Source organism: Lycium barbarum, chromosome 3 (assembly GCF_019175385.1).
Source record: "Lycium barbarum isolate Lr01 chromosome 3, ASM1917538v2, whole genome shotgun sequence".
Lineage (NCBI taxonomy): Eukaryota > Viridiplantae > Streptophyta > Magnoliopsida > Solanales > Solanaceae > Lycium > Lycium barbarum.
Window position 1 is genome coordinate 138,874,109 of NC_083339.1, and position 144,179 is coordinate 139,018,287.

General features: G+C 35.1%; 10 protein-coding genes and 1 non-coding gene across 14 annotated transcripts in view; 5 read left to right on the plus strand and 6 right to left on the minus strand.

Annotated features, from left to right (window-relative positions):
• Positions 1–18,542: 18,542 nt before the first annotated feature.
• Positions 18,543–21,334, minus strand: LOC132634287 (uncharacterized). The gene is made up of 3 exons (XM_060350560.1): positions 21,199–21,334; positions 19,377–19,496; positions 18,543–19,298 (listed from the first exon to the last, which is right to left on the minus strand). The coding sequence occupies exons 2-3, from the start codon at positions 19,463–19,465 to the stop codon at positions 18,815–18,817; spliced, it is 573 nt and encodes a 190-aa protein (XP_060206543.1). The 5' UTR covers positions 19,466–19,496; positions 21,199–21,334; the 3' UTR covers positions 18,543–18,814.
• Positions 21,335–26,299: 4,965 nt separating this feature from the next.
• Positions 26,300–28,192, minus strand: LOC132632946 (myb-related protein 306). Its single transcript, XM_060349098.1, has 3 exons — positions 27,874–28,192; positions 27,553–27,682; positions 26,300–27,305 (listed from the first exon to the last, which is right to left on the minus strand). The coding sequence occupies exons 1-3, from the start codon at positions 28,004–28,006 to the stop codon at positions 26,570–26,572; spliced, it is 999 nt and encodes a 332-aa protein (XP_060205081.1). The 5' UTR covers positions 28,007–28,192; the 3' UTR covers positions 26,300–26,569.
• A 23,951-nt stretch (positions 28,193–52,143) lies between these two features.
• LOC132632947 (uncharacterized) lies at positions 52,144–59,194 on the minus strand. The gene is made up of 4 exons (XM_060349099.1): positions 58,829–59,194; positions 57,075–57,390; positions 53,768–53,927; positions 52,144–52,965 (listed from the first exon to the last, which is right to left on the minus strand). Exons 1-4 carry the CDS (start codon positions 59,000–59,002, stop codon positions 52,506–52,508), a joined length of 1,110 nt encoding a protein of 369 aa, XP_060205082.1. The 5' UTR covers positions 59,003–59,194; the 3' UTR covers positions 52,144–52,505.
• A 4,980-nt stretch (positions 59,195–64,174) lies between these two features.
• On the plus strand, positions 64,175–69,131 carry LOC132632949 (uncharacterized). 2 transcript variants are annotated; one of them, XM_060349100.1, is made up of 5 exons: positions 64,175–64,347; positions 64,414–64,506; positions 64,584–64,691; positions 67,632–67,887; positions 68,258–69,131. In XM_060349100.1, the coding sequence occupies exons 1-5, from the start codon at positions 64,321–64,323 to the stop codon at positions 68,875–68,877; spliced, it is 1,104 nt and encodes a 367-aa protein (XP_060205083.1). In that variant the 5' UTR covers positions 64,175–64,320; the 3' UTR covers positions 68,878–69,131. The 2 variants fall into 2 exon arrangements, with proteins under 2 accessions (XP_060205083.1, XP_060205084.1); XM_060349101.1 differs by having other exon boundaries at positions 64,177–64,347; positions 67,635–67,887.
• A 572-nt stretch (positions 69,132–69,703) lies between these two features.
• On the minus strand, positions 69,704–76,085 carry LOC132632950 (glutathione S-transferase U9-like). The gene is made up of 2 exons (XM_060349102.1): positions 75,314–76,085; positions 69,704–70,359 (listed from the first exon to the last, which is right to left on the minus strand). Exons 1-2 carry the CDS (start codon positions 75,641–75,643, stop codon positions 70,051–70,053), a joined length of 639 nt encoding a protein of 212 aa, XP_060205085.1. The 5' UTR covers positions 75,644–76,085; the 3' UTR covers positions 69,704–70,050.
• A 24,549-nt stretch (positions 76,086–100,634) lies between these two features.
• LOC132634288 (glutathione S-transferase U10-like) lies at positions 100,635–102,182 on the minus strand. Its single transcript, XM_060350561.1, has 2 exons — positions 101,782–102,182; positions 100,635–101,099 (listed from the first exon to the last, which is right to left on the minus strand). Exons 1-2 carry the CDS (start codon positions 102,097–102,099, stop codon positions 100,734–100,736), a joined length of 684 nt encoding a protein of 227 aa, XP_060206544.1. The 5' UTR covers positions 102,100–102,182; the 3' UTR covers positions 100,635–100,733.
• Positions 102,183–114,219: 12,037 nt separating this feature from the next.
• On the minus strand, positions 114,220–114,300 carry TRNAL-CAG (transfer RNA leucine (anticodon CAG)). The gene has a single exon. It is a non-coding gene; the product is annotated as a tRNA-Leu (tRNA).
• Positions 114,301–116,040: 1,740 nt separating this feature from the next.
• Positions 116,041–121,622, plus strand: LOC132632951 (uncharacterized). Its single transcript, XM_060349104.1, has 4 exons — positions 116,041–116,297; positions 119,271–119,954; positions 120,059–120,157; positions 120,993–121,622. The coding sequence occupies exons 1-4, from the start codon at positions 116,145–116,147 to the stop codon at positions 121,347–121,349; spliced, it is 1,293 nt and encodes a 430-aa protein (XP_060205087.1). The 5' UTR covers positions 116,041–116,144; the 3' UTR covers positions 121,350–121,622.
• A 1,139-nt stretch (positions 121,623–122,761) lies between these two features.
• LOC132632952 (probable methyltransferase PMT2) lies at positions 122,762–130,716 on the plus strand. Of its 2 annotated transcripts, XR_009579509.1 has the most exons (8): positions 122,762–123,045; positions 124,290–124,944; positions 125,464–125,674; positions 126,773–127,061; positions 127,909–128,298; positions 129,313–129,390; positions 129,683–130,042; positions 130,314–130,716. XR_009579509.1 is itself a non-coding variant. In XM_060349105.1 (7 exons), the coding sequence occupies exons 2-7, from the start codon at positions 124,297–124,299 to the stop codon at positions 129,915–129,917; spliced, it is 1,851 nt and encodes a 616-aa protein (XP_060205088.1). In that variant the 5' UTR covers positions 122,762–123,045; positions 124,290–124,296; the 3' UTR covers positions 129,918–130,255. The 2 variants fall into 2 exon arrangements, 1 of the variants encoding a protein (XP_060205088.1); XM_060349105.1 differs by lacking the exon at positions 130,314–130,716 and having other exon boundaries at positions 129,683–130,255.
• Positions 130,717–130,876: 160 nt separating this feature from the next.
• LOC132632953 (protein PHYTOCHROME KINASE SUBSTRATE 3-like) lies at positions 130,877–132,837 on the plus strand. Its single transcript, XM_060349106.1, has one exon. The coding sequence runs from the start codon at positions 131,400–131,402 to the stop codon at positions 132,678–132,680; it is 1,281 nt and encodes a 426-aa protein (XP_060205089.1). The 5' UTR covers positions 130,877–131,399; the 3' UTR covers positions 132,681–132,837.
• Positions 132,838–141,786: 8,949 nt separating this feature from the next.
• LOC132632954 (NAP1-related protein 2-like) overlaps positions 141,787–144,179 on the plus strand; it is a 9,569-nt gene continuing 7,176 nt past the window's right edge. Inside the window, exon 1 of one of the 2 annotated variants that reach the window (XM_060349108.1) lies at positions 141,787–142,012. In XM_060349108.1, coding sequence (XP_060205091.1) covers positions 141,905–142,012 — 108 coding nt within the window. In that variant the 5' untranslated portion in view covers positions 141,787–141,904. The remainder of the gene's footprint in view (positions 142,013–144,179) is intronic. The other variant, XM_060349107.1, reaches the window with a different exon arrangement.

The window sequence follows — 144,179 nt, forward strand, 5'->3', positions numbered from 1 at the left end:
CATGGACTCTTGAGTAAGCTTAGAGTTGTATCATTGCCAACATCGAACTTGAGATGGGATGATAGAGAGAACATAGAATTCAATCTATATTAGTGTAGGATCTACACATATACATAGTTTAAGATCATGTATATTTTTAAAATTCGGATTGTTGAGTCCTAACTAAATAGAGAAGACATAACTATATATATACGATGAATCTAACTGAACCACGTAGAGAAAGCAACAAGAGAAAAAATAAAGAGTTATATTTTCACATTCTAAATATTATTTTATAATCTTTGTCTAGCCTCCCCCGGCTAATCTGTATCAAAAATAAGTGGTACTCACATGCAAACGTAGAGAACACGTGTAAATATTGCATCTGCTAGAAGTGCTATTGGGTGAATCTGGTGAAAGAGTTGACATGGACTTGAAGAGAGAGATATGATTGGCCACGTGTATATAGAAGATTAGACATTTTGCTTCTCAACAACCGTCCCCTACCTATACATGGGCTACAGTACAATAACCTATGACTTTGGATTTCTTATGGCTTATCTTTTTAGTAAAATATATTTTTCTTTTCTTATCGAAACTCCAAAGATGATTTCACCGACCTGGAATAATATAATTGTGAAAGTCAAATAGATATCTAGACTTGTAAATTGCACAAATTAGAAAAATCAAAGTGGACAAAAGTTCCATCATGTTAGGTTTCACATGACTTCTTTCTTTTCACCATGAAATAACACGGCTTAGGAAATATGCAAGGAACTCGTTAGTAAGCCAATCAAGAAACGATAAATTAATTGCTAAGCAATGACATTTGTTTTTATATAAATTCAGAGTAATATTTATTGTGACTTTCGGTTTCAAGCCGTGCCTATAATTAATCACTAATGTTGGCATTAGGATAGACTGTCTACATTACATTTCTTAGATGCGGCCTTTACCCGAACCTTGTTAACTCAGGGTGCTTCGTGCACCGAGCTGCCCGATAGTCACTTTGACTTTGAATTTGTTTAAAAAGTTTGATGTTTAGGAATAAAGTATCTTTTTTTTTTAACCTCTAAACAATTTACCCTTTATGCTCCAATCATTAGAGTGTTAATGAAGTGAAACACTTAAGGAAGAGATAAATGATATTTTAGACAATACTCTAAGAAGGTTATTAAACGTCTTATCGACATAATTAATCAAATTGACTAAACTTAAAAAACAACATAACCTGTAACATGGGGCGTTTAATGAAATAATTTATAAATGGCATAAGGAAGTGCTGGCTTTGATAATGATAACCCGATGACTCAACTGCTTACCTCAGAATCACATCGCAACGGTTGGCTTTGATAATCTAGTTCTTGGCATTTAATAGAACTTCTTAACTATGAGAATCTGATATGATGGACTCCTTTGACTTGTTGGAAAGAGAAAAAGACTCCTTGGACTCGCCTCTCTTAGGTACTGCTTACATTAGCTGATTTTAAAATATGCCTAAGAGGTTATTTGGTTTGTGAATAAGTTATACTGGAAAGACGATAATGGGATTATACTACGGCATAGATAATGACGAGATTATAATGGATATACTTTTACCGGTAGATGTATGGTTTATAAGACTAAAATGGGATGTAATATAAAATAATTGTCTAGTTTTATACTCTTTTCAGATAAAAAAAAGAGTCCATTTAGTCATTTGCATACCCCTTAAGAAACTACTTACTCCAAAAAAAAATTTGACAAAACTACCCCTAATTAAATTGGCATGGGAATTTGATCACATAACACTTAATAGGGCAAATCTGAAAAGATAAGATTAATTGTTTCTTAATTTAATAAGTGGACGTTTTTTTTGACCCAAAAAGAAAAAGCTGAGTGGACACTTTTTTTTTATCCGGAGGGAGTACTAGACAGATAGTTTGGAATAAACTTTAATTTTAATTTTATTCTTGCTTTTCTAAATGACTTTGGGAGAAAAGCCTTTGAGAAAGGCATCATTATCATTATAGTATTTTATCCCCAGATTAATAATCTGAGATTGTTATTCTAAAATTGAGGGTGATATAAAAATAATACCACGATTGTGGTGTAGCTAATTAATCCGGATAACATAATCCTGCATTATTAATTATTATCCCCTTATACCACAAGAATGAGGTCTTCCTTTTTTCTTAATTATGACATCGTCAATCTCTTTAACATCATCTACTTATTAACTCAGAACTTAATCTGAAATTCATATTTTAACCCGAACATTTTTGAAATGATGCTAATAACCAATTAACGATTAACATCAAACAACCTTAGTATGCGATTCAATAGTTAAAGAGTTCACGAGTCATATTATTGTGTCTCACATGCTTGAATTTTAATGTCCTCCTAGTCATTGAATCCCGTTTTAATTATGTGAAACGGAAGGATAAAAACGAGGAAATCAGTGAAGAAAATCTTTTTTACTTTCATTTAAAGACCAAAAGGAACCAGGTATCTTGACTAGACCCTTTTTCATGAGTGAGAAAATACTGGGCCGATTGCACGTCTTTTAAAGAGTATTTATAAGTAGTATTCAACAGAAGAATTTGAGGTTCGATATCATTTTTGTTTAAAATAGCATACCTCCTAGGTCATTTATTTCTCTACTTCTGCTCTCCTAGCCTCAACTTCTTTCTAATAATACATATAATAGGCCCAAATAAATATCAACTCTGTCCATCATCCCCTTCCGTCCTTTAGCTTAGATTCTTTGGTTTGGCCCCAATGGAGATGACCATACACCAACCCTCGACATGACATTTTTATTTTCTTTGGAACGTCAAATTACACTTGAGCTCTTGCTTATGTGTTCTGACCAACTGAATATTTTCCCATATTCCTCTTGAAGGATGAGAATGTCCTCCTTCCTTTGCCAACCTTGTGAACTGTGATTTTACATTATGTTCATATATATATACACATACTTATGACGAAAGTAATTGTTATCTACGCTTGTCTCCGGCTATGGCCCAAAATGAGAGAAAGGTTAAAGAAACACAAACGAATTAGCACATGGACACGAGCGAATACTATTTTCTCTGCTTTATTTTATGTGTCCTTTTAATGGGATACGGAGTTTAATAAAATAAGACAGACTTTTGAATATTGTGGTCTTTAACTAAAAATGTGTATTATATACAAAAGACTTTAAATTTTGTGGTTTTAAACATGCCGCGTGGGCTACCAGAATTAGAGAATTACTAATATAGAAAGTGATATTCTTGCTCACAAAATTGAAAAACATTAAGTCGCATGAATTGAAATAGAGGGAGAATAATGACCATGCAAAACAATCATAATTATGATTTGTGTCGTTATTATGAAATATTCTTCACATTTTTACGTCCTTCATTTCAAAGAATATATGTTTATATTGTTTTGCCATAAATCGGACTTTGCAGCTGCTAAAAAACAACAATGGAATAAATAGAACTTTGCAGCCACTAAAAAACAATAATGAATTCTTATTTATCGCAGCTACTTAACTGGCCTTCCGTATTTTCAAAATTAATGGAGTATGTTTTTCCCCACTTAGTAAGTACACATGTACAAGTCAAAATTAAATCAGAAATGTGGATAGAAAACTCCTGGATCGATAGCTTGCCCTTTAAGCTTTGCAAAACCATCTGTTGGGCCCAAAAAGGGAAAGCTAGCAGCCCATGTTTTCTTTGCCAGTAGAATCATGGGCCCTTGTGATCCTTGGATAGTGGAGTACCCTAATTTAAACATGATTTTTTTCATCAGTTTGTTCTTTGTATACCTTATTGCACTGCCAAATCGGCTTTGCTTTTGTTTTTTACCACAAAAAAGAACAAAATGATTAGGGAAAAACAGTATCCTATATAGTGTGGTGCGGTTGCACTTTTGCCTTGTTTTGAGAATGGTATTATCAACATTAATGTGATTACATATTGAGTATAAATATTAGGAATAGTGATTCTAATATAAATACATGACATTTTGGAGCTTAACATATTTAGCTCTGAAATGGTCACGAGAAGCAATATCATAGTACATTTCACTTATGCTCTTTACTCCCTATCATATTTCAAGATTTTTTTAAAGCTAATATACCACCGGGCAATGTGCCGTAGTGGCTTATTGTATTAACTAGTTAGTGTACGCGCTTTGCACGTGACCAAAGCGCGTACATCATTTGTCAACAAACTAAAAAAATTGATAAGTGATAATATGAAGTCTAACTTGACTGATGTTGAATTAATATTTTATTACAAAAAATTGACAAGTTATAATATAAAGTCTAAATTGACTAATGTTGAATTAATATTTTATTACAAAAATTACTTCATATACAAAAAATATAAGAAATTAACTTAAGATATAAAAAATTTATGAAATTATCATTTGTGAGAGCAAACACATTAAAAATGATTTAATTACAATTCATTTGTAATACATTTTGTCTTCTATTATTTAATTCTTATTGTCAAAACTTTAGCATTTATAACATTTAATATTAAAAAAAATTAAGAAATAACTTAGGATATAAAAAACTATGAAATTATCATTTGTGGGAGCAAACACATTAAAAAATGATTTAATTACAATTCATTTGTAAGACATTTTGTCTTCTATTATTTCATTCTTCTTGTTAAAACGTTAGCATTTTATAAAGTTTTGCTTAATACGAATCGTTTTCTTATTTGAAATTAAATTTTGAATATCATATCATTTTTTAATTTAAACTATGAATTTTAAAATTTAGAACTTTAAAATTAAGTATAATATTTTTTTTATAGAATCCTTTCTTATTTGAATAATTTAACATAATTATAAATCCTTCAATGTTACTTTTGCTCAATCCTAATATTTAGGAGTACTTTTTCATGTTACGCTTCCGAATTTGTTTGTTTTAAAACAATGAACATAAATACAATACTCATCAAGGGAACCAAAATAATGTTTAATTAAAAGCAAGAACATCTTCTAAACAAGGAAAGATGAAGTGGAGGGAACATGGCTAAATTAATTATTATAACAGGTAGTCAGGTAATATTACTTCATATAGGTTTTATATTCCAAGATTGATATCCTAAGTTCCTAACTTGTAGTTATTTTTAATTCACGGAAGGAAGAATTTAATTAGTAACATTTTAGTTGATTTGAAAGCCCTATATATTAGAAAAATAATTAAATAATAATTTTGTCCAGTGTGAAATTATTTTTAAAGGGTTATCTTTGTCCTTCAAATGGGCTGGTCCTTAATTTTACCCTTCAAAATCAAACTTATGCCTAGAGATGCATAAGCTACCATCATAATATCCACAAGTTATGCTCACGCCCTTAAAGAACTTATGCCCCGGTAGGCATAAGTCCGATTATAAAGAGAAAAGATTAAAGACCAGTCCATTTGAAGGGCAAATCGTGCAATTACTTCATTTTTAAAGGGTAAGTTTAGTGTCCAAGATTGATATCCTAACTTATAATTATTAATAATTCTCAGAAGAAAAAGAATTTAATAAGTAAAATTTTAGTTGATAATTGAATGACTATTTTGTTCAATCTGAATTCTATTTTAAAAAGGTAAAAGAGACATACAACATTTCACGCACGAAGATCCCTAGCAATATGTTGTTTGCCTTTTTACCCTTTACAAATAGGTTTCACATTAGACATAATTGTAATTTAATTATTTTCCTAATATTTATGAATTTGAGTTTAACTACAATTTTGATTGTTACATCTTTCCTTATTTGAACTATGTAGAAAATCTTAATATTTAGAACTTTTAAAATTGATTAATTTTTTACTTCATATAAATAATTTTTCTTGTTTTAATTATGTAATATAACTGTAATACCTTCCATGTAATTATAGTATTGATAATTTATAAGGTAGAACAATAATGCAATAGATCAGTAACCTTAAAACATTAAATTGTGGCTTGTCCGCACAAACTTAATTCGTGTCCGACCTTTCAACTTTGGTCGAGGATTTTGTCAACCTGATTATCTTTAAATAATAATTGTTTGTGGTATTTAAATGACACTTGCATATAATTTTTGAAGTTGATCTTTGTTACTTGCGAGAACTTGGAGTTCGGACCCAAAATGGTTTATTTTTGCAGCCATTAGCCCAAAATAGTATGTTTTTTTTTTTTTACCAAAATGGGTATTTCGTTGGATAACCAACGAAATACCCACACTCACACTGTTCCGGTGCCGAATGAATTCTTGCATTGCGCTACACATGTAGCGGAATGGAACAAATTATTATTATTATTATTATTTTTGCATTTCGTTGTGCAATTCACGAAATAGGTTTTTTTTTTTTTTTTTTTTGCAATTCGTGAAAGAAACTGTTTTTTTTTTTTGCATTTCGTTGTGCAATTCACGAAATATGCTTTTTTTTTTTTCAATTCGTGAAACTAATGAAAAAATTTGTTTTTTTTTTTGCATTTCGTGAATTGATCAACGAAATAAGCTTTTTTTTTTTTTTTTTTTTTTTTTTTTTTGCATTTCATGAAATTAATGAAAGAAACTTTTTTTTTTGCATTTCGTGAAATTAATGAAAGAAACAGTTTTTTTTTTTTTTTTGCATTTCGTGAATCAATGAACGAAATAGTTTTTTTTTTTATTTCGTTCATCTAAAAACGAAATTGGAATATATATATATATATATATATATTTGTATTTCGTTGATATACCAACGAAATAGGAAATTATAATTATTATTTTTTTGCATTTCGTGTATTAAAAAACGAAATAGGATAAAAAAAATAGTTTTATCCTATATGTTGAGAAAATTAGTTAGCTTTATTTTCAAAAATTGAAACCACATAAGTGAAATTGACATTCACAGCTACATTACTCCGAAATTTTTATGTTGAAGTCTATTGTGCATCATCATATTATAAGTAAAGAAAACTAAAAATTTCCCGCCAATTTGGGGGAAAATTAAAATTGGAAGGGAAAAAAGAAGTTTTCTAGAAAATCGGCCCGGTCTTACAGCGGTTTGCGCTGCTAGATCTTGGAAAAATATGCAAAATCAAAAAAACATTTGCATAAATCTGATATCCGAGCGCAAAGTTATGACTGTTTAAAGTTTCACCAATTTACAACTACTTTTTTTAGTCATAACTACTCTTTCACCAATATATATATATATATATATATATATATTCCAATTTCGTTTTTAGATGAACGAAATAAAATAAAATAAAACTATTTCGTTCATTGATTCACGAAATGCAAAAAAAAAAACTGTTTCTTTCATTAATTTCACGAAATGCAAAAAAAAAAAAGTTTCTTTCATTAATTTCATGAAATGCAAAAAAAAAAAAAAAAAAAGGAAGCCTATTTGGTGAATTGCACAACGAAATGCAAAAAAAAAAAAAAATTGTTGCATTTCACTATATGTGTAGCGAAATGCAAGAATTCATTCGGCACCGGAACAGTGTGAGTGTGGGTATTTCGTTGGTTATCCAACGAAATACCCATTTTGGTCTAAAAAAAAAAAACATACTATTTTGGAATAATGGCTGCAAAAATAAGTCATTTTGGCTCCGGACTCCGAGAACTTGGGGTCCGAGGAGGTATGTGTTCCATTCCATAGTTATTTCTTAATTTAATATCTCCATTCAAAATCTTGGAGGGCATTATTCTAATAGAACTTCATTGTTTTACAATGTGCATTACTTGTGTAATGATTTTTTTATATTTAGTTCCATTCTCCCTGCTCTAATTCCACTTCGACAATTACGTTGGTGAACTACAAAAGAAAAACTTACCACGAAACCAACCTAGTGTGAATTGAAAAGTGTAGGAATTTTAGATGGAAAAGAATGGAAAAATTAAAATTCGAAATAATAGGAAATAACTAAATGACTATTTCTAATTATTAGGAAAATAATTATATAGTATTCTAGATTTTGATAGGAATAAAATTCAGTCCAAATTTTATTTTTGATCTACACTAAAATAAAATAGTAAATCTCATAAACAAAAGATAAGGAAAGATTGAAAGAGGAAGTACCGTGTTTTGCTACCTCTTTGCCAGAACTCTTTTATAAAAATAAGTTCTTTTTTTAAACATGAGTGGATTCTTTTTGGTTCATGATAAGAGACTTCTGAAAACAATTTAATGAATTTATCGAGTAACAAGATTGTATTACTCATAACAGTAATATAAAAGAGGAACTACAGAAGAGCATGGTCATCTGCAATATTAAATATCAATTAACAACTTTAATAAATCACATAACAAGGAGAAAATGTTTTTTTTTTTAAACACGAGCGGAGTTCTTTTTGATTTAGAGACTTTTGAAGACAACCAAATAAATTTGTTGAGTAACGGGATGTATTAGCTATAACAGTAACAGAAAAGAGGAGTCAAAGAGGAGCATATTCATCTGCAACATTAAATATTAATTAACAACTTTAATAAATCGCATTATAAGAAGAAAACCAAAATAAAAGCCAAAAAAAATAAAAGCTAAATCGTATATGCAATTTGATCATATGCATAAAGTCGAATTAGAATGAAAAGAAATACAAAAACAAAAAGGAAGAAGACGTTAGATATAGGACCATGAATCACTAATATAATGGTGAGAAGTCAATATGCCAAACAACATCTATATATAATATAAAGCTAGTCATAGACAAGGTGATGTTGCATCTCTCTATGGCCTTCATTTGCATTTATATTTTTTCTTTTTTTTTGGCATTTTTTCTTTCATTTCTCTACATATTCTACTAACTAAATGGACTAATAAAAGCCTTAAAAATTCCTAAAGTAAATATTATCTCTTTGTAATAAAAATCCATTACTGTTTTGACTGAATCAACCACGTAGTAGGGACTAATAAAAGCCTTTAAAATTCCCAAAGTAAATAGTAGCACTTTGTAATAAAACCCATTATCGTTTTGACTGAGTCAGCCACGTAGCACTAATTATAGATTAAATAAGCCTAAATAGTGTCAATTATTACTAACTCTGCAACTTTTCATATTCTATTGTAAATCATTAATACCTATTACTGCTTAATTTCTTGAATGGTACTTATTTCACATCATTATCCATTTATAACGTCAAAGTTAATAAATATTACTATAATATATAAGCGCTGATCTGAAACTTTTGTCGTCCTCACACATACCATAGGGACCCACAGGGTAGTAAATTGGTGGTTGTTGTGTTGCTTACCCTTTTTCAAATTCTCACTTTTGCAAACTCCCACTTTTGCATACGTGGCACTTGAAACTGTTCTTTTTTGCTCCTTATTAAATTACTTTTTACTTCTTCATCCCAAAATATTTTTATATAATTATTGAGTATCTAAATTTTTAAAATATTAGATTAATCTAATTTAATTTAGTTCCGAAGATTAATCAAATTGCTTTTCAAAAAATTGAAATGTGACAAATATTTTGGGATGGATGAAGTCTATTATTTGTCCTTATATATTTGGGTAAAAATTTATACAGCTTTGGAGCCAAATTTTCTTTTATAACCGGAGGATTTATTAGGTCTTACTCTATCCTTTATTAAACCTCCAATATTTTGCTTCTTTAGTGAACTCATATGTGTGTGTAAAATCTGTCCTAAAATTATTTTTAGGTACAGTTTTAAGAACTTTTACTTTATTAATGTATTTTAATTATTATTTATTAATATTCGTGTATGATCATTAGGTTTATTTGTGTAAAAACTCAAAACTAAGATTATAAATATGGTTGTATGAATTTGGAGTTATTGAAAAAATTTGTTGCCTTAGGTGATTCTAGAAGATGAAAACATATTTTAAGTGAGTTCAAAATAAACACAAAATGAGTTTGAAGCAGGACAGAGTTGGTATGTCAGCTACGAATTTGGTCAATTTGGTCTGATTAGGTAGCGCTTTGGTTTAAATTCTGTATTAATCTTAAAAATTCACTAAGTATGCATATATTATTAGTTTAGGTTAAAAGAAATTAGGATCAGAAGTCATAAACTTCAAATTCTGACGCCACATCTGATTTGATGTAAATAATTTCATCAAAATGAAAGTTAAGATATTAAAAGAGTGAAATGAAAATTTTGCTTTTATATATTGAAAATATACTTATTTGAAATTTTAATTATTATACATTAAAAAGTGCAAAATAAATTATATTTCTTTAATTAAGTTATCTATTTCTACAGGAGAAATTTCAGAAATGTAGAATTCGCTAACTTACATTGCAAAAGTATAGCCCAAAACTTACATTGCTAAAATATAGCCCAAAAACACTTTTATACAACGTTGTATACTTATATACAAAAGATAGTTACATTATGTATATCGGTGTATGAAATGTATAATGTGTAGGTATATACACTAAAAGATATAATTATACAATATTATACATGAAAATACGCACTTATACATTTATACAATATAGTATATGTGGGTATAAACATATATCTAAACTGGTTTTGAATAAGAATTGCACTTTTATACAAGACAGATATATTTTGTATATAGGTGTATAAAAATGTATAATAGTGTATAAGAGGTGTGTATATGGGTGTATGCACACCTCTCATTCACTATTATACAATATTATCCACTATTATACAGAAACTAACTATAACACCACCAACGACGGAGTAGCAGTAACCACCAGCCATCGTCGAAGTTCTGTTCTCAAGCGAACTCCAAAACCACCGACGAAGTTCGATGAGCAGCAACATAATTTCTCCCTTTGTTCATCTCTATCTCTCCCTCGACGAGATCAAGCCGGAGTTCCGGCGAAAACCACCAGCTACACCAACTCGCTCACCACCACCACCAGATCTGAGTGAATTTTTTGGTGATCGAGAGAGAGGCGGCGCAGCAGAGAGAGCGATAGTGAGAGAGAGGAGGCAAGAGAAAGGAGGCAGAGAGAGAGAGAGAGAGAGAGAGAGAGAGAGGGAGGAGGAGGGAGATGGAGTGGGTCATTTTTTATAAGATTTAAAAAAAGGGTTCCCTAATTACCATACAATGTAATTCTTTATCTTGAGTTTGGGCCCGGGCTTAGCACGGGCCCTTGCGTAACTAGTATATAAAGAGAGAGGTAATAGGTGGAGGCTCATGGTTGATAACTTGTGAAATGGTGAACGCAAGCATGGATGGGGAATACTCAAGTCACTCAAAAATAATTTTGTGAACATGCTTTCTTTGGTCAGTAAGGTTTAATATGAGAAGTCTGCTGCTTCTATTCGTTAAATAAGCATTTCGTTTTTTTTTTCTCTTGAATTTTTTATAAGAAAGCATTTTCACATTTATTCATTGTTCTGAAATGTATTTGCATCTTACATTTTCATAAGGCGTATTTTCATGCAGCTTTAATTTGGATGTGGGGACAGAACAATATTGCGCATAAATTCAGAATTCTCAAGCAATAGGAAAACATGAAAGAATATAGTTTCGAAGAGCACCCGGACGAGCGACACCCTTTACTTCTACTTCTAACTAAAGGTAAACAACAGATAGAGGCGGATCCATGGTTTAAACTTTATGGGTTCAATCTTTTAAGATTTTTAGCATTGGATCATTATATATTTAAAATTATGAATTCATGTCTAATATTGCAGTTTTAAAATTCTTACACATTATTAATTTTTGCTCTGCATCGAAAGTGAGTTCAATCAAACCCGTATCTACAATGGTACATCCACCCCTGACAGCAAACATTGCAAGCAAATAAAGAAATCATTCACCGATTGAATACTCTAATATTGTACTCTCTTTTCACTTTCAATTGATTATTGAGACTACCTTTTTTGTGGGATTTAAATGCGATAGAGTAACTTTAGGATGTTTAGTCTGATTTTTTGAGGGAAATTAAAGGAACTTTTTCCCTATGTATTCTATTTGCTGGATAAGTGGCAGGTAATAAAGAGCGGGAACGAAACCAAAAAAAAAAAAGGGGTGGGGGGGGGGGGGGGAGTGAAGAACAAAAAATAATGCTACTATATATATTAGAAAAAGATCCATAACTATTTGAAGCTAATGTAAGGTTCAGCCTTCAATCATGTTGGGACGGAGGTGTAGCTCTATTAGCTTTTGGGCAGCTTTTTAAAAAAAAAAAAATTGTTGAAGAAATTTAGTAGAATTTCTGGAAATACTTTATATTTGAATAGCCTTTCAACCAAATACAACGCTCGAGCTTTCTTTCATTGAAGTGTCCGTTTTGATTTCTTGAAAAGCACTTTGATTTTTTTGCCAACAAAAAAGATTCTACAGTTTTCAATTTTTTTCATGCACCTTATAACTTGAAGGAATGAAAGATATATATTGAGAATTAGGGCTGCTTATCGGGCGGATTGGGCGAATAACTACGCTTAACGGTTTGGCTTAACGGTTATCGGCTTTTAAAAGTACTAATCCTCTAGCCAACCGATAAGATATCGGTTGGTTCGGTATCGGGTTAGCAATTATCGGACGGTTATCGGGCGGTCTATCGGTTAAATTACGTAACTACTATCTTTTTTTTCCCTTGAAAGACAAACGTTTTATTCATAATTTAACAACTAGGAAGTCAATTAAGCCACAGGGTAGGACTTAACAGTTAAGAATTCACAAGTTTAATCTCAACCTTCCGATGGTGATCACTTCACCACCTTTCTCTAGAACCACAATTATTGCAATAGTAACTTCCAACACAAAATAATAATAATGATAATAATAATAATAATAATAATAATAATAATAATAATAATAATAATTTATGGTTAATGGAAGAGTTTACCGAAGATAATTACTAATGGTTCAGACTTTTCACTTTAGTGCTTTAGCTTTAGATTTTAGTGTTTTAGGTTTACAATACATATTTTATATGTTTAGGGGTAAAAATATAAATATGATAAATTCTTAGCGGGTTAACGGTTTGCCCAATAAGAAAATTGTGTAATCCGCCCCCGCACCGATAAGCCATTAACTACAAAATTTTAATCCATTCCCCAACCGCTAATCCGATAGCCCACTACCAATAAGCCAATTTTACGGTTGGATTATCGGTGGCGGTTCGATTTTGAACAGCCCTATTGAGAATATCACTAAATTGTCTTCCATTGGACAAGTAACTAGGGGTGTTCATGGTTCGGTTTGGGTCGGTTATTGGTTAAAATCATAACCAAACCAATTTAGTCGGTTTTTAAATGTCTAAAACCATAACCAAACCAAGTAAAATAATAACCACCGGTTTGGTTATTGTCGGTTTGGTTCGGTTTGGTTCGGTTTTTCGGTTTATGACTAGCCATGACAATTCAAATATTCTCTCTCTACATTCTTCAAATTTCTTATGAAGCTTTTTTTTCCTCATGGCCCACAAGGGTGAACTTTGCTGCATATTGAGGGAAAGACACGCTGTTGGCAAATCAGGTGGACCAAACTTGCAACGCAGTTTAGATTCAAAAGAACAAGTCAAACAGAGGTTTCAAAATACAAACGACCCTTATGCTTACGACTTATTAGAGTTGGGCTTGGATTGTTGGACATATTCTTTTAAGACATGGGCCTTAAAAATATGTAGACCAAAATTAAATTAATAATTAAAAGGTATAAAATATATTTAATTATTTATGAAAAGCTAATATTATACATATAAATAATTATAAATTTTATGTATATAATTATCGGTTTGGTTCGGTTATTTATTCGGTTATTTTTTACTATAACCATAACCAAACCAAATATTATCGGTTTTTCAAATTTAAAACCAAACCAAACCAAACTAAACCAAATGTCGATTATTTTATTCGGTTTGGTTAAATTTTCGGTTTGGTTTTGGTTTTAACCAAAACTGTGAACAGCCCTACAAGTAACGTACCAAATTTGACTTATAATTTATCCTTTGCCAAATCTTGGTAATTATTAACTGATAACCTAATGAAGCATTTATTCAATAACCAAGGTTCAAACCTTAAAAGTTAGAGATATTGGGATCAAAACTTGCTTTAAATAAGTTTTTATCAAGTACCATGTGTCCATATGACCTACATGAATTGATATCATCTTTGGTTTGATCGAGGTGAGAAGGGAAAAAAAGGAAGGACGAGTTGTCATATGATTGTTTTCCTTTAAAAAGCTAAAGAAGAGCGAAGTAGAAGAGAATTACCTATATATTCATTTAAGTTTTTATATTACTTAAAAATTAGACTAAGATGATAATATATCTATCTGTTATTGATATTGTGATTTTTGCCAAACAACTAACAAAGTAAATTATGAATAGTTTATGCAAAGGAAGTTAATAAATGATTTTTTCTCTCCTCTTTACTTTGTGAAATCACACCTGATATAAGGGAATGAGATGGTCAAAATTTAGGTGAAGCAACCTATTTTAATTATTTTAAGTGAATAAATATTAATATTCATAATTATCGCGCAAAGCGCGGCATGTTCACTAGTTATATATAAAAGCAATAGGCGGTGGAAAAGTTGGAAACGGACTCAAGCTAGTTCGATTAGGAGAATCTATTTAAAGTTGGGTTTAGTATATTAAATAAGGAAAGATTTAATATTAAAATTATAGTTGATTTCAACGTCTTAAACATTAGGAGAATAACTAAATAGACTATTCCAAAATATTAGGAAAATAATTAAATCACTATTTCTAAATATTATGAAAATAGTAAATGACAATTTTTTCTATTGCTAAGTTTTTTAATGAAGGGCAAAAAGTTCAATTAACATTTTTAAGGCTCTTCGTGCTTTTAATATAGTATAAATTATTAATAAGAAATATCCAAAAGGACAGTTAGGGGTATACAAAATAAACCGACAAACCACACCAAACCGATAAACCGAGTCAAACCGAGAAAAAAACCCGACTAGTGGTTTGGTGTTGGAAAAAAAACCCGACCATAATTGGTTTGGTTTGATTTTAGCTAAAAAAAGTCAAACCGAACCAAACCAACCCGACATTACATTTATTCAAATTTTAAAATATTTTATACATAAATATATTTATTTGTAATGTAATTTATAAATGTTTCTTAAATTTTTTCGTAGTTTTTGTCTATTATCATATTATTTCAAGCTAGAATTTTGAATTTTGAATGTCAATAAGTTTTATATCCCTTGAATGTTAGTAACTCAAAGAAAGTTCAAACCAAAATCAATTCAACACTAATGCTAACAAAAGAAATTCAATTCTATGACTAGGAATGAAAATAATATTAGATATTTATTCTTTATTTTTGCATAATTGGTCTAGAGAGTGAAAATACATAACTTAATTTTTTTCTTTGTCATGTAATTAATACTTATTAGCCGTACTTATTTTAGCATGACTTAGTATTTTTAGATTATGATTATTTTCTTTATGGCTTATTAATTAGCAATATTTATTTTAATCAATTTTATTATCTTTTTTGTTGAATATTTTAATACAATGTCATCACTCATCTCACATTTTGTGTTATTTTCTTAAGAAACACCTTAATTATATAGTTGTATCTTACTAGGATAAAAGAAATATTTGAAGTAAAAGTTATATATTTTGTATGAAGACTTTTCCAGGAAAAAACCCGAGAAAACCGAATAACCTGAGAAAATCCGAGGTTGAAAAACCCGAATTTTCTTGGTTTGATTTGGTTTATAAATTTAAAACCCGACACAATTAGTTTTGTTTGGTATTTAAAAAATCCTAACCAACCCGGTTTATGTACACCCCTAAAGACAGTACAAGCAAAGAGGAGCAAATTTTACCTTACTAGTCCTCAAACATGGAGAAAATAGGAACTAAATTAAAAACTCTATGATCATCAATGAGTTTAACTATAACATGCTCAGTTATAACATACTATATCTAGATTTCATATCATGTTTGAGCCGAGGGTCTATCGGAAACAGTCTCTCCACCTCACAAAAATAAGGGTAAGGTCTATGTACATCCTACCCTCTCCAGACCCTACTTATAGGATTAGATCGGATATGTTGTTGTTATCCATATGAGGCTTGGCCCCCTTTTTTTTTTTCCTGTTCTTTTTTATAGAACAATCGTCTTTGGAACTTGGAGGACACAAAATAGGACAATAATTGTGAGTTTTTATTTGCAATGATTTATTTAAGCAATCAATTCCATGAGTAATGAGTTCCCATTTCAGCTTAGCTTTGTGATTTTCGTTTCACACTTTAGGTGTCCGTTCACATCTTTAGCTTCAAATAATATATATATGCAAGTTTACCATAAATTCATGCCGTTTTCACATATGATATGTGAGATGCTGAGATTGGAATACACATATATACTGAAGGTGGTGGGCCTTAAATATAACATAACAATATGTCTCATTTTATGGTTTATTAGGAAATATCTGCTTGTTCGCTAAATATTTACAAATTTAAAATGAAGAGTTGATTTCTCGGTCACTCAACTATCATAATTATAACACAAAAGTTACTTAATTTTGTTTTATAACTGAAAAGTCAGTCACTCAACTGTCATCTTTGTAACACAAAAGTCACTCAACTTTGTTTTGTAACTAGAAAGTCACTCAACTTTCATCTTTGTAACACAAAAGTCATTTAACTCATTTTAATCAACTTTTGCTGATGTGGATTTTAAAAAAAATAATCTTATTTAATATAAACCCACCTATTTTTACCATTTCGTGATCCGCCCCATTAAGCCAACCCACTATCCAATTTTTATAACAAAACTCTAAGGACTGAAAATTTACTAGTAATTTTTTACTGGTAACGTGACTGGATTCTTCTTCTTATTCGGGCCTTAAAATTTTGCCTCAAGTTCATCTGGTTACTATGACACTACTGCTAAGCTATTTGCAAGTAGTAACAGTCCTTCAAGGAAATTTATACAATCTATTAACAAAATATGACACAAATCAACTGAGTCTAGTTGTACCTTTGTTCTTCTTTTCATCTATGATACATTCATAATACAATTCCCTTGAGCAAGCAGCTTGAATTTTACAAATCATACCACAAGAAATTGGCAGTGATTGCGGGGAAAGTAAATGCCACTTCGATAATCAACCTTTCAATCCACTTAGTTAATGCAGGAGTCAGGAAACAATGATTTTGTTGAAAATTACTATATTAATCCTCTGCTCTACAAAATTTACACTACTAATAAGTTCTCAGACATCCTCATCAAGTCCTACACTAAATTCATTGAATAGCAGTTCAGGTTAGTAGGGCGGGTCACTAAATGGTAAAAATGGGTGAGTTTATGTTAAATAAGGATTTAACTTTTTAAAAAATGTCATGTCAGCAAAAGTTGACTAAAATGAGTTGAATGACTTTTGTGTTACAAAGATGAAAGTTGAGTGGCTTTCCAGTTACAAAATAAAGTTAAGTGACTTTTGTGTACAATTGCGATAGTTGAGTGACCTTCTGAGAAATCAACTCTCAAAATGAAGCACATATGACATTAATTTCTTAGCCAACCGCTTGTACCTAAGGAACGATATCATTTCGGTTTCAATAGTTCTTGCTCGTAAGAACTTCATTAAAAGACTAATATAGTTAACATTTAAATTTTACTGGAGTTGTTGAAACTGGAAATACATACACGCAACATAGCGCATTTAACTTCTTTAATAAAATTCGATTTTTTGTCTATTGTGGAGATGGCAATCAATAATGTTTGATGGGACTAGGAAATACTTCTCATACACGGCTTCTTTACATGATAGTAATGTTTGCATTAAAAAATGTTGAGAAAAAACGGGTTGATTGCAACCGCATTTAATTTCCAAAAATATTTTAGTAATATCTCAAGTTTAGGGGTCATTCTTTTCCTTTCCTCTTTAAAGTTTGATTATTATATCAATCAAATATCGGAGGCAGGACTACATGGCCCTATCAAGACAGACGACTCTTTATCCATCCATGCATTTTAATAAACAAAGTGACACACTATTAAAAAAATAATGAAATTCGATCAAAATTTTCGATCACACGCGATCGAAAAAAGCCAATTTTCGATCAAAATTTCGACCGCAAGGCATGGTCGCTAACAGCTAGGTTGAAATTTTTTTCGACCTCACGCGGTCGAAATAAGTTTTCTACCTAAATTACGAAAATAACTTTTTCGACCACCTGAGGTCGAAAAAGTTATTTTTTATTTAAATATTAATAAAAAAATTCGACCGCACGCGGTCGAAAATATTATTTTTATACAAATATTATTTAAAGTTTTCGACCTCTTCTGGTCGAAATATGATAGAAGATAAAAATAATAAAAAAATATTTTCAGAATTTCGACCGCATGAGGTCGAAATTTAGCAATATTGTTGCCAGATTTCGACCTCATGAAGTCGAAATTCAAAATGTTGCCCAGATTTTTGACCTCGTGCGGTCGCAATTCTAATTTCTGAGTACAATTTTGACCTTATGAGGTTGAAAATTATCAATATCTGGGTGATTTTCGACCTCATGAGGTGAAAATCTAGAAAAAAAAAATCCAGCATTCAACTGCTTTTACAGCAGCTCACCTGCCAATCACACTCATCAACCAAATCAACAATGCAATTCATCAACACGTCCAATTCATCAAAATACTTCTACAATCATAAACTTCACATTCTAAAATCAAATTCAACCTCAAGTTTCAATTTAAAGTACTTCTAAATATCCTTAAAACTACATTCAAACACTTAAACATCCTAAAGTTAAACAACCATAAACTACTTTCTACATTTAAACACTTAAACATCGTAAAGTTAAACATCCATAAACTACTTCCTACAATCAAATTCACCTTCAAAAGTACATCTAATTCGAATTAAAACTATCATAAAAAAAAGATATATCCAAGAAACATAGCAATATTACAATCCAAAAGTATACGAATCAAAAAAGTCAACGTTGGGTGTTAGAGACATGATCCGATTCCTCCCCACTATCCTCATCAAAAAGAGCATGAACTACGTTGTCTTGTGACCTACGTCGTCTACTGGGCTGTGACCTACGAGCATCCCCGTGACACGGGGGAATATGAGAGGGCCCCGAGTTGAGTAAGCTGTCAATTTGGGCCTGCATATGCAACATCCTTGCCTCCGTGGAACTAAGTGTACTTGTTAGTTGACTAACTTTCAGCTTCATTTCTTGGTACTCCTTAGGATCCACTGTCCCTTCAGAAGTAGTACCTACGCCTTGAAGGAACGACGGAAATTGACGACATGCTTGATTAGGCATCCCATAAATTGTCCCATACCTTGTCGGGGGAGCTACCTTCTCCATCCACTGCTGAGCAATTATCTCGTTGGTCATTGACGTCCCGGCTGGCTGACTGGCACAATATTCCAACTTGTGTTGTTGAAACTCGGTCTGAAAGAAACTCGGTCTGAAATTGAAGGATGCAATGTTAATAGGTAAATTTAGTTCAAACAAAAGTAGTTATTATTGTTAGTTAGTGACTTACATAGGTTTGCTGAGCCCTAGGCCCAATTTATTGGTCCGTACCATCGGCGTTCTTCGCCTTCCTCGTGTGAGTAATCTTGAAGACTTCATCTTGAGGTACTTCCTGACCCCTCTCGAGCGTCTACAAATAAATCAAGATTAACAACTAATTTCATATCCAAGCGAGACAAGTAAAAATGAAATATGGGAGATATTACTATGTTAAAAATGAAATATGGGAGCCACAAGTAGTCGTTTTATGTTGTATTACACTCGCTTTGAACATCTTGTATTAAACACGTCTTGTATGTTTGTTAAGTGTAATGAAATTTCATCTCATAGGACTGTCTTGGACATCCATATTATATGGTCTTTTTTGTTGATCCTTACACAACAATTACACTAATTCAAGCAAGGGTTAGAATAAAGAATCTACAAAAAAATGTTATCTACATTCCATATATGTTTTTATTTTTTATTTTAAACTGATCATAGTATTTCCAACAACTTCAAGTGCCAAAATCTTGCTTTCTGAATATAAAATCAAACTTGACTTTGTAACCAAAAAACTTTTGCTATAAATGGTACAGACAGAAGCCCAATTTCATCATCGAAATCACAAAATATCTTGATTTCCCAACAGCCCAAAAGAGAAAAAAGAAAATATTGATTTCCAAGAATATAATATGGCCCCAAGTTTTGATGAAGGTAATGCCTTGTTTGATTTTGTGGTCCAGGAATAATATATATGGTCATGGAGAATAGTGTCAGATCTGATAGAGAATTTAAAGCAATAGAAATATGATAGCTATACCATTACTAATTAGTATACTATACCTAAGTATTTCCTCACCCTTCTTGCTGTATTCTTTAGTATCAATGTATAAGTTGCTAATCTCTCGACTCTGGAGTTACACTCCCAGGTAACTGAATCTTCCACGTTTCACAACTAAAATAAGGCATCTAAAATATTCAGTTGTCGATATTAATGTCATTGTGTGGATTGAGTAGAAATTATGACGCTCCTACCAAATAATTCTCTTCATTTATTCCTATTATTTTACCTTTTTCTGGTGTATATAGTTGGACTATTTATTGATTGATGTCCAATTGAATTACGAAAAGAAAGCAAAACCAAACTATAATAGGAAAATTTATAAAGGAATAGCAATATATATATATATATTCAACATTAATAGCAGAAGCAATATCTATATTCAAATTAAGAAATAAAGGAACCGCAAAAAAAAATCAAAATCAAAATCAAAATTTGATAGGAAAAATGACTTGGCTTGGTCGCAGTACTCAATTTCTAATCATCATCTCTATTTCTAATTCTTATACATGAGCTGTACTTAAATCGGATACAATACTCAATTTTGGGAAAGGAAAAACAGAACAATGATAACATTTAAATAGGGCAATTAGACCCTTACAATTAATTCCACTTGGGCAAGCACAGGTAATCAAAAAAAAAAAAAAATAACAACAAGCCTTTCATGCGACAGAATGGATGTCTCTTTCACTTTCAAAATTTCTTATTTATTGGACTATTTCATAGGTTTTTGCCAACCAAAAGGAACAAAAGAATGAAGGAAATTGAAAGGGATGTTCATGCCTCAGTTAGAGGTATTATTTATAAAAGAGTGAAGGCAATGAAAGTAGTAAATATATTTCAACAACATTCAATTTCAATTTACACTTAGTAAAATTTTAACAAATAGCTACAAATGCAATCTTTAACAATAAATATAATTAATCTACTAATTAAACTACAATTACAAAGTAATGTAACTAATAATGATAGAAATAAGATTGAAAAAAATGGCAAAAAAATGACTTACCTTTAGTGGCGGCGGACAACAAGGGCGCGACGGAGGTAGGACAGTGGTGGGGATGGGGCGTCAGTGGCGGGGAGGGGTGTGGTGGGGCGTCAGCGGCGGGGTAGGGGTGTGGTGGGGGTGGGAGTTTTAATATAATTAGGGTTTTGGTGTTGTTGGGGGTGAGAATGGCCCGATTGAGGTTTGGGGGAGTGTATTAAATTTTACAACTTCATCGCGGTCGAGTTTTTTTTTTAATTAATTGTTTTATTTATATAACTTAATTTTTAAAAATGTTTTTTTTCTCATTTATTATTTGTACAAAATAAGTTTCGACCTCATGTGGTCGAAATTTTTCGAAATCCAAAAAAAAAAAAAAAACTGATAATTTCGACATCATGTGGTCGATTTTTTTTCCACCAGAAAGTGAGGTCGAAATTATTTGATCGAAAAATCCCCTTTTTTTAGTAGTGACATATCATCCAAAATAGACCAGTAGTGTCAATATAATGTCCTAATTACAATGTACCACAAATTTCTTAACTAAATAAAACCATTATGAGTATTTGTTATTCATGGACGTCATTTTATTGGACCACCACCAAGGATATGGGTGGATGGATGGGATCTCTAGCTCGTCCCTTAACAAGAGGTCTCAAATCATAAAAATGGAAAACTCCTAGTAGGAAGTGCTATTCCCTTAAATGAGTTTTATGCAGATCCAAAATATAAAGTTCACGGGTTCTGAAGTTTATCATAGGGAAAATTACAATCCAATATCTTTGGGTTGTCTACTTTAAAAATATGTACAAAATGTATAGGTTTTGTATACTTATAGTAAACTATACATATAATATACATGCACTATACATATATTATACATACCTATACACAACACATCTTGTGTATATTTGGTCCATATTAGTAAACTAGTTGACCGAACTGTACATATATGTAACTTACCTGTTTATTATATGTATATATTTAGAGGATTGCTTAGAAAATATACATGATTTGGATCAAAGTTACTCGATTATGCTGATCAACCATACTTCTCATGCTAGCTCCCCACCCCGCTTACGCGGCACTAATATGGATCAGTTGGCCACTTGATTCGGGATATGAGATAGTTAAGCAAAAACATCTCATTGGACCAAAATCTATAAATAAATGTCTTATTTATGATCATTTACATATATACATATGGAGACACACAAATGATATAATGTTCATCACATGAAATATATAAAGAGGGTTAATGGAAGATTTAGGTGGAAAAAAGCAAGGGGGTTCTGTCCAAATGCACATGATAGTGTCAAACAGCTATAAATGATAGAACAGTGCCTTGAGAAATCATATGGTGTGTATGAATAGTAACCCTACACAGAGTAATGATTTTGAGATTAAAAATAGGTTGATTGAACTTACTACTCTACTACATATATAGAAAGCTTAGCTGTTTTTCATTTTAGGAAAGAACATGGGTCTCATGATCACCTGCTGCAACTTTGAATATGTATAAATCCTTAAATAAGTTTGTCTGTAAGGGAGGCTTCCTTTGGACTTTTTGGAGGTGGCATCATGCATTTACCCTTTAATTTCTTCATTCATTGTTTCCTTTTTCTACTCTGGCATCCGTGGAAAAGTTCCATCTTTAATTCTTTCCATTTTTCTTCATTACTGCTTCAATGTGCAGCCTGTAAAAGGAAGAAAATGTGCCTTCAATAAATTCTTTCTACATATTGACAATTTAAAAGTGACTGTTGCATTATATTCAAGTGTTATTTGCCTTGTCATTTGGTGTTATCATTCATGAGGGGCTTATGCTTTCACAGAGAAAAAAGGTTATGTCTTGGGCTAGTGGGTGGTTAATTAAGGTAGAAATAGAGTCCACTAGCTATTTTCTGGCCCTGTTTTCAATAAAAATTCATTGTTTTGAAGGCTTAAATTTCACAGGTGAAACTTAAAAAATGACAAGTCCTTATCAAAAGAAAGGAAAATTCAAGTAGAAAATAACCCGCTAAAAGGTTCAATTCTTTACCTGTAAAAGAGTAAAGTCGTTCTTCTATATTCAATTTGCAGTGTTTCCTGTTTGTCGATTTCCAGTTATAAATTCCCGTTAACCACGACTTATAGAAACCAAACGATCTATTGCTTTTAAACTATTTGCATGCGTTCATGCACATATTTATATATGTCTTGAGTTTTACCAGTGGAATTTAAAACTCTAGGACAATCAAAAATTGCTCTTTGTGAATTTTTAGACTTTAATTATAGGTTCAAGCAAGTCAACTGGATCCTCCATATATTTTGCATTTAATATCCAATTGCTTTTTCCCAATGCAAATTTTTGCCAAATTCTAAAATTGAAAGAATGCCTAACCACCACCCTTGCCATGTTTGCATAATCCAACCAGATTGTCAGATTTTCAACCTTTCTAGCTTCTCAATTAAGCATATGTTTATTTATGTTTATAAACTTGTAGTAGTAATAAAGTAGTGATCCTCTCTTACACAGAATCCTGCGAGTCACTATTATCATTTTGACCAACTTAAAAAGGAGGTACTTATAAAATGACGATCACCATATCCCACAGTGTATTTAAGAATGAGCAATGTATGACAATTAATTAATCAATGCTTTTCCGAAAATGGACCTAAAAAGAAAACGATTTTTTAACGCAATGTATCAACATTTCAGCCAGATAAACGCCCAATCAGATATTTCATACAGGCCTTTTCTATATTTTAATGTGATTAGAAAAGTTAAGAAGCTACCATCAAATTTGTTACAGAGCAGTGTTTCCGTAAACATCTGATTAAGGATTAGGGTTGTTTTTCGTCATGAGCTTTGTTAGATTGTTGTGTAGTATAAACAATTCAAAATCCATGTATATGTGGTTAAAAACCTACTAAAATAAATAATAGATTTCAAATCTAATAAATTAGACGGGTGTGGTAGAATTCCGAATCTAAACCCAAAGTTCATAGTTTGAATCCGCGTCTCATCCAAAAGCTAAAGTGTTTCAAAAAGCGAGAGGCGTAAAATGCTACTCTCTCTGTTAACTTTTACTTGTCCATAATTGATTTTGCACATCTCTTTAAAACATTTAATATATATATATATATATATATATATATATATATATATATATATATATATATATATATATATTGCATAATACTTGGTACATAGTCTTAAGTCTTGAGAAATGCTTTGGAGATTTTTTTTTTTAATTTTTTGAGAATACGTAATTAATGTTAAGGGTAATATATGAAGTGAAAAAATATTTTTTCTTGATATGTTAACGTGGACAAGTAAACGTAAAATTAGATTTTAGTATAGTGGATAAATAAAAGTGAACGAGACCAGTAAATTACTCGACTTGCCATTGGTACATACATAGCAAATGAACAGGCTCGAAATAAACGTATATTGATTTGTATGATTCTTTACATAGAATCCTATTCCCTATATTTCACAGAATTCATGAAGGAAGCTTCCTTGAAATGAAGATAGCGAGCCATTCATTCTTTCTAGTTTCTAGAACCTTATTGAATGAAGTATTACTAGTTTTCTACGTCAAGAGTCAATACTTATTCCCTCAGGAATTTAATTATTATGTTGGGTGAAATATTAAGCGAACAATCAGTCACCAAAGCACTTGTATTTGAATTGCTTGATAGGGTAATATATTCACTTGTATATTAAGTTTAATCAAAACAGTCATTTTATTGCTCTTCTGCTAAATCTAAACGAAGAAAAAGAATTGACATTACATTTTTTTTTTTGGCAATAAACTGTGAAATATTACCCTACCAACAAAAAGAATCAATACACCTAAGAGAGCACTCAAAGTCCGAGCCACCTTCTAGGAATGGTACTGCCAAGAGCTAGTGAGCCTCTGGAGAAACTGATCAAGTACAAACTGAATATATGAAAGAAACATATTTCCTACCACTCTTAGAGCCTGTTTGGATGGGCTTAAAAAAAATAGCTTATAAGTTGGAAACAGCTTATAAGCTAAAAAAAAATAAGTTGGGGTAGGCCAATTTATTTTTTTTGGCTTATAAGCTGTTTTCAGCTTATAAGCTGTTTTAGATAAGCTAAACCAAACGGGCTTAATTAATTTTTTGGGCTTATTTTAAGCACAAAATGACTTTAAGCTCGCCAGCCAAACACTCAAAAAAGCTGAAAACAGCTTATAGGCAACTTATAAGCCAATCCAAACGGGCTCTTAGTATTCCTATACATGTCTAATCTTGCTCTTACTACACTTTGTATCAGTTGTGTTATGTAACTAGTATTTACATTTAATACTGAAGTTACTATATAGTAGGGTCAAAAATATTTTAGGAAGTGTCAAAAACAATATGGTGAAGATAAGTTCGCCTCGTTATGGACATATCATGGAGCTCGGATGTCGCTCTATCGTCCATTTACATTCAAGGTACCTAAAATTGAAGAGTTGCAGTGAATAATTAATAGCCACTACTTAAAACAGAAAAAAGAAATAAAAGTGTGTTATAACTAGTGCACTTGACAAAGTTGGTTTTTCTGAGAAATTACAACAATAATGCAATTCACGATTATGAGTTTAATACATAATGTAAACAAATTTATATCATGCGACCACCTAAAAGTTACTCCATCCGGATCAAAAAGAATGTACACACTTAGCCTTTTTGTCTTGGATCAAAAAGAGTATCCACTTATCAAATAAAAAAAAATATAATTAATCTTTTTTGTCATATTTGCCCCTATTAAGTGTTATGTGATCAAACCCAATACCTATTAAATTATGGGCAGTTTAGTCAAATTACCTATTTTTTTCTAGGAGTTAGTATCTTATTAAGGGGTTTGCAAATGACTAAGTGGACACTCTTTTTTATCCGGAAGGATTACTTAAATGTAACTTCATATAGCGATCATGGATGATGTAACTTGCAAAACATGATAAGTATTCCCGCTAGTAAACTTATATAGTGATGGTGTAAAATTAATTTCTCAGTGTATCAGTGTAAGAAAGTCAAACTTCTTGACTATGATGTTTGAACTCGAACAGGAACATCTCAAGTCAAACTTCATCTAATTTTCATTTCTATAAAATACTCAAAAATATCATAGTACAAACAGTTGAAGCTAATCATTATTAGTATTATTCACTACATATGCATCTTTAACATTACTTGTAATTTACACTTTTTTGCCGTTGCACATATCAGAGTTTTTGATCAGGCTACAAAGTAAGTAAAACCTATAAACTAAACTCCAAAGCCTAATTAACAAGTAACAAACACAAAAAAACAGATAAAAGAACACCACCATTAAACTTGCTATATGTTGTTCTGAAGAAATATTTACTAGGACTATCATTTACTAGTAAATGTTTCTTCAAAAAAAGTTAGCAGATTCACCCAAGTTCATTCCCATAAACTCATCTTGTGCTGGTGCATTAATAGCATCATCAAATAGCCACTTCTCTATCAAAGATAACGGGACTTGTGACTCCTCCAAACCTGGCTTGTTAAATAAAAATCCATTTTCAGCATTCAAATTTGGCTTGCTTTCAACTTGAAAAATCGCGGTATTTTCAGGTGTGAAAGCATTGCCCTCACTAAACAACGAGTCGAAACCCTCAGGTGTTGTAGCACTTATGGTCCCTTCACTAGGACTTGAACTCGAACCCGACCCTGACCTGATTGACGGGTTATTAAACGAGCTTTGAGTATTTTCCGAATCCGATCGACTTAATTGAGACGATTTGGGTGAATTTTTCATCCAATTCTGAAGCAACTTAGAAATGTTTTCCGCGCTAGATGCATAAGAACTTGATCCTTGAACGGGTTGGACTGGAATTGGACTAATAGGATCTGCTTGCGAATTGGATTTGTCTAGTGATAAAGCCTCACAAAGGGCTTTTTTGGCCATGTGGATATCTGTTTGAAGTCTCCTTTCCCATTGTCCCTTTGAGAAATTTGATTGAGATGATGATGAGGTTGATCCTTCTTGAATAGTATTTTCATCTTCCCCATGAAGCTTCTTCAGCTTTTTCCTTAGATGAGTATTCCAGTAATTTTTTATATCGTTGTCCGTCCTTTGTGGAAGATATGACGCTATCGCTGCCCATCTACACCAAAACATTAAATAGAAACATGTTAGAGACTGGATCAATTACATGAGACTTGAGAATCTACGTAGTTCAGTTGGTTCGTTATAACAATTTTTATTAATTCTGTTTTCCATCTTATAACTCCCTCACAATTTTTCCCTTTAAAAAAACACGAGATCTAGCCCTAATTCTTTATTGGGATTACCAACATATAAAAATCGGATCTAATAAAAAACAATTGAAAAATTGAAATTTTGCATGGTACCTGTTGCCAAGAAGAGCTTGGAGGTGGATGATCATCTTTTCTTCATGTTCTGTGAAGTTGCCACGTTTGATACCGGGTCGGAGATAATTAGTCCATCTAAGCCTACAGCTTTTGCTGCATCTAAGCAAACCTGGGGAAGAAAAAAGAAGATGAACGGCTGTGAGTAAAACAGTTGGATGATACGTGTTGATCTTATGGATGGAATTCTTTTTTCCAAGGCGGTGTGAAGCGGCAGAAATAGTATTAATTAGTACTCCTACTATACATTTAATGACTAACAAACTTCTCCAGAAAAAAATTAAAGATGTCAAATTAAATTACCTGTATTACTGGGAACAGCTCTCCAGTTTCCAGGACCATGTTGTTGAATGTATGAAACCAAGATGATATCCTCTTCTGGTGTCCATGGTCCTTTTTTCACCCCAGTTTTATCGCAGCAAGGTGGTCTTCCCATTCTAACTACTTGATGATGATCTCAAAGAACTAGATTTCACTCTTTCTTTTTTCTTTCTTTTTGAGACTAATTCCAATGGAAAAAGAAGTGGTTTTCGTTTTGTATTGCTTTCTCTCTTTGTTATTTTCAAGAGTGGAGCAAAGTTGTGACAAGCGTCTAAGGGAGTGGGGGATACTTGTATATATACACAATTTGTTAAAGAGAGAGAAGAGCAGGAGAGAGTCTTTAAGCTGACCAAAGATGAAGAACTGGTAAAATCCAAAGAGTCAAAAGCGGCCAGCAATGAGCATTTACTCATTTGGTTGCAAAAGTCAGCTGTTTGTTTATACTCCATCATCTCTCTTTTACGTGTCCACTTTTGATTGTACGCACCCCTTAAAAAATAATAAATAAAGTGCAAAATTCACCATTGTATCCATATTAATTGGTGCATATTTTTATTAGATTTAAAAAATGATTTAAAGTGAGTATTTAATACTATGAGTAAAATAGAATAAAAGAAATTGTCTTATCTTGAAATGCTAAAAGTAACAAGTAAAAGTGAAAAATCTATTTTTAGAATACCGGACAAGTAAAAGTGAACGGAGGGAGTAATTACTATATCTGATTTATGTGAAACTCTTCCCGTTTTAGTCGATTTCAAAAGAATGATAGTTTTTTTTTTTATATATATTTAGTACATCGTTCGTCCATTTTTACTTGTCTGCTATACTAAAAATAGATATCTACTTTTACTTGTCCAGATCGGAGAAACCAAAAGATAATTTACCATTTCATACCTTTTTTTACCTTTACTATTAATTATTGGGTTAGATACTTCAAGAAATTGTTAGTGACTGTATAATTTTTGAAGTTTGTTTCATTGATTTTAGTTATCTAGGTGATTTATACTCCCTCCGTTTCAATTTATGTGAACCTATTTTACTGGGCACGGAATTTAAGAAAGAAGAGAATGCTTTTAAACTTGTGGTGTAAAATGTGTCATATACACTTTTTGTGGCTATAAATCATTGGATAAAGATATATTGTTTTCAAATATAAAAAGGAGTTATTCTTTTTAGCACAAACTAATAAGGAAATAAATTCACATAAATTAAAATGCAGGAAGTAATAATTAGGAATGATATATTAAAATCGACATTTTATCTATTGCTCCTTAAAGAGTGTGTCAAGTTAAATATGAACAAATAAAAATGAACGAAGGGAGTAACAATTTAAATTTAACTTTAAATTTTAACCTTAATAAGATGATTGCAACTACAGAAATACATTTCTGTTTAAAGTTAGCAACTTCTTTTTCCTTTTTTTTTTCTTTTTGTTTTTTCACTATGCTCTTAACTTTTCACCATAACCTTGCATAATTTTGCGATTTCCCAGAAGATTTTACTTATGTAAGCGGAGAAGCTTTAACAGAGTTATCAGTGGTGATTTTCTCGCTTGAGTTGATTGAAGGCATTACGTATTCAACCTTGTAGAGACTGTGAAAAGGTAACTTTAATTTGAGTCATGCAAATCGTACTTTTCATACTATGAATGTTGCTGTAATCTATCTAATACCAAATAAACCATTGGTTAAATTACATAACAATATCTTCTTTTTTATCACTTGAACGGCGGACCGTGCACTAGACAGCACACTTGCAAATGAATTAATTAGGAAAAGAGACTGATAGATTTATTCTTCTTAGAGGAGCTTCTAGATTGGTTTACTTCATGATTATGATAGTGAATTGTAAGAACCATCTTAATCATTAGTCACCCTTTAATGAAACACAAATTGTCCTCCTAATTTTTAAGGACCACAGTTGTTAATTCTCCATTTGTATGTTTTTTAATTAAGAAATTTGTCTGAATGCCACTTGCACCTCTCATTGAATTCGAAAGAGAAGTGATTTTAATTTATTGACAGGAACACGATAAGATTTTGATTTATTTTATTTGACAGGAGCATATATAGAGTTAAATAATAATTCTCAAGTTCCAATAGCTTCATATAAATTAATAACATTTAGTAATTTAATTTCTTGCGTATGGTAGATTCCGTGAACTGATCACGCATGTAGGAAATATATGGTTCACTATTTTCCAGCTCTTCACGTCTTCTGCTCAACAAAAATAATTCATGATATTTTATCAAGTGACAGCCCATCAAGGGAAAGAAAACAATTGTTTGTTAAACATGCATGCAAATCAGAGCCCGTGATTGAAATTACTTTTGAATTTAAATTAATTCCACTTGTTAAACTCTTTACAAATAACTAAAACGGGTCATCATGACAAAGATCGGGAATTTGACTTAACCCCAAAGGGGAGCAAGAAAGCATCAGTCTAGGTCTGCCCAACTGTTTGAAATTTTCTAGAACCATTTGGTCAGGTTTGAAAAGATTCGCTAATTGATTTAGTCGACATTATATTGACATTTTCTTTGTTTCACTTAACCCTAAATCTAAGGAATATGTTTCTACGTGTGTGCAAACTTTCACATGGTTCTTGCTTATTTACATTTGACTTCTACTATTTGTTGGTGAATCGGTGCAAGCAACCTCTTCTCCCCCCCCCCCCCCCCCCCATCTCACCTCTACACCCCACCCCTAGAGAGGCCCAATATAATTATATAAAAAAAAAATTAAATTATATATATCGTTAGTAACTTAGTATAATTTTTTTTTTTACAGTTTCAGATCATCTTTACTCGTTATATCAAGTAATATATTTTTTCTTAAAATTATAATTATTTAATTTTGGAAGACTTACCTGTATGTATATATTTTCTGCGTGACTTACTAGGTAAAAAAATTATACGTATAACTTAAAACTCTTATACTAAAAAAGAAGAGGAGGGAAATGGAACTTTTGTGTAATTGTTTAGTATTGGAAAAAGTCAAAGAGGAAATCTGTCAGCATGATATGCTAGAAGACAAATTATATTTTGTACGAAGTGATGGTTTGGCCTTTGGGTAATATACAGCCCGGCCTGGCCCGGAATGGAATTCTCTTTTGATGTGCTGAGGTGGCAGATTTTCCATTTTTCTTTTACAGGACCAACCCCCATATGCACCAGCCACCCCATCCTAGCCGGCCCTATTAGAGAATGAAGCTGCTAAGGTGGCCCCCAAAACATTCTACTAATGATTATAATAATGATAATTAGGATGAGTAGCTTTATACAGCGGGGAAAATGTATTAAAGCTTTGTTGAATAAATTGATTTCGGTACCGTACAAAAAATATACCATTTCATTAAAGTAAAAATTATTTGGTGGATCATAGCTTAGTTAATTGACCACCTGAATTTTCACTTTATCGGTGAGGGTTTAAATCCACCCATTGCACCCCTCTCCCATTTTCCCTTCTACTGCCGCCTATGTAATAATAATATTTTTTTTTTAACAAAAACAATTGTTTGGTAAGAACCTGGAGCGGATATAGAATTTTCAATAAGAGAGCTTGATATGTATAAGTATAGTATTTCCTCGAAAGAAGTTTTTAAGGGATCCATATCTATTAAAATTTTAATCTCTGATTTCGGCGATTGAATAATCATTCAGTCCTCCTCTTTCGGGACAACACACATACACACCAAACGGTTAAATAATTGGTGGAACTTTAGAGATAGAGAGATATTTCTATTTAGTTCATTTCTTTTCTATTTTTCTATCTCCTAGTTATCTATTTTCTTTAGTTATTTACTGGAGCAATTATGATCTGAAAATCGATCCAGGAAAAGTGTTCGGATCTATTATGACATAGCCTTGAGACGCTCAACAGATCTTTTAACCTTTTAAAACCCTTTTAGGCTTTGTTTTGATATAAGGAGGAGTTTCTTGTGCGACCTAATGTATTTATAGAAGTTATTACATGAAGCTATTTAATCTTCTAACATTACTTTTAATCGTTAAAATGTGTACAATTTCTCGTGAAAATCTGTTAGCAGCATCTGAAAAAATTATTTAAGTTTAACTAGTCGAGTCAACTCTTTTTTACACAAAGGTAACGTCAAATCAATATTTAACCGATCAAGTGACGAGTAACTTAAGAACAAACAAGAAACAATTGTAGTACGTGGCAGTTGCTGCCACTTATTACATTTGATTTGATAATATGTAGGAAGCAGTGAAGGTTGCTTTCTTTTTCTTCCCTTTTTTAAGTTATGACTTGTTAGTATCCGACGTAAAAAATTTGGAGCTTATAAGTGGAAACATAGAAATTGTCTTCTTCTTAGTGTTAGTTTCTCTCCAAATCCAGGAAACATGATAAACCCATCCTTATGAAAAACGAAAGTCAGCACATTCACACTGATGTGTTCATTTCTTGAATGGATGGATAAAACTTTCGGAAAGATGTCGTGAAAACCATGTGTGCATCATTGTCCTATCACATGAACTCCTCAAAATAAGCTCTTACTCTTCACTTTTGCAATGTCAAAACAAATTTTCCACAAATTAAGAAATTAATTACGTCACACTTTTTTTGCTATTTCTCAAAACTTGAAGAAATGTTGTTGGATAAAAGTTTGATGTACTTGAACATAAGAAAATATCCAAAAACAAATGTTGGCATCATAATCATAATTATAAGCATGCCGCGAGTGAAAGTTGAACGCCGCTCTAAGAAGATTGTGAAAGAAGTTGAATTCATCCATTGAATAAGGTAAGGTGTTCACATTAATGTGTACAATGGAGTTGCCTGATTTGTGCTTTGATATTTATCTCTTGTAGGTACTACAAGTTACTACAATGTATTTTTTTTTTTTACACAATTAAGTCATTTATAAAGTATATATAGATAAAATCACTTAATAATTATCATAATTGATAATCTAATAAAGTTAATTAATTTGGTATCACAAATTAAAATGCACTCATCTCCTCAGGCTCACAGCATAAAAAGATTTTAAAACACGGTCAATTTATATATAGCTTAAATCTTATCTCTATACGTGTTGATCGGTGTTTGTCAACAATGGATATGTTCACTAGTAAGTGCCATCTAGCTAAGCTAAGCTAAGCAGAAAGATTGACTGAAGTTTAGCTACTTTGGCTTTTTGGACTGTACTAATTAACTCCGTTTGACTATTTCTTTGATTATTGTTACATGATTATTTGGTTCTATGTGATTAATTGGCCAGGCAATGGATGTACCTAGACGTGACATACGTATACGGTATACCCTTGCGTCAACAAGTCATCCTCCACGTACACCCACTCTGACATACTCATTCAATTTTAGACTGTCCTCCATGCCCCTAATTTCTCCAGCTCATCATTTTCACACCAGATAGAAATAAATGTGTAAGAATTACTAAAATTTAAAGTAACAATTATTAACCTCTAAATTATAATTTCAAAAATGCAAAGAGTCCGGTGATAAGAGGTAGGAATTGAATCCGTCAAATATAAATTATGGATATATCTTGGCCTCGCTGTCAAACCAAAAGTAAAAAAAAAAAACACGAAAATTACGAAAAATTTGAGCTCTGCGTGCGCGCGCGCACACGATATGGACTTAATACACCTATAGGAGGATGTAGCTTTTGGCTATGGGTTCGTCTGCCTCCATACTTTTCAATACACGTACAGAGATATATGTAAAAACTACTAAGTTTATATTTTAGACTCGCCTCTAGGTACACGTATAAAGACGAACAATATGTAATGTGTATTTGTTTTATATTATTTAATGATATGTTTTTATTTATCTGAGAATATTTTGAAGTGGTCCTGGTAAGGAGATGAATTACCAGGATAGATTCGAGGTAGAGAATAGAAAAGAATCAAAATTGGTTTTTTCAATGCATGCCAACAATTTAGTATCTCACAATTGCTAAAAAAAGACTGTGATTGAAAGTAACAATGTATATATAACTTTCACTGAGACAATAACTGATTTAAAAGCCTCGATTTTGGGTGCACTCTTCAATCAGATCATTTTCAAGTGTCCGGCATTCGTTATTGGTATAGCCTAATTAAGCCTATAATCTCTCAATTACATTTATAGAAATTATGTTTGACAGAAAAAAGAAGTTGGAAATTTTCGGACGACCAAAAGCTAGTTTCTGATGCCTTTGATAATCTCAAGTATTGGATGAGATGCATGAACAAACTATATCTTAATTAATCTGATAAAAAGTAATTCCAACTTTGGCTTAATTATTTACATTTTAGTTATTTTCTAAAATAGAAAGTCCCAGAAGTTACACGTTCTATTATAGTAGGTGACGTTAGTGAGGTAGATAAACTCAATCCGAAAACAGTAGTCATATAGTTTAATGGATCACTGATTGAGACTGCTACTAACTTAAATTTTATGCCAATCATTCTCTGTATACTTTGCAAAGACTTCTTTTCTTTTTCTAAATGTGAAAGATCTAGAAAATTTTGACGTGGCACTCATGGAGAGATTGAAGTAAAATAACATAAATGTGCAAATTTTCGTATAAACGAAAGAGAGCGAAATGGAGAAAATGAAAGAAGCACTTTCACACAGTGGCCAACATAAGAATTTCGAGAAGAAATGTTCAAGATATAATATATGTATAAAAGGGAATTTTTGACTTATACACTTCATACAATTTTCAATATGCATAGTATAACTTTTTGACGAAATCTATTCAATTGCCCCCGGTTCACAGTATGCAGTTGTGGCCCTGCTTACACATGAATTGATAGTCGGATGCCTACATAACAACGGTGTGAACGTACAAATAGAGACAAATTTGGCGTAGCTCATTTTTATGCGGAATTTTTTTTTGCAACTTCCTAAATTTTTTAAGCCTTTACGAGTACGTAAATGATTTAAACTAGTGGAAACAAACAAAAGGACCTTGAATACTACTTAAGAATGATATGACAGAATTCTAAAGAAAAGATAACAAATTGTTAGTAATGCAGGTGAAATTTGATTTGATTTGAGTTGAAATGAAACAATAATATTATATCCCGACCCAAATGAAACCAGAAATTTATTTTTTAGTGATCTTGAGTTAGACGAAATCGGGTTGAACTGTTACACAACCCGATTGACCCATATATTGTCCTGAACAAACTTTAAAAGCGTTGATCATTACTCAAACTTACACTTAACTCGTTTTAAGCCATAAAAATTTGATCTAACACCGACACATCGTCCATTTTACATTAAATTAATTTTCTATAAATCGAAAACGGCACATGTAAGGTGTATTTTTGATTTGTTTTGGAACAAACCATAGTACTACCTTTTATTTTCATTTTTCAAGAACATTTTTAGAAACTCCAAAAACTTAGCTATCAGTTAGTTAAATCTTAAGCCACGGTAGTCACTACAAGAAAAAATATATTTGGCAACAAAATTATTTCTGTTGATATAAATTGATTATTGTTGCAAAAAATACTTTTGGCAATAATTCTTTTTTGTTGCACAAACTTTTCCCAACGGCTGTTATTGCAACAACTTTTTTTTTTTGTTGTCAAAAGTACTTTTTGCAACAACAATCAATACTATGGCAACAAAATTAAATTCTTTGGCAACAAAAAAGTTCTTTGCCAACAATAAAACTAAGTTGTTGCCAAATATTAAATTTTTGTTGTCATTTCTACACTTTCTTGTAGTGAGTGTCATTGTCGTAATGAATAAGAAATAAAAAGGTGCATGCGGCAAGCACCATAATGTTGCAAGCTTTTATCACTTGTCCAAGCAATCCTCACAGCCTCTGCAAATGTTCACACCACTCATCTATTTCTTAGCTCATGGCAAAGCCAGTAATTTCGTTAAAAATATTTAAGATATAATATACATGAATGAAAAGTAATTCTTTATCTATATTATATATAAAGGGTGGTGTTTTGTTCTTGAGAACTCCAAAATCGAGAAGGAATGTAAATTTTATTTTTGGTATGAAATCATAGTCTATATGATTAGAATTATAATTTAAGAGTATCCTTTAACTATAGTCTAAGAGATATAGACCATCAATCAGTTGATTCGTTCTAAATCACTGAACTAATCCGTTATAAAAATATCCAAAAAAGAAAGAAACGTTGCTTTCGTAAACATGAATCGAATTTTCTTTTAACAATCTTTCGTAAAAGTTATCTTCCCGGAGCTTCGAAGGGGAGGAAGGAGGATACCTTGGCCCGCAAGAGGATTTATTAAATATAGATCGGTTAATTTTTTGAAGAAATGTTTTCAACTGATCGCTTTTCACTGAGTATGTGCTATGTTACCTTGGTTATGGTCCTTTTTCTTGACTTTGTTTTTCTAATTTTCAATAATTGGAAAGCCTCATTTTTTTCAATAAGTATCAGAATATATCTACCAAATAATCTGCACAAACGGTGTTCGAATTTAACCCACAAAGGTCTTCATATATATGAACCCACACCAAATAAGATCCAAAAGCTTGTCGCACCTGGAATTTGTTTTCATGTCTATTTCAAGCTCGACTCTATTGTCAAATAATGCGCCCAGTATTAATTCCTAAAAGTCATCTTTCACCATCACATTGCTTTTTGCTGTAAATATGAGTGAGACATTGAATCTACTTTTTCCTAAATCTTCTAATGTACGTACCAATTTCCATCATTTAGAATTTTTGCAAGAAAGTTTGGTTTCATTACAAGGCAAATATAGAAACTTAGCTATAACATAGGTTCGAATTCTTCAAAAATTTGTGCCTTAAGTTCTCATAGTTCAAGTCAATATAAACCCAATATGAACAAACAACAAAAAAAAGTAGATCTGAAGGAATTTAAGCTATAGCATTATTCTTAGTGTTGTCACCAGATTTACCCTAGAGTACTTTGATTGATTGAATTAAGAATACCTTGTAATGGCACCGTTTATTTATACTACGAAAGGGATGTCTCATGGTCCCTTGGAGTTTGCAATTAAGAACACCTCCCAAATGTCAACTATAACGGAACCCACATAGCCCATTATAGGCCCACTGTTTTCCCGGCCCATAAATTCTGTCGACAAGTATTTATCAAATAGCACAAAATTATGAGAAATCTACATAGTGTAGAGAACATTAGGCCTTATTTACATTTAGTAGCTATACTTTGCCCAAATTACATCTCATAGCTAAATCTTGTATGTCAATTACATAAGGTAACTAGTATAGTAAAATTATATTGTATTTAGAATTAAAAACTATTTTCTCTCTATTCTCTCGCAATCTCCTCCCATTTTCCTTCATTTTCTCTCTCCTCCATCACCTCTCTCTCTAAGCCGTCTTCTTCTACACCGACAACCACCACCACCGGCAGAACTCCGATAACACCCACAGATCTGCCACCACGCCCTCCATCTCCAGCCACCACGAAACCACCAACCCGACCATCCCTCCACTGCTTCTCAAATCACCACCCCTTCTCTGATCCTACCCTCCATTGCCATCTCCGTCCAAACCAGCTCCGGTGAAACCTAGCTCTGGCTAAACCAGCTTGTCTCTCTGCCTGTTTTGTTGAGTGTATCTCCGTCCAGATCTCTCTCTCTCCCTTTTTCTCAAATCTGCCGAGATCATCGGAGCATTTGTATTCATTATTTTTGAGTTTTTTGGTTAATTTTTTAAATTGTATTCATTTTATTGTTTCGTATTCAATTTTTTTGAGTGTTTTTGTTAATTTTTAGTGTATCAATGTTTTTATGTATTCAATTTTTAGTGTATTACTCGCTACCTTCACTAAAAAAAAAAAATTGTATGCAACAAGTTGAATACAATATTTTTTTGTATTTATGTTGTTTGAATACCACTGATTTTAAATACAATAAAGTGAATACAATGTCAAAGTAGCTATAGATGAATACATTTGACATGAATACAGCTGAGTTGAATACATATGACTTGAATACAGTGAAAATATTTTTTGAATATTTTTTATTCGCTGTATTCATGAATACAACTAGGCCATTTTATGAATACAGCGAGCCATTTTTTGAATACAGCGGGGAAACTGTAGCTACGCAATGTAAATATTGAAACTGTAGCTATGACAAATTTTAAACCCCCAAAGTGTAGTCATTTATGTAAAATTTCACGGATCATCTTATAACACCGCTATTTAAGTTGAACCTAGTTTTTCAATTTTTTTGCACGTCTAACCACTTCGGACAAATTTAAATATCCGGTATATGAAATTCCAATGGCTGATGTTCAGGCAAAAATGGTTGACTTCTGCTATATGTAACTTGAACTCCAAGCAAAATGCCTGAACTTCAGGTTAATGGTTGAACTTCAGCCATATGTAGGGGCGAATCTACATATAAAAAATAGGTCACGTGAATCCATGGCCACCCGACTAAACTCGGTATATTATGTATATATTCCTTAAAATATATCTAATATTAACTGAAGGAACACATGATCAAACTAAATCAAGTGGAGTACTAGTTAAGTGCTGAGTTTAATCCCTTAAGGTAGTGGAATTGAACCCTACTAAATGCAATTTTGCGTCTTTTAAAAAAAAAAATCTAAGGTGAACTCATCCTCTTGAGATCCTAGATTCGCCTCTGGCCATATGTGTTCGAAATTTAGGCATAGGAATGCTTGAAATCAAGCCATATGTGTTCGAAATTTAGACACAGAAATGCTTGAACTTTAGATATTTTGTTTCAATTTAGGCTTTGTCAAAACGTACTTCAAACACTGTATATCTGAAGTTACTTCAAAGTGGATATAGATGTGTAAAACTTTATAAACGTTGGAAATAACTTAACTAATATTGAGCATATATCAGTGCAATCCCCCCCCCCCCCCCCCCCAAACCCACCCACACATATGTGTTTCAATTTGCGGGTACAAACAAATATGAGGTCATGATAAGCCTATCATATTTGATGTAAATTAGTTTTCAATACCAACGTGACTGGCGCTTTATTTAGCTTCATGCATGCAACCTAACAGTGGCGGACCCAGGATTTTGAGTTCAGGAGTGCTGGACCCAGAAATTTTGAGTTCGGAGGTGCTTTATTAACTATTTATATCTGTTTCTTTTATATTTTCTATAAAACTATACACTCCGTGACTGAATTTAATGGGTGCTGGAGCACCCAAAATTTACACATGAGTCCGCCACTGCAACCTAACTAGTTAGATGGGGGCTTTTTCCTCTCTCAAAAGAATTACTCCACATATGTTTTATTCCAAAAGATGAAAAAAGAAACGAAAAGATGTATAAAAAGAAACTGAAGCCAGAAAAACCTTGTCCTACTAATTTAGTACTTACTATTGTTTGATTTATGCTTTTAAAATCAACGTAATTAGACAAACTTCAAACTGAAAAAATTGAACCATGCTGTCAGCATGACAACTGGAACACCTGTTAGGCTGTGAGCACACAAAACAGTATGGCAACACATGAAAGCGTTTATATTAAAAATAAAAATAAAAATATATAAGCGTTTATATCTGCGAAGAAGCCGTCAACGGATAGGACACGTAAAGCATGATTGGGCTGTTACTTATATGGCGGAGCCCACCAACAAATCATTCTATCAAGCCGAGATGGGCCTGATTACACTACTGTCAAATCCTGACACATAGTGTTTTCAAAAGTGTACAGTCTTGAAGTTTTAGGGGCTTGATAATATTTTTAAAAAATAATTTTAATTTGAAAAAATTCGTTGGGATCTTATGTTGTCCATCGGGCATAAATTTTAACTTTTGTCTATAATAAAAATTTATGGTCAATTGAACAGCTTTATTGTCTTAAAATATTTTAAACTTCAACCTTATAAGCAAAAATTAAAACTTATGTTTTATGAGCAATACAAGCTTCCTTCTGGACGCGTATGTCTTAGCCCACGTGATTTTGATACCACGTAGTTGCCTATCTTAATTGGGGACCTCTCCCGACAAATGATTGAAGGCTTAATACTCAGATGGACCCTTAAACTTGACATGTTTTGTAAGATAGGCATATAAACTTACAAGGTGACCAGATAGACACTTAAACTTACTCAAAGTGTATTTTTCAAGTTTTTCAGTTGTTTTGAAAACAAAAACTATATTTTTCAAACACTCACAATTTTCATGGCCAAACAAGCCCTAAATATATCACAAAATATTTTTTTTAAAATGCAAAAATAAGGCAAACGCATATACATGAGACTATAAATGTGCACTTAAACCAATAAATACTCGCTAATCGCAATTTTGCAGCTTTCAAGTAACTCGGTTTTTTTTTTACACTTGAATAATTAAAAAACAATAACTTTAACCAATAAAAATCCTTAAAAAAAGAAATTTCAAATTAAGAAATTTCTAAGTTCAGTATTTCAAGTGTAAAAGAAATTTCAAATTAAGAAAACTGTAAAGTCGAGAAGAAAATCCTTAAAAAAAAGAAATTTCTTAATTTGAAATTTCTTTTTTAAGGATTTTTATTGGTTAAAGTTATTAGTTTTTAATTATTCAAGTGTAAAAAAAAACCGAGTTAATTGAAAGCTGCAAAATTGCGATTAGCGAGTATTTATTGGTTTAAGTGCACATTTATAGTCTCATGTATATGCGATTGCCTTATTTTTGCATTTTAAAAAAAAAATATTTTGTGATATATTTAGGGCTTGTTTGGCCATGAAAATTGTGAGTGTTTGAAAAATATAGTTTTTGTTTTCAAAATAACTGGAAAACTTGAAAAATACACTTTGAGTAAGTTTAAGTGTCTATCTGGTCACCTTGTAAGTTTATATGTCTATCTTACAAAACATGTCAAGTTTAAGGGTTCATCTAGGTATTAAGCCATGATTGAATGTAGATGGAAACTATTGTAATGTGAGTGTGTCTTAAGTGTTGAATTTGTGTTAAGCGTATGAAAAGAGTGTTTAATTTTCTGCGTGGCCAGCAAAAAAGTCAAACCTCTGCAAGCTAATTCATATCAGACAATGTTTTTTTTATCATTTTTTTGTAATGATGTGGTGATACGCTTGGTAAGTGGTATGGTGACCGTGCATGATAATATTAGATAATCAATTTCGATAAAATATGTGAAGTACTGAAAACATAGTAAATACTACTATATTGTACTACTATATTATGAATTCCCACAAAACTGGAATTTGGAATACAATCATTGAAGAGTGCCCAGAGTGTCTCAGCACCGCCAAAAATGGCGTTTTCGTTTCTGCTGATTAGGAGCTTCTTTCCTTTTCATTTATCCTCCAATTAAAAATCTTTTAGAATGGGATAGTTGGTAAAAGTCTATCTGTTTTGTATGAGAAAGATCTATATACAAACACATATTATGCACTTATTCGTGATTTGAGATAAGCACGGCCTTACGTGATAAGATGTCACTTTGTTTTCCAACTATGCGAATACAACTTAGAACTACACTTAGGGCTCTTTTGGTACAAGTGATAAGGATAGATAGTTTCTGGATTATATTTGAGATGAGTTTATATCACATTTGGTTGGGGTAAAATCGCGGTATAACTAATTCCGAAATTATAGTGTTATTTCGTGAAAGTTGTCAAATAGCTAAATTATAATAGATCATCTTAGTGGTGAATATGAAATGGATATAAATAAAGCTGAATGAATATAGAGAGCCTAAGTAATTAACTTATACAATAATGTCATCTAGTGCTTATAATTCGACCGACATATATACATGTACCTGCGATATGGGCTATTACACTGAGACAACGTTCACTTAATTCAAAGGATGCCAATCTAACATACATGAATGTTCATAGTTCATACTAGGTAGTACCCATAATTCTCAAGTAAACGTTGTAATGTATATAGATTGTTGCCTAATATTAGAGTATTTCCTCTATAAAAAAAATAAAAAATAAAAAATAAAAAGTAGGGTAGGTGATGATTGACAAGCAAAATGCTTGACCAAGAACCTCAAATTGGCTCCGGCACCATGTGTATGCCCCAAAAAATGAGGCTTTTGATGCAAAATGGCCTGCATTTACCTAAAAAATTAGGCTGGGTTCCTTGTCACTTGGAAATAATGCCAAAGGACTATTACAGGTTTATTCTGTGATGGAAAAAAGAATACCTTTTCCGTAAGTCAAGGTATAAAGTAGATGAGTTGAATTAGTAACCGATTCATGACCCCATTTGTCCAATACTTGTGTGTGTGTCATAATGAATATTACTAATAATAATATTTATGTCAAGTTGGTAAATTAAACCAATTTGTCCAACTCAAAATCACTTCACTTGTTTTTGTTAATTATATATATATATATATATATACTGCTAATTTCTTAATCATTGTATGGAATTTTATGTACACCAGTCATCCAATTTTCCGAGTAATGATGGATTATACGTTTATCGGTTAAATTTGACACATATATCGGATTTTTCTTTCCATCATGTGCTTGAAGCATCACGTATGATACAACTTATGGAGACCTCCCCTTAATTCACTTTCATTCATAGGATGAAACTCTAACCTATGAAGTTATTATCGTAATCATGTCCATAATGAGCCTAACGTTGGTTCTATGCGATTACTAACGTAGTACCGTACACAATCATATAGTTTTATATCAATGAAAAATTACTTAGGTTAGGTAATTGGTATAAATAGCAAGCTGTGATTTAATTTCCATATGTTCTTGAAAACGAAAATGAATGCAAGTGTCAAAGCATTACTGCCGCAAACAGTATGTGCCAAAAAAGAGTATCACAACGTAAATGATTATTTCACCTAACTAACTTATTATTGGACATATATAGTAGTGACTAGTGAGTAGTTCACAGTTTCAATACGTTGTTATTTGTTGCTCTAGTAGGAGGTAGCGCTTTCATACTCATCATTATTATTATATATAAGTGAGGATACTGAGTTTTTGTAGTCCTCACATCCTCACAACTCTAATAAGATGCTTACATGTAGCTTCTCCAATTGACTTTTCTTGCATATTTTTCTTTTTCATTTTTTTTAAGACCATCCCACATGGATTTTTATATAACCAACTTTTTATAGTCCTCTCATGAATTTATTTTCTCTTTACCCCTAATTGAAGTTTTTATGAATTTGTGAACCCTCATACATTTTGGTAAATTTTGAGAAGTTTATGGACTTTTTTTATGCCACAAAAAATAATGATTTCATGGAAAAGGTTATAGTGGACCCCACAAAACATACTTATACATATTTGAGTCTTTTATGAGGAAATATTATTAAACTTGTTTTAAAATAAATTTCCTTAAGAATTTATTGGAGACATGTAAAGAATTATCCTGTCATTCAAATTCTATCTTAGTATAGGCTTAATTAGTGAATTAAAATATTATTCTTATAATACTATTTATTAGTTTTTGATGTTGTTTACTAATTATTATATGCTTTTTTCAAATTTTATTCGTCTGATTAGACGTAATGTTGTTTTATTTTCTCCTGTAATTTTGGGTCATACATGCTAGCAGAATAAGTAATTAACAAAGACTTCACTTAAGGTAGAATTTAGGCTTAATACCCAGATGGACCCTTAAACTTGGCATGTTTTGTAAGATAGGCATATAAACTTATAAGGTGACCAGATAGACACTTAAACTTACTCAAAGTGTATTTTTCAAGTTTTTCAGTTGTTTTGAAAACAAAAACTATATTTTTCAAACACTCACAATTTTCATGGCCAAACAAGCCCTAAATATATCACAAAATATTTTTTTTAAAATGCAAAAATAAGGCAAACGCATATACATGAGACTATAAATGTGCACTTAAACCAATAAATACTCGCTAATCGCAATTTTGCAGCTTTCAAGTAACTCGGTTTTTTTTTTACACTTGAATAATTAAAAAACAATAACTTTAACCAATAAAAATCCTTAAAAAAAGAAATTTCAAATTAAGAAATTTCTTTTTTTTAAGGATTTTCTTCTCGGCTTTACAGTTTTCTTAATTTGAAATTTCTTTTACACTTGAAATACTGAACTTAGAAATTTCTTAATTTGAAATTTCTTTTTTTAAGGATTTTTATTGGTTAAAGTTATTGTTTTTTAATCATTCAAGTGTAAAAAAAAATCCGAGTTAATTGAAAGCTGCAAAATTGCGATTAGCGAGTATTTATTGGTTTAAGTGCACATTTATAGTCTCATGTATATGCGTTTGCCTTATTTTTGCATTTTAAAAAAAATATTTTGTGATATATTTAGGGCTTGTTTGGCTATGAAAATTGTGAGTGTTTGAAAAATATAGTTTTTGTTTTCAAAACAACTGAAAAACTTGAAAAATACACTTTGAGTAAGTTTAAGTGTCTATCTGGTCACCTTATAAGTTTATATGCCTATCTTACAAAACATGCCAAGTTTAAGGGTCCATCTAGGTATTAAGCCTAGAATTTAGTTTTACACTAAAGAAATAAATACGTATAAACTTATATACCAATTTTAAATACTTTAAAAATGTATCAAAATGTAAATTATAGTCCTTTCGTCTCAATCGAAAAATGAACTTCGAAGTACAGTAATAAATAATCAGATTTTACATACACGCACTTTTAACATAAAACTTATCTAATGGCTTACTATAATGGAAGAAGAATGTTATATCCCGTATTTTTGAACGTCGGATTATTTATAAGCTGAGGTGGGGCCCACACGTCAAGATTTTTTTTGGAACATGTGACAAGTCATATGAATCACATATGTGAAGTTAAACACAACTCAAGAAGGACCCTTGGGCCAAATCAAAGTAGAAGTCTTCCAAACGAATATTTTTAAGAAAACGTTTTCGGGTGATCTGACTTTGGGGGGCAAAAACGGTATTATAAGTTTGGAATTCGGAAAAATACCAAGAAATAGAAGTTGTAGATAATTGAATTAGCTTTCCAACCATAGGTCGTGGGTTCTCAGGTGACGTCGGTACAAGGAGATATGAACGTTTTAAGATCGAAAGGTCAGTGGGCTAGGTCCAACTCGGGGCCAACCGAGTTAGGCCCATGACAAAAAAAAAAAAAAATTGAGGCCCAAATAAAGGGGGTGTCCGGACATGGCTTGGAAAGCCCATGAGATTTAATTAATTTTTCCATGTGCTAATTAGATAAAATGGGATCATTATCATAGAACTTTCAAGAAAAATTTAGAAGATGAAAAACAAGAACAAAGAAGAGCAAAATAAAAGGGCCATACGGCCAAGCTCTTGAATTTTTGCCCCTTTGAAATCTTTCTCCAAAAATTATTTTCTTGTGGTATTTCCACTAATTCAAGGGTCCTTTACAACTTGGTGTAATTATTTTGGAAGAAAGAGCACTTGTTTCTTCAAGTTGACAACTTGGTCAAGTGAAGAAGATTGTAGAAAAAGGTAAGAATTAATCCCTTTTTATTATGTTATGAAGGTTGGTTTATGTTGTAGTATGTAGAAATGAGTAGAATTTATGGAAATATGGAAGTTTACAAAGTGGGTTTGCATGTGTGCATGTGTATGTAATGTTGTATAAATAAGATGAGTTGAATTTTATGTTGTATTCTAGTTGTAGTTGTGGTGGACCTTATATTGGAAATGAAAGTTGAATGAATTTGGTTGAAGTTGGAAGTGGGAATTATGGCCATGTGGTGTGGAGATAGAAATGGAAATGAATTAATTTTGTTTAATATGTTAGTTGTGTTGTTGTGATTCTTATGATGTAAATAAAGGTTAAATGGTTTAAGTTGGTATTGAATTGGAATGTAGAAGATTATGTCACTTTAGATGATTTTGTGATATTATGGAAATGAAGTTGTTAAGATGTGAATTATGATTATGGTTGATGAGATTGAAAGGTGGAAATATGTTATGAATATGTATGTTGAAGATTAGAAGTTTTGGATGGATTATGGTTTGGTGGGAAATTTGTATATTTTGTATAATTTGTATATTTTGTGAATATTTTGTAAAATGATATGAAATGTTCCGAATTGTATTGGAGTGACCTTAATTAGTAAATGAATATGAGAATGTTGGTATTGAATTGAAAATGTGAAGTTGGAAGGAAAACTATTACACTGTGTTGGAAAGGAGACTAGTTATGCTATATTGTGTTTTGTGATGATTATTGATATTGTTGTTGGTATGGTTGTTGATATTTGAGCCGAGTTAAATCTCGGGGATGTTGTATGTATAGGGGAGATGCTGCCCAAATTTTTGTAGACAAGTATTGGTTAAGATTGAAATCATAAAGCCTTACAATTAACATTTGGTAATTGTGACCAAATTGTAGATTTTGGCGAACTTGAAACTTGATTTTGGAGATGTGTATGAAGCGGAAAAGGTATGTAAGGATTTACTCTTCCTTCTTTGGCATGTCTTAGACATACTAGGTTGGATACGAGCCTCGGGGACAACTCTATTCTCCGGAATCCGCGCCTAAAGTTTTCCCTTTTTCATTCAATAGAATTGAATTAGACCTTTCATGAATAGTGGGAAGAATTGCCTAGCTATCTAGAACTTGTACAAATGAGACCCGACTACCTTAAAACTCTCACAAGTGACGTCATAAAATGTAACGTACGTAAATTGTGTACGCCGCCTCATTTGACCCGAGGTGGGCCCATGGTTCCCGGATTTTTCTTTATTTTTCCGGTTATCAAACGATAAGTGTTGTGACTATTCTAATAAGGATATTTCTATGATGATAATGATAATGATGATGTTAAGAAAGAGAATATGTCTATGATGAGTATGACAAGAATGATTCCGCGACTAAGAGCCTTAAGTTAAGGATTCAATATGAGCATGAAAGTATCAAACTAGATCTTGATCGTTAATTCTATTCCTTGGTTATGACCCTATTTTCTAAGGATTCCAAAGCATATGAATTAACGTTTATGATGTCCACAATTTTATTCTATGTTTTCTTAGTGTTGTCCTTCGTTGATAGTCTCATCTTATAAGTATCGTTCCTTCAAGGTGAGACAAGCGGCCATGGTTATTCCATAAGGTAATCGGAGGTTACCGACCTTATGTCACTCCGATACGGACACGATTTTCTTTAGGCTTTCATGCATGATGTTTATATGTTATAAGTATATGTATATGTATATGGGGAAGATTGGAAAAAGGGAAGGCGCTATAGACGCACAGCCACCGGATCAGTTGGAGTATGATACGTAGTATCGTCCCGGACGCGGGATGTCCGGACGCGGGATATATGGTTAAATGGATCGGAGCCGACGCCTCGGCAATATGACATGTTCTATTTTCTATATATATGGAAAGAAATGTCTTCCTAAGAAAGTAAAGTAATATATGTATATGGACCGGGCTGCACGTTCCGCAGCAATATGTTATAGTATATGCACATATGGATCGGGCTGCACGTTCCGCAGCGTCAAGCATGCATGGTATTCGCCCAAGGGCACTTATATGCACAGGTTATTTTTCTACCTCATGATATGCTCGGTATTTCTTTGATGTCGTTATCCATGTTCTATATTTCCTGTATGTTATTATTCATGTCTTACATACTCGGTACATTACTCGTACTGACGTCCCTTCTTGTGGACGCTGCGTTTCATGCCGCGCAGGTCAGCAGGTAGACAGATTTGACTCCTAGAAGCTCCATCAGCAGTACTGTGTCAGCGCTCTAGTTGTTCCGGAGCCTCAGCTTCTTGGTACTACTTTTGTGTACATATTCGGGCACGGTAGAACCCGACCCTTCTTGTATATATATGTGTGCTATGTTTAGAGGCTCGTAGACAGATATGTACAGTCAGATGGTTTGTACTTTTGTTCGTTTTGGGGTTGTATAACATGCTAGCAGATTTTATTAACACCTGATTACGGTCACGCTATTAATGATAGAATTAAGTAAAGAAATAACGGTATTACCACTATAGCCACTCAGGAATAAGAATGAGATACGAGTTAGGGGGGGGGGGGGGGGTGCTCGGTACAAGTATCGGGTACCCGTCGCGGCCCCTAGTTGGGTCGTGATAAAGAACTATAAGATATTATTTTTATCTATATTCTAAAGATGTTTGAAAATATATTGTATTAAAGAAAATACAATTTGATCTTAAAATTACTACTATATATAAGGGACAATGTAATGAGTTTTGTAGTACTTAGTTACATTGTAACTAATTGGTTGATCCAACCAAAATGATTTGTTCTTTCAAATTACCCTTGAATTTACTATTTATTACTTCATGTACCCAAGTATATTTCCAATAAATCTAGATTCAAACTCTTTTTGATAGCATATATTTTTTCTATGTCTTATTTTTGCCCCTACTTTATTTTATTTTTACTTAATTGACAGAATTACCTTGGTAAATATAATCAATTTTGAGCCCTTTAAAAATGCTTAAAAAGTTGTGAAAAGTGATGATGCCATCTGATAACAATAACTATGCACAAAAATAATTTAAAATGGTGATGATAATAACTTTGAATAACTCATTTGGTACTGGAAGAGTACTCGGTCGATTAAATTTTTTTTAGTAATTCTTAATCACCACTAAATTTCTCTTGATCTTATTTTTAGTAAAAAGAAATTATTCTAAAAAAATAAAGTTATATTTAATGATATAATACAATTAGAAAATAAATTTTAAAACTTCTTAACAATTAATAGATTAAAATCTCGGAAAATAAAAGAAAAAACTTTGAATTTTTATTCAATTTGCTTAATTAAGTGGGATAGAAGAGAGGAAAAGATGCTTACCAAGTGATCAACTCCTCAATATATTGATAATGGTGTCCTTTTCTTTCAAACAATTTAAATTGTCATAAATCATGTAATCCTTAATTGGTTGAGGAAGGAAATTTTCTTTTAAGAATAAAGCATCAATTAGTTAATGACAAACTAAATTAATTCTTAAACTTTGTTTTATTGAATTCAATTCTTTTTTAATTTCATCTAAACCTAGACTTTAATAACCATATTGGTTTTAGCATAAACCATTGTCACGTGAAATTATGAGTAATTAATCAATAAATACCAAAATATGTTATTCCTGCCTCTAATTAGAAATTATATGCTCACAAATTTATAAAATATTAAAATGTCCTTTTCAATTAATGATTATAGTCAGTTTGAAATCATTTTGCATACTTTAAATTATATTACTAAACATCAAGTTATCTCTGTCTCTTTGATATCTAAATTCCCTAGCAAACTTACTTTCCTATAACTACTCTTTCAGTAAATTATATCATACTGTGATTAAAAACTTGGAAAATGAATAATACATGATTAAGAAGCAATCATCTTAAAAGAGTTGTACCTAAAAAATATACACAAATTACTATTTTTTCAATTAAAACCTATAAAGTGCATTATTATCTTAATCTTGAGCCCGGACTCAGCACGGGGCTTCACTGGACTAATAGAGATATAGACATCTACAAAGTGTACTGATCAGAAAAAGGAGTGTCAAATTAACGTCTTGATCTTGAAGGTGTAGAAAGATACACATACGAATTACTAGAATTCACGAATGAACACCCGTCACAAAAACCAAACTTCAAAAGAAAAACTCATTGCATCACCCTTATTAAAGTGGTCCGTTATCTATTCCAGAAAAGATAGTAGTAGCAGCGATAAATAGTATCCTTTTGTTTACTTCTACTTATCTATTATATTAAAAATAAAATTTCATTTTTATTTGTCTACTTTAACATATTAAGAAAAAGACAAAAAAAAATTATTGTTTTACTCTTAACATTAATTACTAATTTTCAAATTATTTTCCTAATCTATTGAGATTATACACCTTAATATGGATATTATGATAAAACATATATTTCATTTATTAATTCTTAAGGGACGTGCAAAGTTAAAAATAGACAAATAAAAATGAACGGAGGGAGTACTTTAGTAGTAGTAATAAATAATACTCCCAGTGGTAGCAGTAGTAATCAAACGAGAGATGTTACCCATTTCAAGGACGCGTTGCACCTTATTATTATCCTCCAATTAAATTAAGGTTGTAATAATATTATTGCAACTCAGAGATGACATCTTATTCAAAGTGAACAAGTAAAAGTGGACGGAGGGAATACTATAGGGGGTCATTTGATACACGGTATTAGTTGGAATATCCCAGCACTAACCGTGGGATTAATTTTATACCATGTTTGGTAGAAAGTATAAATTTAACGATGAGATATTCCATCTCATCCCATTAATCCTGAGATTATTCTATCCCATCGATCTCCTAAATGGGATAAATTAACCCCAAGAGATGGAATAAATTAATCCCAAAAATAATCCTAAAATAATTTTATCTACGTACCAAACGACCACTCTAGCAGTACTAATAAATACTACTCCCAGTTGTAGTAGTAGTAATCAAACGAGAGATGTTACACATTTCAAGTCTATTTAAAGCTTTTAAATGTTTCAAGGACGCGTTGCATCTTATTATTATCCTCCAATTTAGTTAAGGTTGTAACGATATTATTGCAACTCAGAGATGTTACACATTTCAAGTCTATTTAAAGCTTTTAAATGTTTCAAGGACGCGTTGCATCTTATGATTATCCTCCACTTTAATTAAGGTTGTAACGATATTATTGCAACTCAGAGATGACATCTTCTTCAAATATTTCTGCTCTTCATTTATTGCATGGAGAAATATCTTCTATTCCTCCCGTATAGCCGTATAGGCACAAGAAACCCCATTCTTCTCTTTCAGCATTCCATTCTGCTGACTGCCAATAACTTATAGAGGCAACCAAGAAAGATAGCAAGAAGTCAACAACATCATCTCCAGTATTAGAATGATACAAAGTCCAAAAGCAGGATTATTACTTTAACCTGTCAGATTAGAATCATAAGGTCATTTTAGGAATTTTATCCTACTATCATATGGTACTTCGCCAGTTTCGCAGGATCAAACTATCTTGTTTTTTATGATAGAAACGTTAGGACGATGTATCTGGCTGGAGAAAATTAACATTTTATATGTGCCAAAAGTTTGATAACAAAGCAGCAACTCACATACACAACCACCAAGAAGAAGAAGAGTTCACTAAACGAGGAAGTGATGGTTGTTAAGCTGTTCCGACTTGTCAAAATTTGAACTGAATTTTAAGTACACAATTAACACCCATAGATGACACTCTTGAACTGAGTAACAAAAGGTCATGAAAATAAGATTAAGAGATAAAAGTTCACATGAATCTATAATTCACCAATCGTACAGATCTTCCAAGTACTAAGATGAAAAAATAGCAATAAGAATATAAAAGTTCTTTATTAACATTTTTTTACATAGCATGACCAAGTATGCTGCCACTCATCTATCAGCAAATTTTCTGCAATTCCTTAACACACGCCCTACCAACCAAAGTTCCAGTAGTACAAAACTTGGAAGTATGATTTTGTTTGCTTTCGAGTTAATATCAAATGTAGGAACTTAGATCTCAATTCCACAACCATTGCTGGAATTTCTCCAGGTTAAATTAATCCAAGATGTTCGAGGAAGCTACTTATCAGATATTGTCAAAACAAATCTACAAAATGACCAAGAGAAAAACGAAAAATATAATGTGTGTTTCCTGTAATACTCTCCCTTGAAACACCTAAGTTGTTACAGTGAATCAAAACCAATCAATCCATCAACTACACTTCAAACTCAGGTGAGTTTGGATCAGGTATATGAATACTCTTGTCTATATCCATTCCACTTTATTCGGGAATATTTCATTCCAATACTAAATCATTTACCTTTGAAAGCAAAGAGGCTTCCTCAATGTCATGCTTATCCCTAGATATCCATCTAATCAAGATGGAAGCTTTACGTCCACTGTGTATTCCTTTTCCTTCATGGTGTACTAAATCTAATCAAGAGAAGGATAAACTGAAACCTTTAACTTTAAAGAAAACATCCAATAACAGCAAGCCAATCCAAAAACTGGAAAAATAAATGAAAGTAATAGGAAATGCATACGTCATGTAGAAGTTGAGATCTCCAATGACATTCTGTATGAAAGGATAACCAATAGACACAGGCAAAGTATGATAACCAGAACCCTTAAGACAAACATGTTTTCTTCTATTGAATTATATAATTTCTCTTCAGAACGATACTTTAAAATAAATAAAGTAATCTGAAAACCTAAAAATAAAAGGAATAACATCCTGTTTTCTAACCCACCAAGCTTTCAACAAAGAAAGCTCCTCTGGAAAAGGTGTAGCAGCAAAGTTATACTTATGCAACCATCTATCTCACATTCATTCAATAAAAAATTGAGCTCAATCCTATGATGAACCAAAAGATCAATATAACATTTATTTCCTCATAGAAGGCCATGAAGAGTAGCTAAATAACCAATGTATCTGTAATAAAAAATAAAAACCAAGAAATTGCTATAGTAGCAGCAAATTGAATAAGAACATTTTTCGTCTTAGATTGGTTTACCGCTGCACTTTCTTTGGTTCTAGGTTTGGTTCAAGAGGTTGAAGACCTTAACATAGATGCAAATTCATACATTAATCAAATCAGCATAATATCACGTATAAAGCCACTGGCATTGTCATCTCATACTTTCGAACATAACCAATAAACCACACTGTTGTACAAGGGAAAACTTCTGTACCTTTGACTACTTGAGCTGATAACCATTTTAAGCATATATCTCTTGCAGAAATCTGTAAAGCTGTTCTGCAACTATTTCAGGATACTCTTCCTGTGGAAGGAGAGCACCTGGGACTTCAACATACTTGCTCACCCCTTTGGCCTCCCTAAGTGCTTCCATCTCTGCTTTTGACCTCTTCGGAGAACCTGCTGTTCCCAGAACTAGACATGGTATCCTACCCTCCAACTCTGCGAAGAGTTGGAAAAATTCCTCCCTGGACTTTACCGGGTCAAGTAAACCAGTCAAGAAAGCAGCAGGGACATAGCGAGCCCCTTGCCGCTTTGTGAGTGCGTATCGGCTGTCAATGATATCTTGAGTTACCTTTTCAGGGTCTGCATAGACATGGGACTTATATTGTGATTGTATTGATTTCTCATTGCTGACAAGTACATTATACATCATCCAACCAACAGCAGGGGCCCTTAAGGTCCCTCTAAGGAAACCGTACCTGTACAATGAGAAGGAAATATCAATCAAGAAATAGCGTAGTATCATATTTTTGCAAATGTGGTGAGGATCTTAAGTACTACTCCTATTATTATTTTTTCCAGATGAAAACTTCATATTTTGAAAGGTGGAGTGCTAGCAGTCAAAAGCAAGCGTGTTGTCCAATGGATTATCATGCAGGAAAATCTCATATCATTTGCATCTTTCATACAAAAACTGAAATAATCCAACACGGTCTGCTTAAAATTTCTGGACCTTTTAATCCTCTTTTCTTATGACCAAGAAATTCATTTTTGGGCCAACCGCAGCTTCTGGAACTCAAGGATAATGGGCCCGCCACAGTGGCGGAGCCAGGATTTCCGTCGAGGGGGTTCAAACTATAAAAAAGTAAACATACGAAGAAGCCTAAGGGGGTTCAACATCTACTATATATACATAAAAAATAATTTTAAGTTTGTAAAAACAGTGTTTTTTCCCGCCGAGGGGGTTCGGATGAACACCCTCGGCATAGTGTGGCTCCGCCACTGGCCCGCCACTCTACCCTTCACCACTTAAAACCAGACTTAGTTTGCATGATGCGAGGCTTGAACCTGTGACCTAAGTCATAAGTCCCTCAATCTTTGCCACTTGAACTAAGCCCTAAGCCCTGGGGCAAACATAACTATATGATATTCCGAACCGTGTAGTCCTTTCGTTCCCTCTATTGAGCTTACCTCTATAATGGGTATCATTTAGCAAGCTGTTGAGCTCAGTTAAATGAAAAAGTCATGAAAGATGCGAGGGAAGGAAAAATCTAGGCGTACCTTGTTTCCATGCTGGAATCTCTTCCAAAAACAATAGGAAGTGGACCAGCCCAGGTAGGAGCAACAGAAGCAATGGCTGTTGGCTTCACCAAGCCCTTCTTTGCAGCACGAACTGCTATTGTTGCAGCATGTCCTCCTCCAAACACAACTAAGTCCTTATCTGGTTTAATCATTAAAAGTAATTAACAAGAGAATTTCTAAGCAGATAAAAGATGAGATATCTTCTAAAATTTAAGGAATTTGGAAATCATTTCCTGATGCAGAGGGCAAAAGATTAGAAACATCACACAAACACACACACAAAGTTAGCAGCAGAAAGAGGGGGAAAACAGTAGACATGGGGTGGCCTCGATGCAATGGACAATCCCTGGTATTGTTGCTCTGACTCTTCAAAAATGTCAACGGCTGTGTGTCGGATTCTCCAAAAGTAGTGTATTTTTGGAGAATCCGACACGGGTGCGGCATCGAAAGTAAAGAGTCCGCGCAACTTAGACTGATAGTACCTTTTGCTCTTCGTAAAAGTTGTGGATTGTAAACTTCAATCTCCACTTTCTTTGATAACCTATCTAATTTACGACCGAGAAGTTCGTCTGGAGCTGACCCTTTGGGCCAACTGCAATCTCCGAAACTCAGGGATGCTGGGCCCGTCCCTCTACCTTTCTCCACTTAAATACCAAAGTTAATTCGCCTGGCGCAGGGCATGAACCGGTAACCTTATATACAAGTACCTCAACCTTTGTCAATTGAGTTAACCCTGGGGGCTTGATAAACTATCTACCTTATATGTCTAAAAGGGAGTAGACATCCTCTCTAAGGATCAACTTAAGAGATTATCACAAGTAACATTTCTACTTCTAACAAATTTGAAGATTTAGGATCAGGACACCACAGGCTATTTCCTCCACTTACATTAATTCTCAAACTTGGATAATCGCAGACTGGTCAAACCGTACCTCTTAAAGAGTGTTGAACTCAACACCCATAGACAGCAAGTGTTCACCAAGTAATACGCTATAAAGACGGCTTTTAGCTCAGAAGTCTTACCAGACCAACATTTGAGAACATACAACTTTCTCTCTCCAAAAAGGTTATATTAATATGTTCAGCAACGTCACTCTGCTACACCTTTTTCTAGCATATGGTGTCTGACAAGTGACAATTTCATGACCCTCACGGAATTTATTCATTTCCACAAAAAATTTAAATGACCAAGCCTGTTGATTGCTTACCTGACTTCTCAATCAAGGTCTTCCACCTCTTAAAAGTGTCTGGAGCTTCGCATTTGTGTTTCTAAAGATATACCTAAACTTCTTTTATTTGGCAAATCATTACAAAGGTTAACAAATAATATTTTTTCTTCTAACAATAAGCCACACTCAAGGTGTAAATCCAGAAAGAGATGACGTGCATTGAAATTTAGGAATACTAGGACATATTCCCAATTAATTGTGAGAAATTGGTAAAGAACTAACTGGAGAAGAAACCACAACAAAATGATCAAGATGTTACTTCAGACTAGTGTTACTAAGGAGGATAATAACGCTGATATTCTTTTTGTGATGGATGATTGTACAAGATCAAATGAATGAAACATAGATATAGGTTGCTCTAACTATGCGTCGCCTAATCGATACTGGTTTACCCACTATGAACTGCCAGTAGTGGAAAAGTCTTGCTGGTAAACAACGTTTCAACCAAAATTACTACGGATTAATTTGGTGAGAATACTGACGAGAGTTTGACATATTTTCGGACCTAAGAAAGACTCATTCACTGGATACCCTCAATTTCTAACAGGTGCAAGTTTTTGGCCGAAGGTGACGTGAAGATCATGAAGGAGGAAATCTTCATAATGAGGGCCAGAAAAGTCGAAACTCTTCAATATGAATTGCTTCAGGCCTTCTCTTCAATGTCTGATTATGAAATTATAAGGCCAATAGAGGTTCGGATATATGAGCAAGAAGGGTGTAATTGTGTTGAACAAATTTGAACTTCATTGCGAGCAAGTTACAAGAAAGATAGATTTTTGTGAGCTGGGTATTTGAAAATCAGAGATGCTTAATTTTGGTATTGGTATCCATAAAACAAAAGGTACTCTAGACTACATCGGGGACCTGCATGTGTTCATCAAAAGGTAGAAAACAATATTTATTAACCCTTCAAGAGAGTAACTCGAAAGAAATTTCTGCAATACTTTTGATTTATGTAGGACAACATATGATATCAACAACAAAAGAAAACGGTGACACAGTAATATATATGGTTTGGCAAATTAACCCAACATCCACAAGCAAAAAGGAGCAATTCCACTATATCAATAGTGTATACAACGAGTACACAATTTGGAATGGTACTATACTTTATCCAGAAAATATCTCCAGAAAGTACCTCATCATTAGGTTGAAATCACAATAGAAACAGAACACACTAGGTGATTTCTTCTCATCTGCCAAAGCCTTGGTGCGCAGAGTTACCCGGTACGTGTGCTGGTGTCAGGTACTGATGAAATTAGTCGAGGTGTGCGAAGCTGGCCGGGACACCAACATCACCCCAAAAAAAAAAAAAAAAAAAAAGAGTACCTCATAATTTAACTCAAGAAAGTTCTGCAACTATTTCGCAATACTTATATTCTCTACTATTTTTTAGAACTCTGTAGAAAAAAAAAACTTGATACAAGACTTCTTGTCTAACTTGATCAGAATATGGGAAAATGCAACCTCCAACTGCATCGTTACATGTGTCTGCATTCCCCGGAGGCGGAGAGACTGCATCTATTTCCCAATACTTCTATTCTCTAATATTCTCCAACTCTTTTAGAAGAAAACTTAGATACAAGACAATGTCTAACTGGATCAGAATGAGGGAAAATGAGATCTCTATTTATCGGGATAAGAGCTCCAATCACGTCATTGTATGTGTCTGCATTGTGTGGAGATAAAATTGCTCTCTATGTCACCGCAGTCTCCCGTAGTTACCTACCCCTCTGTCTGTTCTTTTTTTTTCCTCGCGTCTTTTTAATGTACTGCAGCCCCTTCTTTTGGACTGAAAGAGAGGTTGGCCTGATCTTGACATACTATATTTTTATTTTCAGTTTAAGATAACAGAATAACAAATCCGAAAGTCCAAACAGGATAGAAAGAATTTAGGACACCAAAAATGAAATGCCTTCTCATGGTTTGACAGTTCAAATACTTCCTATAGACAATAAACAAAATATAAAGGCAGGATGGAATTTGAAGTTAAGTAAACATGCTAGTATAAGTGAAACTAAAAGAATCACATAAGCTAGAAGACTAATTCAGCTTACCCGAATTGTTCACCGGACCATCAGGAGAATTAATGAAGTCGACCAAGAACTTTTCCATAACATCAGCATTGTAATCAAGCTTGGGTCTATCAGAGTACCCTAAACCAGGCCAATCCACAATGGTAGTTCTGTAATTAACTTTGCCACTTCGTCCAGCAATGTCTTTAGCTACTGATCTCCATTCCTCAACAGTACTAACATCTGAAATGGTGGGAACCATCAAAATGTTCTTACAAGGCTCATCACTTCCCTTGTCGTGTTCCTCGTAATAAATATTCACAGAATTGTCCTTGTATTTCCATAACCAGTTATTATTCTTAAAAATCCAAACAACAACCAAAACAAAAAAAGGAAACTCAATAAATGATTATCAGATAAACAGTTATCTCAATGTTAGAAGAAGCTAAGTAGAAATGGATAATTATGTAAAAACCTACTTTAACTATAAACTGGAAAACCTATCCTATATAATTCTGACTACAAATTCTATTTAAACATGAATAAATACTCCGTCCGTCCATTTTTACTTGTCCAGTATACTATAAATAAATGCCCGCTTTAACTTGTTCAGTTTGTAAAACCAAGAGATAATTTACCATTTCATACCTATTTTACCCATAGTACTCCCTCCGTCTCAAAATATTTATCGCATATTTCATTTACACGCCCATTAAGAAAGCATTTATAAGGGTGGCATTTTGACTATTTTACCCTCCAAACACATTTCATCATGTTCTCTCTCCTCAATAAACATTTACTCCAGTAATGATGAAACCTCTTAAATATTGGTATGTGAACACACAAAATCAGCCCATTGATGTAATTAACACAAGGGTAAAATGGGAAAAAACTACTACTTAATTTTATCTTAGGTAAATAAAACGACAAGTATATTTAGGCCCCGTTTGGACATGGTTTGAAACCATGTTTGGACGTGCAATTTGGATATTTTAAGGAGTATTTTCTCTTATAGACATAAAAACCCACAAGTTGTGAAAACGATCAGAACATTCTCACTACTTATACAATCTTACCAAATGAGCAAATCATAGTTCATAACAAAATTAATACGCTAATTCATAACAACCGGCTCAAAATTATTACTAGAAGACCTTTCTAAAAATACAACATCAATTGATCAAATTTTAGTTCAATAAATAAAATTAAACTATGGGTCTTTTTTTACAAAATTAAAAGGTTGGTAGACATAAATAAAATTTGGTGGAAGTTAATGAGATCAATAAATGATTGATGGGGTAATTGTTAAAAATATCTATCAACTTATGGATTTTTTTTTTACAAAATATAAACTTATGGGTTAAATTTTATATTTAAAAAGTTGAAACCATGGTTTCAAACACATGTCCAAACGCTGGTTTGATGGTTTCAAACCATGGCATGGCCAAACGCCTACTTAGTAAGGATGACAAATATTTTGAGAAAAATATTTGGAGACGAGGAGGAGTATTAATTAATGAGTTGAAACTTCAAAGGAATTTTTTGTGGCCGCACAACTTTTAAAGTATGTTTGACTGATTTCAATTATTTAGATGATCTCTAATAATTAGGGTTGATATAGTAAAATTGTCATTTCATTTATTGCTCCTTAAGGGTGTGCCATGTTGAACACAGACAAGTAAAAATGGAGAGAGGGAGTAGTATATAATTCTGACTACAAATTATATTTAGACATAAATAAATAAATACCAAATGTTAAACCAACTATACAATATTGAATTATTCTTCAAGATTACCTTTGTAGATGTAGGTGATTTAGAGGAGGAAGAATAATCGACGGAAATAGAAGCTTTGACTAAAAGGGGTTTGTAAAAAATTGGGGTTTGAGTAAGATGTGTTGTGCTGTTTCGGAAGGAAATAGCACTCAATGAAGATGATGGTAGAATGTTGAAAATTGCAGAGGAAGCCATGAATTGGAGAATCTACGGCTGCGTGAAAAATGGAAGGCTTTGTGCAACAGAATAATGAATAATTGTCTCTCTTTTTCTTGGGTTTTGCGACTCTGTGTTTTGTCTATTGTGTGTGAGACAGAGGCCGCCGGTGTTGATATTTTCTCTTTTCCTCTTCCTACTTACTCCCCTCGTCTCAAATGACTAAAATTGTTATGTCATCAAATTATTTGCAACGGCCAAAATTTCAGAAATATACAATTTGCTCACTTGTATTTAAAAAAAACTTACTTTGTAAAGCTTTAGCCCAAAAAATACTTTTATACAATGTTATACATTTATATACAAAAAGACAGATACATTATGTATATAGGTGTTTGAAGTGTATAATGTGTGGTATATACACTAAAAAAATATAATTATATATATTACACACGAAAATACGCACGTATACACAATTATATAATATTATATAAGTAGGTATAAAACATAGATCTGGACTGATTACATTATGTATATGGGTGTATAAACATATATAATAGTGTATAAGAGGTGTGTATACACCCATAATATACGATATTATACACTATTATACACCCACTACACTTGCACCTACCGGTTTCTCCACCTCCGACGACTTCCCCACCGTCGGCGCAAACTGAGATTTCTCGTCGGAACTCATCATTGATGCTCCGTCGTGCAACAACCACAATGCCGCCGCCACCGCTGTTCCGTCTCTAGCCAAACAAGTTGGACCAAACCTAACACCACCAGTGGTTTTCGTTTGTCGTCAATGGTTGTTTGCCAGCAACGTAGTGGTGGTTAGAGGTTGCGAGAGAGGAGGCAGAGAAAGCGAGAGAGAGAGAGGAGGAGGAGGAGGAGGAGGAGGAGAGTGGGTTATTTTTTGTAAGATTTGGAAATATGGGTCACTTTTGGTAGCATTATTACCCTAATTAACATAGGGTGTAATTTTCTCCAATTAATATTCCCTCAGTCCCATGTTATCTGTCCACTTTCTTTTTTAAACACTCTTTAATAACTCATAAATAAAAGTGTGTTTTTACTATATTACTTTACCCTTATCTCTCTCCAATTAATTGCACTCTAATCAATATTGGTTACTTAAAAAAATAATTAATGTTAAGGGCAAAATAGGAAAAAATTAATTAATTCTATCTTAATTTTGTAAATGGACAAGTATTTTGGGACGAATATTTATAATAACGTGGACAACTAATATGAGACAGAGAGAATATTTATCTTTGGTTTACTTTCATAGAATTTTGTCACTAATAGAGATAATAGATAAATAAAGTAAGCATTTAATAGAGAGAGATTATAACTTAGACATAAATAAGGGTAATGTTAGTCAAATACCTCTTTTAATTAATATTTTCTCCGGTTAAAAAAGAGTGTCCACTTAGCCATGTGTATACCTCTTAAAAAATTCCAAACGGCAAAAATAGATAATTTAATTAAATTATCCTAATTAAATAGGTACTGAGATTTGGTCACTTAACACTTAATGAGGGCAAATCTGAAAAAATAAAATTAATTCTTTCTTGATTTGATAAGTGAACACTCTTTTTGAACTAAAATATAAATGCTAAGTTGAGACTCTTTTTGAACCGGAGGAAATATTTCTTAAGAGACGTTTAAAACTAAAAAGCAACAGATATTGAGAAGGTTGGAGTATGAAAATGAAAGGTCTTAGTATGCATCTGGCCACGGAAACAAAATATTTTTTACCTAATTTGAAATTTTTGAAGTTGGAGTTGAATTGGACTAATTTTTACTACTATTAAGAAGAGCCCGTTAGGCTCACTTTTTGATCGTCATTTCATCGTCCGTTTGTGGGCCCAAAAAAAAATTGTGGGCCCACATATTTGAAACAACTATTATTTTTTTTTTTAAATTATGGGCTCACATATTTTAAACAACTACTAATACACCAACCAATATTTAAAAAAAATAAAAAATAAAGTGGAACCCACCATCTCCAAACTTACGGGAAAAAAAAAGGCGGACTCCGTATTAACAAAATCAAGCAATATAAAAAAAAAGGTGAATCCCATATTAAAAAAAATAAACAATGTTAAAAAAAAGTGTGCAGACTTTGTATTCGTAGCAAACACTAATATAATAAAATTTTAAATACGGAGCACAAACTATAATGTTATATTAATCGTGTTTTGAACATAGTATCCCATATTGACAAAATCAAGCAATATAAAAAAAAAGTGAATCCCATATTAAAAAATCAAACAATGTAAAAAAAAAATGGACTTTGTATTCATAGCAAACACTAATATAATAAAGTTTTAGATACGGAGCACAAACTATAATGTTATATTAATCGTGTTTTGAACATAGTATATATATATATATATATATATATTATATGCATAAAAATAGTGCAAACTAATAATGTCCAAAAGGGTGGGCCCCATACTAAACAACACCAAGCAATATAAAAAAAAACTATATAAAGCATGGGTTTAGACCCATGCTTCGTCGTCCGATGTCCCTTAAAAAAAAAGGGGGGGGGGGGGGGGGGAGGCATACTAAATAACACCGAGCAATAAAAAAAAAGGAAGAAAAAAATGAAACTCACCATCTCCAAACTCATGAGAAAAAAAAAAGTGGACCCCATATTATCAAAATCAAGCAATATAAAAAAAAATGAACCCCATATTAAAAAAAATATAATGTTAAAAAAAAAAGTGCAGACTTTATATTCGTAACAAATACTAATATAATAAAGTTTTAGATACGGAGCACAAACTACAATGTTATAGTAATTGTGTTTTGAACATAGTATATGTATATATATTATATGCATAAAAATAGTACAAACTAATAATGTAAAAAAAAAGTGCACCCCATAAAGAGTGGACCCCATACTAAACGGCATCAAGCAATATAAAAAAAAAAAAAAAAAGTGGAACTCACCATCTCCAAACTCACTTTAAAATAAAGTGGACCCCATATTAACAAAATCAAGTAATATCAAAAAAAAAAAGTGAACCCCATATTAAAAAAAATAATGTAAAAAAAAAGTGCAGACTTTGTATTCGTAGTAAACACTAATATAATAAAGTTTTAGATACGGAGTACAAACTACAATGTTATATTAATCGTGTTTTGAACATAGTATATATATATATTATCACTATTCAAAATCAACTACATACACATAAATACACTATAATTTAAAGTGTTGGGCCCGTGCGCAGCACGGGCATAGGCCGTCTAGTTGAAACAAGAAAATGTGAAGATGAGTTTTTTTTTTTTCTCACCATTGATGATTTGTCCAAGGCAAGATGAGTTTAAAGTTTGAGAAAAAAATGGCTTTGACCTGTTTACAAGTGATATTTTTTCACTCATGAAATTTCAATTTTTGTTTTTCAAATTAAATACTTCACCAAAAATAACTCGATTGTCAAATATCCCTTTTTAACATAATACTACTTTTTTCAAATATTATATGTTTTTATGACCAAACGCCTATTAAGTTTGCACAAATTAATTTGAACAATATTATAATTACTAAAACAAGTATTTAAATTTCAATTTCCTAACCTTAATTATTAAAATTTAAGAATTGGTTCTACTTTATACCAAATTCAATCCAAGTTTGATGCACAAAGAAAGGTTATGTTTAGTAGTACTCCCTCCATCTCAATTTATATATCTAAAAAAAAAAAATTCTATCTCAAAAAGAGTGTCTTTTCTGTATTTATTAATTTGATAATTCAATCGCTATACATGAGAAGTTTAAAATCACAAAATCAAAATATTTTAATACATTTCATACATCTTTGATTTAATAAAATCTTAGTAGCTCAGTTAGTTACCTGAAAACCTTATTAGTTTAGTGATAGTTCGATTCTCCATCTTGCAATTCCCATTTCCCTATCCCCAATTTAAAAAAAAAAAAAAAAAAACTTTGATTAAGAACCATAAGATTGAAAAGTCTTTATCTGCTATTTTCTAAACGGAAAAGGGCCAAATATATCCCTGTACTATTGGAAAAGGGCTAAATATACCCCTCGTTATACTTTGGGTCCAAATATACCCCTACTGTTATACTATTGGTTCAAATATACCCCTCCTCCGTTAAACTTGTTCAAAGTGAACATCTTATCCTACGTGTCACTGATAATTGATGAGGTGTATGCCACGTGACATTACCACCTCATCACCCCTGACCCATTTTACACCTCCCCCTCTTCTACCTCTTTTGCACTGTAAGAATCTAAATTCCAGCCAAATTCATCATGGAAGAATTGTACAGAAGTCTAATTGTGTTGTTGATATCTTAGCAAGAAATATAAGCAGAAAAAATGTGACATTGATGCTTCACTAATCTAGATTGATAAAACACAGCATCCTTATCAGATCCTCCTGAAAAGGTTAGCTCATCTGTTGATAATGGTTGACATTGCAAAAAGATATACTCTCATAACACAACCAAATCACTGTATATCAAAGTATTTGTTGTGTTACATTATATTATCATCAGCTGTACCAAGTTATTCTCGATTGTGACCAGTGCAGTTGCAACTAAATTAGCCTCTAGTCCCACAAATCCACGAGTAATGATTTATGATTGTCCTGTAACCTATGTACTCATTGTACACAATTACTTGAAAATATTACTACCTGAAAACAAACACTCAAAGAATATGGTGGTAATGGTGGTGGAGGGGAAGAAACTTTAGTGGTAGAAGAGGGGAGGTGTAACATGGGTTAGGGGTGATGATGTGACATACATCTCATCAATTGTCAGTGCCACGTAGGATAGAATGTCCACCTTGGACAAGTTTAATGGAGGAGGGGTATATTTGAACTAATCGTATAACGGCAGAGGTATATTTGGACCCAAAGTATAATAAGAGGTATATTTGGTCCTGTATTAATACAGGGTATATTTGGCCCTTTTCCGTTTTCTAAATTTGGTGTACAGTGAAATTAGAAAATTAAATAGGGAGAGATAGTATCGGTCAAATATGTCCAATAAGAGGATGCCACGTGGAGTTATAATAAGACGGAAAGAAAAAGAGAAAACAAGGGATGACACATGCATTGCATACTAATCTTTGGGTTTACCATTTCCCGCTCTGTATGTATATATATATATATATATATATATATATATATATATATGCTGTGTTGCGTCCATCCAAAAGACTCACTCTCTATTTGCCATTTTCAGTTACTCCCATTCAAACAAAGAAAGACGAAGGCTTATCTGCTACTACACCTAATAAAGCCCTACTTTATTGCCATTTTCCCCTTTATTTCACTTCTTCTTGATCGTCGTCTAGCTCACAACAATGGCTCCTAGAGCAAGACACAAAAAGGTTTCATTTTTACACCCCACCCCTTATTCTTCTTCTTTCTATCTAACACTCCTTTTTTGTTGACAGAGATTAAGTAGAATGGATGCAGCAGTTGATGCCATGGCACCTCTCGGCTTTGATGAACGCCTCGTTAAGAAAACTGTCAATAAACTTCTCAAGGTTAACAACCCTACCTACCTATTTTTACCCTCTTTCATGTTCTCTTCATTTGATCCTCGTTTCTTGGATTTTTTTAGTTATATGGAGGAGATGAATCGTGGAAGTTTATAGCGGAATACGGTTACAATGTGCTCCTTGAAGCTCTTCTTTCCGATCAAGACGAACAGCAACCCCAAACACAAATGGTACTACTTTCTATTTGTTTTTTTACCTGACACAGGCGTTTAAGAAAATAAAGAATTCTTTTGAGTTAACTAAGGACCCCTTTGGCCATAAGAATTGTTCAACTTTTCCTAATTTTTGTGAAAATCACCGTTTGGCCATCAAAAAATCTAAATACATTTGGAAAACACCTGAACATGTTTTCACTTTCAGTACATTCAAACAATCAAATATTCTTTGCAAAAACTATAACCAAACACAACTTCATCTTCAACTCCAACTACGAAATTCCAAATAAAGTGAAAAATATTTGATTTTCATGGCCAAACGCCTACTAAATATGTGTAGAAGACACCAAAATGTCATTTAATCTTGTGGTCTTAAACAGGTTACGCGTAAAGTTGAAATAAAAAAGTAGTCCAAAAAGGAAAAAAACATTCTTTTTCGAGATGGATTAAAAAGGAAAGTAAGACAAGCAAATTGAAACGGGGAGATTACTAGTTACGGAGGAAAATGATTTTAATGAAGAATATTTTTAATTTCTTGGGAAATGCTTATTGTTGGGAATCATTTGTTGGGTATTGTGTTTGATTGAATAGAAAAAAATACAGAAAGTGAAATATGATAATTGTACAAAGAGTACAAGTAGCATAGAGCCTGTGACATAGTGTTTTGGGCAGATTTTAAAATGTTAAAAGTTGACAGTAATATAATGTCTTAGATTGAAACAAGCGAAATGAAACAACAATACATTGAGGCAAGTGATATAAAAGTAAGAGTTGGAATATCATTTTCTTATTCTACTGGAAATACTATCTTTCTTGGAGAAAACTGTTTTTCCTGTTCAGTGTAAACAAATGCCTTAAAAAATGTTTTCCTTCAGATCGAGTCAGCCATACTGAACACACTTTCAGTTTCTATCCTTTCTTTTTTGGTTGGTGTCCGAGTGTGTTTTTTGTATCTTTGATTTCTATACTCCACTTCTTTTGTGGTTGGCTTAGATAAGGGAAGGGGCTCGAGTTTGCCGTTGATCCTCTTTTATCTTTAATCATGAGCCTGATATTAGGATTACAGTGGAATATTAGGCTTCAAGTTGTTTTACTACCCGAAAAGATTTGAATTTTGGGGAAATAAAAAGATAGAAAGTGAAGAGAGTTTTCAGTGGATATGCACAAAATTATTGGATGTTGAAAACTTAATCAATAGAGAACCTGAATGTTTCAGGTGAATCGTTAAGGATCACTAGCATATACATATTTGTGAATGCAGGACCAGTGGTGAATTATATAACTCAAGCTCTATTTTATATCTGCCCATTGCTTATTTAAAAATTGCACTAGCCAACATCCCTAATGTCACAGAACAGGTGGCCTACGATTTTGAGTTTGCTATAACCTTTTTAATGGAAGCCATATTTTGAGTATGACTTGGAAGTTCCCTTCCCCCTATATCAACTGATACATTCTTTTTGTTTGATCATGAATGGGAAAAATCTGTCTATTCAGTTTTACCTGGATCCGTACATCCAAATTACATTGCAATATTTCTTATACAAAGTGGAAAAGAAAACCTTGTGTCATGTTAGTTTGCTGATGAATAATTATCTTTATGTCATGCAGAATCCGCTACCCATTTTTTCCCCTCATTTCTGGTGTTTGGTTGCTTCCTTTCATATATTATCCCCTGTGCCTTTGCTGTTAGAGAAAATGTTCCCTAGATCTGTTAAAAGCATCTCCTTGAAATCAATATCAGTGGATCTTAATGCCTACTTAAGCTGTCCTAATCTTCCTAATCTGCGGCTGATCGGCACATCCAAAAGGCAAGAAAATGTACACCATGCAGGCCAAAATCCACATGAGGTGCAAATCTGGCACTTCATTGTTGAGGAAGTGGCATTAGTCACCTCATACAGCTACTTCAGGGCATGCCTTGTGCTTGGTAGACTTGAAACAGTTGTTATTTTTTAATCCTGGGTGGTGCAGAAAGAATTTATCATGCTTTCTATCGCGATTTACTCCCGTATGAATGCGATGATAGGCTAGCTTCATAGAACTGGCTAGGATAAAAGTTCATGTCCTTTATTCTGTTCACCAACTTGCTATTTATTCACGTCTGGCTGTTTTTCTTAATTGGTTAGAGCATTCTAGATCAATATTAGACTGAGACGGACTTAAATGGAGTGACAAGACCGTGAGGATTCATAGAGGCTACCCAAGTCGCCTGAAATTGAGTGTTTGTTGTTGTTGTTGATTAGAGCAAGCTAGATGATGCAGTCACCTCTTTCTTGCTTTACTCCCAGTGCTCTCCCTCAGTGGGAATTTATCAGCTCTCAGACTTACCGTCCTTGGTCTCTCACAACAAATGGAAGCATCTTCGAGACTGTCAGTGGTTAACAATAAGACCTGCTTCTTTATCAAGCCCAATAAGTAATTAACTTTTCATTTTGCTGTAAATGCCATCCTAAAAGGGCTTCTATTCCGCCCTTGTCCTTTGTATCAATCTTATGATCCATAATCAAGTCACAGATTATCTTCTGCATTTCATTTTTTGTTAGATCTACAAAATAAAGAAGAAACAAGATGCATGTTCTTCTTTCTGTTTTTCACTTCGGGATGAAACTCCAGGACCTGTATTTTACTTTTAAACACATCTATAGTTCTAAATCTACTCGCCTGAATTGTATGGTATCTTTGACTGCTCAGGGCCGAGTCACATTTGCTCATCTTCCTCGGATCATAGTTTCGAGGAATCTCTGTTCTGGTTACACTTTTAGTTGTTATTTCTGGTTGAGCTTTGTATAACTAGAAAATCCCCTTCATGGCTCATTTCTGTGCTGCATTGAGTGCCATTTATATGAAACGCAATGCTGCTGTTGAAAATTTTCCATCTCTTCTTCCATATTAATATAATTGTTAGTGATATCACTTGCATCTAGAGTAATGTATATGCATACGCTGGAAAAGCAGGGCATCTCCTCACTAGATGAAAGACCAGAAGACCCTGCTCTAGATAGCGCCATTGGTCCTTCAGGCACTATTGTTGATTCCACATGCAATGAACAAAGCGCCATTGGTCCTCCCTCAGGTGCTCTTGTTATTTCTACATGCAATGAAGCTGGCAATACTGTAGGAGAAACAGCATGCTCTGAGCCTGTGAATGCAGTAGGAGAGCCAACACATGAAGAGCTTTGCAGCAACAAACAAGACATTGGCAGTAGCGGTGAGGATCTAATCTGATCGTCTTTTCTAATTCTGCTTCCTTATCTGTGTAAATTTCTCTGTCTATGGACTATGGAGTAGCCATTTTGTTGTCAAACTATGGGAATCAGTTTAAGAAAGTAGAAAAAGCTAATGCGTGAGTAGCATGCATCTAAATAGATAAACTAATTTAATATACCAACCCATTAGGGAAGATACAACATTACATTCTTTTCTAGTGTAATTGCAGCATTTTCATTCTCTGCTATAGTTTACCCTACTGGGAACTTGGAACGTAAAGGTACTGTTTTTTTTTAATTTATGAACAGTAAAGTGGTGGCTATATGAGAGGTCCATGTTACTAAAATTTCCCTAACAACTGCATTTTGCAGAAGTATTTTGTCCCCCGCCAGCTGAAGGAGGTAGAAATAGGTGGAAAGACATAGGGGAGGACCAACCATCTATCGAGAAGGGGGTGGCTAAGGCTGCTTGTAGTGATGGAAGAAATTCTGTGAATCCCGGGAGTAAGTCTCATGTTTTTGCTACACCTCCGGCTTCTTCCCCATGCCCAGTTAATCATCTCAAAATGTGTTCTGGGAGTCGAGTGCTGCAAGTGGGAAGCAACTCTCATGTTTTAGCTCCACCTCCAACTTCTTCCTCATGCCCAGCTAGTAATCTCAAAATGTCTTCTGGGAGCCAAGTGCAATCACGGAGAAACTCTCATGTTTCAACTCCACCCGCAACTTCCTCATGCACAGTTAAGAATCTCCCTCCCCCTGCTGATGATTGCCCAACAACTCTTCCTTCCTCAAAGCCAGTTAGCATTCAACTGCCAAGAAGGCGCTTTCCTTGTTATGGCTGGATTGAAGATGATGAAGAGGATGCTGAAGACTTCATACAACTGCAACCAATGAAACCAACTACACCACTGCAGTCACAAAATTCAAGTGGGGGGATCAGAAAGCGCATGAAACGCAAATCAAGGTGGGATATTACACCCTATGATCTCTAGTATATCCTCTCTTGCTCTCTTGTCTCAGTATGTAGACATGCTGTATTGGCATAGAAGACATTGTTGTTTGCTGGACTTTTGTTTTGAAATTTAGTTTTCAAGTCAAGAAGCATGGATGATTGTGGAAGAAGTATTAAGACAGGTTGTTAGTCTAAGAAGGTTCTGCTTTTCTTGCTCTCAAACCTGATTTAGGACTCCCAACTTCTATTTTGAATGCAAATCTATAAATCAAAGAGAGCTACATTTGTTTCCTATTACAAGCACAAGACATGTAGATCTCATAAGTGGCTTTGGTAAGCTATTTCTATGAGGTATAATCAAAGGCTCTATGGGGACTCGGCGGGAAGAGTAGCGTTTCATGAAAGAAAAAATATGAAACTGAGTGTTTCATGAAAAAATGATGAACATCCAGATCATTGCCTACTTGGATTTGTATAAAAACAAACTAGTTGCAGGGGCACCTTGATGTAGTTTCTTTGTGTTACAACTGATAAATACAGATTATTGAGTTATAATATGCTAAAGGATGGAAAAGGAACTACAGATCTTCCTCTACATACTCAAAAGTTATGGCTTTGACTTTGAGAGCCAGTTCTACTCTCTTCACATAAGGGCTAAGCCACATTCCATGTAGGGTTACCTTGTTTTCTTCTCCCATTTTTCCACTCTGATATCCTTTCTGAGTTGGCATGGTTTTGCTTATCAACTACATTTTGCTCGACATCTTAAGGAAATTAACCAGCTTATCATGAGGAGAAATTTCTTTTACAACTGGCAAGTGGCAACTCAGTTAAAGTTGTCACCCATGAATGAAGCAGTGGATTATTTTTTCAGTGTTGTCCAACTTATGTTATCACTGTTCAATTATTCTGTCACTTTGTGTTCTATTCATGAGGTAGACAATCTTGAGCAAGCATCACTTAGTTTTACCTAAAAATGGTAGAGAATATCAGATAGCAGATGTGCTTATCAGCAATGTACTTCAAATTTCAACCAGATGAAAGCAGCCTACAGAAATCGGATGGCCATAAGCCTTATTACACAGCAGAATTACATGAAACCATGAGAAACTTTTGGCACTAGTACAAACACAGTAGGAAGAAAACAGAAGCTCACTGAGCCTGAGCACTAGCGCTTCTTTCTTTGAAAGCTCAAAGAAACGATACCACCTTGTCACAGAGGGGGAACAGTTTCTTTAAGGACAGGCAGTTCAAGTAGAGTGTTAACCCATGAGTGTATCAGGGGAGCCTTCTGTGGATCCAAAAATTTCACTCCAAACACTTCCTCTTGTGCTTTACATGCGCCAAATGCTACGAGGATTAAGATGTCTAGGAGCCCTATGTTCCCCACTTCAATCTTAGGACTGCCCCATGGAAACATTTTCTTCATTCCATCCTCAAGCACGTCTAGTTTCTCATAAAATTCCTCACAGGCTTTTTCTTGGTCTTCCGCTGTGAATATCTTGAGCATGCACTCCATCACCTGAAAACATGCGGATTCTTTAAGACTCTGAATCATTGTTATACATGAAAAAGGTGGATGCATAAACTTATAATGGATTTTGTGCACCCAAGGGTGTGGCCTAGTGGTCAATGAAATGGGTTGAGAATCATGAGGTCTCAGGTTCAAATTTCTGCAGAGACAAAAATACTAGGTGATTTCTTCCATCTGTCCTAGCGACGGAGTTACTTGATATCTGTTATTGGTGGGAGGTAACACGTATCCCGGAAACCACGGTTATATAAAAAATGGATTTGTGAAAGAGATTAATTCCGTGATTATTCTCATTGATTGAGTTGGTAAATATACCATAGTTACAATGTCCTATTAGGATACAAACTACACTAACCTAAAATAGAAGATTTACAAAATATTCTTTTACTACATATTTACACTATTTATCACACCCCCGCAGTCGAAACGGGAGGTTTACAAACGCTGAGACTGTCCCGAAAATCTTCAAATAAGACCTGTGGCAGTCCTTTAGTGAAAATATCGGCGAGCTAATATCGGGACGGAACATGAAGGACACGGACGTGGCCGCGCGCCACCTTTTCACGAACAAAATGTATATCCATCTCAATGTGCTTGGTGCGCTGATGTTGGACTGGATTTCCTGGCAGGTAAATGGCACTGACATTATCACAATAAACTAAAGTAGCCTTAGGGATCGGACAATGTAGTTCCAAGAGGGGGTTACGTATCCAGCATGATTCAGAGACAACATTAGGAACCCCCCTATATTCTGCTTAGATGACCAGGATATCAAATTATCTCCCAAAAACACGCAATAACCCGACGTCGAGCGTCTGGTGTCTGGACATCCCCCCCAATCAGCATCAGTGTATGAAACCAAATCAGTAACTGAAGATGAGTAGAGATGCAAACCATGATCAAGAGTACCCTGAATATACCGAATAATCCGTTTAAGAGCATGCATATGAAGACAAATTTGCTGTACGGCATAAGAAATATCCGGTCTGGTGAAGGTAAGATACTGAAGAGCACCTGCAAGACTCCGGAAATAAGTGGGATCGTCACACAGATCGCCAGAAGAGGCACTGACCTTCGGTTTAGTGTCAACCGGAGTGGAAGAAGGCTTACACGAGGACATTCCTGCACGTTCAATAATGTCCGTAGCATAACTTCGTTGTGATAGAAACATACCACCCTTGTGACGGGTCACCGCAATGCCAAGAAAATAATTCAAAGGACCTAAGTCCTTCATAGCAAATTCTGAGCCAAGAAGGCCCATAATAGAACAGCGGAGAGCATCTGAAGAAGCAGTAAGAATAATATCATCCACATATAGTAAAATGTAAGCCAAGTGGTGCCCTTTGCGATAGATGAACAAGGAGTGGTCAGACCTGCTATTAGCAAAACCAATGGAAGAAACAAAGTCAGCAAATCTTTTATACCAAGCTCTCGGTGCCTGTTTAAGCCCATACAAGGACTTGCGCAACAAACACACATAATCGGGACGAGATGGGTCTCTAAAACCCATAGGCTGATGCATATAAACCGTCTCCTTGAGCTCGCCATGAAGAAATGCATTTTTGACATCCAACTGATGAATGAGCCAATGTTTAGATAGAGCTAGACTTAAGACAGTGCGGATCGTTGCTGGCTTCACGACCGGACTGAAAGTCTCACCACAATCAATGCCAACCTGCTGTGTTTTGCCATCACCTACAAGACGGGCTTTATGCCTCTCAAAATCACCATTAGACTTTTCTTTATGAGTAAAAATCCACATAGACCGAATAACATTCACATTAGGTGGACGGGGTACCAAATCCCACGTCTTATTTTTAATAAGAGCATCATATTCATCATCCATGGCCAATTTCCAATTCGGGTCACGTAGCGCATCCAACGGTTTACGAGGTATGGGGGACTTGGTAACCGCCGCATGTAGATTAAATTGGTGCTTGGGTTTGAAAATCCCGCGCTGACTACGAGTGACCATGCGTGTGTGGGTATTGGGCTGGACAGGTGGAGAAATGGTCGAGTTTTGCGGGGTGGTGGGAAGCTGGTGGGGGAGAGGGGCGGACTGGTCCTGCGTAGAGGACGATGGAGGCTGCTGCCCAGGTGGGGAGGGGTCGGCGTGGTCCTGAGTCACGGGCAGCGATGGAGGGGGACAGGGCAGCGATGGAGGGCTGGCGGCTATATGATGGATCAAGTAAGGAGAGAGGCCATCATCAAGGAAGTCATAAGAGGTGGGAGCCGGAGTATGGATTTTGGAAAACGGAAATTGAGTCTCATCAAATAAAACGTGACGACAAATAATGATTTTATTTGAGGATAAATCAAAACATTTGTAGCCACGATGGTTTGGTGGATATCCCAAAAAGACACATGGAGTTGACCGAGGGTGCAACTTGTGAATAGTAGTAGACGGAAAAAGGGGATAACATAAACACCCAAAGACTCGGAGATGAGAATAAGATGGTTTCCGTTGGTAAAAGACCTCTAAAGGTGATTTGTGACCCAATAGCTTACTTGGTAAAATATTAATGAGATACGTCGCCATTTGCAATGCATGATGCCAAAAAGACGGAGGAATGGAGGCATGAGCAAGAAGAGTCCGGATGACATTATTTAGTGAACGAATTTTTCTTTCTGCTTTCCCATTTTGAGAGGATGTATGAGGACACGAAAGACGGAAAGACATCCCATTGGATGCACAAAATTTTCCGAATTGACTATTAGTATATTCCCTCCCATTATCACATTGGACATTCTTGATAGGACGTTCAAATTGAGTAAGAATATGGGTCTTAAAATCCATGAATTTTGAGTAAACATCAGATTTTCTAGCCAAAGGGAAAGTCCACAAATAGTTGGTAAAATCATCCAAAAACAGAACATAATAACGATGGCCCATAGAACTCAAAATTGGAGAAGTCCACAAATCACTATGAATAATGTCAAATGGAAACAAAGTTTCGGAAATAGAACTAGCAAATGGCAACTTAACATGTTTACCAAGAACGCAAGAATGACAAATACTAGATGAACTAGAACTATTACATTCAATGCTTTTATTACGCCTAAGAAAATCCAAAATAGAAGCCCCCGGGTGGCCCAAACGATCATGCCAACGGGTAGAAGACAAGGCAGCAAAAGTTGACGGTGAATTGGTGGAAAATTTGAAGGTGGACAATGGATAGAGAGCACCCCTACTATTACATCTCATGAGAGCCATCCCCGTCCGGAAATCCTTCACAGAAAACCCATAAGGATCAAATTCAACACTCACATAGTTATCAGTAGTAAATTTACGAACCGATATCAAATTCTTTATGAGTTTTGGCGCATGAAGGACATTGTTTAACAATAAAGGAGGGTTCGGGGGAGGCAATTTAGCATGACCACAACCTCGAATTGGAATTGAATTACCATTACCAACAACAATGACAGTATTACGATTGCTCAAATTAAAATAAGACGAGAGAGTACCTTTTGTGGATATCATATGGGACGTGGCGCCGGTATCCATATACCAATTCGAATCGGGTTGGTTCAACGTCATCGTGTGCATAGCCGATTCAATATCCGTCGGAGTCCATTGCGTCGGGGGGCCCGCGGTTGCATATGCCTGCTGCTGTGGTCGCGAGCCCAAAATGCCAGGCTGGGCCAGCGACCTCGGGCCAGACGAAGAAGATGGCGGCTGCCACTGCTGCTGTGGCCGAGCCCACTGCGTGGTAGGATACGAGCAAGGGGGAGCCCACTGAGGCATCCAACCCCACTGCCACGGTGAGGAGGGTTGTTGCCACTGCTGCTGGTCACCTGAGGGGCGTCCTCCACGGCGTCGGCTGCCACTGCCGCCGCCCGAACCACGGCCACCGCCGTTATTATTCCCGCCGCTAGAGTCGCGGTTTTTGTTGTTATTTTTTCCCCGATGATGGTGAGAACGACCAGAATTTTCCAGATGAGAAGAGTCATCAAAATCACGTTTGGAATTAGCCACCATAGCCGCGGGCGAGTCATCGTGCATTTCAGCCAACGCCTTTTCCTCAAGGCACAAACTTGACCGAGCTTCGGAGAATGGTGGAAGAGGCTTACTTTGGCGGATATAGGTACCCAAATTCTTGTATGCCTCTGGGAGTCCAGCCACCAGTTGGAGAACGAGGCGGTTGTCGGTCACCGGAGCCCCCACACTCTTAAGTTGATCGGCCAAGGTCTTGAGACGTTGGCAATACGCCGAAGCGTTTGGAAAATCCCGCATCTTGACATGAGAGAAATCATGTTCCAAAACAACGGCACGGGAGTTTTTGTTGTCTTGAAAAAGATTACGGAGGCGATCCCAGGCCTCCTTTGCCGATAGGTCTTCTTCGATGATTGTATGCAATAAGTCCGTGGAGATGGTTGCATATACCCATTGAAGTACCGTGGCATCCAAAGTGGACCACAACTCCTTTTCGTCGTCGGTGGTAGGAGACTTCTTCTTTCCGGTTGGCAGAATGTGGGAAAGGACACGGTGAGACCGGGCATGAAGTTTGAATAATTCGGCCCAAGCCGAATAATGATCCATTTCCATCTCAAGAATGATTGGGATGTGATTCTTGATGTTGGAGACAGCCAAAGCAGGATGAAACTTGGTGTCTGCCATTGATGGAAGGCAAGAAAAATGGACGGAAATCGAAGAAGAAGAAGAAGAAGAAGAAGAAGAAGAAGAAGAAGAAGAAGAAGACGTTGGAAAAGTGGGTAGAGGACGTCGGAGAATTAGGGCAGCGGAAGAGAAGGAAAAGAAACCCTAGTATCTGATACCATGAAAGAGATTAATTCCGTGATTATTCTCATTGATTGAGTTGGTAAATATACCATAGTTACAATGTCCTATTAGGATACAAACTATACTAACCTAAAATAGAAGATTTACAAAATATTCTTTTACTACATATTTACACTATTTATCAATTTGTGATCTTACCTGTTGAATATAAGCAGCCCAGAATCGGACTTTGGATCTTTCATAAGGATCTTGTGGCAAGAGTCGAGGTCCATTCTTCCATGTTTCGTCGATGTATTCAAGAATGACAAGGGACTCGTTTACTGGTTCCTCATTGTGAACAAGAACGGGGACTTTCTTGTGAATAGGGTTGTATTTGAGTAGCAATGGACTTTTGTTGCTCAGATCTTCTTCTATATACTCAAAAGGTATACCTTTGTCTTTGAGAGCCAGTTCTACTCTCTTCACACAAGGGCTAAGCCACATTCCATGTAGAGTTACTTTGTTTTCTTCTCCCATTTTTCCACTCATGATATTCTTTCTGAGTTGACTTGGTGTTGCTTATATATATACAAATATTTTCTGAAACTTTCACAAAACTTCCATTTGTTCAAAGTTGAAAATGGCTAGTAACATTTTTTCAAGAGTTTTGGTTTGCGGCAAAGCCGGTCGCGATATGATTATAAAATTGTCGGTTGTTTGACTTGTTAGCCGATTCAATGGTCCTTATGACAAGAGCAATGACGGCTGCTGCCCATTACTTTGTGTCCAAGTTAGCTAAGTGCAGTTGTGTGGGATTAATCTTAATGTTACAGAAATTTCAATGACAGATTTAAAGAGCACGGTTTACACTTCTTATACAAAATGTTTCTTGGATAATAAGGGACTCCCTGAATCATTGTCGCCTTGGTTAATCATATTTGTGTTTACCCCAAATTTGGATAATCAATTAAATTTGTGAGTAGGTATAGGATATGTGGTTAAGCCTCAATCTATTTGGCGGAAAAAGATATAGATGGATATGATATGAAGAAAGTAATAATGATCAGAGATTCGCCATAGATTTATGTATCTAATAATATATGAGTGTCGCTTGATTGAACAGATTTAAGAGATGAACACAATGAATCCGGACCAAATCTGATATTGAGATAGAGAGAATTTGTATATATTTGCTATTACAAGTGTTATAAAGTTCAAGAAGCCAACCCCCTAAAAGTAGGGCAATGACCCCCTATTTATAGTATTGCCCCATGGGCTTCATACAACATGAGGTCCTAAAAAATAAAGAAAAACTCCGAAATGGATTAGGTTGGATTAGGTGGGTCGTACGGTCTGACACCCGTATGATTGGCAGTTAAATATGGCAGGACATTATCGACGCGTGGCAACCGCGCAACGGATCTCCCGGACTAACGGCCACGATCAAACGGACCAACGGCCACAATCAACTCGGCTATGGAGAAACCGGACAAAATGAAGATCTTCCCTCTCTTCCTTCGGTCTCTGGTCTTACCGGTTTTAACATATATCCGATTTTTACCGTATACAACTAGTCCCCACACTTTCCGGACCGTAGTTTTATCGGAGTAACGGGAAGTGGTTGAATCAAGAAATCGGCGTCTCAATTTATCCGTTATTATCTTTTCATTTTGGTGGGAACAGTTGCGTCACGTCCCTCTGTCGTTGGCCACGTGTCCCATCCCGGATGGGACAACCGCCGTAACGCACGTCGCTTTCAAATCGTTTCTCATTAATTACGGGGCACGTGGCATCCCCCGGTTGGCTGGGGTTTGTAACCGCCTTGATCCCACGCCTATATATCGTCCTTTACCTCTTCACTTCGACATTTTTACCTCTTCATCTCTTCGCTTCTCTGTTTCAAGTTCTCCGCCTCTTATCCATTTCATTTCTTCACTTATAATCATCTGAATACTCACATTTCTTGTTGATTCGCAGCTCACACTACGTGAAAAGAAATGATTCTGCCAACTTCTCCACTAGTCGTCCTTGTGTGTTGCTGCTTCCTCCTCTCGTTCTTTACTTTTTTGAATTCTTTGACTGTTCCCTTCATTTTCTAACTTCCTTTTCGAATTCACCCAATCTCTCCTTTCCATATTTTCAGATGTCTGCCAACACCGAAATCACTTCCCATGATGTCCCCTCGGTTTCTTCTCAAGGAACCGAACCAACTTCTCCAGCTAAGGCAAAAATCACCTTCGAGCCCACTGCCTCGGATATTGTTCCGTCCAAACCTAATTTCAACAAAGATTTCGAGGTTGAAAAACCTTCTCCGGTATCCGATAGAGGGTTCGATGTGAGACGATATCTCTCATCCATTACCGAGGATAAACTCGACTTAGTCCGGGCTGATTGTGGATGGGATAGACGTTCGGTCCAAGTTTTTGCCCTCGGGCCAGACGAATCAATCACCGACCATCGGGAAGGCTTCTTATACGTTTATACTTACCCTTTCACCTTCAAGCTCGACCCTCCGATCGATCCGGTCATCTTAGACATGTGCCGGACTTTCAACGTGACCTTGGCACAGATTGGTCCAATTGTTTGGAGGGTCGTGGCCTGCCTCCGGCTGTTGGCCAACAAGACAGAAATGGAATTCACGCTGGCCCACTTAATACGGCTATACTCCCCGAGGTTGTTCCGGGGTAGTGCAATAAAACTCGCAAAGCGTAGCCGGAATCCAATTTTTTCAAAAATGGATGAAGATAGAGACTGGGGCTGGTTGGAGCGATATGTCCGCATGCGGACCTCGGACATCATCCCGGACAACTATATGCCTTTTCCGGAAAGGTGAAACAATAAACGTAAGTCTGAACTCTTTTAATAATTGCCTTTGTATGTTTTGTCAGACTTCAGTTCCATTTTCTCACTACTTGTCTTCTTATTTATGTTAGTCGTGGGTTTGATTCCTCCGGTCGTCCGGAATCTCAACGAATGGGTTACAGCTCTTCTTAGCCAACATGCCCACGACAATCGGACGTGGGGTCACCTGTCACGTGGCCGATGGGTCGCCCAGAACCACGGTAATACTTTACTTCTATCTGTATTCATTGCATCTTCCACCCTTCTGTAACATCTTCAATTTTCAGGTTTACCTAAGGGCTCGGTGGATCCAAGGCCGGAGTCAGCAGCCGAACCCACAACATCGGCACCCGAGTTCGATTCAGCGGGTGCATCTCGTATCCTTGCTGCTGCCGCCAAGAGAAAAAGGCCCTCGGACAAAGGGCAGAAACCGAAGAAAAGGGTGAGGAGTGTCGTTAGGACTTTAACGGATGAAGCAGAGCCCGAGCTCCTCGTTCGGAGGATCAGTGTTGCCCCTTCCGTGGCTCCCCTTCCGAAGGGGGGCATTACCGTTTCACCACCTTCTTCAGCTGGGGAAGGACCTTCAGCTCCGGCATTATACACAGGTGAGGAAGAAATTCATTACCCGACTCCTCTAAGGTCGATTGAATTCATTGATATTTCAGGCGATGTTTCTTCTGAAGAGACCCCTCTGCAAAAGATAAGAAGACCTGGGGAGGCACCTGCTGCTGAAGCCGATCAAAGGACTGAGCCGGTCCCCGAGACCGAAGTCCCCATTGATGTTCGTCCGATGCCCGACCATGAGACTGCTGCAACTTCGGAGATCCCTGCCTTTGCCGAAGCTGCTGAGGTCCTTCCCATCTCTCCAGCCTCGGCTTCAAGATCGGATGATTTTGAAGACATGTTCTCTGACACCCCTCCTGCAACCGGCGAAGCTGCTGGTTTCGGACATCTCCCGATCCCTCGGGCCACGAGGGCGGCTAGTCGGACCACCGAGTCTGGAGCTAGGGATAGCTTGGTCCGCACCTTTCCGGCCCCAAGTGTGGAACTGAGGAGGACAGGGTCGGCAGTGATCACCGTTCCCGAGGATTGCAGCTTTCTTTCTCGCCCGGTGGGTGTGGCGAGCTACCTAAGGCCCCTTGTCTCGGACTCGAACAAACGAAAGATGAACGGAGTCCCTTGGCAGTGCCTCATTAACGAGGGTATGCACGCGGTCAATCGGGTAAGTTTATCAACTATCTTTGCATAATTTCATTGAGAACTTTAATCTCACTTTAAGTTTTGACTTAATTTACAGAGTGTGGTGCTTGTCAACGAAGCCTTTGTCTGTGCTCAGCAAAAGGTAGACGATCTTAAGGGCCAACTAGATGCCCAAGGTCGAGAAACGGAGAAATTTCAGCACCTTCTGCGGGTGAAGGAGGATGAGTTGAACCGAGCAGTTACTCTTTCCAACCTCCAACCCGAGCTCGATGCAACAAAGGATGAAAACCGTCGATTAAAGGGCGAGCTGGCCGAGATGGTCGAATATAACCGGAGTCTGGAAGCGGACAAGATCGGCCTTAGCCGAGATAACACTCGTTTTTCCTCAAAGCTTGGTGAGCTCGAAACCACCATCTCTCAACTCCGGGAGGAGCTGGACTCTGTCATGTCCGAAGCTACGAGCATGGCCGAGAGGCATCGGCTGCTCGAATCTGAAAGTGCGCGGTATAAAGAGCGTATGAGGGTGTTTGAGGAGAAAGCGGAGAAGAGGGCCCAGCTATGTGATGATCTAAAAATCGAGCTCGCGGAGACGGTTGGTCCTAATGATACTCTCAAGGCCGAGCTCGAGTCGGCCACTCAAATGCAAAAGGTCCTCGAAGAAGATCGGGATGCTCTGATGGCAAAGCTGGCCCAGGCCGAGGCCGATTTAGAAGAAGCTCTAAAAAGCGTGGAGGCCGCCGAGGCTAATACTACTATTGCTGCTGAGTATGAAAAGTGGAAGTCTCGGAGGATCACCCTTGAGCAAGCCGAGCATGGCTTTGCGGATCTTCCGGCCCTGATACTTGAAGCAAAAAGAGTCGAGGAAGAGGCTAAGGGTGCCCTCGGGGCTGACTCCGACGACTCCAAGCGGACAGTGTCCGAGCACTCCGGATCCAGCCATACCGGATAGATTAAGGCCTGTATTTAGCCTTTTATTTTTTTTGTTTTTGCAGGAGTCTCCAATGTAAAATCCTTTGTATAAATAGAACATGTGTTTTTCTTGATTCTTTACTTTGTTTGAATGTTTGCTATGATTTCTGCCCGAATTGTCGCTCCGTTTTAAGGAGTAATTATTTCTGACTGTGCCTGAATATCGGCTTTTCTCTTCATCCGGTACATTTTGTCCGGGAATTTTATGGAGTTTTTGCCCGTGCGACTTATCTTATGCTTTGCGGATTCAGACGTCTCCGAATCACGATGGGCATTTTTAGGGCCGGTATTTTTCGGACACCTGAATCTCAGCCTTAGCTGAATTTTGATGTAACATTCCCCGTTTGAGGGATTAACAATTTTGGCTCGGTTTACTATGACCTTGTTGCCTTTGTCGAATTTCGACCGTAGTGCCCGGCATAGGGTATATGAATGAAGTAGTGCCGAAATACAGCGATAATCATCGGGGTAGTGTTTTAACAAGAAGACATCCGAGATATCGTTATCCGAACTTTCGATGATTTTTGTATTGCAAGTATTTGTCCATACAATATGGGAATTTTGTTTCCTTCTGTTTTTGCCGTAGCAAATACTAAATGGACACGATTCATTCTTGATCGTTTGACCCTTACATCGAAACCTACTGCAGAAGGTCCGGTCTTGGCTTTGCCGTAGCAAGTATTGAGTGGACACGATTCATTCTGATCGTTTGGTCCTTACATCGAAACCTACTGCCGAAGGTCCGATCTTGGTTTTGCCGTAGCAAATATTGAGTGGACACGATTCATTCTGATCGTTTGGTCCTTACATCGAAACCTACTGCCGAAGGTCCAGTCTTGGTTTGTTGAGCTTCTCCGTTTTCCGTTAACCGGGGTAAACTTCGATGTGGGCGTAATAGTCCCCTAGCGCTTATCTGAGCTGCAAGGTTGGGTGAGTGCCATTAAGTCCCAACTCGCAGGGTGTGACCCCGAGTCTCCGGGCGTTTGTCCTTTATCTTCGTCGAGTAACACGTTGTACTTGTTGCCTCATTAAAAACCTTGTCGGAAAATCCATTTTGGGACAAAACCGTACTAAGGAAAAGAGTGCAACATGTGTTTTCAGACCTAGATTCTTACTTTATCCGGTACTTGACTTCCTGCAAAAAAGAAAGGTTAATAGAAAAATACGGAGAGTCCATACCTTAGCAGTAGTATCTTTTCAGATGAGCCACATTCCAGTTATTGCGCAATCATTGCCCGTCCACGGATTCCAACTGGTACGATCCTTTACCCGTTACCTCGGTTATCTTGTACGGTCCTTCCCAGTTCGGACCCAGTTTTCCTTCGTTGGGATTCTTGGTGTTCAAGGTAACTTTTCGAAGCACCAAGTCCCCAACTTGGAAATGTCAAAAATTGGATCTCCGATTGTAGTACCTTTCCATTCTCTGTTTCTGAGCCGCAATACGGACCAACGCGTTTTCGCGAAGTTCATCCGTGAGGTCGAGTTTTACGGCCATGGCCTCCCCGTTCGACTCCTCGGTGGTATAGCTAAACTGGAGTGTCGGTTCCCCAACTTCTACGGGGATAAGGGCTTCGGCCCCGTAGACCAACGAGAAAGGGGTTTCTCCCGTGCTTGATTTCGATGTGGTTATGGAAGCCCACAATACCTCCGGTAATATTTCCCTCCAGTGATGGTTTGATGCTTCAAGTCTTTTCCTCAGATTTTGGATTATTGTTTTGTTCGTGGATTCCGCCTGTCCGTTCGCACACGAGTGATATGAGGTTGATACAATTTTCTTGATCTTCAACCCTTCGAGAAAATCACTGACTTTGCCGCCCACGAACTGAGGTCCGTTATCACAAGTTATTTCGGCCGGGATGCCGAAACGACAGACGATGTGGTCCCATATGAAGTCAATGACTTCCTTCTCCCTGATTTTTTCAAAGGCCTGCGCTTCAACCCATTTGGAGAAATAATTAGTCATAAACAAAATAAAACGGGCTTTACCTGGTGCCTATGGTAATGGACCGACAATGTGCATTCCCCACTTCATGAAAGGCCAAGGTGACACCACCGAATGCAGCAACTCCCCGGGCCGATGAATCATCGGAGCATGTCTCTGACACCCGTCACACTTCCGGGCAAAATTTTTTGAATCCTCCTCCATCCGGTTCCAGTAGTAACCGACTCTTATAATTTTTCGGACCAAGGCTTCTGAACCGGAGTGGTTGCCGCAAGTCCCCTCGTGGACTTCTCTTAAAACATACTCCGTTTCCCCAGGACCCAAACACTTGGCCAGGGGGCCGAAGAAAGATCGTCGATATAATTGGCCATCTACCAAGCAGAAACGCGCAGCTTTTGTCCTTAGCGACCGAGATTCTTTTGGGTCACTCGGGAGCTTTCCATATCTTATGTAATCAACGTACTTGTTGCGACAATCCCAAGTTAAACCCGGTCTGTTTATTTCGGCATACCCGTTCTATATCGCCGTATTCATCAAGCGCACTGTAGTAGTGGGGTTAATTTCTCCCCCTTCGACCGAAGATCCCAAATTGGCCAATGCATCGGCTTCGCTGTTCTGCTCTCTCGGTATATGCTGCACAGTCCATTCTTTAAACCGGTGTAGTATCACTTGGATCTTCTCCAAATACCTTAGCATCCGTTCATCTTTGACCTCGAAGATGCCATTCACCTGGTTAACGACCAAAAGCGAGTCGCACTTGTCACACCCCATTTTAACCGGGTCGATTTAGGGAGTATGACGTATTGGTGATTCCTATTTATTTTATTTTAAGGAGTCGCCACCTAATTAATTTAACGGTGAATTAGGACACCGAAATGTTAACTAAGGTAAAGTTAAAATTAAACCTCAATTAATAGTCTGCTTAACCAGTGTGATTCTAAATAAGGGCTCTATATTATCCTAAAGGGAAGGGGTTAGGCATCCTTTAGAATCCGTTAACTTACGGTTATCCGATCAAACTTAGGTTAATTAATTAGGGCTAAAGATGCAAATAAAATATTTAAAATTAAAGAAAATAGCTTGTAAATACCGCTAAAGTTTTAAAGAAAAATATAAAATATTGCTTAAGATAAGATTTAGAGAGAATATAATAATTTGCATAAAAAGATTTCAAACACCATTTAAAACAAAATTGATAGAAATTGATAAAACTTTAAATAAAAATGCTATTTGGAATGAGATTTGTAGAAAACAGATGATTTGCATAAAAGGAAATTTCAAATGCCATTTAAACTAAACTTATAAATGTTGATATGATTTCGAATACTAATGATATTCTTTGCAATAAAACCTGCAAAGATAATTTATATATGAGTAGACAAAAATACGAATTTATGCGACGCTTTCACGAGATACTTGAAATAATTCAAATGGTGAGATGTTTATTGGTTTTTAGGAACAAAATACAAAGTGGCTATTGAAAGTTTTCTTTATCCTTTCCATCACTTTTTATTAACTATGCTTAGCTAAAAATATATATATGATTGATTCAAAACTTGAAGAATTATTTAAAATATGTTTGAATTTATGTTTGCATATTAATGATGTTTTGAAATTAAGACAATAAGAATGTGACTCTGTTAATTCGAAAATATGAATTTTATACTATCAATTATTTTAGAAGTAAATATTATGGATACTATAAATAATTTTAATATAAAAAGAAGGAAGAAAAAAAATGGAATTTTGGGGAAAACTAATCGTTGGTTTTCCTTAAATAAACTACCCATTATTAAAACTAAACCTACTAATTAATTAGGATTTATCTAACTAATAAAATAATAAATAAAACGGTTAGTGGCATAATACAAATTAAAATCACAAAATAAATAAGAGAGGAGATAATTAAAGCAAATGGGCTCAGCCCCATTTTAAGATGGCCTGCTATGGGTATTTCTGTTGGGCTGCGGCCCAGCAGCCCTTATTTTGCTGGGCTGCTACTGTTGGGCTGGACGTGGAAGGAATTTCGTTGGGCTTTAGCCCAACATCGGGTGCGGAAGTGGGCGAATCTCTCGGACTCGTATGCGATGATCATGCCACAAAATAAAAGGGAAGGATTAGTATATAATCAACGGATGAGGTTAAAACATGTAAAATATAACTCAAAACAAATCAATAAATTATATATATATATATACTGTATATATTTTGGTATATCTTATGCATACATTCACGATTGTTTTAAATAGAGGTATATCAATAATATACATAAATATATATAACCAACTGAAACATACTTGCAACAGTGCACAAAGTCAAATAATACCCAAAACTGATAACAAAATTTACCCAAGACTCACTGATACATATTTTACTAATAACAGTACATATTTGCACATTTAGACTACTTGCTTACAAGAAACCAGCGGGACAGGGATATTCTTTAGCGAATTAAGACCTATATTTATCAATATCCAATAACATTCTAACAATTTCTATATTTAAACTAAATGGAGACAAGTTAAACAGATGGGCTGAAGTTTGAAATAATTGGTCGAGTTCATTTTCTGCTCACAGGGATCTTATCTAACTGGTTTTGAGAATCATTTCAACGTCATATCAAATCTAAAATTCTTGAGAACTCTTAAAGGATAAACATAGCTAAAACATTTAGGTGAAACAGAGAACAAAGGCTGTGAACTATAAATATATATAGAGATGAAAAGGGGATGATTATGAAAGGCAGGATAGCAGGGAATGAAGATATGTCAACATCAACATATAGGAGATTAGTCAGAACAATATAGGCATAATGCAAATGGTGATATGCACAAAGGTCATAATCCAGGATGGAGCTAACATGGTGTTTCAACAAGATAGACTAATCAATGATGATGCTAGGGGCAGTATGACCTATAAATGTATGGATAAGATGCAATATATGATCCGGGATCCCAAAGTTCAGCTAAGGGCTGATCTGGAGGTTGACAATAGCAATGTAGGTCTTTGCCAAGAAACAGTTATGAACTAGAAATTTAGACAGACTACATTGAAACCAAAGTTACACTCTTAAAACTGTCATCAGTTTGAAGTCTCAGCAACAGCTTCAAAACCACTTAAAGTTATCATATATGCTAATATCCAGACTAGGTATGGATCACAACAGCAACCAAAACTAAAAATGACAAAAAGAAGCAGGCTAATGTCTAACTTGGATTATTACACACTCCACCAAGCAGACCAAAATGAATTTATGCTAAGACCAAATGTTTATCAAAAATTTTATAGAATAAGCAGAGACCTTAGTGTACAAACCCATACCCAGAGGATTCAAACAATACGAAACAAAGGTTAGCATTTCTAGTGCAGACAGATGAAGTTCAGAACATAGATTTTATGACTTAGTCTAACATGTCGAATCTCATTTTTTATTACCAACTGGCCTTAACAACATATCCCAGTCAAATAAGGAAGGATATTGTCCTATTTTGAATGGGGTTACCATGACACAACTGCCAAACCAAGTTTAAATCAAACCAACAACTACAAGGCACAAAGAGTCAATGTGCTTATCATAAACTGTATGGGAGCGGCACTAAACCGAAACATCATTCATATTCTTCATTGAACTACTAAAACATCTGAATAAATATATGCAATTGTACCTACAGGACTTCTGCTAAACATAAAATGAACCCTTGCGAAACAGACTGAAGGTATGCACATACACATCGTTAGCAAACCACAAACTAATATACAGAACTAATCTTATAAATAATAGATAAACAATGTGAACCTAACAAAATGCATGATTAATCCAAGTCGATACATAGCATAGAACTGCATAACCACAGAACTAGACACAGGATTGAACTAACCAATCCTGAACATGCTCGATACTACAAGTCACAAACTAAGATTCAACCAAAACGAAACAAACATGCAAACATATTCGAAACTTCGGATTTGAAAAAGGAGAGGAACATGCTGACCTTTTGTGGGTGCAGCAAAGTGGGTGCGGGTCTTCGATTCACACTCGAAACACTTCAAATTCGAGGTTGCGAAACTCGGATTCGCAACAAACACAGAACAGACGAAAAATCGTTTGAGTATTTTGATTCGATATTTTTGCGATATTGTGACAACTAAACAAAATATTTCACAGGGGGTTTCTTGAACTGAAAGAAAATCGGCTATTTGGGAATTTGCTCAATCCAAAAAAAATCCCCCCTTTTATCGATGAATCAACCCCATTTTATAGGGTTTTGGGTTCAAGACAAAAATGGCGAAAGGAACAGAGGGAGAAGTAACGTGGTGATGTCAGAGCACGTGGGGGTATGGGTGTGGTGGAGATGATGGTCACGTGGTGTCAGAGGTATGGGTGCAGGATGGGGGTCACGTGGTGAGGATGGAGTGGAACAGAGGGATGGCAGAGGAGCGACACGATGAAGTGGAATGGTAGTGAGGAGTGGAGATGTCGGGCGTGAGTGGAGATGATGGATATGGGTGTGATGATGTCGGAAAAGTAGTGGGGGTAACGTGGGGGGAAGAGGGTTGCGGCGCTAGGGTTTTGGAGGGTTAAGGGAAAGGGAAGGGAGCGGCGGGCGAAAAAGGGAGGAGGGGAAGGGAGAGCCGTGGCGGAGATGAGAGGAAAGAGGGGAGGGGAGGCGGAGACGAGGAGGTGACGATGAAGAGGGAGGCGGAGGAAGGTGGGGGGAAATGAGGGGAAACCCTAAAAGGGTTCCCCTTATTTTCACTGAAATGGGTCAGACCCGGTTCATTTACGGACCGGGTCAATTTTTAGACCGGGTATTAAAAGAATGGGCTAACGAATTAAAATACGGACTGGTCTAAAAATTAAGGTAAAAAATATAGGCTGGTTAAAAAATATTTATGAATTGATTGGACTTTGATTTGGAATCCGATAAATCAAAATACGGACTGAGTGCAAGAAATAGTTTGGCTTCTAAATTTAAATAAAAGACTTGTTTAAATAACTTCTGTTAAAATATTGCTCAATATGGAATATGTCGTCATTAATGCTTAGATAAAAAATGGCGTTGTAATAGCAGTGCAATAAAATAAATACTATTATTTAATTATACAAAGATAAATGCGATGCGTGTGCGTAAGCTGGTAAAATACTAAAATGATAAAAATTGTGAACTGTAATAATAATAATAATAATAATAATTAGTAACTGTAATATAATAATGAAACCCCGGCTTTGATAAAAGGCTAATAATCATAGTAAAATATAATATATGTATATTTTTAATTTTTTCAAAAAAAATATTAGAAGCTTAAAAATAGGTATTTTGGCAGAGAGGCGGGACAAAATTGGGTGTCAACAGCACTTTGCTTCAATTATTTCAGCCCCCATACTCCGGGCTAATTCCAAACCTGCAATCATAGCCTCGTACTCGGCTTCATTGTTAGTCAATTTAACAGTTCTAATGGATTGTCGAACGGCATCCCGGCCGGGGTTCTAAGGACGATTCCTAGCCCGGAACCTTTGAGGTTCGAGACTCCATCTGTGTGTAGTGACAAAATACCCGAGGCTTCCCCCGAGGTTAACAGAAGTTATTTCTCAACCTCGTGGACCATGGCCGGGGTGAAATCCGCCACAAAATCGGCCAAGATCTGGGACTTGATGGCCGTTCTAGGTTTGTATTCAATATCATACCCGCTAATTTCTACGGCCCATTTAGTTAGTCTACCCGATAATTCCGGCTTGTGCATGATATTTTTTAGGGGGTAAGTAGTCACTACACATATCGGATGGCATTGAAAGTAGGGCTTGAGTTTTCCAGAAGCGCTTACCAACGCCCATGCCAATTTTTCCAAGTGGGGATAACGGGTCTCCGCATCCCCCAATGTTCTACTTACATAATAAATAGGGAATTGCATACCTGATTCTTCTCGGACTAAAACGCCACTTACCGCTACCTCGGAGATAGCAAGGTAGAGAAAAAACTGCTCGTCCTCTTTTGGTGTGTGCAGCAGTGGTGGGCTGGACAAGTATCTTTTTAATTCTTGTAAAGCTCTTTGACACTCCGGTGTCCAAACGAAGTCGTTCTTCTTCCTTAGTAAGGAGAAGAAGGGGTGACTCTTGTCCGAGGACCTCGATATGAAACGACTCAGCGTCGCTATCCTTTCGGTGAGCCTCTGCACTCCTTTGACGTTATTCACTACCTCGATATCCTCAATGGCCTTGATCTTGTCCGGGTTGATTTCAATACCCCGGTTTGATACCATGAAACCCAAAAATTTACCGAACCGGACGCCGAAGGCACACTTTTCCGGGTTGAGCTTCATGTTATACTTGCGGAGTACATCGAAGGTTTCCTGCAAATGCTTTAAATGGTTCTCTGTTTCCAGGGACTTAACAACCATGTCGTCAATATAAACTTCTATTATTTTCCCTATTTGTTCTTCGAACATTCCATTAACTAGGCGTTGGTAAGTTGTACTGGCATTTTTTAATCCAAAAGGCATAACATTATAACAGTAAGTCCCATATCGGGTAATAAAGGATGTTTTCTCTTGATCCTCCGGGTGCATCCGGATTTGGTTATACCCCGAGTAGGCATCGAGAAAACTTAACATCTCATGTCCGGTCGTCGCATCGATCATTCTATCGATGTGAGGCAACGGAAATGAATCCTTCGGGCATGCTTTGTTTAGATCCTTGTAATCAACGCACATTCGAAATTTATTACCTTTTTTCGGCACTACCACCACATTAGCTAGCCAGCCCAGGTACTTTACCTCTCGGATAGAGCCTATTTTTAAAAGCTTTGTTACCTCATCCTTTACGAAGGCATGTTTTGCCTCTGCCATGGGCCTTCTCTTCTGCTTCACCGGGGGAAACCTCCCGTCTAGGCTGAGTTTGTGAGTTGTCACCTCTGGTGGCACACCTGTCATATCTATATAGGACCATGCGAAACAATCGGCATTAGCTCAAAGAAATGCAATTAACATGTTCCTGAGCTCCGAGGTTAACCCCGTGCCCAGGTATACCTTTCTGTCCGGTAGATATTCGAACAAGATGATCTGCTCCAGCTCCTCTACTGTTGACTTGGTTGCATCCGAGTCATCTGGCATGACGAATGATCTGGGTACACCGAAATCATCCTCTTCATGCCCCGGGTCCAACCCTGCGTGTTGTGATTGCTATTTGATGTCCGTTCCCCCGATTGAGTCTTTTTCCCTTTGATCCGATCTTTTGGGCTGAGGTGTCGCTTCCTCGACCGCGAACATCTCCCTTGCAGCGGGTTGTTCACCTCGGATGATTTTTATCCCCTCCAGAGTCGGGAATTTCAGCAACTGATGCAACGTCGACGGCACGGCCCTCATGCTATGTATCCAGGGTCTACCCAGTAATGCGTTATACTTCATGTCCCCTTCGATTACATAGAACACCGTTTGCTGGATAACGCCATCGATGTTCAACGGCAATGAGATCTCCCCCTTTGTGGTTTCGCTCGCCATATTGAACCCGCTGAGGACCCGGGCTACCGGTACGATCTGATCGAGTAGCCTTAACTGTTCGACCACTCTCCACCGGATGATGTTGGCCGAGCTACCTGGGTCAATCAAAATACGTTTAACTTGAGTTTTAAAGACAAGTATAGAAATTACCAATGCATCATTATGCGGTTGAATGATGCCTTCTGCATCCTCGTTGCTGAAATAGATAGAACCCTCGGGTAAATGATCCCGGTTGCGCTTCTCGCGAACAACAGAAACCTTGGCCCGTTTCATCACCGGCTCTCGTGGGTCATCGGTACCCCCGACTATCATGTTGATTATATGCTGGGGTTCGACTGGCTCAGCCCTTTTATGAGTCTCCCTTTCCTTGTAGTGACCTTTGGCTTGTTCACTCAGCAATTCTCGGAGATGGCCATTCTTCAGTAACCGGGCTACCTCGTCTCTTAGCTGGCGACAATCCTCGGTTCTGTGTCCATGGGTTCCATGATATTCACACACCATGCTCGGGTCCCGTTGGCCCGGATCCAACCTTAGAGGTCTCGGCCATCTTACACCCGGGATACGACCAATAGCCGAGACGAGATCCGAGGTGTTGACGTTGAAGTTGTACTCCGATATCTTCGACAAGTCTTTGTTGCCGGTAGAGCTTCCGGCATCGCTCCTGAATGAGAGACCTCGACTGTTCGACGGGCGCTCGACCCGTTTATTACTCCGACCGGAGAAATGGCTCGGGCCAACCCTGGATTTCTCTAACCTGAAGCTTGGTTTCTCCGAATGAGAATATGGCCGATACCTTTCCCTCAACGATCTGGATTCCTGTTTGTAATTTTTCTTTGGTCTCTAAAAACTTTTGTTCATATTTATTGGCCCCGAGGGAAGCTCGAGTTGGTCATCCTCCACCCGAATCTTCGACTCGTATCGGTTATGAACATCTGCCCATGTCACAGCCTCGTATTCTAGCAAGTTTTCCTTTAATTTGAACGAAGCCGTCGAGCTCCAAGGGTTGAGCCCCTTGGTGAAAGCTTGTGCGGCCCATTCCTCGGGAACCGGAGGGATCTCTATTCGTTCCCTTTGGAACCGGTTGACAAATTCACGCAGTAACTCATCGTCTCTTTGGGCTATACGGAAAATATCTGCCTTACAGGCCTGCACCTTTTTGGCACCGGCATGAGCTTTTATGAAGGCATCGACGAGCATTTCGAAAGAAGTGATTGAATGCTCGGGCAGGTGGTCGTACCACGTCAATGCTCATTTTGATAGTGTTTCCTCGAACTTTTTCAGCAACACTGTTTCAATTTCATCTTCCTCCATATCATTGCCTTTTATAGCGCAGGTGTATGAGGTCACGTGTTCGTGTGGGTCCGTTGTACCGTCATATTTCTGGATATTCGGCATTTTGAACCTCTTCGGGATTAATTTTGGAGCTGCACTCGGGGGAAAAGGCCTTTGGATGTAGCTCTCCTAATCTGGCCCCTTCAGTAAAGGCGGAGCCCCCGGGATTTGGTCCACCCGAGAGTTGTATGTTTCCACTCTCTTTTCGGTTGAATCTACCCGCTTTGCCAAAGTTTCGAGCATTTTCAGAACCTCAATGGAGGAACCAGCTCCGGACCCATTGCTCTCAGCCATCTTTGCCTCATCCCTTTTGGTTTCAGCAACACCCTTCGTCTTCTCCAGGGTCGTTTTATCTCTTACGCTTTGCAACCGGGCAATTGCGATTCCTTGTTCGGCAATCGCTGCCCTCTGCTCCTGCAACATTTCAAAAATTAAACGTAAGTCGATATTATCATTCGGGATATCCGGTTCTTTCCGGCCCTGTGTCTGGGACAAAGTAATTGAATTGTGAGTATTTAAAGGATCGGTGGCCGGCTGGGCGGCATTCTCCTGGTTCACGGTGTTTTGCCGGTTGAGACCCTCCCTCGAGTTAACGGGGTTCGGGTCAGCGGGATTTGGTAATCCTCGTGGCCTACTGTCTTCATTTTCGGCCACGATCTCGTTGTTGTTGACGTGACCAGATTGCCCACTGTTAGCCATTTGGTCCGTTTTTTCAGAGACGAACAGAAGATATTTTTTATTTTGATGGGTAAGATAGAGATCAAGATCAAAGACCACTATTATCCTAGCCCCACGGTGGGCGCCAAACTGTTTACCCCAAATTTGGATAATCAATTAAATTTGTGAGTAGGTATAGGATATGTGGTTAAGCCTCAATCTATTTGGCGGAAAAAGATATAGATGGATATGATATGAAGAAAGTAATAATGATCAGAGATTCGCCATAGATTTATGTATCTAATAATATATGAGTGTCGCTTGAGAACAGATTTAAGAGATGAACACAGTGAATCCGGACCAAATCCTATATTGAGATAGAGAGAATTTGTATATATTTGCTATTACTTGTGTTATAAAGTTCAAGAAGCCAACCCCCTAAAAGTAGGGCAATGACCCCTATTTATAGTATTGCCCCATGGGCTTCATACAACATGAGGCCCTAAAAAATAAAGAAAAACTCTTAAATGGATTAGGTTGGATTAGGTGGGTCGTACGGTCTGACACCCGTACGATTGGCAGTTAAATATGGCAGGACGTTATCGACGCGTGGCAACTGCGCAACGGATCTCCCAGACCAACGGCCACGATCAAACGGACTAACGACCACGATCAAACGGACCAACGGCCACGATCAACTCGGCTATGGAGAAACCGGACAAAATGAAGATCTTCCCTCTCTTCCTTCGGTTTCTAGTCTTACCGGTTTTAACATATATCCGATTTTTACCGTATACAATTTGGTTTTACCTAATTTTTAGGCATTGCCAACTTATATACATTACTAATGGAAGACTTCAAGACGAATAACTGGATCTCAGTGAAACTAGTGGTTGACTCGATCTTAGAGAGCTATTATGATTGAAGAATAGTTAATCAATCAATTTCCAGGACGGAAGTGATAATCACAATCCAAACTTTCCGTATTTATCTTATTTTTTTTCTTTAGTTTTTCGTCCTGTGAAACCTATCAATATAGTTCCAAGCAAGCTTCTTAGACTTTTGTTACTGTAGCATAAATTCTCTAAATTTAGGTTTCAGAAATCTCTACTTCCGCTTATGACTAGTTCATTTGATAATTTAATAAGACTACGACATACTAATATACGTATAAGATAAAGTATTAGATCAGAATGGTTGACCACACTGTGATAACCATTTAGTTGTTGCTCAAGATAAGTTATTTTAGTTCCTCTGGGTCTACCAAGCCATTATAGTCAAGATACTACGAATTTTGAAACGAATTCGTTTCTGTAAAAAGGTTCACATGAACCCGTAGACTACATCTGCCCCTGCCCGTTCATCCCTAGTTAGGTAGTGCTAATATTTTGTTTCGGCTATCATTATACTATTGGATTGAGTATTTTATTTTGTTAGCTAATAAAAGCCTATCAAATATCAATATGGCAGTATTCTAGTTACTACCCTGGATAGACCATGACTTCCCTGCACATTGCTGATATCATTTGCTTGGAACGACAAGTGACATAGTATAAAATATTTTCTCGATCTAAACTTGCGAATATACAAGATAATACAAGTTTAAACTGTATTAGATGACTATGGCCTAGTGCATTCCACTTCTTGATACTTATACTAGTGCTACTTGTCCTTTACCAACAGGTCCAACACAAAATTGTAGGGGCAGAATTTCAAGAGTATATTATCTTCTTGATATGACTTTCTTCAACTATTTGTCAACATCAGGGCATACATATCCTAGTTTCTTTTTTCTTTCTGTAAGATTTCCAGAGGAATAAGGTTTTTAGAGCCATGGAGATTTACCTAAGATGGCAAAACTATGAAGTTAGGATATCAATAAGCGAATTACAACATTTATACTTGCTAATGCTAATGTGTCTTTTATTCATTTAGTTTAGGCCTAGGCCTATCACAGAGTGGAACTAGTCTACAAACCCAACGTAGAAGGGAAAATAACAAACAACAGGAGCTAGGAAATCAATTGAAGAGCCTTCTGACGGGCGTACGTAGTGGAAAAGTTCCACCATCTTGGAATGAGATTGGATGGTCCCCTTCACTATAGGATGATATGTATGGCGTTTCTTGTGGATCTATGAGCTTCACATTTGCTGCTTCAGCTGCCTTATAGCAGCCTAGAATTGAAAATACTACAATGTCTAGTAATCCAAGGTTGTAATTCCCATCAACAAATGACTTCATACTTGGGAAAAGATCTTGCATATGCTCTTCCACCAACTTCATTTTGTCCGTAACATTTCTGATTACTTTCTCTTGTGCCTCTCCATGACTAGTGATGACAGGCCGCATGCTCTCAAATAGCTACAAAATGTTTAAGCACTTTTCACATTAGGCTTTCAGTAAAGAATTAAACTTATATGGAGAAAATGACAAAAATGGCCCCTTATGATTGCGGTCAAGTTCAAAAAAGTCCCTTATGTATGCATTGAACAGTTTTGACCCTTTAAGTTTGCCCAAAACTTAACACTTTTAGTCTCTATCAAGTATTAATGTCAGTCTCACCAAATCCTAAAATATGCAACAACAAAACATTGCAATAAACACTAAAAACAAATAGTAAAAAAAAGCAAAAATTACACCTCAAAAAGCTGCACCAAACTCTAGAAATAAAAATAAAAAATAAAAAAACAGAAACTACAAAAATTGTGTCCCTAAATGTGAGTTCCCGCTAATTTTCCTCCATTTTCATAGTTTCCATCAAATCTAATAGCCAGGTAAATATTTGACTGGAGACTACTAATGCTAACTTTTGGTAAATTTAAGGGATTAAGACTGTTATGTGCATACTTTTGGTAAACTAAAGGACTATTTTGAACCTACTTTCAAATATAAGAGACTATTTTTGTCACTTTTTCAACTTGTGTCCTGACGGAGAAAGTTTGCCCAGAATCGAACATTGGCTCGTAGGTAAGGATCTTCAGGGAGTAGTTTACCAAGTTTCGTCGATATATTCAAGAATGAGAAGGGACTCAGAAATGGGCTTGTTATTGTGGATGATTAGTGGTATCTTCTTGTGAACAGGATTGTATTGGAGGAGTAAGGTGCTCTTGTTGAATAGAGTTTCTTCTACATATTCATAAGGTATGCCTTTGGCTTTGAGGGCAAGTTCCACCCTCTTTGAATAAGGGCTAGCCCAGAAGCCATGTAATTTCACCTCTTTGTGCAGTTATATTATCGTGGACATTAATTAACATCCTTTTAACTTGCCTTGACTAAATAAATTACTAATTGTTGCATATTTTAATGTAAAATTGGGTGAACATAACCAAGTGCTTCTCAGAATAAAATTAATGTTACTGGGGAAGTGTTGGCCTCGTAAATTACATCGTTCAACATACTTACATATATATACCATTAAAGTCCGTTTTAAAATTACTGACAACCTATTCCAGACTCTGTCATACATTTTGTAGGACAATTATCTCGTAAACCAAATACTTTTGATGCAAAATTTGGATTATTTACCGAGTAATCGGAGTCCATCGAGATTCGAATCTTAGCCTTCCTTCCATTATTGTCATTTGTCAGCAGAGTCGAAGCCAGAATTTGAAAGTTATGAGTTCGAAATTTTAGTAACTTTAAGTTATTGTCTAAATAAATTATTTGTACATATTAAATAAATTTCTCCAGACAAATACACGATTTAAACTAAAACTATTAGATTCTGCCCAACCCGCTTCCTACACTTTAGCTCCGTCCAGTTTATCAGTTGTCACTCAGCACACCATGCAATGATTTTATGTACTTGGTCAATTTGCTTTGTAATACTAACTGACATGTCACACTGCTGAGGAAAAAGGCCTATCAGATTTCTGGGAGGGAGGTGGTGAGGTTCAAAATGGGCGCACTAAGTCATACTTCATATTGAACGGTCGTTACAATGGCATTAGTCAATTTTTTAATCTTTTATAATGTGAGTTGGTGACTTTAATCAAGCACTTAATCCACTTGTTATGAGAAGTATAAATATGTTGCATGGTAGACATGACAATGTGGGACTACACGGAAGTTGATTACGATCAAAAAAATCAAATTGCAAGTGATTCAGATAAGAGCTTCAAAAATGGAAGAGAGAGCAAAATGAATTTACATGTGAAAACAAAGGAGAAAAATTCAAAGGGAAAAAGGTCAAATACATCCCTCTACTTTGTTTTATTAGTTAAATATACCCTTCGTTAGTGAAAGTTAACAAAAATACCCCTGCCGTCTTCAAACTTAACACTTATGCCCTTATTCGGATGGAAATCCCCAAATCCTCTCAAATTACGCAATTTCAAAAAAATTACCCACTTTTTTTGTTGACTCGCCCCGCCCGACCCGCCTATCATCATCATCAAGCTCTAGCTTCATCTTCTTATATGGAGAAAAAAAAGAAAAAAATAAGAACATATCCAAATGATAAAATCTCAAAACTCACCTCAAATTTCATCTTTAAATCCAACTTCAAATCTTGGTGCAGCCCGTACTTGTAGCCTAATGCATGGAACAAGCTCGTCGCTAAATTTCACTAGTACTTTGTGGAAATCTTATCAACACAAGTTACCTTTCCAGGAATCTACCTAAGAGTTATCACAAAGTTAACGTTACAGGCATTTTATAGTCAATAAGACAAGGATTAATAGAAAATTAGTGAGCATATGAATCCAAAACCCCTCGTGTGTTGGAATACCTAAATAATTAAAATACTAATATTCCTAATTGTAGAATAAGGGTGTCAAGTGGGCCGGGCCAGCCCGGACCCGGCCCGGCCCAAGCCCACTAAGAGATGTAAGAGGCTGGGCTAGGTGGGTTTTATTAAGGGGTTGGGCCGGACAAGGTGGACAGCCCACCAGCCCGGCCCACCAGCACCCCGGGTGATGGCCTATCGGGACACCGGCCCGGCCCGACCCACTTCAAATTAAAAAAAAAAATAAGTACTACATTTATTACTAATAATAAGTATTTTAAAAATATTGTATCCCAATAAAATAGCTGTAGCTATAATTGTGGGATTCTTAAAATTTTGGAAGCAAATATATGAAATATTTATTAATTATTCAAACCATAGTTAGAATCTTACTTTAGTTAATTAAAACTTAACCATTAATTTTAACTCATGTAATGTGTCTCTTATTCAAGTAAAAACTTGGGGAAAATGGAGACAATGAAAATGGAGATGTCGATTATGAAAATTTTGAGCCAATTCCTCCTAATGTTAATATGGAAGAATTGAATAAAATGGTGGAAAATATGTAGATTTAAATTTGAAGAGTTGTCAAATTGAATTTTCTTTTTCTAGTTTAAGTTTACGAAATCAAAGAAAAGTAAATGTAAGTTTGTAAGCTTTAAAGTTTAAATTCGACTTTGCAATTATCGATTAATAAAACTAAAGGCTCACTGAGCCTTTGAATTTCTTTTCAAATTTGTGTTATAATTTTATTTACAAGAATAATAATCTGTACGCAGTCAAAATAGAACTATAAATGTAATTGTGTAAAACTAATCCTACACAAGCAGCAACTCCAAGATAAATTTCTGCAAGGAGGGACAAACATTGATCAGTGCCCAAAAGCAACAAGACATTATAAGAGGCTGACAAAATCAGTGAAATGACAAGCCTCTGAAATTGCTGATGCGTGAAATAAATCAAATACCTCTTTTAAGTTACTATCTTGTTGTTGGCTTACACAAGTTCAAAATTATTTCAATAGGTTATACAATATATAATAATATAAACTATTAGTTAAATATATATAATAATATATTAATAAAATCTTATTAGTTTCAAATATTTTATATATAATAATAATTAAATATTTTTTAGCGTATTGAAATGTCTCCGCCGATGATGGAGGTGTGACAATCTGCACATGACATTAGGACTTAGGATCAGATGAGATAATTAAATTAAGAACTTTGGTTTAGTTTCAAAACTCATGTGCATTGTTCCCATTTAGTTCCCATTTAGATGAGTAGGAAATTTAGAGAAAGAGGAAAGTAGGGAATTGTGAGATAATATGGAGAGGAATTAATGGTATTTATAGATTGAAAATACGGCCAGAGTATAATTTAAGGAACTTAATGGTTAAAATAAAGTTGACAACAACTAGATTTTAAAGTATCAAACTTAATAAATTTTAGTATTAGATTTTTTTTTAAAAATAATTAAAATCCGGCTCGGCCCACTAACTAAAACCCGGCCCGGCCCACGAACGGGCCCGGTTAGCCCGAGGTGTAGCCCCTATACGAGGTGGGCTGGGCCGGACACCCTTTCCCTCTCCAAGCTCGGCCCCTTAACTTACGGCCCGGCCCGGCCCCGAAAATACGGTCAAAGTATAATTTAAGGAACTTGATGGTTAAAATAAAGTTGACAACAACTAGTTTTTAAAGTATCAAACTTAATAAATTTTAGTATTAGAATTTTTTTTAAAAATAACTAAAACCCGGCCCGGCCCGGCCCACTAACTAAAATCCGACCCGGCTCACTAACGGGCCCGGTTAGCCCGAGGTGTAGCCTCTATCCGAGGTGGGCTGGGCCGGACACCCTTTCCCTCTCCAAGCCCGGCCCCTTAACTTACGGCCCGGCCCCTTGTGGCCCACGTTAAAATGGCCCGGCCCGGCCCACTTGACACCCATAGAATGAAGACAAAATTGTGTGGAATCACTAAAGATAGCAGATGGCTGCATGGTGTTGGCAAGACAAGTTGGTGCATTTTGTGCAAAACCTAACTGTCTGTTTAGCTCGTGTGCAAACTGGCAATTTGTCGTAATAAAGTTGCTTAATAGGACATCAATAACTTTTTTTTAAAGATTAAGATTCATAATTTGAAGATTAAGATTCATAATTTTAAGATGAAGATTCAGTTTCGGTAAATGAAGACAAGGAGGACCAGCTTAATCTGGTTACTAATCACAACTTAGTGAAAAAACACGACACAAATGAAACTTCCTAGCTAATTACATCTTCCTCTTTTTTTTTTTAATTCTTGATGTAATTTGGTATTCAATGTCTGTGTTAATTTTCAAGAACAGGTTGTTTCTATGGTTCAAAGATTTATACTTTGTCAATTATTCTGACTCCAAGTATTGGTTGCACCAAGATTTGGAGTTGGATTTAAAGATGAAATTTAAGGTGAGTTTTGGGATTTTATCATTTGGGTGTGTTCTTGCTTTTTTCTTTTTTTCTCCATGGAAAAAGATGAAGCTAGAGCTTGATGATGATGATGATAAGCGGGTCGGGTCAACAAAAAAAGTGGGTAATTTTTTTGAAATTGGGTAATTTGAGAGGATTTGGGGATTTCCATCCAAATAGGGGCATAAGTGTGAAGTTTGAAGACACCAGGGGTATCTTTATTAACTTTCACTAACGGAGGGTATATTTAACGAATAAAATAAAGTAGAGGGGTATATTTGACCCTTTTCCCTTCAAAGAATCACTTCTTTGGAACATTCTAATCTCAAACAACAGTTTCACGGATTAACTTTTGGATAAATATGGGATTCAACACCCCCACACCCCACGCCGTCCCGGGTATATTCATGACTAGACATCGTGGAGGACATAAAATGGGAATGCACTCCGATACCATGTGAAAAAAAAAAGATCTTGAGCTAGCTCGGTTTTAAACAGTAGCTATGGATTAAAGATTGTATAAGATCATATAAGGAGACAAATTATTCAAGTCCCAACCAGTGTGGAACTCAACACTCAAAGAGGCCAAAAAAAAAAAAAAGGTGAACACGAAAGTGTTAAGCAGGGGGTTCGTGGAGTTAGAAGCTCATATGATAACTTAACTTTGGGTAATTGGCCGTCAGAGTCGCTCAATTTTGTTTTGTCTTTCAAAAGTCACTCAACTTTATTTTGTCTTCCAAAAGTCACTCAACTGTGGGTGAGTGGCTTCTATAGTCACTCAACTTTAGGTAATTGGCCTCCATAGTCATTTTAGTCGAAAATATAATTTTCGGTACATATTTAATGACATGACGGTTATAATTTATTTTAAAAAATATCTAAATAATTAAAATCAATAATTAAATTTATTTATTTAGGATTCAATTCATCATAATTAGTGCATATAATACTAAAGTTAGGATATTATTCATCATTAATACATAAATTTAATGAACTTAGACAATATATCTCAAGTAACATTGCAAGGCATAAATACTACTCCCTCCGTTTCAATTTATGTGAATCTATTTGACTGGGCATGATATTTAAGAAAGAGTGAAGACTTTTGAAATTTGTGGTTCAAAATAAGTCTTGAATATTTGTGTGGCTGTAAATCATTTCATAAAGTGAATTTGTTTCCAAATTAGGAAAGAGGTCATTCATTTTGGCACAGACTAAAAAGGAAATAGGTTCACATAAATTGAAACGGAGGGAGTATAAAAAATTATTCTAAGAATATAAAATTCTATCAAATTAAACAAGTGAGCCAATAAATAAAAGAAAAGGTTCTTACCAAAAAAATTTTCAATTTCTTTTCTTTGAACATTTTAGAGGTTATGATTTATTTTGTGTTTACTGGCTCACTCGTTTAATTTGATTGAATTTTAATTTCTTAGAATATTTTATTATTATTATTATTATTATTATTATTATTATTATTATTATTATTATTATTTATGTCTTGCAATATTACTTGAGATATATTGTCTAAGCTCATGATTTTTATGTATTAATGATGAATAATATCCTAAACGAATCCTAAATAAATTTAATTATTGATTTTAATTTTTTAAGATATTTTTTTTAAAATAAATTATAACTGGCACGTCATTAAATATGTACATGAAATTATATTTTCGGCTAAAATGACTATGAAGGCCAATTACGCAAAATTGAATGACTTTTGGAAGATAAAACAAAGTTGAGTGACTATATAGGCCACTTGCCAAAAGTTGAGTAACTTTTAAAATTCAAAACAAAATTGAGTGACTATAAATGCCACTTACCCAAAGTTGAGTGATCGTATGAGCTTCTAACTTGGGGTTCGTGTGTTTGGACTTCAGAGGTGTTGTATCAAGCTTCAATTCATCATACAGAACATTTAGGTATTCAAGTTCACTAAGAAGTTGAAGTTTGAGTTACAATTATTAATAAAAGCAAACTTATTCATCGTACACACAATAAGTACTGCCATTACCATTTTAAATACTGGATTAAAACGTAAAGCCATTTTGCTTAATGAACTCAAGTCTTGAAACAACCTTGTCATGTGGAGGCATAGTCTCTTTCACCAGAGGCAGCTCAAGCAAAGTGGTCACCCATGAACATACAAATGGATTCCTATGAGGATCCACAATCTTCATCCCAAGTACTTCTTCTAATGCCTTATATGTACCAAGTGAACACACAATTATTATATCTAAAAGCCCCAAATTGTCAGCACCGATAATAGACCTTCCCCCTGGGAAGAAATCTTTCATTCCTTCTTCAATCACTTTTAGTTTCTCAAAGAAGGGATCAAATGCTCCTTCCTCCATCTCTTTGGCTGAAATAAATGCTTTCTTCATGGTGTCTGATATCTGCAAATCATTTAATCTTAAAACCAACCAAGTTGAAGTCGGCTAATTTTTACAATATAACTGACTGTATTTGCTACGATGAAAGTCATTTTTTCATGGCAAAATATTTTTCATTGACATATGTATTTGGTACGACTGAAGTCATTTTCCATGAAAAATATTCGTCATATGTTTTCTATTGTTTTGGTTGGTGAGACGTGAAAAATATTTCCCCGGCCAGAAGAAATAGATATTAAAGATTAATATTAATATTAGTAAATCACAGTCTTTGATCTGATGAAACTTTTGAGTACTAGAGGTTAATAACAACATCTACTAAGTGTTGGTTGAAGAAAGTAACAGTATAAGGTTACTTAAAAGTCAGGATGTAAGAAAAATGACTTCTACCCATAAATAAGGGAAATCATTTTCCAAAAAATGTGTTTCATGGAGGACTACCGTCATACCAAGCATTAAAAAAATGTCTTTCATGTGAGAAATGAATTCCATTGGATCAAACAGTACTGGAAACTGACTTTCCTGTGAGCAATGAAAAATTATATCGGATCAAACACTAAAACATGTTTTTCATGTGAAACATGAATTCCATCATACTAAAAACTAGAAAGTGACTTCCCTATGAAAAATTACTTCTGTCGTTCCATATACATAACACAAATGAAAAGAAGCATAAAAACATAACCTGAAGGCAGTAAGTAGCCCAGAAACGAACTGTGGCTCTTTCATATGGATCATCTGGTAAGAATCGAGGTTCGTTCTTCCAGGTTTCATCGATGTATTCAAGAATAACAAGGGACTCAGAAACAGGTCTTCCATGGTGAAGCAATACTGGAACCTTCTTATACACGGGATTATATTTGAGAAGCAAAGAACTTTTGTTGCTCAAGTCTTCTTCCACATACTCAAATGCTAGGCCTTTGATTTTTAGAGCCAGCTCCACTTTCTTTGCGTAAGTGCTAATCCACATTCCATGTAGTGTAACTTCGCTTTCCTCTTCCATTTCTTTTTTCTTCTTCTTGTTTTTTTAAGGTTGATTAATACCAAGGATGTCGTACTTTAGTGGAACTAGATGTCTAAATAGAAATTTCCACTAACTACAAGCTGCGTAATCTTTCGGTTTGATTTTATTAGAAGAAGCGAGAGGTTGGTTTTGTGCTACACTTAGTAGAATCACTTGGTTGTGCTTTCTTTTACTAAATAAGTTATAGTGAATCAAATAAGACTACACTAACTAGAATTACTTGGTTGTGCTTTCTTTTACTAAAACTATTGAATATGTCCACACTTGCGATTAAAAAGAGAAATTAAAATATTATTGAATAATCTATGTAATGGAGTAATTTTTATTAAAAAAAAAAAAGAGAAAGATCCTTACTTTCTATAGGAATTCCTTTTACATAAAGTTGGTGAATAATTATTACCTTTTTCTCTTGACGGTATAAATTGAGCAGTAATCAATTAAGTAGTCTAACCGAGGAAAATAATAATTTATAAACTCATGATCTCGAAATAGCACATACAACAAAAATTGCTAACAATGAATATATATGAATTCAAAATCCATGTGTCATCTAATGTACTTGATAATGGCTATGTGACAATTTCTCAAGTGTATCTCAAAGATTCATTGCAAAAATACAATATCATAACGATTGAAAAATAAAAATAGTAAAGTTAATTCTTAAAGAAATTGGAAGTTATAGCTAACCTTACAACTCTCTCATTTACATAGACAAACAAAATGACAAAAGATATCGAGAAATTATAAAATATAATTTGAGTAATTAAAAGTGAAATCGCTTTAGGGCATTGAAAATATAAAACGGACTTTAACTTGTATCTTTTTTTGTCACCTTTTCTTTTTTTCCTGAACTCAAAAGATAATTATCACAATAACTAAATGTGAATTCATGAAATTGACATGATTTTTTATATAATATAGGATAAAAGAATACAACAATATAATAGGTTAGAACACTTGTAGAAGGTGAAATCGAGTTGACCATTACTGGATAATCTTTTGAATTTTAGAGGTTACAGTAGTCTTTATAGGAACTCCATAATTTTAGTGCCAAAAAAAATATTTGCTGCCATAAAAATCCACTCAATTTATGCAGAGAATTTTCTTTATTTTAGTTCATATGAAATTTTTTCATTGTTTTAATTGTATCAAGAAAGGAAAAAGAAAGATGCAATATAAAAATAAAAAGCACCTCAACCCGTCAAGCTCTTTATTTTCCAACTCAAAAATAGAAATCAAACCCGATTCCATTTCTCCTCTCCCACTGAAAAATATTTCGCGGTAGAATTCCTGACCCATCTATTCCCTCTCTTTCTTTGCCATATATTGAAAGATTGAGCACAACCGTTAGAATAAAAAATACAATTGATTAGTATTGTATTTCATCAAGTTTTACATACATTTTGCGAGCTTGTAAGGAGGTCATATTGTGACCTTTACAATGTCGAGAAATGAAGCTCCACCTTCATAGCATTGGGCAGTCAAAATTTGAAGAGCGACTCCATCTTCTTTGCAAATAGTTTTCCACATAAATGATTGGCTCATTGTTGTTATAGAATTTTGGTATAATATTCTAATTTTAAAGCATTTCTTGTTGGATTAGGTCTCAAATACATATAAAAACACGTCGGAAAAGATCTCGGATACATACCGTAAAAGACTAAATCTAGCTAAAATAAAGAAAGTAACAAAAGAAGAAAATAAACAACCTATAATATTGAATAACAATTTACAAAAGAACATATGTTTTAAGAGAACGGAGGGGAAGGAATTTGTAATGTTACACGAGGAGGAGATGTTATAACTCATAATATATAAGAGTTAATAGAGGATCTATTTAAAGAGGATTAGTAATGTGTCAGTTACAAAATGAGGTGTAATTATCTATGAGTTAATAAGGTACTAATTGTTAAAAGAATAGGAACGGTTGATTTTTTTTTTCTTGTGCACGACTACACCCACGGAGAAGGACTGAAGAAAGCTTAAATTGCTTTTAATGCAAACCAAGTTAATTAGCAATAAGATCATGTACTACGTGGGCTGATATGAACATTTATTTTGTGAGGATTTTTAAGCCATTTAGTTAGTGGATTATTCATAAAAAAATAAATAAAAAACTCAAAAAAAGGAGAAAAAAGATAAATAGGAATGGTGGCTATATAGAGGTGTCACATCACCTTGTTTATGCCTAACTTTATATTATATATAGATAAGTTACAGTAAATCAAATATGACTACTGCTTCACACTTGATGTCGCTGAACTAAAGATAGGAATATTGATCCACACAAAGATTGTCACGCCCCAAAATAAAAGAATTTATATTTATAGAGATGACGACAAGTGACAATAAATGAGTAAAACCACATCACACTGGCACAATAACAACAACAATAACATGTTGGGTTTTTTGGAGTGTGAATGGGAAATGAGAAAAGGTACCTTTTGGAGTGTACTCAAAAGGCACCTTTTGGATTGCACCTCTCCATCTCACCTTTTCATTGCCTATAAATTTAGAGGACTAGCCTCAGATTCTATACACAAAAATCTGAATATTTTTCTCCCTCTAAACTGTTCTCTGCATCTGTTTTCAAAATAAAATTTTAGTAGAGTCATATGATTTGTTGCCGAATTTGCGTTCGATGAAGTTGGTGGGGTTTGAGGTGCCGCTACGCCATCAACAGGTATTTCCGTTTTATCCTGAGAGGTAGTAATCCATAACCTCGGGTACAGTGAGGGAATTAAATTTTTAAGGACACATAGTGAATTCTGTGGACTCAGATATTTTCAGTTTTATGGATTTTATGTTTTTTAAGATTAACTCATGTTTCTGGTTTACTGATTTTGAGCATAGATTTACTAACAATCTTAAGGAATTTAATGAATATTTTGAATCCCCAGTAGAGAAAAAATCGGAGCGATCAATTTGTGGACTGTGTTCATTCTTGGATGGTCCTACGGGAAATCTACTCACTGTATTCGCTGGTTTTGAACTGTCTGATGGATGACTGATATAGAGGAAAATAAAGGAGAAGTTCCGAATGTTGTTTAAACAGACACGTCTTTTCTTTTCATACTCCATTATGTCCAAATGAGCAGGCCAATGATGGCACTAAACAAAATTGTTATGGGATGGAACAATCAATGTGAAGTCACAATTACCAGTGTGGTTAAAACATGCCAACAGTTGGTGGTGGCCAATACTTGGCAAATACATGAAAATCCACCATAATGATGAAGGATAATTTTATGGTCAATGGGAAAGATGGCATGGTGACTTGATTTATAACAACACTGGAATTTATCCACGCAAACATATTTGCATTACAGTGATTATGAAGAATTGTATTCAAACGACACGGCTTTTCGGACTCAGTTAATTTATGTTGGCCACTGTTTGAAGATATTAGAACCGCATAAATTCAGGTTTTACTTTCTCAAATTCTTAAGGTGTTCTGCCCAATGTGATTTCTAAAATTTCAATTTTTATAAATATTAGGGTAGATGTTTATTATGTGATGATCTCAGATATTTTTTTGTGCATAACATAAGATTAATTAGTTGATGTACTATTTGTTAACATGCATAAAATATGTGGAAGAGTATTTTCAAGATAGTAAGATATGAATTAGGCTTTACATTGATACTTAAAAATTATACTTGAGATCATGGAAATAATATACATATATTATTATGGTTCAGTAAGAATATACACATTTTTTTTCCATCAGCATAAGCATGCATATGCTAGTGTATTTGTATTTATAAGAACCCAAATCTCGAAAGATGCCTTTGATGTTGGATAAAGATTACTGAAGTAATCCCAACTATTATAGTAAGGAATGAAATCCTATGAGCATTGATATGCACATGAGTTGTATAAATTATTTTAGTGAATAGTTTTTTTTTCCTCTTCTCTAAAATATGGCGTCACTTTGGCAAGACCAAAGTGGTCGGGTCCCAGAAGGGTTAGTGGCGTTTGTGATGAAGATTGCACTTGGGTAATTTTTATTCCTTTTCTCTTATGGCGAGAATTATTTATAAAGGGAAAAGAATCTTTTGTATTTTGATTTGTAAAGGAGATGAAAAAAAAAACTCTTTTCAGAAATAGTAATCTTTTTGGAGACTAAAGCCATTGTGGTTTTCTACTCCGCTGGTTGGAGATTAAGATCTGCGTAATTTTCTACTCCAAATTACTTCTCGGTTTAAAGAATATAAAAACTTTACCGATTTAATAACATTCGTTGGTTTGAAGATATAAAATCTTCCCTGCTTGTTTATTCGGTTTGAAGAGATAAAAACTTCACTGATTTATTAAATCTGTTTGTGTCAGAGTTATTCGGTTTGAAGATATAAAAACTTTACCGTTTTATTCTCTAGTAAAAAGAACAGAGAGAGAGTATGACCGTAAGGATGTTCGTTGCATTATGTGGTATGAATTGCTGATAGAGATGAAAATTAAAGAAAAATTCTAATTTGAGTTTTTAAAGCGTGAACGGAAACAATTTTTTATAACTCCCGGTGATTCTCCTTCGGATTATAAAATTCAGTGGCTAAGAATTTATATGAAAAGGATCATATTAATTGCTTGACATTAAATTTGTATGTGACATCTATGTTCATGGCAAAGCCATCTTCATTAGTTTTGTTCACTATTTTTTCTAATAGTCTTCAAGAGATTCAGGCCACCAATCTTTGTTGATAAATTAAGTGTTGATAAAGTAGTTATCATGCAAGGAGTAACAGTAAATGATATACATATATTTTTTGTATATATTATAGGGATATTATAGTGATTGACACTTATGTTAATGATTTCTTGAAAAACTTTATCATGGTTGGTGTCTTTAGGAGCCCGTTTGGATTGGCTTATAAGTTGCTTATAAGCTGTTTTCAGCTTTTTTTAGTGTTTGGCTGGTCAGCTTAAAGTCATTTTGTGCTTAAAATAAGCTCAAAAAAATAATTGGGTCCATTTGACTTAGCTTATCTAAAATAGCTTACAAGCTGAAAAGCTTATAAGTAAAAAAAAAAAAAATTAGACTACCCAACTTATTTTTTTTAGCTTATAAACTGTTTGCAGCTTATAAGCATAAGCCCATCCAAACAGGCTCTAGTTCTCCTTTCACTAATGGGTGATTAGTATGTACTATACCGATTCATGGGAACTAAGTGCTTATGTGTTTAATGATGATGTTGCACGTTAAAGGAACGACTTAACATAGATGGCGAATGCCTTGTTAATAAATTCTGGTTTATCCCAGAAATGTACATACTAATCACCCATTAGTGAAAGGAGAACTAGAGCCTGTTTGAAATACTTCAAAGTGTGGGAGAACTAATGCTATTCTTACGGCTAGCCGAATACTCAATTTAGTGCCCTATGGAAAAAACGCAATTTGTTCCACTTGAAAAATGAAAAGGAAGAAAGCTCAATTTGAAATACTTCAAAGTGTGGGAGTGTTTGGCCAAAGTGCAAGCTTCTAAACCCAAAAGGGTAAAAATTGGACCTAAAAAATGTTGATTATGTTTTCATAGGATATGCCACAAATAGTAAAGCATATCGATTTATGGTTCGCATATCAGAAAATCCCAACATTCATGTGAATACGGTAATTGAATCACATAATGCTGACTTCTTTGAAAATAAATATTCGTATAAAAGGGAATGTGAGTCGTCTAGCGAAGGATCCAAATGACCTCGGGAAGAAACAAAGGAAAATGTTCCTGATGAGGAAAATCCAAGATGTAGCAAATGTCAAAAGACATCTACTTCATTTGGACAAGATTTTCTAACATTTTTGTTGGAAAATGAGCCTCGAACTTTCAACGAAGCTATGACTTCTTCGGAAGCTCAATAATGGTTGACAGTTAATAGTGAAATTGAATCCATATTAAACAACCATACATGGGAGTTGGTTGATCTTCCTCCAGGGAACAAATCTTTAGGTTCCAAATGGATCTTCAAAAAGGAAAACAAGAGTTGATGGCACTATTGTTAAATATAAGGCAAGACTTGTTGTCAAAGGGTATAGACAGTGAGAAGTTCTTGATTACTTTAATACTTACTCGCCGGTAACGAGAATTACATCCATTCAGGTGTTAATAGCTTTAGCCGCCGTGTACGGTTTTAAAATCCATTAAATAGATTTGAAAACAACCTTCCTAAATGGAGATCTGGAGAAAGAAATCTACATGGAACAACCTGAAGGGTTTGTGGTTTCCGGAAAAGAGAAGAAGGTGTGACGACTTGTTAAGTCTCTTTACGGGCTAAAACAAGCACCCAAATAATGGTATGCGAAATTTTACCATACGATGCTATCAAATGGATTTAAGATAAATGAGTGTGACAAATGTGTTTACATTAAGAACACTCCAAATCACGTCGTCATTGTTTGTTTGTATGTTGATGACATGTTCATAATGAGTAAAGACATTGCTGACATAAATGCCACTAAAGGTATGCTAGCTAGCAAATTTGATATGAAAGACCGAGGAGTTTCCCACTTAATTTTAGGAATTAAGATCCATAAGACTCCTCGAGGTCTAGCTCTGTTTTAGTCTCATTACATTGAAAGATTACTTGAGAAATTCAAGTATTTAGATTTCAAAACTGCAAAAACTCCAATTGACTTAAACCTAGCTCTTGCAAAGAACAAAGGTGAAAGTGAGTTTCAATTGAACTATGCTAGGGTATTGGGAAGCTTAATGTACATTATGAACTGTACGCGACCAGATATAGCTTGTGCTATAAGTAAACTAAGTCGGTACACGAGTAGTCTCAATCAAACGCATTGGATGGCAATGAAACGAGTTCTTGGATATTTAAAACATACCCAAAACTTTGCCTTGCATTACAATAAATATCCCACTGTTATTGAAGGATATAGTGATGCAAATTGGATCACCGGATCAACTAAAATTAAATCCACAAGTGGATACGTTTTTACCATTGGTGGAGTAGCAGTTTCTTGGAAGTCATCCAAATAGACATATATCGCCTGCTCTACAATGGAGTCTGAGTTCATAGCATTATACAAAGAGGGTAAAGAAGCTGAATGACTCCGAAATTTCTGAGAAGACATTCCATTTTGGCCCAAACCGTTGACTCCTATATGCATACATTGTAATAGCCAAGTGACAATAGAAAGGGTCGGGAGCGTTATGTATAACGGGAAGTCTCGTCACATACGACAAGACATAATACTATTAGACAACTACTCTCTATTGGAATTATCACAATTGACTACGTTAAGTCAAGAGTGTTATATCCCGTAATTTTGCACCTTCGGAAAATTCGAAATAATTTTGACTTGTAAGAAATAAGGCCATATTTTGATTTTATTTAATATATATGTATTGTTCATGAAAATGTTGATGTGGAAATATGGAGGAAGGCCAAGGGCAAAGTTGAAAATTTTGGAAATTTATTTCGGGAATTACAAAATAAGACCCATAACTAATTGGGCTCTAAATAAATGAAAACAAAAAAAAACAAAGAGGCCCAAAAATTAGTAGTGGCCGGCCATGGAGGAAAATAAAATGGCCCAAGCCCATAACCAATTAAACCCATGTATTAATAAACAAAAAGGGGCCACAATTCCTCCATTTCAAAGAAGCTTCAAGAACAAAAAGATTGAGAGAAAACAAAAGGAGGGGTTCGACCATAGAGAAAAAAGAAAGAAAAATTGGAGGGCTTCCATCTTTGATCCAAAAATTATAACTTTCTAGTATTCCTACTAAGTTCAAGACCCTCTTCTACGTGGTATAATTTTTGGGGCAAGAAAGTACTTTTTTTGGCAAGTGGAAATTCTTGAAAAAGGTAAAGATTCTACTCTTTTTGTCTTGGAAGAATTTTATATATATATTGTAGTATATGGAAATGAATGTAAAGTATGAAATTTGTGTGTTGCGGGTGTGTGGGTGTGTGGCCGTGTGTGGGTGTGGTGAAGGGAGGAGAATGAAATTTATTTAGTATGTTAAATTAGGTTGTTGTGGCTTTGTGATGTAAATGGAAGAATAATAGTTCAAGTTGGCATGAAAATTTGTTGTAGGAAAATTGTGTGATTTTATTATGGTCTTATGTAATTATGGGAATGGAATTGCTAAAGTATGAATGGTTATTGTTGTTGATGAAATTGGAGGATAAAAAAAAAATGTGTTGTGAATGTTCGTGTCGAAGATTGGAGGTTTCGGGTGAAGTATGATTTTTGGTGGGATTGTTGAATATTTTGTAGAATTGTATGATATGCTTTTGAATTGTATTTGAATGATCTTGAATTAGTAGTGAAAATGTAAGTGTCGATATTGGCTTGAAAGGACGTAGTTGAATCGAATATGATACGTTATGTAGAGAAGAAAGTTATTAATGTTAGAATGCGTTTAAATTGATTCTTGATGACTATTATTATGGTTGTTGGTATCGTTGGTGTGGTTGTTGATGAATTTGGCCGAGTTAAATTCTCGGGGTTGTTGAATTTACAGGGGAGATGCTGCCGAAATTTCTGTAGACAAGTACTAGTTAGAATTTGGATTTCTAAGTACTTATAGCTAATGTTTGGTAATTAATAACGCTATTGTAGATCTTGGAGAACCCGAGACTTGAGTCGGGATTTGTCTAGCGAGTGATCGGGATTTGTTAGCGAGCGATTGAGGTATGTAAAGCCCACCTTTCTTTCTTTTGGCATGACCTTTCTGGAATGAACAAATAACGTATAAGTATGCTCCTAAAGAAAAATCCTATTCTTAGAGCCATTAGGATGGCTAACATCTTTGACCTCCATAAGCTATTCCATATGACTGGATACATATTTTATGATGTTCAAAGATTCTATTTGTTATGTTCCGAATGTTGTTCGAAAGAAAAACGAGAAGACTAAAGCCTTTGACGAATATTTCGATATGAAAATATGGTCTTAAAGTCCCCATTTGATTTGATCCATAATGTTATCCGCAAGTTTCCTAATATGAATATGTGATCCATAATGATGTCCGAAAAATATTTGATATGGCTAAAGCTTTGGATACATATATTTTGATACGTACATATGATCTTAAAGGCTCCATTTGATTTGCTCCATAGTAATGGTTGAAAGTTCCCCTAATATGAATGTCACTTGAATTTCCGAAAAGAGCTTCTGAAATGCTTTTAGAAAGTTCTGTATTTCAAAAGTTTGTAACTTTCGCATACTAACTCCGATTGACCCGAAACTGATTTCTGAGCCTTCGGATGCCGTAAATATATTTGTTCATCGAGTTTCGAAATTTATTTATTTATATGCATATAGTTTCTGCACTACTCTGCTCGTGCCTACTACTATGATATCGTTCGCCGGATCCCGGGCCAGTTTTGTGATCGTGCGCACTATGTATATTCGGCGGTATGATGTGTTGCGGTTCCCGAGACCTCGCCATAGGGCCGGGTACCGCTTATATATATACGGCGTTATGATGTGATATGGCATATGATATGTTCTGATGTTTTGATATGATATGATAATATGATATGTTCGGGGATTGTACGGAGATTTGAAACCTTCTGGAGTATGATGTGCTGTGGTGCCAGTGTCAGAGTGGCGACCACGTTCCTGAGCCTTATGCATGATTTTATTTGCATTATTTATGTTTTTAAAACAAGTTTGATATACTGATTCTGTAACCGCTTTCCATACTCCCTATTTCAGTTCTGATTTGAATTACTGTACTTCATGCTTTACATACTCAGTACATATTTCGTACTGACCCCCTTTCTTCGGGGGCTGCGTTTCATGCCCGCAGATACAGACGTTTGTTCTGGTGACCCGCCAGTGTAGGATACATTTTGCTACTTTTGAGTGCTCCTTTGACTCGGAGCCCATACTTTTGGTAAAGACCTTTCATTGTATATGTCTCTGTATATATGTATGACTATTTGGGGTACGGCGGGGCCCTGTCCCGTCATATGTTTCTGTTATGTTTTGAAGAGGCCTGCAGTCATATATGTGGGTCATGGGTCATGTTTGTTCGTTTCTGTTTATGATTTGTGCCTTAAGCGGTCCCGGTTGCTGTTATGGCCAAAACGACCCATATTGTATATGTTTGTATATTTGGGCGATGTGTATTCCGCCAGCCTACAGAATTTGATATGATATTTCTGTACGGGCAGCCGCTTAAGATGACATTTGTTCTTAGTATCTGTTTGAAATAACGTATGTTAAGTCTGAATAAATCTTTGATATGTCGATCTGGTACGTAAGTCAGTTTGGGTGTCCAAATAGGGCACCAGTAGCGGCCCACGGGGTTGGGTCGTGACAAAGAGATAATATGTCGGATCCACTAACTAAAGGAGTAACTAGAGAGGCGTTTGAAAGATCATCGAGGAGAATGGGACTATGGCTGAGGACAAGTCATCGTGGTGGTAATTCTACCAAGAAGACTGGAGATCCAAAGATCTAGGTTCAAAGAGATCAAACAAAGTCATTGATGACGGTTCAACATTGTCAAAATAAACTTTTTTTTTGGTCCATTCTCATGATGAGACAATGTTCAGTACCCGGATAAAGCATTAAGGCTTTTTAATAGTTTTTAAGTTTGATACGGGGTATATCAAATAGTGTATCTACGGGATGACACATTTAGGAATCATCTATGTAAGTGTGAAGTGTAAGCCGCTTTAAGGAGAATTCTGTAAGGCTAATTCTCTATGCACTTATGAATCAGGCAGTGTTCATGGCTGAAACGAACAAAATAATGAGAACCAAAGACGGTTAAAGGGTTAATTGTGTGACATGTGGTTGTCTAGGTATACACCAAAGCTCGAGGGTTCAAAAATATAAAATCTACCGATTGACCGAGTATATCCGACATATGTTCACTACGGAAAGTTCAAAGAGAAATCTACTTATCCAGATGCGATTAATCCTTGCTTACGAATCACACAGTTTTTCATGTATGTTTTTCATAATATAATCATTCCCCCATTCATGTGGGGGATTGTTGGGTTTTTTGGAGTGTGAATAGGAAATGAGAAAAGGTACCTTTTGGAGTGCACCCAAAAGACACCTTTTGGATTGCACCTCTCCATCCCACCTTTTCATTGCCTATAAATTTAGAGGACTAGCCTCAAATTTTATACACAAAAATATGAATATTTTTCTCCCTTTAAACAGTTCTTTGCATCTGTTTTCAAAATAAAATTTTAGTAGAGTCGTGTGATTTGTTGCCGAATTTGCGTTTGACAAAGTTGGTGAGGTTTGAGGTACTGCTACGCCATCAACAAGTATATCCGTTTTATCCTGGGAGGAAATAATCCATAACTTCGGGTACAATGAGGGGATTAAATTTCTTAAGGACACATAGTGAATTTTGTGGACTCGGATATTTTCAGTTTTATGCATTTTACGTTTTTTAAAATTAACTCATGTTTCTAGTTTACTGGTTTTGAACATAGATTTACTAACATAACATACCCAGTGTAATTACACTGACACATAACAATAAATCTTAATAGTAAAAAAAAAGGGGGCGGGGTTACCTATATGTACAGAGATGAAAACAAATCACATAGGCACATAATAATAAATCACATAGCCTCAGATTTTATACACAAATATATGAATATTTTTCTCCCTCTAAACTGTTCTCTGCATCTATGTTCAAAATAAAATTTTAGTAGAGTCGTGTGATTTGTTGCCAAATTTGCGTTTGACGAAGTTGGTGGGGTTTGAGGCACCGCTACGCCATCAATAGGTATATCCGTTTTATCCTGGGAGGAAGTAATCCATAACTTTGGATACAGTGAAGGGATTAAATTTCTTAAGGACACATAGTGAATTCTGTGGACTCGGATATTTTCAGTTTTATGCATTTTACGTTTTTTAAAATTAACTCATGTTTCTGGTTTACTGGTTTTGAACATAGATTTACTAACATAACATACCCAGTGTAATCACACTGGCACATAACAATAAAAAAAAAAGGGAGGGTGGGGGGGGGGGGGGGGCACCTATATGTATAGAGATGAAAACAAATCACATAGGCACATAATAATAAATCTTCACAGTGAAAAGTAGCAGAATGTGTTATCACAACCACCAAAAATATATATATATATATTGTATTTAACTGTCAAGAATGGGATTCGAACCCATGCCCTTTCGGACCAGTACCTGAAACTGGCGCCTTAGACCAACTCGGCCATCTTGACGTTTGAGAACTCTCCTTAACTTAACTTTTGTTCTTTTCAACTTTCCAATTCGTACAAGTTTTTCTTTATTCGAGGGTCCAATTTGCAAAGTTGATCACGCCCATTTCTTAAAAATAAGAGTCTGAAATTCTGAATTCCCACATCTATGCTACTAATTATTTGCTTCACACTTTGGAAAAATAGCTCATCCAAATACCATTTTCTCGAGTTTGATAATTAAGTCAAATAAAGTTGTATACTTTGAAATTGAGTCACATTTGATTGATAGATAGATAATGATACTTCACAAATAAAAAATAACAAAAATAAATCCTACTTTATTCTTTCAAAAAAATAAAGAGAATAAACGTACAAAATACACTTGCATCTTCTCCCTACCTACTCTTCCTTTATGTTTAAAACACACTTATTCATTTTTATTTAATTGGAATAGAATACCACAAGTGAACATAAGTATCTGATGCAAATGCAAGGAGTGTTTATGCGTGCTCAATTCCAAAAAAAAAAAAAAAAAAAAACACTATTGGTCTCTTGTCAATTAAAATCTTTTTACTATGATATTTCTTCTAAGTTTATGTTAATTTCATTTAAAAGTTGAGAAATCAATTTACAAATTTATATACAATTAGATGTGATTACTCTTTGTAGTTTGTATTTCGAATCTTGTCACGATTTTTGGGAGTAAAAGAGTCCTTTATTCTTAGTAGGCGTTTGGCCATAGATATAAAAAAAAAATACTTTTTAAATTTTTTTTGAAGTTGGAGTTGGAGTTGTGTTTGACCATAATTTTTGAAATTGTATTTTTTAGTGAAATGTTACGTAGGCGTTTGGCCATAGATACCAAAAATAAATTCACTTTTTTTTTTGGAATTTACGAAGTTGGAGTTGTGTTTGGCCATAGTTTTTGAAATTATAGTTTTTGGTGAAATGTAGTTGTAAAAAATGAAAAATAAGTTTTTCTTGTTTTTGGTATATTGTATTCCGAAAATATTTATGGCCAAACGCCCAAAAGTAAAAAAAGTGAAAAAAATTCCGGAAAAAAGTGAATAATTTTTATGACCAAACGGCACCGTAGTTATAAAAAAGTGAATTTTTATGAAAAATAAGTTTTTTGAGTTTTTGATATTCCGAAATTGTATTTGGAATTTTTATGGCCAAACGCCTAAAAGTGAAAAAAGTAAAAAAAAAATCCGAAAAAAAGTGAATAATTTTTATAGCCAAACGGCACCTAGTCGGTTGACCGTATTGGCACGCAACAAAGTTTCAAAAAGTTTGACATAAAAAAAAAAAAAGAATTGTCGTTTAACTTTTTTTTTCTTTCCCAAAATTAGGGGGCTAAAGTGTGTAAGAGCGTGTTTGCATGCGCTTATGCCTATAAGCTGTAACAAAGTTTCAAAAAGTTTGACACAAAAAAAAAAAAAAAATTGTGTTTAACTTTTTTTTTCTTTCCCAAAATTAGGGGGCTAAAGTGTGTAAGAGCCTGCTTGGATGGGCTTATGCCTATAAGGTACAAACAGTTTATAAGTTAAAAAAAATAAGTTGGGTAGTTTAATTTTTTTTTTTTTTTTTGCTTATAAGCTGTTTTCAGCTTATAAGCTGCTTTAGATAAGCTAAGTCAAATAGACCTAATTATTTTTTTGAGCTTATTTTAAGCACAAAATGACTTTAAGCTGGTCAGTCAAACGCTAAAAAAAATAAAAAATTGAAAAGAACTTATAAGCCAATCGAAACGAGCTCTAAAACCCAAATGCATTAACCCATAATATCAAGATGGATCAACAAAATTGGGGAGGTATATAAAGCGGGTTGAGACTTGAGAAGCAAGAACACAAGAGGGAAATCGAATGGAATCATCATCAGGGCAATGGCTAGAAAAAGCGTTACTTGAGCTATGTAGCAAAATTGAAACGGGTCTTGATTTAGATGCTGACATTATATCTGGTCTTGTTTCTTACTGTGAGCTTGCTCCTCCTCTTGATGCTAAAGAATATCTCGATGTAATTTTCCTCAATCTCTATAATTTGTGTCTTGTTGATTTTTCTTGATTACAGTTTTGATGAGCATATTGTAGAAAGTGCATAATTGAGGATTTGAGGGTAGGGGTTTATGACTGATGATGGATTGCAGTCATAGACATTTTAAGATCAAGGGGTAATTTATCTGTTCGTATATATTTATTCCACTGTTACACATTTTTAATTTGTGGTAGTTACGACTATATTTATTCCACTGTTACACTTTTTATATTATTTTGCCATGACTTTTTATACTGATTTGAGTTGTTTGTCCTTGTGCCGAGGGTCTACTGGAAACAACCTCTCTACCCCACAAAGGTTGGGGTAAGGTCTGCATACACTGTACCCTCCTCAAACCCCACTTTGTGGAATTACACTGGCTATGTTGTTGTTGTGTTACACATTGAAGACTTTATTGGGAATTTTATTTCTTGTTTTGATTTTGTGATGAACTTTGTGTTATCTTGTTAGTTACTACTCCTTCTGTCCCAAAATAAGTGCCCCTTTAGCTCATTTAACGCCCAATCGCCCATTAAGAAAAACAGTAAATACAAGGTATAGTTTACTAAGTTACCCCTACTTATTAGATGTTTCTTGAGAATTGAGCATTATTAAGAAGTAGTTCGTTGATATAAGGGTATAGTTGGAAACAAGTATTATTTTTTGTCTTGAATTCCTAAAGCCATTTTTTTTGTGCTAAAGTGACACTTGTTTTGGGATGGAGGTGGTATCTTTTTTATTTTCTTATCTTTTCTGTTTCTGGTTCTGTTTAGAATTTAGGCTAAGTTACTTTGTCATGATTTCTTGGTATAGCTGTTTAGGTTTGTTAGTTACATTAGATTGGTTCAGCTTCTCTAAACGTGTTGCTCAAAAGTATCGACTTTGACACTTTAGTTTCAAATGATAAGTACTTGGTGATTGAGAAAACTGCAGACTCCCTTATAATTCACTTGAAACTCATAAATGAGGAGGCAATACAGAAATTTTGAGATTCTACATCCATCGCCATTCTAGATGGATAATGAAAACTATATGGTACATACTTCTGCATTTTATCCAGCAAGAATGCAAATAAATTTGTAACTTGCACCTCCTTTTGTTTTTTTTTTTGTGGCGGTGAAGCGACTTAAGTCCTTATGTTGTGCTTGTGTACCAATGTACCTATTAGGATTATATGCTTATATGTTCTTGTAGATTCTTTTGAACACTATTGTTATTGCTCTTCTCAATCTTTTGATGTTTTATTTGCTTTAATGAAATCTGAGAATGCTTTATGTAAAGGTCATCTGAAAAACTTACTAAAATTTGCTTTTTAAGGTTGACATAATTGTACAAAGAAATGAACAAAAAAGTTAGTGTTTTGGCCTGATCAGTGTTGTCAATCCTCACTTAAACACTGAAACTAGGTGCAATGCAAGTTGGGTGCTTTGCATCTATCAGGTAAGGTTTCTGATCCAATTTAGAAAGAAAAAAAAAAAAAAAGATGGTGCGTTTCATTGCAGGCGCCAAGGCGCCGACTGTGCATCTTAGCAAAAACCATTCAACTAACTGCTTCGTTAAGTTAAACTTATGAGGCCCATGGGCTGTGTCCTTAAAGAGTAAAGAGTTGGCACTGAACTAATCCATTTTGTCCCGAAAACAAAAAAGAAAAAGACAGTAGCATTTTGGTACAGTGGTAAATGAGCTGGCTGTGTTTCTCAGCAAGGACCATGCAGTAACTGCTTTATTAAGTTAAATTTATGATGGCCATTGGCTCAGTGTTGAAGAGGTGGTACTAATTAATAGATAGAACTGGCAAAACAAACTGTTAAACAATGAATATGGAAGTATTGTTGGTGATTTTGGTGTAGAAAATTAGAAATTTAGCTAAGAAGTGTTTATGGAAAATGATTTGAACTTGATTGACATTGTTTTTCCTTGACATGGAGCCTTGGTGCAATGGCAAGATTTGCCGTCGTGTAACCAGGAGGTCATGGGTTTTAGCAGTGGATATAGCCTTTTGTAGAAATGTAAGATAAGGTTACGTACAATAGCCCCAATGTGTCTTGGTGTTTCCTCGGAATCCTCTCTGTGAGAGCTTAAGGCACCGTGCTGCCCTTTATTGACATTGATTAACTTCGAAAGTTTCACTGGATTGTATTCTTTCTCAATTCATTTGCTCATATAATTTTGTTTCTGCTTAAAGATACTTTATCTTTACATTATATATTTTAGTTTTTTCTTCATTACCTGCTTTTTCATCAATGCGGAGGTTGGTACTGCGCTTAAAGGCTAAAGCCCCAGCACATTTTGACACTTTTCGTCTGTAACAGCACTATATGAATATTTCTGAGTAATAAAACAGTTATAAGCTCTTCTCAACATTTTGACATTTGTGAATATTTGCTTTTACTTGGCCGCTAAAATCCCATGTTCCAGCATTATGGCTATTTCTCTACGCATCTATATCCTGAAGATAGTAGTCAAATTATGTACAATGATTCCAAGAGGTGCTGCCCCGATTCTTTCTGCTATCTGAGTCTCGTTCTGCTGAAATTTTTAGTTGTTGGGATGATGAAAAGTCAAATGGCCTCAGTTCATGTTCACTCCTCTTCAATCAGAATAGATATCAAGCCATTTTAATGATTTAATCATTTATCAGATTGATGCCTAATGAAAAAGAGCTTCTTTGACGTGTCTTTCTATTTTAGCATTCCCTTCCTCCAGTTAGAAAGTGATAGGCTACCTTTTCATTTGGTAGTTGAAAATGATCCTAATTGGGATCTTTCTAAGACCTTTATCGCATTGATACTTGTTATTGGTTATTAAATCTTGATTTCATGTATTAGCACATGGTAAAATTTGTAAGATCTTCTCTGCAGATGGCCATGCAATTAAGATTATGTTTGGTCCTTTTTCTTATTGGTACCATTAGACTGTTGTTGGTGCATTTACTGACATCTTTTCTTTCTATAGAATATCATAGGTCAGGAAGCTGGAAAAAGTGTGACAGATGAGTATTTGAGACAGAGAGGTCATTCAGATACTACTCAAGGTACTTCTGCTTCCAAATTGCAAGCATATGTAAAACCCCCTTCAGGTGATAGTCTGACAGCTGGAACTAAAAAACAAGTGCGAGCACCGAAAGAAAGTAAATCCTTGAGTAAGCAGGAAAGTCAGAGCACAGCTGAGACATCAAATGGACGAAACGGACAGCGAGGAAGTCAAGGAAACTCTACAAAAACAACTGTGCCTCAACCCCAAGCAAGTCAAAGAAACTCTAGAAAGAAAAAATCTGACAAAGTTATTTCTCTTGCTGAGGCTGCAAAAGGGTCCATCATATTTCAACAGGGGAAGCCATGCTCATGCCAAGCCCGTCGACACAGGCTAATAAGCAATTGTTTATCTTGTGGAAAGATAGTCTGTGAACAGGAAGGTGAAGGGCCTTGTAACTTTTGTGGTGCACTTGTGCTAAAGGAAGGAAGCTCGTATGCTGGATTAGATGAAGGTCCAGTTCCAATTTCTGATGCTGAAGAAGTAGCTGAAGCCTATGCGAAGAGGCTAGTTGAATATGATAGGAACTCTGCAGCGCGTACGACTGTTATTGATGACCAAAGTGACTACTATGAGATTGAGGGAAATAGCTGGTTGTCGAAGGAGGTATGCAGTTTTACTGTTCGTGAGAGCATTTCACATTGCAAGACTTGGCTTCTATTATGGCACTGACTTATGTTCGTGATCCTTCTTTTCCTCCCTTTTAACAGGAAAAGGGACTTCTGAGGAAAAAGAAAGAGGAGATAGAAGAGGCTGAACGTGCCAAACGAAATAGAGTCACAATGACATTTGACCTAGTTGGCCGCAAGGTTTTTCTTTCATTGCTATCAAGGAGGATGTGCTTGCTCGCATCTTATTCCTTCTCTCTTTTGTCCTGTTATTTCGTTCTTTCTTTTTTTCTGTGTTCTTTGTCTTTACCGTGGAGGGTGGGAAAGTGGTTCATATCTTCTTGTTCGTTTGTGAGTATCGTTAGTCTTCCCTTTTCAATCATCAAGATAAACTAGTATCTTCTTTTGGCTTTTGACTGTTGATTCCTTATCATTTCTTTATGTAAGTGTGCTTCAGCATAGCTCATCGTTTATTACCATGTTGATAGAGATAGGATATCCAAAATCTGGCTTGTCTTTAATCAAATTACAATGTGAGCTTCAAAGCCCAAATCAAATTATCATATTGTAATTGGTCACAAGTTGCTTTGGAGTATTGATCCATTATCACGACAATTGGTGCTCATGCAATTTTCATCATCTGCTCTTTGATAGTCTAAAAAGAGTTGGAAATTCCTTCGACCTCACTTCTTTTGTCTTCCCCAGTTTCTGACTGTCTGTGCGATTCAATAGTCACTTTTTGCAGTGTTGTTACTTTCTTGTATTTCAGGAGCATTTTCAGATGATCTAACACGTCAACAATGCACACGTTCTTTTTTGCGTATTTGATTCATTGAAAATTTTAGTTGGGAAGGCATTGTTTATTGTGTATTCTAGGCATGGGCGTTAGGGTTACAGTTCTCTTATTTTTTTGGTTCTTTTTGGTGGAGAAGTGTTAGTCCTGTAACTTTTTTGTAATAACATGAAGAATGCCTGCTCGTTGCTTTTAAATTTATATATCTTAACTAGAATACCTTCTTTGATCTACATTCTGCAGGTTCTTGTAAATAAAGACGAGGCAACTGAAGAACTACAGAAAGGAATTCTATCCAGACCAGCAGATAAAAAGGAAGCAACCCGCATTAAACCTAGCCCAAACCTGAAGGTACAACCTGTCTTTGTGGATCCAGGTCCCAGGAAAACTCCCAAGGAGAAGAATAATAAGAAAGGCCCGAGAAATGGCTTGTGCTTGGAGATTACTGGGAGAGTGCAACATGATACCAGTGAACACTCACGTTTGATAGTAGAGGGCAAACTACATGGATCTTCGAATAGCAAATCGTGGCATGAGCCATCTGTTAATAGGGCAGTCGGTACTTCAGATGACTCTGAATGTACTTTAGATTACAATTGAGAAGTATATAGGTGGCCAATATAGGATTCCTCATCCCCACACCTCCAAACATGCTGTCTTTAGAGATAATTGCTCAAGATGTCAACCGAGCTTTTGCGTTTTCCCATTTTTCTGGCGTTAGGGGCGGAGGGTGTTACTCCTATAAACTTGCTATTTAAGTCCTGATTTATAAAGAAAAAAGATCCTTTGCAAATATTTGTTCGGGCAGATCTAATGTCGAATGAACTTAGTTGTAATCGGTGTAACTGTGTTCAAAGTTCATGCTTCATAATGTTGATGGATGTAGGCACAAGTTGAGAAGATGCTATAGGTCACTTGGAAGCTTCCTATGCATACAAGAAAGCTGTGTCTTAAAATGGTTTTTTTTTTTACTCTATGGTTTGTGCATGTTTTGTTCGTCGAGATTGCCAAATGAGGATGATAATTCGCATTATTGTTACTATTTTTTTGCCTGAATATCTTGTGAAAGGAAAGCTATCACCTGCATTTAGTGGTCCGGTCCAGCCCAGCCAAGTTTCTTCTCTGTATGATTTCTTAAGAAAGGGGCATTAGTTTATTTGGTTTAAATTCGTAAATGGTATTTGACTGATCAAATATAATTGAAACTGATTCAGGTTATTAATAAGAATGCTAGATAACATTAAAATAGACTAACAGATATATGAAATATATAGTTAATGGTTGTTAGCCAAAAGTGACTCTTTTTATGGCGACTAATTCTAAGATTGGCTCATAAAAATACTAGGCATAATCTAAACCAAATTGTGTTAATTAAAATGACAAAAAAAAAAAAAAAAAAAACTGTTTGACAAGAAGTGAAACCTTTTATAGAAAGCAATCACAAGGTAAGCAATGTAAGTCATTTTCCTCCAAATTGAATTCTATCCATAAGTAATGAAAGTCATTATCCTTCCTTTAGAGGAAAATACTTTTCTTAACAAAAAAAAAATCTTCAATAATTCAAGGAACGACGAACTGGAAAATATATGATCAAGAAAAAAAAAAAATAGGCAAACATTTTTCGGAATAACATTTTATTTCATACCAAATTGTTTTAATATTTTTTCACTTTTCAAACCGGTATAGAAAAATAAATACTCCCTCCGGATAAAAAAAAGAGTCTACTTAGCTATTTGCACAACCCTTAAGAAAATATTAACTCCTAGACAAAAATAGATAATTTGACTAAACTATCCTTAATTAAATAGACATTGAGATTTGATCATATAACACTTAATAGGGGCAAATTTGGAAAAATAAGATTTGATAAGTGGATACTTTTTTTACCCAAATAAAAAAGGCTAAGTGAACATTTTTTTTTATTAGGGAGGAGTACAATACAGAATCTGAAAATAAATGCACCTACTCAACAATGAACCCCATCCTTTGGTATATTCGATTCTTTTTCTTTATAAAGCCGTAGTCTAGTAAAAACCTTGGACTTAAATAACAAGCAACTCCCTGTTCATTGAAAACATCGGATTTGTCTTCGTAACTAGTGTCCAACACGTTTCTCACGAACTAAAATCCTGTCCCTTGTCTCCTTTCTTTTTCTTCAGAACCAAATACTCCAACATCCACTTATTACTGTAATATTCGATCAAATACTTACTTTCTACTGTTTTACTACATCGTCATTAATCCAACAAATGCTTTGATCCTAGTGAAACCGCAAGATTCCTGTTTTCTGAGATCCGTAAGATTTCCATTTTCTATTAGTGTTCCTTATGCTGATTTCTGTTTTTTTTTTTTTTCGTGTGTTCTTTTTGGTGTAATACGATATATATTATTCATTTGCTGAGTTTAATTGGTGCGTATTTAGTGAATTACGAATTATTCAGTCAATTATTGCAAGAAAATTATGTTTACTATGTAATACTACATCTGTTTCAATTTATGTGAAACTATTTCCTTTTTAATCCGTGCCAAAATGAAAGACCTCTTTCCTAATTTGGAAATAAATTCACTTTATGAAATGATTTACTGCCACACAAATATTCAACGCTTATTTTGAACCACAAGTTTCAAAAATATTCACTCTTTTTTAAATGTCGTGTCCAGTCAGATGGTTCACATAAATTGAAACGGAGGGAGTAGTTGTTTCATAGTATTTCAGGAATCTTTTGTGATCGTTATGTGAATGTTGCTATTGAGATCTTTATGTAGTTCAGAACTTCAGATATAAAAGAATCAACTCTTATTTCTTAATTTGTCTATGAAGTTGGATGATGAATACCTCAGAAGTAGAATTATGTAGTGCTAGTATTAATTGTATGTACTAAACTGGAACCTGTGCTTTTGCTCCTCTCCCCTTGAGAATTACTTAGTTACTTTGACATTTACCTATTAAAATTGCAAAGAAAGCATATTCGCTCTTTTTTTTTTTTTTTTTTTATATCTTCTTACTTGTAACTATAAGGACTTTTGTTGTCTTGAGAACTTGCAAGTGCTTGCATAATTAGGTTTTCCGCTTACCAATGTTGAGGGAGTTAGAGGAAGGGTGACAGTTGCTTGGTAAAAATTTGGATCATTGTTCTTCTATAAACGCGTATATTGAATGACCAAAAAGTACCGAGATTAGCAAGATGTCACATATTTATTGAGGGCAGAAGGTGTAGGCTGCACACAGCATTAAATTTCAATGACTGATAACACTTTTCACCTTAAAATGCAATGGAAGTTTAAGCTTGTGAACTTAAAGTCTTATACCTTAATTACATTATTGTTAAACAAGCGTATAAGAAAACAAGATGAATATTGGAAACCTATGAGAATCACTTGTCACCTGATCATATTTCTCAAACCAAAATGTGTTACTTAATATGAGGGCAGTCAACAGCTTCTTCATCTACACACGCAATGGTACCGTCCATGATAACTATTGAACATTATTTATTTAATTGTTTCTTTGTCATCGGAAATCTGGCATTACAATTCTAGGTCAATCATGGCAATAAAAGGAAATCCAGGAGATAACAGAAGCAGAGGCCCTGTGTCAATATTTGTTGTAGTTGGTATTTGTTGTTTTTTCTATCTTATTGGAGTATGGCAAAGAAGTGGTTTCGGGAAGGGAGATAGCATAGCTCAGCAGATAACAAAGAAGGCAGAGGACTGCAGCATCCTCTCCAATCTAGAATATGAAACTCATCATGGTGATCAAAGCGGTATGGTTGATGATCCCAAGCTGGAAGTCAAGCATTTTGAACCTTGTGATGAGCAATATGTTGATTATACACCGTGTCATGATCAAATGCGAGCAATGACATTTCCTAGAGAAAATATGAACTATAGGGAGAGACATTGTCCTCCAGAGGAAGAGAAGCTGCGTTGTCTTATTCCAGCCCCAAAAGGTTATATAACTCCTTTTCCATGGCCAAAGAGTCGTGACTATGTACCTTTTGCAAATGCGCCACATAAAAGTTTAACAGTTGAGAAGGCAGTGCAAAACTGGGTCCAATATGAAGGTGATTTACTTAGATTTCCAGGTGGCGGAACTCAGTTCCCACGTGGGGCAGATGCGTATATTGACCAGCTTGCTTCTGTGATCCCAATGGACAATGGTACAGTTCGAACTGCATTGGATACCGGATGTGGGGTGAGTAGAAACTTGTCAAAGCTTGTCAATATGTTCTGATTTTTTTCTTTTAATGAAGTAATTTCTTTAAAAGGCGTCAAGGAGATGCAAAAAGAAATATGTTAGCTCCATTACAAGAGAAGGCTATGCTATGACGAGGCAACAAAATAGATTAAGCAGACATCCAGCTTTAAGGGAGATTTCAAGTTACTACATAAAATTAATATATTCTGATCTTCTTACTAGCTGTCTTTACTGCTCTGAAAATCTTACTGCGCTTAGTCTCGCTACAGATGATTTAACTGCTGGTTTTACTTTGCACTATATATCCGGTAGTTGTACTCCTTTTGGATGAGTGCTTTACCTTTGCAACATTAGTTGAGATACATTTTCATGAAAGCTGGTAGTTTGCATCACTTTCTTGGTTTCCTCTTTCTGTGCGAGGTTAAAGATTTTACTTTTGTTGTTGTCGCCATCATAAGTATGTTTGTATCCAAACTCTATCTCTTTATGTTTGATGAATGGCATATGGCATCTTAGGTTGCTAGTTGGGGTGCATACCTTTTCAAGAAGAACGTTATAGCCATGTCATTCGCACCAAGAGACTCACATGAAGCTCAAGTCCAATTTGCTTTGGAAAGAGGCGTACCAGCAGTTATTGGTGTACTTGGAACCATAAAATTGCCATTTCCATCAAGGGCGTTTGATATGGCTCATTGTTCACGTTGTTTGATTCAATGGGCTGCAAATGGTAAGCATCTTTTTTTTTTTCCTGGATCTTTTGTTCTTTGCAATTTTTAATCTATCTAGAAGTCTGACAAAGCAGGGGATTGCTCCAGTAGAGATATCCCAACCTATCTTATTGGATATATGTGTTTTTGATTTAGTATTTACAGCCCTTCTTTTGATGTATATATGATACCTTGGACGATACAGCTAGTTCAGATTAAGACTTAGATCTGGTATTTGTGGATCTTTTCCGTTTGGTGAAAGACTTATATGTTAACCTAGGGTAAATATGATATTCGGAGAACCTCTACTTCTAGAAGAAACCCTTATTTACCTTGAAAGACGAATAATTTAATGTTAGAACAAAATAGACCCAAATAGAGCAGAATGGATATGCAATATTCATATAGCTGACCCCAACTAGTTTGAGATTATCCAGAATAAGTTTATTGATTGATATGATACCTTGGCTTTGGGAGCAGGAGTTGTAAGAAAAATAATCAACTTAGATCAAATTATTACCCAAAAAAGATATGCTCAACACAAGCTTTTATTTGGCAGATTTTTCTTGTATTTGTGATACAGGTTCTCCTGGTAATTCTGCAACCATTCTCTAGCACCAATTGCCATCCCAGGATAACCCTAGATTGAGTTTTCCTTTCCATTTTGGATTGCAAAAATGATTTCCACTTTAAACTTTCAAATGAAAACTTTGTCCTATGCTAATAAGCCCATATGTTTCTTTAATTAAAGAATACACGGTCTTTAGTCTCATTTTATAAACCTTGCAAGTCAAAATAAGACATTTTACTTGTCATCTTTATACTTGTACGTGCATCTAAACATACATGTATCAAGTCAAATACTTTAATAACGCGCATCTACATGCAAAGCATGTCTTTCTTTTTCCGTTTTGGCAGTTTCCCTGGTGTTCGAGAAAGAACTTGAGGAATAAGACATGTGTCTTTTGTTCTGTTAAGTGTTATTCAGAGAAGATAGTGCATGCGGAAGCAAATGAGGACTGGAAAATTACTCTGTTGGCTGTTTCCGTATGTCGGAACTTTTTTAATTACGTTCTTCCTTCAGTTATTTTTTCTTACTTCTGAACTACTCTTTTTAGGTGGACTGCATATGATGGAAGTGGATCGAGTTCTAAGACCAGGAGGGTATTGGATACTTTCAGGTCCTCCCATCAACTGGCGGACTAATAATCAAGCTTGGCAACGACCTAAAGAGGAGCTGGAGGAGGAACAAAGAATGATTGAAGATATAGCTGAACTTCTCTGCTGGGAAAAGAAGTATGAGAAAGGTGAGATAGCTATATGGAGAAAACGAGTAAACTATGAGTACTGCAGTGAACGAGATTCTCGTGTAAATCTATGTGACCACTCGAATTCAGAAAATGTCTGGTAACTTCTTGCACCTTATAATCTTATTCATCCGAACATTTCAATTCTCAAATGGCAAACAAATGAGGATTTTCTTCTTCCTTGTTTTTATTCAGTGGATGCACAAAGCTGTTATTGGCTAGTGTAATAGAAGTTATAGAGGAGTGCATTCATGATCTTTGTCAGTCTCTTTAGTTCAGTCGTTACTCTTAAGGTTTTGAGTGGCAGTAACCCTCAGGGGTTGGCCTGGTGGCAATTGGCTTGAGCCTTGGGGTGCTCCCTTTCAAGGTCTCAAGTTCGAAACCCACTGAGTGCAAACAATTTCTGAGGGCCATCGGACTGGGTAAAACCCTGAATTACCCGTGGTGCACTTGCGGGAAACTCCTTGCCGAGGGCCTGTGCACCCCCGGGATTAGTCGGGGCTCAAAGAGCCTCGGACACCCGGTGCTTAATCAAAAAAAGGTTGAGTGGCAGTGCTGATTGATTACGTTGCAATATGTTTAGTAGTCAGAAGGGATGCTAACTAACAGCTGAGTTTCTTGTAATATATTAATCCTTGCATTTTGTTGCCATGTCCCATGTCTTTCTTCTTCTATGGCCAGGCATGTTATATACCTACAAGCACTTGCTGTTCCATGCCAAAATCGTTTCTTTCCCTTCAGTGATTATGAGATGTTGAAAACAACAAAATGTTTGTTTAATGGCCTCTTATGAAATATGCGTGCACCAATACTTCATTAAAAGTACTGAATAGCATTACTTTTTTAAAATAAATGGAATCTGGCGATTTTGAGTTGTCTACAGCTTTGGTGATAAAAGTTTTGGTTTCCATCTGATTACATGATATTAAACCAATATATTGCTATAGGTATAAGAAGATGGAGGCATGTGTAACTCTGTATCCTGAAATAACCAATTCGGACGAAGTTGCTGGTGGAGAGCTCATGCCATTTCCGGAGAGACTTAATGCTATTTCTCCAAGAATAGCAAGTGGATCTCTTCCTGGAGTCTCTGTTGAATCATTCCAGGAGGACAACAAGTTGTGGAAGAAGCATGTGAAAGCTTATAAGAGAGTTAACAAGCTCCTTGCCACTAGGAGGTATCACAATATACTAGATATGAATGCTGGCCTTGGAAGTTTTGCTGCAGCACTAGAATCATCTAAGCTATGGGTCATGAATGTTATGCCAACTATAGCTGAAAGGGACACTCTTGGTGTAATATATGATCGAGGCCTGATTGGCATATACCATGACTGGTAACTATATGAAGCTCCTCATCTTTTCTCATTGCTCTCTAGCATCAGTTCCTCCTCCTTTTTATTAATTTTTCTGGACACTAAGTTGTAAAAGAATAAGTAAAGATAAAAATGTTGTAGAAACAGGAATGTGTTACAATTCATTGGTTCCTTTTCCTTTGTCTTTTTATTTTGTTGGAGTTGCATCAGATACTGTCCCAGTTTAAATTCTTAGACATATATTTAGCAAGCAGGTTAGCTTCTCTATCCGTGACTATGCATAGGTTAAAGTTGTTAAATAATAATAACTGCCTTTTCGCTTCTTATTTCGCTTCTTATATGTTCCCCACTCACTTGTCATTGAAGCAAAGGCCTTGCATCTTCCAGTTAATGATGGTGTAATTGCAGTTCCTTTTGATTTTACTCGTTGAGTAGTTACTGCTTGTTGACATATGAGATATAGGAGGATGCATCTTCTTTGCATGTCCGACAAATATAAACATAACAATTTACTTGGAAGATAGGACCATAGGATACTATAAGGACCTGTTGAGCACAGAATGGATAGAGCTTTATATTTGTAAGGCCAGGTCACGCTGACAAAAGCAGAACAAAGATACCAAATAGCTGGTTAAACACCCAGCCAGCACGCGATTGAACCTGTTACTGCATAACATTAGTCAGTACATGCCCTTTGTAGTGATTTTGGGACGAGGAATATAGATTTGCCCAGAGTGGGGAAGGCAAATGCAACTAGCTTTGCATATTGATATACATGTGTAGTTTTCTTTCCGGACTATATCGAATGGTATTAGTCTAGTTTGAGTGTTTGGCCTTCAATCGTATTACTACTTTATATGGTCCTTTCATATAACATCGAATATACTATTTCAGCCAATCCTTCACTGTTGGTGCTGATGTTTTTAATTTTTTATGTTATATTTTTCTTTTTTAAGGGATCTTGAGCTTTCCTTATTTTTTCTTGAGTTGCAAGTCTCTTGTTGTTTATGTCATCTTTCCAACTTCTAAATTCAGGTGTGAAGCGTTCTCTACCTACCCTCGGGCATTTGACCTTATTCATGCAAATGGGATCTTCAGCTTATATAAGGACAAGTAAGTTCTTCAGACTCCACTTGATCTGTAGAAGCTAGAACATTTCAATTTAGCATCTGTGAATAGTCTGTCATGAAGACAACTTCTTACAGTAGGACGCCACCATCTATATAGAAAGTAGATGATACAGTTAGATCTTGCTAATAATTTCAGTAATCAGGATCGTGATAAAAAAAGTTTCAGTAATCAGAAAATAGAGAACGTCTAATCGACGTGCGCATAGAGTTAGATCTTGTTAAACTTTCTGGTCATGCCTCTACTGCTACTCTCTCCTGAGTTGCTTTACTTGCAGATGTGATGCTGAAGGCATTCTACTAGAGATGGACAGGATTCTTAGACCAGAAGGCACAGTTATATTCCGAGATCATGCAGATATTCTTGGCCAAGTAAAAAGAATTGCAGCTGGTATGAGGTGGAAAACAAAAATGGTGGATCATGAGGATGGTCCTCTTATCCCGGAAAAAGTATTGTTTGCTGTCAAAAGATACTGGGTTGTTGGAGATAACAACTCAACCGTCTTACGGTGAATGGACAAGGCAGCTTATTTCGCAGACAGTTAGCAATCTGGTTCTTGGCCAGAGTTAGTATTACTCTTTTCCTGCGGGAGGTCAGAGTTGACAACAACAAGCAGCGATCTCTGCTATTTGTCATGGTAACTTTTTTTTATTCTTCTTACTTAGTGGTTGCCGGTAAGAAAAGATTTTAGATCTCTTACGCCTTGTTGGTTGTTTCTTGAAGGGCTTCATTTTGATCTCTGTGTAGTATTATTATCATTACTAAATTTTTTCTTGTTTTACTTTGCTATATACCATGTATTATAACAGTTCATAAATTCCAGCTGAGCAGAATGAGTTATGGTTGGGAATCTCTTTACTTTCTAATGTCCTATTCTACGAGAATATCTAACGGATTGTGATCTTCAGTGAAACAGTTTATTACAGAACTAGACGTGGGCCAAAACACAGCGTCTAGGAAAACACAGAAATCAGCTGATTACAAAATGGAGGTTTATCTGAAGATGGATTTAGTAAATGTAATCTCACCCTGGCAGGGTTACTGTCATTGTTGAAACAGTTGAAAGCCAAATGATTTTCTGAATAAGATGTTACTGAATTCTGGTAGCTTTTCAAGTCTGAGTATTTTACTAACTGAAAGAAGTGGAACTCAAGAAATAGCTCTAAATATGCAACCATCTCTCCATTTTATGTTGCTGTACTTGCCAAGTACTACTTGGTAATCCAACTAGTTATGTACCCGACCAGATTTCCACAAATCAGTCTGTAAAATTGAAAAGCATCAAAATTCATTATGGTGTGGATCGTGTTATCTTGAGACCCTATTGGGGGCTCACTTGGATGAGTCGTGGCCCTTTGTCTTTCTTATGAGTTTTCTTTTGAACGTCTTGTTATCTGATGCCAATTCCATAATTCCCGCTGCATTTATTATATCTAATTAATAAGCATTTCTTCCTGTGTATGATATGACTGTCAAAAACTGCTAACTGTTAGGTGTAGAATGGAAGATCTTTTTAGTCGAAAGAACATCTGAGGTACTGTAAAGTCTCTGCAATTTATCGTGTTAGATTTGGTGAGAGATTACAAGGCTGTCAATATTAGGCTTCTCCAAACATGTAGGATCCACTATCTTAAAGCTGAAGGACCCCCCTCGCCCCTCCCCCACAAGCCCACAAAACCCAAAATCTCTGCACTGTTCCCTCATGTTTCCATGAAAAGCCAATGTTATAAAGGAGTGCATAAAGAATCAACAGAAAACAGAACTACTTCAATCAGAATTTCATCCTATGACTTCCAATGTTTTTTACTTCTGCTTCTTAAAGTAAGCCTCCCTCCAGAATATTTTGACACCTTTGTATATGTTGCCAGCTGCTTTCTATGAACCAATTTGATCGATACTTCTGAAGATATTAATACATACATACCCTCTCGAACTATAATTTCTTCTAACTCAAAATTTCTTTAAACTTTTCGGAAGAAAAGACATTTGTTTCCATGGCAGCCGATGATAATACATCTGGGCTTCGTGTTGCATCATTTTCTTGTTACCTCAGCAACCCTGAGGAGAGCTTCGTACACAAACTTAATGGGGGTGCAGTTGAACCTGCTTTTATTTCAACCCCTGAGACCCCATCTTCTGTAACTAAAGTAAAATCTGCTGCTAAGGCAGCTACTGCAAAGCCACCCTCAAACAGCACCAAAGATAACCTTGCGAATCTTCGCGTGGAGTCTTTCTCTTCTTATCTCAAAACTGGGGAAGACAACGTCGTGTTTAAGGCTTCAGGAGCTCCAGTTCAAGATCCCACTATTGCTTTTGTATTTCCTCAACAGGCTTCGTTTCGTAAGACAAAGCAACTGGAACAAAGCAAGTCCAAAGATGGGGAGATTAGCATATTTGGTGCTGACAAGTACTTCAACATGCAACTGGACTATGGAGCTGCCCCTCCAGCTGGGGTGAAGTATAAGGGGAAACTAAACGAAGGGACGATAGATCTGCCCCATCTGAAACACAATTCCCAGTCAGGAACTCCTAGCATTTGTTCTGAGTCAAGCAGCTGGAATAGCCAAAATGCACTGTTACGAAATATTCTGCGAAATGTTTATCAGACAAAGCAGAAGAAGATGACAAGAATGGGATGTTTGCCCACTTTTGGATGCCAACCTTGTTTGGACAAGAAAGCAGTCTTTGTGGATGAAAGCATTGAAGAACACAGAAAGTCATTGGAAGTGTTTGGCTCTCGCAAAATGGGAAAAGGAGATGTAGCAGTGAACTTGGAGAGGAAACTCTCCATGTTAACTTGGGATGCCATACCTAAAGCCCAAAACCTCCCTACAACCACCAATGGAAGAAGTAGCACGGTCTGTGATGACATGGCTAGCGATGCTAGCTCAGATTTATTCGAAATTGAGAATATATCCAGCAGTGGATATGGACTTGTGAATGCACAAACATCAGGTGATTATATGTCTAGCAGCTGCATGTCTCCAACAACTTTGTATGCACCAAGCGAGGCCAGCATTGAGTGGAGCGTTGTCACTGCCAGTGCAGCTGATTACTCGTCGGTTATCTCAGATTATGATGAGAAGAACTTTGGGATTAGTGGTTACACAAGTTCAAGAAACGCAGCCAATAGAACCACCAAAACCAAGAATCCAGTAGGCAAAGAGGTGCAGAAAATGCGCCCCAGTACTGGGCTTTTAGGTTGCAAGAGCCACAAAGCAGTAAATGTGGCTGAAACTGTGCATAAGACTTGTGAGAAAGCAAAACAAAGATGATTTTTCCTTTTAGTTCAGTAAATTCGTGAGAATAATATTTTTTCTTATTATGAAAGAGTGTAAAACTTAATGGTTTAGTTGGACCTGTACTTTGTACAATCTTAGCTTAATCACCATCCTCTTGTCTTTAATAAAAGAAAATGTTTGTATTATTGTAGCTAATTTGTCTTCCTCTCAACTGCTATTCAGCTCCTACTTATCTTGTCATCAGTAAAGCTGTATATCAGTGTCTCTTTATGTCAAGAAAAGCCACAACAGCCTTCATACATAAAAGCATATAACTTTTCTCCCCAAGGCAATAAGGACTAGTTTAAACCACAAAACAATTAACCATAGGCCAACTTTTGTGACAAAAAAAGATTTTTTTTATATGTTTCTCCTGATTACATAATTTGTGTTCATCAGTATTTGAGCATCTATATTGAAACAAAGCTACTTAAGAGTCATCAAATCCAAATATCAGAGTCGGCATGCACCCATTTTCAACCCAAAAAGGCCCTACATAATCTTGCTTCAAATTGAGATGACACATTTGGACTTTAAACTGATGCCCTCAAGTGATGCTGTCTGCCTTGTTCGTCGACGAAGTTTTATTATTGTTAAAATATTTGAAATGTTTTTTTTGTATATCCGACCAAGTTGGTTGGATGAGTGCGACCATGCCACTCCAAAACTAGTTAGAATATTCGATTTGAACTGTTTTATATGTAGCAGGTGCACTTCTCAAGTTTATCTAACTATTTTATCCATGATAAGAGTTTTAGTACAAATACGTACAACTATAGTAGTATTGTTGAGATCCTTGCTAATATTGCTTTCACAATTTGAATAGTTGTAACTGAAATAATAGGGTATATAAATTGTAGGGATCTAGTAGCTCAATTTGTTGGCTTCCTGAACTCTCATCTTGTTGGTGAGGATTTGAATCCCCGCATTGTAATCCCTCCCCGTTTCCCCTTCTCTACCCCTCATGTAATAATAATTATAAAAAAAAAAAAAAAAAGGTATATAAATAAGTAACTAAAATTATCCTCTCTCTTAATAACTTAAATTTTTAGATTAGATGGTGACACAATTTCACTTGCATCAAACATCAAAGTATGTAACAGCTCATAAAAATCTCACTGTTACTTGAACAAAATTGTATTTTCACATGCCTGACCATAAAAACAAAATAGCCTTACACATATGGGGGCATGTTAAGATATAATATAATGGATAAAGTACGTATATATACATATTAATGAGAAATATTTACGAAACGTGATGATAGTTTTCTATTTACAAAATATAACATTACAAACCCTATACAAAACATGTTTTTTTTTAAAAAAAAAAATAGAATTATTTGTTTTTTATTTTAAAAAAAAATATATTTTTTCTCTCAAAAATTTATGTGTGAAAGTTGTATGAAATGTGTATATCTCACTCAAGGCTTAAAAATTTTGCTCAAAATTTAGTTTATGAAAACAGTATGAAAAATGTATGAGATGTGTATATCTCGTTCAAGACTTAAAAAATCCGGTCAAAATTATGTGTATGAAAACGATATGAAATTTGTATCTCGCTCAAGGCTTAAAATTTCGCTCACATTTTCGTGTATAAAGTTCATGTTAGATTGTTGTAAAATTAATACAACTACAACAACATTGTATGCAACTTTGATACAACATTCAAGAGTTAAAATAATCGCTCAATTTTTTTTGTATGAAATGCGTATATCTTGCTCGAGGCTTAAAAAGTTTGCTCAAATTTTGTGTATGAAAAACGTATGAAATGTGTATATCTCGATCAAAGCTTAAACATTACGCTCAAAATTTTATATATGAGAATGGTATGAAATGTGTATATCTCGCTCAAGATGTAGAATTCCATTCACATTTTTCGTATATAAAGTTCATATTAGGTTTCTGGAAAATTAATACAACTACAACAACATTATAACAACTTTCATACAATATTTAAGGCTTAAAGTTTTCGCTCACAATTGTGTATGAAAATTAAAAATTTCGCTCACACATATACATTTCATACACAAAAATTTGAGGTAATTTTTTAAGCCTTTAAGCAACAAAAAATAAAATAAAATATATATATATATATATATATATATATATATATAAAAGTTAAAAAAAAAAACTGAAAAAATAATAAAAAAACGAAAAATATATGAAAATCCATCATGTTTCGTAAATTTTATCGTTATGTTTTGTAAATAAGAAAAATTGGTCACTACCCAGTGTAATCCCACAATAGTGGGGTCTGGGGAGGGTAAGATGTACGCAGTCTTACCCCTACCTGGGTAGGGAGGCTGTTTCCGATTGACCCTCGGCAACCCTCCTCCTTTATCCGGGCTTGGGACCGGCAATGTGAGCGAGCTCACACAGGCGGAGAAAAATTATTTATGTATTTTGTAATAAAGAGTATTAAGTAGGTACCCTATGTCATTTTCCCATAATTAACTGACTAAAAATATGCAATCTTTCAATAATTTAAGGTTTTTAGATAAGACGACTTATACAATTCCGTATGCGCAACCAGTAATATTGGAAAATTTAAACAAAAATCCTTCCAAGCCAATTCCTAGAGTTCTTTCTATTCCCCAATCAGTTAATTGGATAACAGCGTTCCAAGAGAACAATAGGATAAGCTTTGGAAAACAACAGCATGTGACATTAAATTCTATAATTTTAGTGGCTTCCATTGTCCTATTTGAAACACAAAATAAACGGCATTATTATTAAACAAACAATCCCGTAGCTAGTCGACAGGGTGGGAATGTACCACGTGTTCGATCTGTTAATGACTCCAAACTGTAGAAACAGATAGATCTTGATGCTAGAGGTGGTGAGTAGTAGAATTATATGATTATATTTTAGTATTAATTAAGTAGGAGTTCAATAATTGGAAGAATCAAAAGGAAATGTCAATCCAGTTGACATAATCTATACATAATATAAAGCTAAGCATAATTAATATGTGACATCTCTCTATGACCTCCATTGACGTTTATCTTTTTTTTCCTTTTTTTTTGGATATTTCTTGATTTTTTTTATACATAATCTATTAACTAAATGACTTTAAAGCCCCACAAAATAAATGTTGAATTAAAGCCCATTCTGACCGATTAAGGTGAAGGCAGTTAAGGGAGTTACAACGTGTGAGTAATTAAAGTGAGGCCACATTTGATTAACATATAAGGAATGCCAACATATATCAATTAAACTTTGCACTTTGTTTTGTGGATAAATCTTCTTTATGACATTTATTATTTAACACTAAAATTTCATATTAACGTTAAATTTTCCTACCCATGTTCTATAACCTGATGAGTATCTCATTTACCTTACACACGTTCCTTTAACATTGAATTCCATTAGCAAGGCTATTGATTACGTAAATTTAATTTCAACCAACTTCAAACCTATAAATATTACTCTTGTTGAATTTTGATTTCAATCACACATTCTCTTGACTTTCAAACCAGCTTTGCTTCCGGCTTTATACATAGGAGATTTTTCTTTCACTTTTTTCTTTTTTGTGTGTGAGTTTGAACCTTCAAAGTATTAACAAGAAGATAGGAAAAGAATCATGTGTAGAAGATTCACCATTATTTTCAGGAAGCTTGTCTTTGAATGCTGCGTCAACGTTAATTAATGAATATGAATATGAAATAAAAGGTCTGGCGAGGAAGCTAGACATGAATTTAATAGGGTAGCGAAAGAGAGTGTATTTAAATTTTGAAATTTCATGAGGCATTTTCTTTTTATTCTCCTCCTTTTTTTTAACTACAGTATATGTGATGAATATATAGGGTGATTATGGAAGTATTTAGATGGTAAAAAAATTTAGAAAAGGTAAGAGGAAGAAATGAATTGTGAGGGTTTTGCATGAATTTTTGAGTAAAATAAGAATTTGATTAATCTTACGTGAAAATCAAGACGAAGAAATTAAGAAAGGTGATGAGTAATTTTGAGAAAAGAAAGGAAAAATAAGAAAGAAAAGAAGATAAATTTTACAAAATTTACCCATCTTAATTCCATCATCCACGTCCATTTGTGGTCAACACTTGTGCTTGTGCATTTACAAATTTGGGAAATTTATAAGTAGTTAAGTAGTTTTCAGGACACTTTCCTTATTTTGTTTTGTTGTCTTTCATTTTGCCTTAATTTTATTCTTAGATTGTAGATTAAGCAAATCTTTTGAAGATAATTATATTTAACTTACATCAAATATCAAATATATATATTAAACAGTACAATCATGTTTACCTACATTATTTAATATTTTTCTGGCGTGAATCTGGATGTAGTCTGATCCCAATGCGGGTACCGGCATCGGTTGGGAAACCAAATAAAAAACATATACATATATTTACAAAAGAAGATATAATAATGAAAAAAAAATCACCTATAATTAAATATTTAATGAGGTTTGAATATTACTAAATGAAGAAGATTAGAGGAAATATTAGAATTTTCTTTTCCAAAGAATATTTCTATTGTCAAACAAATTACTGTGATGTTGTTATGCTAACTAAATGAATTAATTTATTCCAAACATTTGCAATAAAGCCTAATAATTAATTTTACCTGAATCAGCCCACGTATAGTACAACACGGGCAATTTCAGGATTGCCCTTCGCTGGAGGTGATCTTTAATTTTTACCCCTCAAAATGATGATCTTTAAAATTTGTTCTTCAGGCAGAATTTTCATGGGTAGAATTTTGTAAATTCTGCCTAGCGAAATTTTGGCTTGCTATTTTTTTTTTAACCGAGCTGGGGTTTGAACCCATAACCTCAGGGTGTTAGGCGAAGGGCAATACTTAAAGACCACCAATTTGCAGGGCAAAAATTAAAGACCACCCCAAATGAAGGGCAATCCGCGCAAAAAAAAAGGTATAACACGACCTTAATGATAAGTTTTAATTCTCTAATTAAACTGGATAATTAATGCATACTGAAGGTCTATTTTTCTTCATCTCCCCCCTCCCGATAAGTCCCATATGTAGTATGATTTGAGATTATTTAGTAACGTCTTCAAAAATAACCATAACTCTTGCATTAACTTTTTTCATTAACTTTTGGAACCAATAATCTTTTCAATATTTTTCTTGCATATATATATGCTCTTTATTCCTTTTCTACAGCATGCATACTCTAATCATACGAGAAAAAAAAAATTAGTACTAATAAATTTGTGAATTCTGAAGTTACAAGTATAAGCATATAGTAGTTGAATTTGAATTGTTGATTCCTTTTGAATTATGATGATGAGTTTTGAGTGATATCCATTTAGTTAATTATTTTTCTTCCGGTGGATTCTTAATTTCAATATGCAAAAGGAGGAAATTTCAATCGAGGCTTTTCTTATTTACTTTTTTTCTTTGTACAATTTTTTTTTTGATCGATTTGAATTTTTTTTTTCTATGCATGGAAAGATGTAAGTTGATATGAGTCCGGAGCCTAAAGGACACTAAAATGCACAAAATAAACCAAAAAGGGTGCTCCATTTCACAATATACCAAAAGGGGTATAACATGGAGGACCAACGTTATACCCCCCAAAAAAATTTCACTGTCAGAACAAAAAAAAAAAATTAATTTAAAAGTATAACGTGGACTGATCCACGTTATACAATTTTTTTTTTCTGACAGTGATTTTTTTTTTTTGAGGTATAACGTTGGCGCCTCCACGTTATACCCCTTTTGGTATATTGTGGAATGGAGCACCCCTTTTGATTTATTTTGTGCATTTTAATGCCCTTTAGGCTCCGGACTCAAGTTGATATGATGCATGGAAAGATGTAAGTTGATAAGTGAAAGTAAAGAGTTCTGCTAGGATGGTAATGTGACATAGTAACTATTTCTATTATGGTGTTTATATTTAGCAGTTGTTGATTTTTTTCTTATTATATATTTGTAATCCTGATATTAGTTCACGGACAATGAACCACATTCGTTAATGTTTGTATGTAAATGTATAAAAGGATAGTAAATAAAGCTATCGTCCTCTTTAACAATTTATAATTTTTGTTTTCTTTCGCAATCGCGCGTAGCGCGGATAAATTCATTAGTTTTGCAACAAGTCAAATTCTATAAATTTAATTGAACCCATTATCTTTCACTCGAGTTATTTGAAAAATTAATTAGGATAAAGATATTCAATATAATAAAATTATGCGTTTTCTAAATTCACCGACTCTACATCCTAAAGTCGTCTCGATCTCTAGTGTCACTTCAATAAAATAATTGGGCGTCGGCTGAGCTGGGAATTTGATGCGCAATAAACTAAACCGGGAAATTTTTGGATTAATTATTAGATAATCGCGAAGCATAGACAAAATATGGACATTTTAAAACATGAACCAAAAGTTAAATTAAATAACTTCTTACGTTTTTCTAATAGATAATGAACTCCCTTAATGAAATCGTGCCTCCGAGTGTACCAGCCTCAATCAGTGACATATAACGTATTGTTTCAATGAAGGTGCTACAATAGAAAGTTCCCCTGTTTTTAATAAGGTTTAGTAGTGAAAAAAAAAAAAACTACATGTCGTGATCGAGGAGTAGTTAACAATATGGAGTCATGTGGTTGATATAGGCCTTGATTTAATAGAGAAGAAAGTTAGAAACTAAACTAATTAAATAAGTACTACTACAATAGCAAAAGATTGTGGCATACTATGTAGTAGCTGTTATTTGATAGGCTTATTAATTACTCTGTGTGACAATCAGAGGCGGAATCAGAATTCTAAGCTTGTGGGCTCATTGTTTTAATTCTTTAAAGTTACTGGGTTCTTAATTAATAATTTGTACATATTTGACAAAAAAAATTAGTACAAATATATGATTCAGACAAAAGCTACTGGGTTCGGTCGAACCCACACCCGAAGGACTAGCTCCGTCCGGGTGACAACTAGCAGCTTATGACATTGAAAGAAGAATGTTTGGAGGGCCTTCAAGACTTCAAAGGAATGTTGGATATCTGCCACCAAATTTGAGGATGGAAATTCTCTAAGGTGACTAAGGTATGATCTGAGTTGACATTTATTACAATGGTAGGCCTAGCAATGGGAATGTTTTTTTAAATAGGGACCAATAGGAGTTGTGTATCAATGTCAAAATAAGGTTTGAGGACGACCATATTAATCTTTAACTAGGACCACTCTTTTTAATAAACTTAATCCTATATTTTTTTTTCCTTTTGTTGTATATGAGTTCCATACTCTAATTAAGCACGGTTGTCAAGAAAAGGACTTAATTTGATAGGGCAATAAATCAGTTAACAGAGGCGGATGCCCATTATTGACTTAGTGACAACTTTAGGGCATCCTTCAATCTTTCCGATGAACAACAATAGTTGTATGTATATACAATTTACATCTTAAAAAAATTGTATACTTAATACTCATATTGTACATGTTGTTATGAGATAATAGTGAAAACATAGCACATCATACCTATTGAATTAAAATTCACGGATCACCTCTGTTTATGATCTTGATTCTCCTGTTTTCAACAACACCTTCTCATAAAAGAATTTGAGCAATATTAGAAGGATTAGAATAGTTACAATTGGGGGATCATGTCTTCCTGATAACTCCAATTCATATTTTTGAATCAGAAAGCTGCGTATTTGTATTGGGCCTCACTAAACTACAGAGTCTGCACAATTCCCACTTATTACTTTAGGAGAAGTCCGTTTAACACAAATATGTGACACGAAGCCCATCCATGACGGGCTGTCGGTCCAAAAGGTTGTGTTATGTTTCTCTAGAATGGATTTTTGGTATTTCCAGATGAAAGTCGTTCCAGCCAAATTAAGCTTAAAAATGACGAACATTCAACTTCAGACGAAATGACTATACATAGGAGCCGTTTGGATATGATTTGAAATTGAAGTTTTGTTTGGACAGACAACTTAAATTTCTTAAGTTGTATTTTTTTTATAGACATAAAAACTTTATAAGTTGTGAAAACTATCAAAATTTTCCCAATTCTTATACAATCTTATCAAATGAGTAAATCATAGTTCATAACAAAATTAATACGCTACTAGAAGACCTTTCTAAATAATACAACACAAATTGACAAACTTCAGTTCAATAAAATGAAAAATTGAACATGAGTTATAGTGTAACTGCTCTTTAACAAATCTTTCCACATGGTTGGTAAGAGTAAATTTGTTATAAATATACTACAAACTTATAGATCTTTTATTATTTGATATAAATGGTTGGTAAACATGATCGATAAATATATCTACTAACTTATGAATCTATTTTTATAAAATATATTGAGTCCACTTTTACATTTAAAAATTTTGAAATCATGATTTAAAATCTCAAATCAGGCCTTTTTGGATGATTTGAAATTTCATCTCATGAGATGAAATCGCATGTCCAAACACCTACATGATATTCAAACTTACACTAATATTATTGAATCAAAATTTATACCGAAATTTTTACCATCATGTCACCGAGGTATATTTTCTCCTGTTTTTTTTTCTTGCCCCTTAGTAGCTTTTTGATATTTGGGTCCAATATCAAGTTAATATTTGTCTTATATTAGGTTCCTGCACGTTATTTTTAGATATTTTATGTCCTTTGAATTGCAAATTTTTGGCTACATCATTCTATGATATATAGAACACTATTCATTATCGGTAAAGTGTATTAGGATTGCACAACAACCTGCATTTTTGCAAATTTCTGAGTTTTGACTTGTAAATCCAAACCTTGCTCAAGTTTTAGATATATACAAGCTCTCGTAGTGAAATTGTACTCAGCAAATATATACTCTTAAATCTATTTTTATGTGTTACTCCTACTAGATCCTCTTATCTATTTAATATAAGAAACAAAATATTGTAATAACAACGTAGACGTTTAAAAAATAAATCTCACAATAAAAAAAACATATTAATACTATAATAAAAAATTCAAGATAATTGAAACGATTTGGAAAAGTTTAAAGAATAATCGGGAAATTAGTAGGATTAAACTTTGCTTAAACGAATCAACCGAACCGAAACATTAACCCCTAATCCCAAAGTAGAGCATAAGTCGCGCCCGCGCCACTTTCCAAAACTTGACATGACTACACCTTATATAAATAAGAAAGGGTTTTAGCCGTTTTAGGGTTTAAGACATTATAAGTACACAAACAAACGACAACAACAACCCCAACAAACAAGGAAGAGCAGCTGTCTCCAAAAAGATGGGGGCAGAGAAGAAGCAGAAAATGGTAGAGGAGGAAATAGGCATTGATGGGAAGCTTGTTATCTCCGTTGAAAAATTGCAAGAGTTACAAGACGACCTCGAAAAGGTACTCTTATTTTTCCCACATACAGAAGAGCTTCTTATATTTTCTTAAATCATAAAAAATTGAGTTTTTTTCATATTTCTTAAGACAAAGGCTTACTTGGGCCGAGGGTCTATTAGAAACAACCTCTTTATTTTCAAGGTAGGGGTAAGGTCTACGCACGCGTTATCCTCCCCCAGGACCCCAGACCCACTTTGTGGGCTTACACTGGCTATGTTGTTGTTTCTTAAGACAAAGGCTGATTTTTTTTTTGGGGTGTGGCGGGGGGGGGGGGGGTGTTAGGACTTATCAGATTTTTCTATGTTTTGTATCAGTTTGTTGCTACTTGGATATTTACCTCCAAAGTTAAATGCATTATTCAAGATTCAGTTTTGAGTAGTGGACAAAATACTATTGGCTGTGTTGTTCTAGGCTTTGTCATTTAATTGGCTGACTTCAAAAACGTAGGCAATCTTTTAAAGAACTATCAAATTTTACCTTTTTCTTTTAGGAACCATTAAAGTTCAACTTTTTAAATCATGGTTGGAGTGTACTTGTATAGTTAAGTAAAGTTTAAATGAAAGAGCTGCTGCAGTTACTGGAACAGAAGTAAACTTAAGAGGGGGGGAACTTCAGAGATTTGCGGCCTGCTCTTATATGACATTAAACAAGCAGGATCATAGCGAAAGATATGTGAAATTGTTGTTTATTTAACTGCAAATGTTTTCTTGACACTGTGCACCTGGAATTGTTGGTTGTGTTGAGAGATAAAGAGAGTGAGAGCTGCGAAGGTAGGAGGATAAAGGTGAAAGGGAAAAGAAGGAAGGAATGCAGAAAAGAGTTGGGGTGTGTTATTTCAGAGGAGAGCAAAGTTTACTAGTAAATATTTTCAAAGAATAGTAAAGCTTCTGTTTCTATATTTCAACTTTAGGATTCCCCAAGATTTCGTCAGAATTGCCTCTAATTTTTATAATTGTGGCATACTCCGAATGAGTACGTGATAGATGGTTTGTGGAACTGGACCGAGCAAGGGGAGATGGTTCATATGTGGTAATTTTCCCTCGAGCTTCTGTGTTGCTTGGGTTTTTTCTGTCTTATGGACCATTGCGAAGCTAGAAACATAAAAAGTTCGGGTGAGACTTGGGACGAAAAGGGGGCGAGCGGTAAGGGGTTAATTTTGAATTTCAAGTAATTTTGTCACTAAAGAGATAGTCAAAGCAAATTAAATAAAGAAAATACGTCAAAAATAAACAAGAAAGCTCGATGCAGGGAATGTGTGAAAGAATCATGACCTCTTGCTTGAGATTGAATGTCTGTAACACCGTTTGTCACTTCCTTTAAATCAATTATGAAGTGTAAAGCTGTAGGCAAAGCAAAGACTCTTGTATTGGCTCCAATGATGGTCCCTTAAGTTCAAAGGAAAAGCTCAACCTAAGATAGTTACTGCAGTCTAAATCTTCCTAATAAGTTTCGATTTTCCCTCTTTGAAGTTTGCTGGTAGTGGCTCTTGCATAGTTGGCTCTACTAATACCTACCATCTCTGTTTTGCTACCAAGCTTACAAATAGAGTGTAAGGAAGATTCTAAATATCTTAATATACATGGATAGACGGTACATCAGTTGTGATGGCTTTTTCAATGTCTGTCCTGTTAGTGGTCATTTTGTGGCTTGTCCCATGCTTCTTGTTTGTTTTTGTGTTAGTAGAGGAAGGATATAAATTCCTCTCCTCTTCAGTTGTGTGTTAGTGATGTGTTTCTTCGGGCTTGTTGTGCATCACCTAGATTTGAATCCATGAGTCCTTATGATACATGGTTGTGCCATATAGGTGTTCGTATTCATGAAAGTAAGAAGCGAGAACTATTTTTCTGTCATTTTTGTATCTATGCTGCCATTTCTTTTGACGAATGGGATGGATGTTAAGTGTCAGTAGAACAAATGGTCTAGCAAATGGGTCGGTCCTATGGACATGATTTGCAATTGTTGGATGTGCCAGGCAAATCTCTGCTATTCTTTTGGTCCAGTTTTCTTTGATGTATTGTGGGGCAAATGCAATACTAGAAACTAAGAATCTTTAGGATGAGAATCCCAGTGCACAATTTGACTGAATTTGATGAGATCTGGCGTGACATGTGGATGATCAATATAAAAATTTTTTGCTAGAAGCTTTCCTTTTGTTGCTTAATACTGATAG

Excerpts from the sequence above, each read along its gene's own strand:
- LOC132632946 (XM_060349098.1), bottom strand. The coding sequence starts at position 28,006 with ATGGGAAGACCACCTTGCTGCGATAAAACTGGGGTGAAAAAAGGACCA. Across the intron at positions 27,683-27,873 it reads AGCTGTTCCCAGTAATACAG|GTTTGCTTAGATGCAGCAAA; the intron begins GTAATTTAATTT and ends TTTCTTCCCCAG. Across the intron at positions 27,306-27,552 it reads CAAGCTCTTCTTGGCAACAG|ATGGGCAGCGATAGCGTCAT; the intron begins GTACCATGCAAA and ends GTTTTGGTGTAG.
- LOC132632949 (XM_060349100.1), top strand. The coding sequence starts at position 64,321 with ATGGCTCCTAGAGCAAGACACAAAAAG. Across the intron at positions 64,348-64,413 it reads CTAGAGCAAGACACAAAAAG|AGATTAAGTAGAATGGATGC; the intron begins GTTTCATTTTTA and ends TTTTGTTGACAG. Across the intron at positions 67,888-68,257 it reads ACAAGACATTGGCAGTAGCG|AAGTATTTTGTCCCCCGCCA; the intron begins GTGAGGATCTAA and ends TGCATTTTGCAG.
- LOC132632953 (XM_060349106.1), top strand. The coding sequence starts at position 131,400 with ATGGCAGCCGATGATAATACATCTGGGCTTCGTGTTGCATCATTTTCT.
- LOC132634288 (XM_060350561.1), bottom strand. The coding sequence starts at position 102,099 with ATGGAAGAGGAAAGCGAAGTTACACTACATGGAATGTGGATTAGCACT. Across the intron at positions 101,100-101,781 it reads GGGCTACTTACTGCCTTCAG|ATATCAGACACCATGAAGAA; the intron begins GTTATGTTTTTA and ends AATGATTTGCAG.
- LOC132632951 (XM_060349104.1), top strand. The coding sequence starts at position 116,145 with ATGGAATCATCATCAGGGCAATGGCTAGAAAAAGCGTTACTTGAGCTA. Across the intron at positions 116,298-119,270 it reads ATGCTAAAGAATATCTCGAT|AATATCATAGGTCAGGAAGC; the intron begins GTAATTTTCCTC and ends TTCTTTCTATAG. Across the intron at positions 119,955-120,058 it reads ATAGCTGGTTGTCGAAGGAG|GAAAAGGGACTTCTGAGGAA; the intron begins GTATGCAGTTTT and ends CCCTTTTAACAG.
- LOC132632950 (XM_060349102.1), bottom strand. The coding sequence starts at position 75,643 with ATGAGTGGAAAAATGGGAGAAGAAAACAAAGTAACTCTACATGGAATG. Across the intron at positions 70,360-75,313 it reads GGGCTGCTTATATTCAACAG|GTGATGGAGTGCATGCTCAA; the intron begins GTAAGATCACAA and ends GCATGTTTTCAG.
- LOC132632947 (XM_060349099.1), bottom strand. The coding sequence starts at position 59,002 with ATGGCTTCCTCTGCAATTTTCAACATTCTACCATCATCTTCATTGAGT. Across the intron at positions 53,928-57,074 it reads TGGTCCGGTGAACAATTCGG|ATAAGGACTTAGTTGTGTTT; the intron begins GTAAGCTGAATT and ends TGATTAAACCAG. Across the intron at positions 52,966-53,767 it reads GATTCCAGCATGGAAACAAG|GTACGGTTTCCTTAGAGGGA; the intron begins GTACGCCTAGAT and ends CTCATTGTACAG.
- LOC132634287 (XM_060350560.1), bottom strand. The coding sequence starts at position 19,465 with ATGAAGTCTTCAAGATTACTCACACGAGGAAGGCGAAGAACGCCGATG. Across the intron at positions 19,299-19,376 it reads CTAGGGCTCAGCAAACCTAT|ACCGAGTTTCTTTCAGACCG; the intron begins GTAAGTCACTAA and ends CTTCAATTTCAG.
- LOC132632952 (XM_060349105.1), top strand. The coding sequence starts at position 124,297 with ATGGCAATAAAAGGAAATCCAGGAGATAACAGAAGCAGAGGCCCTGTG. Across the intron at positions 124,945-125,463 it reads CATTGGATACCGGATGTGGG|GTTGCTAGTTGGGGTGCATA; the intron begins GTGAGTAGAAAC and ends ATGGCATCTTAG. Across the intron at positions 127,062-127,908 it reads TCGAATTCAGAAAATGTCTG|GTATAAGAAGATGGAGGCAT; the intron begins GTAACTTCTTGC and ends ATATTGCTATAG.